Here is a 130538-nt window from a genome sequence, read left to right on the forward strand (position 1 = left end):
CGCGGCGAACTGATTGCGATTTGTATTTTTCTAAGGAACTCGGTTCTTGTAATAAAGACGAAGGTGAAAATGAATGATGACCGTCGATGAAGGGAACGACCACGCAGAAATTCACTTTTACCATCAATGGTAAAAGGTAATTTTATGGTCCTACAACGGGAATATTTGGGGCATGTATGTAGGATCAGGAGCATAAAAGTTGTGCATGTCACAATATTATAAAGACAATGATAAATTCGCACCCCTGTAGGATAATTCGCACTCCTTACATCCTATAATCCTATAAGATGTACATGAGGAAAACTAAGCAGCCCAGATATGTTTGGAATATTATTAAAAAGAAGTAGGTGGCGTTAGATGGGGGATGATATTTTTTTTTATTACAAGATTTTATGTAAAGTGGCTGTGAGCCTACTTTCTTTTTTATGTTATGGTTATAAAAACCGCATGCGAAAGGTGAGAAAATTCTATTTGGTTACTGGCTTTGCTATGTTCTTCTTACGCTCGAACTAATCCGATCAATTTTTGGATCCCACATTTGGACATGTATGTGTAATCAAGGACAGACATCCATCCGATCCAGAAGTTAAGGATTCAAAAATCAACGGCTTAGCTTTTCTTGATTGATGAGGCTTGATTTATCAAGGTTCAAGGATCATCCAATCAAGGTGTTCTCAATTGCTTTTGATCAGACTTCTGGTTGTCTTTTTATAAACAGATCTGATCATGTAAACGAGGTAGACAGTGGGGGTCGTCTCATGATTATCTACAAGATCAATGGTCTGGATTTCAATTTCAACAGAAGCCCACTCTATATTCCTAAAAATTACATGGAACCGATAAATGCAATTACATTTCTGATTCTCATAACATTTCAATTATCCCTCCAAGGCAAGTTTGAAAACCCAAGTCAATAGCCAATGATGTCCCAAGAATTCAGTTAGGAGGAGCTGGATTGTCTAATAATGGCTCTAATGAGGGGGTTGCCTAAGTTGCTCATCAGCCCAAGACCAATCCTCAGATCTTAAAGGATGTTGTTTCTTCTCAGAAAAAAGCCCAAATTGTTAGCAGTGAAATCACTAAAGGAAAACGATGTGAAGCCAGCCCAAAAATTCGTCCTCATATCAACAAATTTTTGGCCCTGCAAGATTTGGATCTCTTTCCATCCACCTTTGATGATCTCCCTCAACCCGAGAAGTCTGAGATCCATGGCATGGCTTCTGATCCAGGACCCTGGCATTTTGTCTAAAAAAGGAAGACCAAGAGCCCCTCCCTGCTCCTCTTAGCATCTTCTTCTAGCAGGCTCCCCTTCTCTCCGAAGCGATCTTAGAGTCCTCTCTTTTATCCCCTGGGTTTCCACGGTCTTGGTCATTGGCTTTCGTTGGGATTGGTCCCTCTTGCTGCAAATTGTTGGTGCCTTTATTTTCTTTGGTTGATTTGTTGTCTCTTTGGTTTATGCTGTTTGGCTCATTTTTGAGTCCCTTCTCTTTTGTTGTTCCCCCTTCATATGTGTTATGGGTTGTTTTCCTTGCTCTTCATGTTGTATCTTTCTCTCTATTTTAATATATCTGGTAGGGGTCTGCCTAACCCCAGCTTACCCATCAAAAACAAAAACAAAATTCCTAAAAATTGACTTTTACTGCTGATTGTAAAAATGACTTTTCTGTCCACAATATAAAAACATCCTCAACAGAAAAATGCTAACATTGTGGCTTGTTCGAAGATCCAAGCCATTCATTTGGATTGCCCCAGCGTAATTTGGTTGGACGGCACATTATAGAAGTCTTATAAATCGAAATATATTACTATATGCATGCACAGAAAAAAGAAATGTAGTATAGAATAGAATTTAAATGTAGCTGTACAAATATTTTAAATTCATTAATTAAATTGATCATTCCGTTTTCAAATTTTAGTTCATAACCACAACCATCATTTGGCCTCATGCTTTGCACGTAAATCACATTGACCAGATCTTGAATGTTACTAATTTAAAAGGGGAGTGATAAAGCGACTCCCCAAATTGATAAATCGACTCCCCATGTGTCTTTATCTCTCCTCTAGGTTAGAAAGAGAAAGAGGAAAGAGATAGACACATGGGGAGTCGATTTATCCATCTAGGGAGTCGATTTATCACTGCCCATTTAAAAACTCCAGTATCTTCATTATTTTTTTAATATCATTTTCCCATCTCCAAAGTCGATTAAGCAAACGAGCTCTGATACCAAATGATAGATTAAATTAAATTCAAAGGCATCCTTTCTTAGATGATGCATCCAATTATATATGGTATATAAATAACAAATAAAATATTTAATCACCTCCCCATGGATGAAATCCACTTCTAATCTGAGATGCTAAAATCAATCTTAAGCTCTATCATCTACCTTTGCCATTTTCTTGCTTGGTTAGAGTTGGAACAGATTATAGAAACTGCCTCCTACTTATGGATGTGGTTTCCTAATCCATTAAAGAAACCATCAAGGATGATTCCATCATCAGGCATCTAAATGTCTGAAATGATATGGTGTGTGCTGTGTAGCTAAACATAACAGATAACACCTTTAATTCTTACCATATTACCCAAATCAAAGATAAAACCATTTTTGTAAGAAGTTCAAAAATTGTGGGTAATACCAACTTTTGGAAATTTGATTTGAGATTTTACAATAAATGGGGTCGGGTAAAGGTTGGTTTCAATTCATTTTTTTAGTAAAAGCTTAACCTGACCCGACCCAAATTGCATTGGGAATTGAGAAATTGGCTTATTTTGATTAAATCGGGATACATTTGTCTTTTTATCAATGACACATGAGTATTTTTGTCATTAAATATAATGTGGCTGGTCTCCATGTGAAAAAAGGCATCCTAAAGATTCACTTTAAACCGCTGATTTTTGTGTTGATGATCAGACCGGGACCCACTGACTCGCCCTGTGATGGCTCATCAGATCAACGGTGTCACCAAGCATATATGCCACGTGTACATTGAGGATTATCTCACCTTGTTTTTTTTTTTTTTCTGACCTGTACATCTAGAGGCCACAATTTGAATTTGAAAAGTTAGGATCATCTAATTGCTGAAAATATGGATCATCACGGGCTATTTATGTCCATGCTCTGTGACGGAACACCTCCTCTCCTTGGGTCTGCGAAAAATATACCGTTGAAGTTATAACGGCTAGTTTTGTTTTTGTCCTTTTTCAGTTCAAAAATGACCAAATTACCCTCAAACGGTCATATTCTTATCTGGGCTATAGATATAGCATTCATTAATGCATTTAAGAACTTCTGAACTTGGAAATTACTTGGTTACTTGAATTTTCAAATATCTTTCAAGTTCTTCATTAACTTGCGGTCACAGGATTAGGTTAACAAGTTTCAGGTTTCACTTGGCCTCGACCGATTTACCTGCATAACAGGGAGATGGAAAATAAGAAGAAGAAAAATGCATTCATTTGACAAAACTTCACTTAAATATGGAGGTTTCAGTTGCCCTCGGCCCATTTACCTGCAAAACAGGAAGAAAAAGAAGAAGGTATTCATTTGGCAAAACTTAAATTCGCAAAAATATGGATGACGCCAGTGTACAATAGTCAAGATGGCAAAACAAGCACTCATGGTTTGCAATGAAGATCATTGGGTTGCCACAGGCTTTCGTGCTCGCTATCATCCAAAGTTCAAGTGTTTTTTAGGTCTGTTGCCATGTGGAGTAATCAAGGTAGGCAAAGATGGCAATCACATAAGCATTCTCAAGGAAGTATTCCAGCAAGAGAAACTACAGTTATAGGATTCACATACCCATTAGGACCTTAAATAGCTTATTATTACTTTCAGTTATCATGCTACCACCTGATTCTTGATAATTTGCTTTCAGTAAGTAATAGAAATGAATAAAAATAGCCCAATCACACAGCATAATCAAGTGGTTTGGACAAAGGCAAAGGCCCACATTCTCTTGTTAATATTCACATTACTTAAAAAAAATCCTTTTCAAGCTAACAGGGGAAAAATAACACTATCAAATCAACTTGGTAACATTCATTTCCATAAGGCTATACAACACAGGGTTTTGCTTCAGGGCATTAGACTATGCAGTTTACATGAGGGCAATGCCTTGATAGCAAAAAGGCTTATAGAATGTTCAAATGTTAAGTGTAAAGGAAATCTTTGGAGCATGTGATTGGAATAATTCCATTAATATGAACCCTTATTGTGAACCTGACTGGATCAAAAAAGTGCGGCCACACTGCAGTCTCGACTCTCAACAATTAAGAAGCGCCAACAGAAGAACTCAACACATGTATCTGCTAATGAATATCGCAAAATGATTAGATGAAATCCGATTAGAAAATATAAATAGAACATATACGATGTTGTTAGGAAGTTACTCAGACCTTATTCACAAGCAAGTCTATTTGCTCCCGGTACATCTCCTTGAGGTCAATGATATCAGCTCGGAGCTCTTCCAACTGCACAGAAATGCTTATGCTGTAATCCTCATTGCTACAAGAATTTTGATTGAGATACAAAGTATTCTTAAGTTTTGTATTAATTGAGTTAACCCATTAAATTAATTTGAGTTGATTTGGCAGTTCTCCAAGTTCTTAAATCGAGTTTCAGCAAGCCAAAATTTTAGTGTGATAATTGAAGCAAATTTCTGTTCACCACTTTAAATGAAAATGCATCCATTTATGTAAAATAATCCGCTGACTTATTGAGCCTCTGCTGTCAACTATATTGTAACTAGATCTGATTTTATGTGCCGTGAAATTGTCTCAATTTTTTTAATGGCCGAAGGTGTATCAATTTAGTAACCAGAAATTCTCTCATAAATGGAATGAAGCTCTCAAATTATCAATGGAAAAATGGTAAAACCGCAGATTTCAGCTCAAAAATATTTAAATCTAATAGGTTCCAACTCTAGTGCACCTCTAATAGGTCCCAACTCCAGTGCACCTCTTTTAATATGGCTGAAGAAATTAAAGGCATAGAATTTGGCAGTGACTATCACAGATATGACCTCCAAGAAGATAAAGTCAATAGAAAAGATAGGCTTTCAGGCACGCTCCTTGTGACAATAAGTTTAGGTTGTCAAATGCTGTTGCTTATTGGAACAGTTCAATCATGTTAGGTTGCCAACAATGGAGTTCATGACTATGTATTAGTGTTATACTATTTAGAAAAATGATCTTGTCACTGGTGGAACCAAGCTGAGTTTAGATTGTTAACCTAGCTACTGGTAATGGAATTAATCGGTGGGGTTTAATATAAATAGATAATATGATAAACTGATTGCAGACTTTAATATGCTTTGGTCACCCTTAAGTCTATTAAGGTAGAGACTTTGTGAACTTCAGTCATCAGTGAAGGGAGGTGGTTTTGTTTTTGTCTGTGTGTGTGTGTGTGTGTGTGTGTAAAGAGAGAGAGAGAGAGAGAGAGATGAACGTGTACTTTTGTGTTATGTTTAATTTATTATTGTCAATTAATTATATTTTCTCCTTTGCTCATTTCTCCATTGCTCTGTTTGGTTGCTTGAAGTTGGCTAGGAGTTTAGGAGAAGAAGTCAAAGGGAATTAGCCAAGCCTGGAAGATGGGGAGAAGATTAGAGGAAGAGTGGAAAGTACTGTTTGGTTGTGTGGCAATCCGCTACAAGATTAGTGGAAGATGTAGGAGTGTCATTACCAAAAGCGAAGAGAGAGAAAGAGAGAAAATAGAATAAGAAAAGAATCTTCTCCTAATCTCCCACCCAAATTCATGGGGAGAAGATTAGAGGAGGGAACATTGCCGCCACGTAGGCACCACATAGGAAAAAAAGGCAATAATGATGTCTAGAAGATGTCTGGTGATCAAAGGAACTTTTAATGCAAAATGGCAACCAAACACGCTTTGGGCAGATCTTCGGAAGATCACCTTCCAATGATCTCCCCAAAATGATCAACCAAACATAGCACATGTGATCTTATCAAGCTTTTTATACATTCAAACCCTGTGCTAGTGTGACTTTTGAGTTTCCATCGCATATATGATAGAACCAACTGTAAAAGTTGGACCCACAACACCACGCTGTGTAGGAATCACCTCCTAAAGGGTCCTAGAAGCAAAAGAATGCAACCAAGTGGCTAAAAACACTCAGTTATGAGCCTTGAGGTGCTTGACCCTGAATTGCACACATCTCCCTGGAGAATGATGCTTTTTTAGAAGCACACAGGAAACACACAAATACCTCTTCATCGCGTTCACCCATAAGCTCTAGGGCTGAGGAGTGCCTTCGTCTTAGTGCTTCTAGCTCGGCTCGCAAGCCAGGTAGCATAGCTGCCTCTGCCCGGAATTTCTCACACTGCAAACAGATACCAACATCTTTGAATTTTATGCTTATGCCCTGTTCGTTTTAGATTATGACAACCAATTGTCAGCCCTAAACATATTATTGGACTCAAATTTAAAGGTAATTTTGAGCCCAATAATAGGTTGGGGCTCACAATCGGTTGTCATAATCTCAAATGAACATGTCGTTAATTAAAAAGAAAAAAACAGAATTGCATAACAGCACCATAGGATCAAATCAGATGGAAACTGACCTGTTCCGTCATCTTAACCAGTTCCTCAGCAAGTGAGTTGCGTATAGATTCCAATGATTCCTGAAATATAAAGAAGTTGAAGATCAAGGAAAGTAATGTACGCATAAGAAGAGAAGTTCAAAAGCCTGTTAAAGGTTTATACCAAGATAACAGATTTGAGAATGATGTGATTGCCAAACATTCACAAAAGCATGATAAAAAACAAGAAACAATATGCGACAGCAAAAGAGAAAGTACCATTTAACATATCTAACATGTCAGCAAGCCTTGGTATTGGAAACCTAAACAGTAATTTTGTTAATGGCACGATCAGTGACACATGCTCTACCATATTTCTTGGGAGTAGAATGAGTGGGCACAACGCACGGGCTCATGCTTTCTTGGATAAGCCCCTTTTTTTAATAAATACAGAATTTGTTGATGTAACTCCTCATATCCAATGGAGCTTATCTGATAATAAGGAAGATGGGGTAAACGATTGCCTGGGATTAGATCAATACAATGTCATGTAACACACAAAGTAGGGAATCCAGCAGGAAGTACAGCCAGGATCAGGTCTCTAAACTCCACCAATAATGGTCGGACACTAGGAGGAATGGGGAAACTCTCGACCTCTTCCTTTCCTACAAGGACTAATATAGTCTTAGACTCTTTGCAAGCGTTCTCGAACTTATAGACTCAAAAACGTCAACTCCTTTACATTTGGATTAGTGCCCTCATTCATTGTTGTCGGATGTGTCAGTCCAACCTTAGATGGCCTATATGTGCTTCTCTCCTTTACGATCATATTTCCATGGACAACCCAATAAAATATGGCACACCTCTAGTGGAGCAACATCAAACACCAAATAATGTCTTTGTAAACATTTCCAATGAAAAAGTTCACAAGACATCGGTTCTTAACCGTGCACTGTTGCATGGTCGAGCCAACTTTCAGTCGTTGACTTCAACCTATTGACCATTAATGCAAGACCAGTTCTCAGTACTCTCACTATAAATAATATCGCAAAGTTTCTCACCTGCAGTACAAGTAATGTGGAATATATTACTCCTCAACCATCTATAAGTATTAGTCTCTAGGATCTTGGGGGACAACATCAAGCAATGGATTGTACAAGCTACCCTATCGTGATTCCCATCGAATGTGGCCTCATCATGCTTGCCCTCAAGAGCTTACTCATCAGTCTTTTCATGGGGAGCACTCCTATAAATGGGTTGCTTCCAGCATAAAGGCCATTACATCCTCTCATCTACCAGATCTACTAAATTAGTTTGAGGATTGAATGCCCTACGGAGACAACTAGACGACCTGTGACCAACCACACTTGAAAATTTTGAAGGTAATACTTTGTGTTTTGGTTCCGAAGTCCATGTCCCGTATATACCTCATCTATAGGTGGTCTTGTAACAGTGCTCTTAGGAGGAAGAGTGGGATTCGAACGACCAGCAACAAGGCCTCTATTTGTTGTGTTACAGAGACCTCTGTCAGTGACTCTTTATAGGGATCGATGGGCAATCATCCTGATTTTCAAACCTAGTCGAAATACATCATCTACCATGAGAAGAGTGTGAAGGGAGATCAACTCATGGAGCCGAAAGCGTAACCTTTTAACATATCGAGTTGTAACATGCTCTCCATCCTCAGTTATAATGGTATGGGCCAAGAGATGAAATTCCTCTATGTATTCCCTAATAAACCTAGCTCCTTGTTTGCAACCCAAAAGTATCTGAGAAAGAGTTGTCCTAAAGTTAAAAGGCAAGTACGTTCTCACCATCTTGTTTTTGAGTTGTCCTAAAGTTAAAAGGTAAAGTACTTTCTCTTCATCTCGGCCCAGTTGTCAATCTTGGGCTTGCCTCTTTGAGTTTTCCCAACTTGGATTTGTTTCCACCATAAAAGGGCAGCAACCTTTAGTTTCATAGTAACAAATTTAACCCCTTTTCTCTTCAGGAAATTCTTTCCACTCAACGTAATGGTCGATGTTTTCAACCCACTCAGACTCATAAAATCCCCAAACATCCACACTAACCACCAAATCTGTAGACCTCAAGATTTCGCACTAAGCTATCCTAAAAAATAATGCATGGCCCCTCCATTGAATCGTCTAGACCTAACCCTCAATTACAATCCTCTCCTTGAATTGGCGGATAGGATAGGCAGGTATTCCTAGCAGTCGTCGCGTTCCCAGGAACCCCAACCTCAATGTGCTTGCCGATGCGATAGAGGGTGACCCTGATATCAGCTAATATGTCCGAGTGTTGGTCTAACATGGCTTGGATGCTTTGTTTCCGGGCTTCTCGATGCTAGCCTCAACCATGCAACATGATTTAGAGAATTTCATAGTTCCATACATGAATCAGGGCTAATGGCACTTTATATGCATAATCAAATAAGACTTTCTTTAGGATAGGACTACCGATTCTCTTTAATAGAAGGGGGAGGGGGGAACCAACTCAGTCCCTTTTTGCTCTCAGAGCAGCTATTGATTATCGCCTTAGTAAGCTATTGCCTCATCAAGTAGCTAATCAAATGCGAACCCCTTGGGCGTATTCCTCATTTTGCTCCTCAACCCCCATATCTTACAATTTCTTCATGTTGAGAGAGAATTACAGAAGAGAATTGTGAGTTAGGGAGAGCTCCCCCCCACTTATGTATTTATATTAAAGAGAGAATGGATACATGAACGATTATACCCTTATAATAACTACTTATTCTAACACTCCCTCTCAAGCTGGAAAGTATATATCATACATTCCTAGCTTGTTACAAATATCACTCAATCTAGCCTTTCCCAATGACTTTGTGAACATATCGGCTAATTGATCTGCAGAACGAGTGAATACGGTACATATTTCTCCCTTCTGGATCCTTTGACGAATAAAATGACACTTAACCTCGATGTGTTTTGTGTGCTCATAGGAAAGTGGATTGGTTGCAATATGTATTGCAGCCTTGTTATCACAATACAACTGTGAAGGTGAAGATGAGACGATACTAATCTCAGACAAAAGTGATCGTAGCCAAATGAGCTTTGTACTCGTATGTACCATCGCTCTATATTCAACTTCAGCACTTGATTTAGCGATGATATCCTGCTTCTTACTTCTCCATGATACTAGGTTACCTCCTACAAAGGTACAATACCCAGTGGTCGATTTCCTATCTGCTGGAGATCCAGCCCAATGAGCATCAGAAAACCCTTCAATCTTCATATGACCATGTCTCTTGAATAATAGATCCCTTCCTGGTGCACCCTTCAAATACTTAAGAATCTGAACTACTGCCGCCCAGTGTGAGGTGCGTGGGGAACTCATGTATTGACTGACTAGTCCTACAACATACGATATGTCTGGGCGAGTAACCGTAAGATATATAAGCTTCCCAACCAGTCTCCTATGTCTGCCTGGGTCTTTCAACAACTCTCCTTCTGGAGCAAGTTTCACACTAGAATCCAAAGGAACAGATGTAGGTTTCACTCCAAGGTTTTTTGTCTCATCCAATAAATCTAAAACATACTTCCTCTATGATAGAGATAGACCTCGAGAAGAATATGCCACCTCTATCCCAAGAAATTATCAGAGGCGTCCCAAATCTTTGGCGGAGAATTCTTTCTGTAAGAAAGTCTTCAACTTTTGTGTACCCTCTGAACCACAGCACGTAATGATGATGTCATCCACGCAGACAATCAACAAGATACAACCAGATGAGGACTGATGATTGAATACCAAATGATCTACAAAGCATTGTTCCATGCCAAAACGCATGACAGCCTCACTGAACCTCCCAAACCATGCTCACAGAGACTGTTTCAAACCATATAGAAATTTCCTCAGGCGACAAACATATGAGGACAACTCCCCCTGAGTAACGTACCCTGGAGGTTGCTCCATATACACCTCCTCAGAGAGGTCGCCATGAAGAAATGCATTCTTCACATCTAACTGATGAAGTATCTAACCTTGATTAACTGCCAGAGAGAGCACACGAACAGAGGGTATCTTGGCAACATGTGAGCAAGTCTCTGTATAGTCAACTCCAAAAGTCTGATACCAAGCACGCTTTTAAGCGCTCAATAGTACCATCAGGCAAGTACTTGATTGAGAACACCCAACGGCACCCAACCGGCTAAGCAATAGATGGAAGAGTGACCAGATCCCAAGTTTGGTTCACATGAAGAGCACCCATCTCTAAGTCCATGGCAGCACGTCATCACGAGTGAGCAAGAGCCTCTGCAATAGACTGTGGTAACACAATATAAGACAAAGAAGAGACAAAGCTTTTGAAAGAAGGATATGAAACATAATGAGAGATGGGATGTGCGGTAGAATGAGAACGAGTGTGCGAAGCAATGAGGGAATCAGAAGGCTCAGTTGAAGTAGGTAAAGAGGATACCTGAGTCGTAGAAACTGGGATCTCTGGCCGCGAAGCCGATGGTTCGGGAGGCGTGGGTGGTGGACCATCAATGCGCCGACATCACTGATACTACTTTATAGGGACAGTGGGAAGCTGCGGTTCCGAAGAAGGAACATGAGGAGCGTCCATGGGTGGGACAGTCATAGGCTCAGGAAGTGACGAAGGTCGTACCAGAACGGAGTCTGGTAGGACTGGAAGATGAACTGAAACCACTGGTTCAATGACCTTAGGGATAGACTCGGACACGGGGCTAAAATACAGCTCAGACTCACAGAATGTCACATCCGTAGAGACAAATCAGCGACGGAGACTAGGACTATAACAACGATAGCCCTTCTAGGTACGAGAGTAGCCCAAAGAGACACAGCGGTCAGAACGAGGATCAAGTTTATCATGTCTAGGGCCTAAATGGTGCACAAAACACACCCAAAGACTCGAGGAGTAAGAGGAAATGGATCTCACCGAGGATGTAAAACCACGAGGCACAGACGATGGAAGACGATTAGCCAAAAAAACATGAAGTCAAAATAGCATCGCTCCAATATAACTTCGGGACTCGCATCTGTAACATTAAGGTGCGTGCCACCTTAAGTAAGTAACGTAGTTTTCTTTCTGCAATACCATTCTATTGAGAGGCGTAGGCACAAGAAAACTGATGTAGGATACTATGAATCGATAGATAATCCTGAAATCCATGAGCCAAAGAAATACTCGCGAGCATTATCGGTGCATAAACATTTTAGATTGCAGTTATATTGAGTCTTAATTTCAGCATGAAAAGAGCGAAACGCAGAGAATGAGTACAATAAGGACGGCCACGGCCACCACCAACAAGACCACCACCACAGCCACGTCCTAGACCACGGCCAAAGATATGGCCGCTAGAACAGAGCGACTACCACTGTCGTAGGCAGCCAAAGCAGAGCTGTCGGAAGAAATGACCTGTGAAGTCTCGCCAACACACTGTTGGGCACGTGAATAGACCTCAGTAAGGGACGGAATAGATCCATTGATGAAGCAGATGGGTGAACTCAGAGCTCAGACTGTCAAGATAGTTGACCACACGAAGTTGGTCCCGCTAACGGCGAAGAACTGCAATATTGGAGGTAAGAGGCATAAAAACATCTAGCTATCACCACGGCGGAGACACATCCACTAAGAGAACGAGGCACAAATACGGGTGAGGTTATCAACCCCTGAGTAGAGATCTGCTTCGAGGTGGGATGAAGCATCATCGTGGCAGCAATAGACAGCGTCATAATCTGCCAAAGAAGTGTGCGAATCAAAGCATCCTCCTGCTCCCAACGAGCATTAGGATCCTTAGCAGAGGGAAGATCCTGACGAATAAGACTAACCTTACCCCGACCAAGGAGATATGTCTCAACAGCAAGCTTCCATGATAAATAGTTTGTTCCATCTAACTTAGCAGGGGTCATCTGTGGGAAAGTACCGTCCAAATGTGACAAGTATGAAACTAATGAAGAACCCGAAGGAGGAGGTGTGGCACGGACCTCAGTGGTCGAACCAATGGAGGGATCTACAATGACAGGTGGATCCATGGTGATAACAAAAGAGTAAGAAAGGAGAACACCCAAACAATCAGGAAAATAAATGATGAAAACCAATCGAGGAACCAACTAATGAAGAAAAGATATCATATTACGGCTCCGATGATGAAGGAGGAGCAGACAGAGATAGCCATAGATGTCGAAGATCGAAGCAGTGGACGAGAAAAGAAGATCAAGAATAGAGGATTTAAGACATAGGCTAGGGTTAGGGTTTGATGTTTTCCCTTCGTTGGTTGTTTAATTTTATTTTTTTTTATTTTGTTATTTTGCTATTGAGGGTTGGGGAAAAAAAAGGGGGGTCGGGAGGGACGTAGGTGTGGCCGCAGGGAGATGCAGGCAGGGGTCAGGAGGGAGGAAAGGGGTGCCGCGGGGCCGGGATGAGAGGTGGGGGTGCAGCGGGGGTAGGGATTGGAAGTGGGAAAGGGGGGTTGTAGGCAGGGGTAGGGATTGGAGGTGGGGAGGCCGCGAGGGTCTGGAGGGGAGGCCATGAGGGGTAGAGAGAGGAGGGTGGTTGCAGGCGGGGGTCGGGAGGAAAGGTGGGGTGCCGCGGGGGTCGGGTGGGAGGTTGATGGCGGCGGAGGGGGGATGGGGGTAGGGAAGAAGAAGAAGACTGAGGAGGAGGAGGAGGAGGAGGAGGAGAAGGAGTTCGACGGTGGTCCCTAGGGATCCAAAACCCTAGGGCTCTGATACCATGTTGAGAGAAGAATTACAGAAGAGAACTGTGAGTTAGGGAGAGCTCCCCCTCACTTATGTATATATATTAAAGAGAGAATAGATACATGGACGATTATACCCTTATAATAACGACTTATTCTAATACTTCAGAATTGTGTGCTACCAGGATGGAATTGTCTGATTGTAGCGCGGCAAGCTGCTTCAATGGCTTGATATGAAAGACGACTAACTCTACAACTTTTGGTGCCATATTTTCCAAAACCAAGTTGGGTACAGTGTGGTTCGCAACTCCTACTACATCTGCTTTTATGATATTTACCATATTCCGTAAGTTTCAGATATAGCAAATCCCTGTTTTTTTTAACTATGCGATATCCACACTTTGACACCTAAGATTCTGTTATGAGTAGATACTTCCGCATTTTCATGATATAGAATAACTTTTCAAGCAACTGACCATTAATTTTAATGCATTATATCGTGCTGAGATTTTTCTCTTAGAGGTAAATAGTCTTATGTCATCTTTTGTCATCACTTCAATCAATGACCATGTAGTCATTGTTCCATGCAAATGCACAATCCCAACCATCAACAGCCTGTAATTGAAGAGAAAGACATGACCGTGCAAGGTCTCCAGAGTTAGAAGTAAAACCCAATAACAACTCAAGTACCAAAAGAAAAAAGAAAATATAGGAAATAAATGGAAAGCCTCTCATGTAAATGAATATGTTATGATGTTACAAGAGAACTTATGGAGACAATACGAAAGGTTAAGAAACTCCTAAAATAGTTTTCTTTTATTTTGGTAAGTAACTCTTAAAATAGTTACTCTCAATAAATATGTCAATTCTATTTATTTGAAAATTCGGCTTCTTCAACCCAGATAGTAAATTACGACATTTCACCTTTTTGGAATTCTAATTCAGAAAAGCGAAATCAAAGAGGTCTATAGGCCGAGAATAGAATAGTAGAAAGAACCCATTGTAAAAAATATCTATGGAATATAGTGGCCTCCAACAAAGGGTTAGAATTTTGGAAGAATAGACTAACAATCTTTGTTCCAAAACGAGAGCATTCATACATTTATACTTTTAACCTAACACTGATAGGAGTTCTTACAAAAACCCCTCAATGCATGTCATTATTGGAAACTGCTAACAGGGAAGGGCCAGAAAAATAAAAAAGGAAATGACTAGAAGAACAATGAAACAAATCACTCATAATGGTTCTTCCAGTAAAAAAATCAGAAAGATCCACTCTGACAGTAGTACTTGAAATTACTGAAACACCTGCCAGAATGTCCAAAAAAGAGCCAGAACAGAAAAACACTCACAACTTAGCTCAAAAGAAACCCAAAACTTCCATGTTTCACATCTATCGCAATACAAAGATTCACTCCAATGGAATTACCATCTTAATCTTCTCAAGAAATCTATCATGTGAACTACAATCTTTATTCAAGAAAAAACAAACATGCCAAATGAAAGTCATGTTTGCTTGTTACTTCAACTGCATTTGAACCCACACTCAAACCTTTCAATTAATGAGTGAAAAATAAGAAATATGAATAATTCATACCAAACGGGAAATGTAGGATGCGATTTCACCATCTTTCTGACGGAGAGTTGCTTCAAAAGCACTAGGTGTCATGCTCTTCAAAAAATAGGGGGTCATAGGTGTTTCGGTAGCAACTTTCCTCTCTGAGAAAAGACTTTCAGATGAATCTAAAGATGCTTGCAAGTAAAAGCTCTCCTCCATGCTACTGATGCTTCCAGCACTTGAAAGTTTCCGAATGGATGCATTTCCTGCCAATAATTTAAAGAAAGAGATGACCACTCTTTGATGTAGGAAGACTAGATGAACTTTGACTGGTAGACTTAGCAAATCATCATGTGAACGATCAAGAAGAACAACGAGAAAAGCAAAGAAAGAGTTGAAAAAGTAAATCATCATGCATAAGAAATATGGAGTATCCACTCTTAAAGTTTACCATTGTCAATATAAGGACTTTGGTGCTTAGTTGTCGGAGTTTGAGTGGTTGTCACAGATACATTGAGATGAGCAATCTTTTCCAAATCTAACCTAGCAGTCCTCTCTCGTTCTAGCTCCTGCAAATTGATGAAATTCAAATCAAGGTCATTTTTGGAGCATAAATTAGAAGTTCATCAAACCCAAATGCCATATGCAAAACCTTGCAAAAAAGTTTCATATAATGTACACAAAGAGTATAGATTATTACTTATTAGATTATCATCCTAGACTTTTTTTCTGAAACAAAGTAATGCGAGCAAGAACTTGGAAAAGAGAAAGAAATAACATTGCAATGTCTTCATATGTTTTCTCTCTACCATGGAAAATATAATAGGATCTTCACCAAAGAAGGGGGGAGAGGGGTTCTTGTTGGTAATTTTCCCATATAGATTACATAAATTTTATACCGGGATGGTTTTTGTGCAATGTGACCATGAATAACTAATATCTGCAATTGCTGGTTATATACTATTTTGCATGACAAAAGACATTTTTTTTATCAAGCAACTACCATAAGGGTGCACCAATTTGATGTAATTTTCCTGTTGAATGTAAACCATTGGCTATACATGTTTCCAACATTTCATTTGTATTGCAAGTGGAGGACTTTCGGAAGATGAATCTTACGGTCCCCACCATTGGAAGAGGACTAAGCGGCCTTCCTCAACTGCCCCCCTCTCAGTCCTGCTCTGTTCAATATTCAGACGACAAGAACTTAGTGAAATCCAAAAGTGCTAATCCCCGGTGGAGTTTCGAATCAGAGGACTCATTCACTGAAAGCAGATGGATGAATATCGCAGTTCAAGATTTTTTTAAAGTTGAAAATATCATGAAAAACATACCTAGGTTTTCAAGTTGTGAAGCCACCACAATGTTTGGCTATGTGCCTATGATTCCAATGGAGTTTGTACTTATTGGTTTCACCTTTTAGTGGATCCAAATGAGAAAGAAGAATCATATATGATGTGTGTGTATTTTTCACATTGGAATCAAGCGTTGAAATCATGACTGAAGTGTGTTGAGTTTTGTTGTTTTGATTTGGGAAGAAAGTACATTGGTTGTTGTGTGATCCCCCAAAGAGGCAAAGAGGTAGGTTGTATCTCTTTGTGTTGTCCTCCAAAGAAAGGTGAAAACCTCCCCCAAGTGGCAAGCTCCGCTGGTGGGTTGGGTCAAGCTAAATTTTGACGGAAGCTCTATCGGCAACCCAGATCGGGCTGGATTTGGAGGATTGATTCGCGATGCTAATGGGGTAATATTGATGTCATTCTCGGGTCTGGCGGGTTTTTGTGATGCTAATGAAGCCAAAGCAAAGGCTCTATTATTTGCTCTTAGATGGTATATGAAAGACAACTTGGGCCCTATCATCATTGAAGGCGACTCGCTAAACGTGCTAGCTTGGGCATCTAATAAATGTAGGGGGTCTGTGGAAGCTTGAAAATATTACTGATAAGATTCGGGATGTGGTTTGGGTTATTGGTCCTCTAATCCAACATATGACAAGATCCGCCAATGAACAAACCAATCGTTTAGCTAAGGATGGAGTGAATCTGCCTTCGGTTGAGGTCCTCCATTATCCTCCCACAGAAGGTGTCAGATATGCCTCTTCGTGTTGCATTCTGACTCTCTGTCTGGGTCTTATTCGTTGTCCTTTTTTTTGGGGATTTGTCTTTCTTGATTATTGTACATCACAGGCTCCCACTCGGCTTGCTTTCTTCTGGGGATAGCTTGTCCCCCACTGTTTCTGCTTGGAATGAAAGTCATTATCTTTCAAAAATAATAATAATAAGTTAATTTCTTTCTGATTTACCTTCCTTTTCTTTGGGTTATAATGGATGGCAAAATTGATGAAATCAGGTGTGTCAGGTCTATCAGGATTTCTTGGACTTCAGACAACTTTTATCAACTATCAACAGTGGTCCTAATCTATTCTAGTTCTCCTTACCGCAAAGGGAAAATTGAAGTATCTTACAAAAGAAATACCTTCCCTTGGTATATCTTCATATAATGAGTGGGGATAAGAAAACGCCCAAATTTTAACATGGCTTTAGAATAGTTTAGACCTCTACTAGCAGTAATCTAATGCTTTTGGATATGGATAGTGCTAAAGAGATTTGGGAGACTCTTTTGTATTGTATTCATTTGATAAAATAGTTTCAAGCATTCACCAACTGTATCAAGAAATATTAGTAGGTATGAAGGTGTTGGAGAGTATTATGCTATTCTAAAAGGAACGTAGGAGGAGTCCAACATGTATCAACCTCTTACGAGTGACTTATCTACTCAAATGCAGCGATGAGAAGGCTCTAGAGTAGTGAAATTTCTCTCTAGATTATGATCAGAACAAGAGCCTGTGAAATCTCAGATTTGGACAGCAAAGACTAACCCTATTGAATGATACTTTTTCACCTCCAGAGTAGCATTGAGTGGAACTCCATCTAATGTTACCACTAGTGTAGATCTACTCGCATTATCAATGGAGGTCATGGAGTTGGTGGTTGTGGTAAAGGGGGAAGAGGTAATCATTATGGTCCTGCTAGTTTTGGTGGCCATGATTCAGGGGGAGGTCGTAGAAGAGGCTGAGGCACTTAGTGTACTCATTGCGGTCTAACCCATAGTTTAAAAAAAAACCCCACATCATCGTGGACTCCCCCGAGTCGACCCCCTTTTCCCTTGGCCGCGTTCCGTGTTTTGCCCTACAGAGTCAATAAGAACTCCTTTGACTCTCCCGAGTTATAACCGCTTTAACCAAGTACTCAGCCGCGTCAACCGAGTACTTGACCGCGTCGTGCCGAGTTGACTAGGATTTTCTTCAATTGCGTTTTGATCCGCATCCGAGTTTTGAAACACTGGTCTAACCAATCATACAGTAAATAATTGTTGGGATGCACATGGTAAGCCATCATGGGCATATGAAGTATTTTATAATGAAGAGAAAGGATGCATTGTTGTCCACATTATATTCCCAGTTGTCCCTTTCCTATGGGAGAAGAATATTAACACTTGATAAAAAAAATCAGAAGACTTCTCAGGTTCCTTCTACTCCCACTGGCACTTCCGCCAATATAAGTATTGCATTACTTTCTACCAATATGCTCCCTCAGTAATTGAGTTTTTAGAGTTGGTATTGCACATCCTAGTTCTAACATATCGTTATCTTATGGGTTACTTCCTCCAAAATTTCTTTTTGATCTTATGTCTAATTAAGCTTACTCGTTCTCTTATACCCATCACATTGTGTCTTTCAGGATCTAAAGACGAAGAGTGAGAATGGTGGAGGTCATGAGTTTGGAAGTCCGTACTACTCTTAATGGAGTCATTATAGGTACAACGGTGAGGCTGATGTTTCACCTTAGTAGTAGCAGTGTCGTTTGGGTCATCCCGCCTTAAAGAGTTTGAAAATCATGGTTAGTTCATCATCTTTTCAGAGTTAAGTGTGGAGTGAAATCATGATTCTTTCTCTATCATCTTTGTCAGAGTTAAATTGTGACGTGTGGATGTTCAGTAACCGTTGTTGAGCCAAGTTGGAATGAATATTTCTATTTTTCGTTCTAACAATTCAAAACAATATACTTTGTCCTTTCTAAATTTATTGTGATCAACACGGCATATGCCTGTGTGACATCAAAATTCATGTGTGAAGATTTCACAACAGAATGAAGTGGCCGAACAGTAAAATCAACATCTCCTTGAAGTGGCACGATTATTATGGTTTTGTATGAATTGTTCCAAAGATGTATTGCAGTGATGCAGTTCTCTCAGCTGGTTAATTGATAAATTGAATGTCATCATCCATTTTTCATGATAAATCCAAAACTCTGCTCTGTTGCTCAATATTCCTCTTTTTTTGGTGTCACCTCATGTGTTCGGGTGTACATGATTTGTCCAATGTCTTAGTTGGAGTTCAGACAAACTTGATCCATGTCCTATCAAGTGCATTTACTCGAGGTATTCTCTTACTCAAAAGGCTTGTCAATGTTATAATCTGCTCCTACGGAAGCAGCTTAGTGTATCCAAATGTTACATTCTTAACAAATATAGTATTTTCAATTTCTATTAAGAGAAATCAATTTGATGATTCGATTTCCAACTCTCATCCAGTTGCGAAGAGTCTTTTATAATGGAGTAACCAATTTGTTTATTTGATTTCCCTTGAGTTTTATATTCCCAATTACACCAATGTTACACAGTTGTAATGGAGGCATATGGCTTATCTTCTAGACTTGCCATTGTAAGATATCCTTGGAGCTTGTTGATGGTTGAGTCTCCATGTCATGAACAAATTTGACTCTGTATCAACACGTAAGGTCATCCACTGTATTCATTGTTAAAAGTGACTTGGATCGTGAAAGTCTTGTTGTGGTCATTTTCCGTACTTAAAAGACATTGATCCATGGTTTTAAATTTCCACCAAAACCGACACGAATGATCGAAATGTTTCCATTTCCATACCCACTGAAACCAAAACCGGAATGACCGAAATGCATAAACTAAAATCGTATATGTAACAGAGGTATACTATATCTGTATATAATACATAATTATATGTATATGAATTGCATGTGAAATGTGGTGCATGCATTATGTATAAATATTTATATGAATTGAATGTAGATTTTGGTATGTACTAAATTATCACACATGCACAACATTGTATTTGTACTTATTCTACCATTTCCTGAAGTTTCATCTTTAAATTCTAACATTTGCATATATTTCCGTATGTTTCCAGGATTTTACAGGATTCCCACTGAAATTTCCAACTGAAACAGAAACGTTTCTGTTTCCATCGCATTCGAAAATGAAACCAAAATCGAAATTTAAAACCTTGCATTGATCTGGTAGATAAAGTGATAAACGACTCCTCCGTCGTGGTTGTTTCTGTCACTATCACTCTCCATGTCTTCCCCGCCTGATATTAAACTGTAGTGACAATACTCATACACGTCTGGGTCATTACAACTGTTAGATGTATGTGCGTATGTTGGGTACATGCTTAAGGGCATAGTGGTCGTTTTTGTATGTTCACTCCTTTATATAAATACATAAGTGAGGGGGAGCACACCCTAACTCACTCTTTTCTTTCATCTTCTTCTCCTTAACATGGTATCAGAGCTCTAGGGTTATGGTTTCCTAGAGAACACCATAGAAAACCATCTTCTCCTTCTTCTTCTTTCTCTTCTCTCTTTTTCACCCCCCCACTCTCTCTCTCTTTCCAGGAACTCCTTCCCTCTTGCACCCCTCCCGGCAGCGACTTCCCCCCACCCTCGCCTCTCCCTCCCAGCACCCCCTCCCGCGACACCTCCACCTCTCCTGCGACTTCCCCCCCACCCTCACCTCTCCCTCCTGACAACCCCTCCCCTCCCGCAAGTCCCCCCCACCCTCGCCTCTCCCTCCCAACTCCACCCCCCAACACTCGGCCCTCCCTCCTCTCCCGCGAGGCCCCATCTGTACTGTCGGGTCCTCCACCCCTCCCGAAACCCGCCGGAGAAGAAATTAAAGGAGAGAGAGATTAGGGGAATTGCGTAAGAGAAGAAATGACGGTATTGATCAGACAAAGAATCGCCATCTATGGCAGACTTTCAATAGAAGGACAGTGAAAGCAATCAAATATAGGAGAGAACCTACTTCAAGGTCTCTATTCGACTCCTCCATGCACCTCCTCCGACAATCTCTCCTCTCTCTCTTTCTCTTCTGATTTTTTCTTTCCGACAATCCTAATATCCCCCATTTTTTCTTGTCTCTCTATCCCTCTCATTGAGTTAAACCCTAAGCTAGTTCACTCCCTTCATCATGGTCTAGATCTTCCTTGAGTGTTTGTGCATTACTTCGCGGCTCTGATCCTCTTTGTACGGCTCTTCCATGTCATTGTTATCTTACTCTTCATCGGAGCCGCGCTCCCTTTCTTGGGCTCGTCTAGCGATTCTTCCTCCTTCTTGCTGTTGTTGTGGTTGAGGTTCTTATTCTCTTTTTCTCCCTATGGATTCTCCCATCATTGAAGATCCCTCTCTTGGACAGGCATCTGCAGTCCCTGTTCCTCCAACCCCTACGGCTTCTTCGTGTAGCCATTCTTCATCGTTGGATAGATCATTCCCACCAATGACTACAGTAAAACTAGACGGGTCCAATTACCTGAATTGGAAGGTCGCTGTGGAGACTTACCTCATTGCTAGGGGGAGGGTCTATCTCATTCGTCGTGATCCTCCCTCTTTCAGTGATCCCACCTAGGACGATGCTCTTATTCGCACTCTCTTGTGGCAGAGTATGACCACTCAGATTGCTGGAACCATGATGCACCTTACGACCGCCAAGCGGATTTTGGATCATACCGCAGTTCTCTATTCTAGGGTGGGCAATCTTGCTCGCATTTGTGCTACCTATTCCCAGTGGATGCATCTCTGACGTGGTGACACTCCTCTTTCCACGTACTACAGCCAGTTTATCTCTCATTGTCAGCAGTTGGATGTCCTCATGCCCCTCACGACTGACTTGGCTACAGCCGCATAGCAGCGAGACCAGCTCCGGGTAGTTCACTTCCTTGAGACATTGGGTTCCGAGTTTCTACCTCTCCGACAGTAGATTTTTGGTTTTGGGACTATGCCCTCCCTACAAGAGGTATATTTACGGGCTCAATGGTGCATCGTTGGTGATTCTCTGCCTACTGCCCATGTTGATGGATCTGCGGCAACAGCCTATAGTAGTGGTAATCGTGCTACCCGTGGTGGTGGCACCTTTGGACGTGGTCGTGGGCGTGATTTTGGCCGTGGTACTGGTGGCCGTCCCCGTCCCTATTGTTCTCATTGTCGGAGGGAGGGACATCACCGTGACACCTGTTATACTCTGCATCCCGAGCTTCGTCCGCCGCCTGAGCCCCGATCTGGCCGAGAAGCGCATCTATCTGCTCCTGACATTTCTGATCCCTCCGCATCTTCTTTCTAGCACAGTTCCGCCGCCCCTACTGATGGTTCCTATCTTTCTCAAGCAGACTATGATGAGTTCCAGTGCCTCAGGTTGACCAGTCACACTCAGGGTGTCGGTTTTACCCAGTCAGGTCCTGTCTCTCTACTCACTAGCTCCCGCTCCTGGATCATTGATTCCAACCATATGACAGGTACCACTTCATTCGTTAGTTCGTTTCGTCCGCTGTCCTCTCAGTCTATTACTCTTGCTGATGGGAGTACTACTCCCATCTCTGGTATTGGGAGCGCCTCTCCCCACCCTGGCCTTAATTTATCATCAGTTTTATGTGTTCTCAAGTCCCCATTTAGCTTACTTTCTACTAGTCAACTTACTAAACATCTTCACTGCTTTGTCTCATTCTATCCCTCTTATTGTCTGTTTCAGGATCTCTTGATTAGGAGAACAATTGGCTCGCGTCGTGAGGTGGATGGGCTTTATCGTTTGGACAGTTGCCCATCCAGTGCTGTTTTGCACAGCTCCATCGACGCCTATTAGTGGCACTGCCGTCTTGGTCATCCTTGTTTCGAGCGTCTACGGCGGACATCTATTATTTCTACTCCTCTTCAGCCTTTTCAGTGCGAGGCCTGTGAACTTGGAAAACACCATCGTGTGTCGTTTCCTCCTAGGCCTGTTAGTCGAATCTCGCACCCTTTTGATATAGTGCACTCAGATGTATGGGGTCCCACGAGGACTACCTCTCGTTTTGGATATAGATATTTTATTGTCTTTATTGATGACTTTTCTCGTATGACTTAGCTTTATTTACTTAGCGATCGCTCTGAAGTTCTCTGCTTTTTGCACTTTTCATGCTGAGGTTACAAATCAATTTGCTTGCACCATTAAATGTTTGCGCACTGATAACGCTCGCGAGTACTTTTCCACATCTAATGGCTTTCATAATTTTCTCTCCACTCGTGGCATCCTCCACCAATCTTCCTATGCTCACACCTCCCAACAAAACTGTGTAGCCGAGCGGAAGTTGAGATCTTTACTTGATGGAACTCGCACTCTTCTCATTCAAATGCGAGCTCCTAAAATCTATTGGGGTGATGCCATCCTCACTGCATGCTACCTCGCCAATCGGCTCCCTCCCTCAGTTCTTGGTGGTACTTCACCTTTTGCTGTGTTGCACCCCAAGCATGACCTATTTTCTCTCACTCCTCGGGTCTTTGGCTGTGTGTGCTTTGTCCACAACCTTGGCCCCTCGCCAATCGGCTCCCTCCCTCAGTTCTTAGTGGTACTTCAACTTTTGCTGTGTTACACCCCCAGCATTACCTGTTTCCTCTCACTCCTCGGGTCTTTGGTTGTGTGTGCTTTGTCCACAACCTTGGCCCTAGTCTAGATAAATTGGATCATCAGGCCGCCAGATGTATCTTTCTCGATTATTATCGGACTCATAAGGGGTTATCGGTGTTACAGTCCTCGTCTGCGCCAGTCCTTTGTTTCTGCTGATGTTACTCTTTTTTTTTGGAATCCGACTCTTCATGACACCTCAGGAGGGCCCTCCCACTGTTTTTGAGCCGGCCATTTCTCTTCCTGTTCCCATCCTTCCAGATTCTGGAGTCTCTCCCTCTTCACCTTCTACTTTATAAGTTCCTGAGGTTGTTGCTATCTGTGAGCCCTCTTCTTCAATACAGATACCTGAGACTCCTCCTACTCCCATGAAAACACATCAGAGCCGGCCAAAATCGGCCGCCCTCAATCTACGCCTGCACCATCACCCTCTCAGCCGGAGGTCACGGCGACCACCTCTCAGGTACATATCCTTCCCGCTCCTCGTGTTGCTACAGATTATCCCATTGCTTCTCGTACTCGCTCTCATAGTACTGCTCATCATATTTCATCCGTTGTTTCATATGACTCTCTCACTCCTATGTTTCAGAGTTTTGTGTCTTCTTTGTCTTCAGACTCTTTGCCGCAGTCATTACCAAAGGCTCTTGATTATCCTAGTTGACGTACGGCTATGGATCTTGAGATGGAGGCCCTTCAGGCCAATCAGACATGGGACTTGGTTCCCTTTCCTTCTGAAGCTCAACCCGTAGGTTGCAGATGGGTCTATGCCACCAAGCATTTACCTGACAGGACTGTTGAGCGCCTTAAAGCACGCATGGTTGCTAAAGGTTATACTCAACCTTTGGTATTGATTATGCCGAGACATTTTCTCCTGTTGCCAAGATTCCCTCAGTGCGGGTTCTCATCTCTCTTGCAGGTAACGGTGGGTGGCATCTGAACTAGCTCGATGTCATGCTAAACGTTATACACAATCTTTGGTGTTGATTATACCGAGACATTTTCTCCTGTCGCCAAGATTTCCTCAGTGCAGGTTCTCATCTCTCTGGCAGTTAACCGTGGGTGGCATCTGCACCAGCTCGATGTCAAGAATGCATTTCTTCATAGTGAGCTTACTGAGGAGGTTTATATGGAGCAACCTCAGGGAAATGTTGCTTATGGGGAGATGTCCTCCTCATTATGTCGGTTGAAGCAATCTATATACGGTCTGAAGCAGTCCCCTAGAGCCGGGTTTGGAAGATTTAGTGATGTTGTCATGCGCTTTGACATGAAGCAATGTGTAGTTGATCACTATGTCATCAGGCATCAGTCTGCTGCTGGTTGTGTTCTATTTATAGTGTATGTTGATAAAATTATCATCACAGGTAGTGATTCAGTGGGGATACAGAAATTGAAGACCTTCTTGCATAAAGAGTTTTCCACTAAAGATTTGGGCCGTCTAAGGTACTTTCTTAGCATCGAGGTTGCCTATTCCACTAGAGGCATCTCCCTCTCACAAAGGAAATTTGTGTTGGATCTTCTCGAGGAGACAGGTTGTCTTGGGGTGAAACCTGCTTTTGTTCCCATGGACCCAAATGTAAAACTTCTTCCAGAAGGAGGAGATTTATTAGATGACCCTGACAGATACAAGAGGTTAGTTGGTAAACTCATATATCTTACAGCCACTCACTCAGACATATCATTTGATGTTGGCGTCGTTAGCCAAGATATGAGCTCACCACGTACTTCACACTCGGCAGCCGTGGTTCAGATTCTTCGCTACTTGAAAGGAGCGCCAGGGAAAGGCCTCATATTCAAGAAGCATGGGCATATAAGGTTGAAAAGATTTTGTGATGCAGATCGGGCAGGATCTTCAGTAGATCGGAGATCCACCATTGGATATTGTACCTTTGTTGGCAGCAATTTAGTGTCTTGGAGGAGTAAGAAACAAGACACCGTTTCCAAGTCTAATGCCGAAGCAGAGTACTAAGCCTTGTCTCATACGAGTGGAGAGCTTATTTGGTTGTGGTCTCTCATATCAGAGATTGGTTTCCCTCCATCTTCTCCAACTCAGCTTTATTGTGACAATAAGGCTGCAACCCATATAGCTACCAATCCTGTATTCCATAAGAGAACCAAGCATATAGAGGTTGATTGTCATTTCATTCGCCAAAGAATACATAGAGTCGAGATTCATGTTTCCTTCACTCGATCCGTGGACCAGCTGGATGACATCCTCACTAAGCCCTTGAGTAAAGCTAGACTAAATGGCATTTGTAACAAGCTTGGAATGTATAATATCTACATTCCAGCTTGAGGGGGAGTGTTATATGTTGTATGTTGGGTACATGCCTAAGGGCATAGTGGTCTTTTTGTATGTTCTCTCCTTTATATAAATACATAAATGAGGGGGAGCACACCCTAGCTCACTCTTTTCTTCCATCTTCTTCTCCTTAACAACAAGCAAAACAGAGAAAAAGATTTGGACGCGCCATTTGGTTACTGCTTGCACTCTTTTTCATCAGCCCACAATCCTTTTCATAGTGACATTCCTTGTTACATTTAAAATTAAGAGCACTTCGCCAAATGCTTGGCCGACGTCATCTTCTACACGGTTTCACACTTTCAGAAAGATTGTTGATGATGCCCGGTGGGCGGTGGAGAGAGTTTTCTTATCTGATTATTCTACACAAAGTAACCCAATTGTTTGATGATGTTATATTCACCCATGCAACAATGCCTTTTCTCACCAGTATTTTAAGCAGAAGTTTTTGATTAATTGATGATTGATCAATGTCAAAATAGTCTTCGGAAAATGAAATCAAAAAGAGATTTCGTGTTAACTGTGAAACGAACCAGGCCTTCAAAATTCAAAGGCAGCCAATAAACTAATCATTCAAAACTACAAAAGTAGCATCCTGCATTTTGAGAATTATGCCGAGGAAATTATTTTGAACCATTGATAGTCGGAGAGGGTCGTGATGCAAAAGATTTAGCAATGCTTCTCTATGTCGCAATTCTCACTCTTGATTTCTAAATGGGCATGTGAAGTGAAGTTGAATTGACACTATTAATGTATCGTAGAAGTTGTAAAAATACCGCCCGTAACGTTCGAGCTTATATCAACCATCCATCTCTCACAGGCATGAATTCCTCCGTCGTTGATGAGTATCGTTTGGGAATCGGTCCCACCAAAGCAACAAGACTCCGACAAATCCTTGCCAAAATACACCAAAGATGGTCTCAAGTCTATAGCTTCAGCTTAAGTATATGTTAACAGTTTGATGGGGACCATCCTAGGGCTTATATTCTAATTTTTATGTGCCATTCTGATGTCTTTTAAGTTTTGAGTGGGGAGAGAGTTTTTTAGACATTAGAGGCCATTTTAATCCGAAAGTGTTAGTGTTTTGTTTAAGGTTTTAACTAGCCCATTACCCTGACCCATCAGTAGCTCAACTGGACAAACTCGGCCGTAAAAGCTATTGATGGCAAATCTAGCCATGATTTCCACGAAGATTTCTAAAAGATCCAAATGACGGTTTTTTGTTTAAGATTTTAAAACTTTCTAGTTCTCTTCTTTCTTATACACTCTTAGGGCCATTTATGCTATAAATGCTAGATGTTATGGATGAATGAATAAAAAATAGCTTTTTCTTGCTTCTTGCAAATCATACGTGTGAAATCTACTTTCCCAGTGTGAGAGGCCTTGACTCCTTGCTGCGATGCCAAGAGTCCCCTCAGTGTGATGCCTCGAGATTGCTAATGGCATTCTAGCACAACATTCTTCTTCATGGTGGAAAGCTTTGAAAACCTGGTTGTGATGCCAAGGCAAGTTCTGGAGTCATTCCAGTTATTATCTTTCTCTTTAATTTCTTGCTTTAATCATATTTATTTTCTATTCTTGATCTCTACATATTATTATTTAATCCTTGTGCCCCATAGTCTTGCCAAAAAACCTTGGTTGCACCTTCCCAGCATATGTCTACATATGGATGGGATATGTCTGCACAATCCCGGCATATGTTTAAACCCTTACGAACGTATCCTAGACCCATTAGAAATAATTTCCCAATCTAATCACATATTTTAGGATTTAAAACCCTAATTTCCACCCATTCTTTTTCACCCCGAACATCACTTCCATAGAGATGTCCTACTTCAGTTTGGTATCATAGCGAAGTATTAGTCCAACATTAAATCGTCCTGCACTAGATTTGGTATCAGAGCTGAGTATTAGTCCTTCAATCATCCTACATCAGATTTGGTATCAGAGTCATATCGTCGTACATTAGATTAGGTATAAGAGCGCAGGTTGGAAACATGTTATCTAGATGCAGCCCAAATGGAATATTTGAGTTGTTGGAAGGCTTAAACGCCAAATTTGGACAGATGTAGTCCCACCCAGACCACGTGGATCATAGTCGCCAAGATTTTCATGCACGTATTATAGCTTTGGAGAATCCACAGGCTAAAAAAAGTTAGGGGTTCATGCCGGAACAATCATTGTTGATAACGCCTGTGGAGAACACGGAATTAGAACGAACCATAGCCAATAATCATCATGCAAAATCGGTTCCAAAGATAATTAGCTCATTCACATCACATGAGGTTAAAGATGATGACAATCTTTATTCAGCATGCCTGAAAAGAAGACTAGTTCGACAGAATGTGTGAGAGCTTCAATTAGTGCCAACGGATGTGGATGCAGACGGTGCTGTCAAAGCAGACACGTCATTTGTTCTACCAATAGTCGTGTAAGGCTTAAATAATATATTGAAATTATGCTCATCAGAGGATACTATAGTTTGAAATACAGCGTCGGAAATACTTCGTCTGTTGAAAGAGCAAACCGTTAGAAAATTGTTCTAGGACCAGAGTCGAAAAACTCCAACCCGTTATGTTAATCATTATATTCGACGGGGTCGAATCTTTTCAAGAGGGGGAGTATTAAGGGGACCATCCATGCATCAATATTCTAATTTTTATGTGTCATTCAAATGTCTTTAAATCCATTTAATTTATAAGAGGAGTACCTCGGTCATTTCCCACCAATATCACTTAGTTTCTTCTAATATTTTAATTTTTATGTGTCACTTAAGTGTCTTTAAGCCCCCTTAAGTTATAAGAGGGATAAATTGGTCTTTTCCCACCAATATCACTTAGTTTCTTAGAGTTATGAGTGTTTTAAATAGGCCCCACACATGCATTACGAAAATTTTAGAGTTTTTAAATAATTAGAGGGTATTTTAGTTTTAGAACTTTTTAGTTCTTTTCATTTTCTTATATATTGTGAGCCTTAGGGGCATGATACTATGAATGATGGATGCTACGGATAAATAAATGAAAATCAGTTTTTTCTTGCTTTCTGGCAAATCATGGATGTGAATTCAACTTTCCCAAGGCCTAGGGTTCCCTTGATGCGATGCCTTGGGATTGTTAGTGGAATTCTAGCACAACCTTCTTCTTCAGGGTGCAAAGCCTTGAAAACATGGATGTAATGCCTCGGCAAAATACGGAGTAATTCCAGGTCTGATCTTTCTCTTTAATTTCTTGCTTTAATCCTATTTATTTTCAGTTCTTGATCTCTAGATATTATTATTATTTGATCCCTATGCCACTCAATCTCACCAAAAACCATTGACTGCATCTTCCCAGCATATGTCTACAGATTCTCGGCATATGCCTACACATTCCCGGCATACGCCCGCATCCATCTAAACCAACCCTAAACCCAATAAAAATATGTTTCCACTCTAATAACTTCAGTTTGGTATCAGAGCAAAGTATTAGAGCAACCATGGATTGTCTTGCTCCTGCATCATAGTTTTCATCACGAATCTAAATAGCAATTCTATTGTTAGTTTGTTTTGGTCAACCTAGTCCATGCTTCATGTGATGCGAGCCTCGAGAAGAGAATAAGAGAAAGAGAAATTGAGAAGAAAATTAGGAGAAGAGACGTATGAGGAAAGAGAGAAATATGGGAGAAATAAGAATAGAAATTCTGTATCAATAGCATTCCAAAAACTACTCTCAAATACATCAACAACTAAAAGTTCTAAATAAAAGAAAATAGCATAAAATGAAATGAAAATAAAAACTGAAAATAAAAATAAGGGCAAATATGGCACTTATTGGGCCCCATGGGTGCGAACCCACCTAAAGTAGCATCTACGATCCTCATCACCATGACTAGATCGAAACGACTGAGTGGTGAACGTACATTGCCATTTACTGATTCGGATGATTGACAGTCAAATACAACATTATCATCTATTGTTGTGATAAATGCTTGATAGTCAATTAATGTGGAGGCCCGTATGTTTAGATGTTGGCCTTTTAGACACAATCTTAAAGCCACCGATAGCAATTTTGGAACTGTTGGAGCTCGCTTCTACTTCTCCAAGATGTCCCTTACATTTATCTTTTCTGATTTGATAAGATTTAGCCCTTCCATATGATCTTGAAGCCACTGATAGCAGATTTGGAACTGTTGGAGCTTGCTTCTACTTCTCCAAGAACAGAAGACGAAATATCATTAGGGTTTGGATGCCTTGTCTTTGAGTTGAAGCAAAACTGATCAACCGTCATTTGGATCTTTTAGAAATCTTCATGAAAATCATGGCTAGATTTGCCATCAATAGCTTTTACGGCCGAGTTTGTCCAGTTGAGCTACTTATGGGTCAGGGTAATGGGCTAGTTGCTTCTATCAAGAGTAACAAATAGCGAGTTTGCTTGGAGGTCACCTATGTTGTTGAGGTAAAGCAGAGTGAACAGTGGAAACATTGGGTTCCCAAAATAAATACACTCAACAGGTTTTCTGAGTTGAATCATGGACTAATAGACACATACAAATGGGATGGACCCTTATTTTCTTTATTTTTATATCCTCTTCATCTTCTTCATGGACAATAGAAGAGATAAACAAATAGAGAGTAGGTTGAAGGTCATCTTTGTCATTGAGAAAAAGCAGACAGAATGGTGGAAACATAGAGTTTCCAACACACATAATCAACAAGTTTTCTGAGTTGAATACTAGATGCAGACACAGACACATAAATACAGAGAGTGAGAGAGAGATGATGGCCTCTCTTTCCTTTCTTCTTCCTCACTTTTTCTCATATTCATGAATAATAGAACGAAGTAACAAAAAATGAGATTGCTTGGGGGTCTCCTTTTCGTCAAGTGGGAGCAAAGAAAGTGGCAGGAAAAAAGGGTTTCCAATACACAGACTTAACAAGATTTCTTAGTCGAATCTTGGACGTGGACACGCGCATAAATTCACACGGAGAGAGAGAGAGAGAGAGAGAGAGATGGCCTCCCTTAATTTGTCTTTTTCCTCTATTGTTTTCATCTTCTTCCTGAACAATGATGGAAGAGAGGAAGGAATTTCAACCACGATCCATTTTTCTCCTCACTTCCTCTTGTTATCTTTATATGCTCACACACTCACGCGATATTTTTTTATTTTTATTAGGCTGCAAGAGGGATACACTTGAAAGTATAGAAAGTCCAGTCTAGCTCCTTACGAAGAGATAACTTGAGATTGCATGGGCCCTATGTAAGTACACGATTTAAATTTTCCAAAATACACAGTTATACTATTAACTTTGAAGAATATTACATGCCTATTCTACTAAAAAGAACAACCAACCTTTGTTGCATGGATTCTTTGCCCCCCTATGCCGAATCCGTGTCGACACGTCTTCACATGCGAATCGGACATGGATTCACGTGGGACACACCCGGATTCTTGTTGTAGCCGTGTCCCGCACGAATCTTGTTTTTTTCGGGCGAATCCGATTCATCGTTCTCTTTTCCACACAAATCCTGTTTTTTCGAGCGAATCCGATTCATCGTTGTCTCGTTTAAAATTCGAATCCTATATATTTTCTCTTTAAATGTGTTTTTTTAACTTTGCTTATATGAAAGCACAACTTGTACTCTTTTAATAAAAACCCCAGTGCACAACCCCTTCATCCTTTGACTCTCTTAATACAAAACTCACAACAGCCCTCTACCCCCAAACTTTTCATGAATATATATATGCACACGCACACACACACACACACACATATATATATATATACTATATATACATATTTAAATTTTTTATTTTGAAAATTTTATTTTATTTATTACCGAATCCGAATCCTACTTTTGGAGGCTTGCTGAATCCAATACCTCGAATCCGTGTCAGATCCCGACACGCGAATCCGAATCAGTGCAACATAGCAACCAACAAAGGAGAAAAGGGGGAATTTTTTTAGTTTTTTCATTAAAAAAATCCATGAAACACATAAAAAGACAGGGAAAAAGTTACTTTTTCTAAAAGTCTGGCTACACCATTTTCTTTAAAGAATAATCACACGCGCTACACTAGTAATAACTACAGCCAACAATGGCAAAATAGGAGATCCATAAGCTACAATTTAAAAAGAAAGAGAGAGGAAATCCATAAGTTGTTTAAAAAAACTCCACTCAATAATTGTTTTGGGAGCAGGGGATATGGGGGATTTACTATTTACATTTTTTAAGTGGGTTTATGTTTTTTCCTTAATATTTTTTATTTTTTATGACATTTTCTTTTATTTCTCATGCATTTGCTTTCTTAGAAGTAAACCAATGACACATCTGATGCAACTCCAAATGAATCTTGATGAGTTCTTCCCAAGTTTCTTAGAAGATTGTGTTTAAACTTTAAAATAGCAAAAAAGAGAGCCATTCAAACAAAAAACTAGCAAAAAAGAGCATCTTAAACTAGCAAGTGATCACCAAAGTGACAAGGGAATTCCCATTTTTCAAAAAATGCAATGCCAGAGAGGTTTTGGACAGACAGACAGAAGCCAATAAAAGAAAACCTCAGTTCGTATTTTTCTTTTTCTTTTTTGGGGTTTATTTATACACTATTTGCATCTACGTGTCCTAGATAAATTCTATCGCATGCTTTTAAGAACTAATTTTTACATAATAATGATACAATCTTTTAATATTAAACTATAATTATAACGATGTGTAAACATGTCAAGGTTTTTTAAGGTTCTGCATCGTAACACATTCCAGGTGAATTTCACATACGAGTCCATGAATATTACCTGCTCTAATAGTTCGTTGTGAGTAAGTTCCTGTTGCAACTCATGCTTATGTTTACTCCTGAGTTCCCTGATTTCATCTTCAAGTTGCTTGGCACGTCCTTCATGAGTCGCAGCTGCTTCCATTGCCGCAAGGTATTCTTGTCTATTTTCAGATGCTCTCTGCCTCTCCTTTTCAAGTGACCGACTTAGCTGTGTTTGCTCTGCTCTCAGACATGAGACCTGAAACATTGCATCCCTAATTTACCTAATGCCAATCATAAACCTCTACTGTCACTCCCAAAATGTGAAGCAAGAGAACAGAGGAGAACCTGGGCTTCGAGAACAGCCGTTCGAGATAATGTTTGGGAAAGCCGTTCATTCATGGATCGCTCTCGTTCCTCCGCCCCTGCAGCTTTGGCCTCAGCCTCCTGCAAATCAATGAGAGAGAGTTAGGACAATAGAGCATATGGAAGTATTAAGCCATGGAAGAAAATTCATCTGTCAAGAAACCTAGAACCTGGAGGCGGGAATTTAGGGCTCGCTCCACGCCAGCCCAGGCTTCCGCCCTTCTGGAAGTTGTCTCCTGTTAGCATTTTAAAAAAAATATATTAATGTCAAATATCAGTATCTGATACTGAAATTACATGGATCATTTATCTAAAATGCACATGAAATATCCTCATGGAATTTCAAAGCTCCGCAGTTCAAATTTGATAGAAAACAAAGCACTGGATGAAACAATTCGGAAGTTAGAACCTGCATAGCTTCAATCTGCCTTAGAAGAGGCCTGGTTGACTCAGGAACTTGCGTAATCAACTCCTCACACCGAAGCTCACTTGCCTGAAAATCCAGTTAGTGTCAAATAGAAACCTTGGAAACCATGGTTTTAAATTTTGTCCGACACACCGAAATTTTGGCCCCGTCGGTCTGGACCGACACCGAAAGTACCAATTTCGGAGTCGGTCCATATTTCAGCCAAAATTTCAGGTAATGTAATTCTTAATTTTTTTTTCAAAAATTTACTTTTTTCCAAAATTTTGGCCGAAATTACCGAAATTGGTAATTTACGAAATTTGTTTTCTTACAGACTTTCGGCCGAAATTCGGTATTATGGCCGAAATTTCAGTTTCGGCTACAGCCGAAACCGATACCAAAACCGAAATTTCAGTTTCAGCTTGGAAACCATTGATCGCAATTGAACTGAAACAGATGTGACAGCTAACAAGGTAGCATGATAGTGAAAGGAAATAGAACATACTTGATACCGCTTTTGAAGATCATCAATGTCTCTTCGAAGCATATCTTCTCTAAAAACTGCCTAGAAGATCAAACAAAGAAATGGATCGCAGTTTTCTTTATATAATGGGAAGATGTGAAGGAATCAGGTTCAAATACGTACCTGCTGCTCCGTTCTAGTTAGAGTTTGCCTCAGTTCTTCAAGTGCTTGAACAAGTGTAGCTTCGCGTTCCCCAGCTTCTCTCAAACGACTCTCAAGTTCAGTTCTAGCTTCATTATTGGCCCGTGCCTCTGCTATTGATTCAGCCTCCTTTGCTGCAGTCAGAGCATTGGTATAAAATTCTTTTTGAGTAGCCAGTTCCGCTTGGCTTCTCTCAATTGTTTCTTGAAGTAACTTTTCTGTCGCTGCTTTGTCTCTTTTAATACTTTCTACTTTTGTCTCTTCAACCTAGAAAATGAGACAAATCAAATATAAAATGAAGAAAAAATATTACTTATCGATAATCTGTGATTCGGAGGATTTGATAGAACTACAAGACAGACATCTCAAAAAAAATAGAACTACGAAACAGATCATTTTTGCAGCATGGACAAATTGAAAGACTGATGATGTCAAAATTTTATAGCCATAAATGAGAATGATGGCCAATCCATGCACACAATACAATTTAGAAATTTCTGAATCCAAAATGAACACTCATGTCATGACAGAGTGATGAACAGAGATATGGAAATGAGATTTTTTTTTTTTTCTTTTTTTTGAAAGGTATGGAAATGAGAATTTTGACGAATGAATTTAAGCCAAAGTACTGAAGATTCATATTGCAGCCTCATAAACCAATGCCAGGTTTGCATATGATTTATATTAAATGATAATATAACATTGGAAAATATCTGACTTAAACACCAATGCAGCATGGTCGTCAGGTAAAAACTTTTCTAACCCAAGCAAAGTCGTCTCTTCCCTAGAAATCGGAATCATGATAAGAACCAGCAAAATGGAAACAGAAGACCAGATCAAAAGGAAAAGCATGAATGAATTTGGAATGGTGAAGTAAGTTCCATCTTATGCTACCCATTAAGGGAAAGGGATACATGGTTTATCTACTATTTGACAGCTATAGTCACTGATAACATCCAAAAAAATAAGACGAACCAATTAAGGTAAAAATGTTATTGGCCGCAATCAGTACTCAATAGCTGGCTGTTTCATGAAGCTTCTGGTAACAGTCCCAAGTATAAATGAAATGAGAGCTTCAAGGTAAAGCCTCCCAAGGTAAAGCTGAGGCGACTGAGCGGTTATGATCAGTCACCGAAAACTTCCTAGTTGGATGGGAAGCTCGCTTCCTAGAAATTCGCTTCGGAAGCTCGCTCCCCAAACTTAGGGGAAGCACGCTTCCCAGACGTTTCCTACACGTTTCTTCTTAATTGAGAGTACACTTACTATTTAGTTTATAATTTCTTCCTAAAAGAATATTTTCTCCTTCTGATAATGCCGAAGAAACGCATTAAAAAAAGAGTGCATTTACAAATTGAAAACTATCTTAAGTTTCAAATGAAATTTTTTTTTTTTTTTTCTAATTAGTTGTGAAGTCTTCTTTCTACTCGGAATCCTTACTGATATTAACCTTTCCTAATCTAACCTACCACAATCCTATTGTTTCTGTGTGCTTCGTGTTCACTTCAAATGAGTCTTATTCCATGCTTAATGTTGACTTTCGATGACACTTCCCATACATGTTTTTACTTCCTTTAGAGTTTTTCGCTTCCCGTTTTTTCTCTTTTTTGAACTCCTCGCTTCCCGCTTACACTTCACGTATCGCTTCTCGCACTCACTTCCCGCTTACACTTCACGTATCGCTTCTCGCACTCACTTCCCACTCAGGCAACTATACTTATGATTGACCAGCAAATTTTTTAATGACTAGTAAGTCGAAGGTTTTTATTGACTCATCAAGGCCAAAACCGAGTTCATCCGGACAAGTCAATGATTGACTTGGGAAACAGTGTCCTTGTACTATTTCCATTGATCTTCAAACAAAGGCAACAAAAAATATGTTTGATTTTGAGGGATTAAATACAATATAATAATTATCCTGTGGAATTTTTAGGGAGACCACATAATCTATTAATTCTGTAATGGATAATTTTTTATGCCCATGTTTGAAGATTCAGTAATTCGTAGGTTACAATCAAAGTTTAAAATTTCGGTTTCGGTACCGGTTTCGGACCCTGAAATTTCGAAATTTCAACCGAAATTTCGAAATCTCGGTCGAAATCTTGTACAAAAATTGAAACCAATATTTTATTCAATATTAAATTTCGGTCGAAATTTCGGTGAAATATTAAATTAATTTTAAAAAAAAAAAACAGATTTTTTGGGAAAGGCACATGTCTCAAGCTGTCTATTTTTTTATTTTTTTTTGGCAGGCAACATTAGCTGTCTACTCCCTGCATTAGGAAAGGCACATGTCTCGAGCTTCAGGCTAGCATGTCAGAAAAGCTATATTTTATTAAATTTAAAACTAAACGAGGGTTTTTGAGTTGCTTTTTAAAAAAGAAGAAAAAGCCTGATGCGACAGATGCACAGCTTGGAGTGACACATGCACGGAAAGGAAAAGATGGGACCACAAACATGGTTTTAAATTTCGACCGAAATTTCGGCCGAAATAAATGACCGTTTCGGTTTTTGGTGGTTTCGGTGTCGGTCTCCACTGAAATCCGAAATTTCAGATTTCGGTCGAAATTTAAAACCATGGTTACAATGCCCTTGTTTGAATCTCCCTCAAAATTCCACGTCAGTAACACCTAAAGAGGGGGGGGGGGGGGGGGGGGGGGGGGGGGTGGACACTACCTCTTCAATCTGTTTGCACCAAATAATAAGTTTTTATTTGTTAGAACTTAGAAGGATAAGTGGGGCATCCCTTTGGTCAAATTTGTCTGCCAATGTGGGGGTCGATCGCCTCAGTGCCTCACTAGGGAGGGTGTCTCCAAAGAAGCTTTAGCTTTTTTTGATTCCCTTCCCCCTTGAGCCCTTTGTTGTCTTTGTTCCTATTTTTCTGTTTTGTTTTTCGCTTTTTGTCCTCATATCCTTTTCTGTATTGACCATCTCGGTCTTGTTTTTTAAATGAAATTGGCTACCATTCAAATATATATATATATATATATGAGAAAAGTGTAGCTACACCGACGCCTTAAAATACAGTGGGCCCCACATTTGTTTCGGTGATGCAAACCATTCATTTGATGGGTCCTCACATAGATAGGGTGTGCCCAAAAAATCAGCTCCATAGGATCATCCCAACCCTACGATTTGTGGAGGCAAAAACGGACGTGTAAAAACCGTCACAAATCTGTCCATTTTTTGCCTCCACAGTTTGAAGGGTTGGGATCATCCAAAGGAGCTGATTTTTTGGGCACACCCTATCTATGTGAGGGCCTATCAAATGAATGGTTTGGATCACCCAAACAATGTGGGCCCACTGTAATTTAATCCATCGGTGTAGCTAAGTAAGCTACACGTATGTGTAGCTACACTTCTCTCTCTCTCTCTCTCTCTCTCTCTCTCTCTCTCTCTCTCTCTCTCTATATATATATATATATATATATATATATATATATATGTGTGTGTGTGTGTGTGTGTGTGTGTGTGTGTGTGTGTGTGAGAGAGAGAGAGAGAGAGAGAGAGAGAAAAGTGTAGCTACACATACGTGTAGCTAACTTAGCTACACCGGCACCTTAAAATACAGTGGGCCCCACATTGTTTCGGTGATGCAAACCATTCATTTGATGGGCCCTCACATAGATAGGGTGTGCCCAAAAAATCAGCTCCATAGGATCATCCCAGCCCTACGATTTGTGGAGGCAAAAATGGACGTGTAAAAACCTTCACAAATCTGTCCATTTTTTGCCTCCACAGTTTGAAGGGTTGGGATCATCCAATGGAGCTGATTTTTTGGGCACACCCTATCTATGTGAGGGCCTATCAAATGAATGGTTTGGATCACCCAAACAATGTGGGCCCACTGTATTTTAGGCCATCGGTGTAGCTAAGTTAGCTACACGTATGTGTAGCTACACTTCTCTCTCTCTCTCTCTCTCTCTCTCTCTCTCTCTCTCTCTCTCTCTCTCTCTCTCTCTTATATATATATATATATATATATATATATATATATATATATGTCATATTCTGTGAGAAGTTTGATTAGACAAAATATGATTTTTTACTCTCTCTCTCTCTCTCTCTCTCTCTCTCTCTCCCTCTCAACATGGTATCAGATCCCTAGGGTTCTGACGTTCTCATCCTTTTTTTTCCTCTTCTCCCACTCTCTTCCTTTTCTTCCAAACTACCAAAAAAAAAAGGTTAACAATAATGCTACAGTACCGCATGAACAAATTTCCATGCGGATTCTTTATCCCAAAGGAAATGCACCATGAGAAATTCCAAGTGTTTTATTGAGTCATCCTGATTGATTCAGGTGCCATTTCCAGCCGTTTGAATAAAGAGAAATCCTGAACACCGCAACAAATATTTCGAGAAATAATATTACAAAGATAACAAACATTGTATGCCTCAAAAAATGAGTCCCCAGTGGACCCTAGGCAGTGCAAGTTCTCAAATTCACGGTTCCTGGTGGACAAGCATCCTGACATTATATCAATGAAGGGCACTGAACCCACAAGCCAAGCTCCTCGGTGAAGTTCTGTCAATGACCACTCATGTATGAAATCACTACCTGAAAGATGCTATAATGACTATGGGCATCTTGTTATTAGTTAAAGATACCATAGTATTTTTTCTCAACACTTCATCAATATGGACCCTTCGAATTGACACGAACAGCCTTAAAATCGTCTGAGGTTTCTTATCTTTTTTTAAAAGATGACAATTTTCATTGATATTAGAAGGGCATTAGCGACCAGGGGTCCCGTCCTGCATAACAAAATACCAGTACATTGGACTGGGCATACCCAGAACCGGAACAAGGACACTTAACCAAACCCATTCAAGACCAAGGCGAGATTATATTCCACCATGCCATTACCTGTCTACCCTGTATAGTCCCAACGATTCCTATGGCCAACCTAAACACAAGTCCTTCTCCAGCTAGTAACCCAAGTATATGGCATCCCCCACAGAGATAATGCAATCAGACGTAAACCCCAAAAATCTCCTTCACCAATAATCCATGCAACTGTGCAAGGCCAAAAATTAAAGCTTCCCTTCTACTCAACACACTTTCTAAGATCCAAATGAAGACAGTCAATTTCATTTTCTAGTTGCTCCTCAACCAAGGAGTCCGTGGAATCATCCTCCTTTTGATCCTCAACGCTGGCAACCCGTTTCCGGCTAATCAAAGCCTCTAATCTCTTAATCCCTGCCACCCTCTTTTCTTCCCAATGAAGGGACCGCTCTTTCCTTTTATCTCCCAGAAGCTTGATGAACAGGGGGTGTTTATGTAATGGCGAGTGGGTTCCTTCACATTACGCATACCTGAAATTTCGAAGATTATAGCCGGCCTCCTATTGGCTGCCTCTTTAAAAGATTTCCACTGTCTTTTAAGAAATATATTGACTTTTTCTCTTGGGGTTGATAGGGACACAGACGCCAATTTTTCATTGTAGACCATAGCTTTACAGTTGATAAAACCTCCTCAATTTCTAGCACCTCCAAAGGGCGCTTCCTGCAAGTTGAAGACGAAGGGGAGGGGATATCATATGAGTCCCTGTCATGGCCATCCATTTTTAGTGAGATACTTGTCCTTGGATCTTTTCTTTGGTGGTAAAATAAATCCCATATTTTCTTCCTTCAGTATAAGAGCCGCAGCCCAACTCTAAAAAAACAAATGTCTTTTACAATTCCCAATCACCTCCATCATTACCCTTCAGTAGCTACACATTAATATAGCCCCTGTAAGCAAAATTCCATAAGGCCCTTTGTCTTCTCAAGGAAAAAAGACAACTTTTAAACTCCTAGGATTGACAAGTCTGCTTAATCTTCCAAGATATCCTTTTAAACTTTTACACCAATATACAACCTCTTTTTTACTGCTTCACAAAAGAAAGATGCCATAATCATCAAACAAATCCAAATGTCAGGAAGAAGGACAGCCCAGAGTCTTGCTCTTACACCGAACATGCCACGTATGAGGACCCACCATCTACTAAGGACTGATGAAAATTTCAGGGATCTCGATTAAACCTGGGCATATATATAGCTCTCTATTATTCCAAGCTAATCCAGGACCCTGCTCTCGCGATCCTGATTTGAAACTCAGATGTCCTTTCAGACCAGGCTTGGGAAGCAAGCCTTGCAAATTTCCAAATCTGACCCTTGGAAATTTGAAATTTGAATCCTGACGATGGGGGTCGAGTTGCCAATTGACCGCCTATTCTGAAGCTCAAGGGGGGAGCACCGACAGCCTATTCACCGGTGGACAATCATAGACGGTACTCTCTGACCAACTCCAGAGGCCAAAAAGGGGCCTCTGGAACCCTGAATGGAGACTCCAACTGTGTAACAATGGTTGGAAATCCGAATCTTCACAGAGGAAGAGAACTTCCATCGTGGGGCATAGAATTTAGCTGATACAAAGCACATACATTGATTATGGAGACCTTCCATTTTAACTTCCAACACCTGACCAAAAAGATTTCCCAGGGCTTCAACCGTCGATGAGGCCCACACATGTAATGGAATACAAAAACGTTAACCCATAATGTCTCAGAGCCCTGAGTGTAATATGGGGACCAAGGGGAAAGAGACGATAGGAATACTCCCCAGTTATCGACTCCCAAATCCAAAGCCCTTGAGGCCACCTCTTCGAAATCAAAAACAAAAATGATCTCTTCGTTGGAGAGCAAACAAGGGCAAGGGAGGGTGGGAGAATTCCAATACTTTTTGGCCCACTCCCAAAGGTCCTGAAGGGATCCAAGCGAATCATTCCTTCTACCCACCAGACATGCCTTCAGAGAATCCATTTTTGTTTTTACCTCCTTTCCAGAAATAGAGATCGACGATGATCCATCTCCACCAGAGAGGGCGAAATTACCCCAGAATCAGGCCATGGATCACCTTCCAGAGCTATCAAGCCTCCTGCCCCTGATGTGGTGGGGAATGGATATGAAGGGTTTTGTTTTCGATCCAGGTGACAACAATGACATTTAGTCCGTCGTTTAAAATTGGAATAATTACAGGACGAGCAGGACCAATCCCCCTTGTCTCCAGAACTGATCAAACTTTCTAGTTTCGTCCTGAACCACAGCCACCGGGCGATACACTGAGGATGATGAAACCTTCTTCCTCTGAAGGCATCATCGACACCTATTCCTCCATTTGAAATTATAATAAGCACAGGATGAGCATAACCAATCCCCTTGCCTCTGATATTTTGTTTTCCACCTTCCATCCACCTCCATCATATCTGAGGTTTCTTATTTTGATATAAGTAGATGGAATACCTAACAATAAGGGTAGCAAACCAGCCCAATGTATATAGGCTTGGGATATTTGCACAACCATGTTTTGATAATGGGACAAACTCACCTGGATTTACTTTTACCCCACCTTGTTTTTCATGTTTTAACCGGTTGCTGAGAACTTTTGGGAATTGTAATAGCCTTTGACAACTGGTTAAAACATGTAAAACAAGGTGAATTCATTCTAGTAACAAAACAAGGTCGCTCAGATATTATATATATATATATATATATATATATATATGGGGAAACGGTTTGTGAGCTAGAGCTCATATAAGCTTATATGAGCTATGTGTGTGTGTGGGGGGGGGGGGGGGGGGGGACCCATGTGTTTGAGCACTTTAGCTCATATAAGCTTATATGAGCTCTAGCTCACGAACCGTTTTCCCTATATATATATATATATGTTAAAAACCTTGAACCTAAACAGAACTCAAAAAAGATAAAACTGAGTTGACTCAAGCAATTCAATTATTGATGCAGTCAATTTTTTATCAATTTGGGAGAGCCAAAAGAGTTTTTGATTGATTCGGTAGGGCCAACTCGAATGGGAACGAGAACTCGGCACACGTAAAACCTAGTTAACTTTTTTACTTTTGAATGGCAATAAAACCTAGTCAACTCGGGCTAGTCGATGATTGAACCGGGCGCTTTTAAACAAATATAATTATAACTATACATACATGATTATTATTTAAAGAACTAAAAGAGGAAAAATATTCTTCCAATAATGTGTTTCTAATATGATGAATGATCATTTAAATACCTGAATCTTGGAATTTAGCCTTTGCTTTTCTTCTTCAAGCTCTCTGATCTAGTATCACAAGAAAAGCAGAAAAGATAGTCAAGATTATAAATGTTCCCTCTAAGAATAGGCTTAACTTTAGATATATGAGAGAACCAGTAAGACCTAGTAGCATACTTGTGCCCTTAATTTCCTTATCTGTGATTCCTGAGAAGCTTGCTTTTTAGAAAGTTCTTCACCTGCATGAAAGACGGTCATATTAAAATAACAACCCACAATGAGAGTTCTGGTTATTTGCAAAAATCGAGCTTGCTTTACATTTGTAAGTAGACATCTACATGCTTCAGGAAGTGAACAAACTAGTTGATGTGATGACAAAAAATTTAGCACATGTTTAGCTACCATAGCTGAAAGTAGCAGAGAGTTGGGCTGCTTGCCCATATTATGTGTGTGACTCCTATCATATAGGGGTGCAACTCAGGTTGGGTTGGATCGGGTTGAGGCCAACCCTAGCTCAACCCGAGATAGCATTCCCTCAACCCTAACCTCGAGTCGAGGATGGTCAACCATAACCAACCTGCCCCTAAATCTCTCAACCCTTACCCAACCCGTCTAACCTGTTTTTTTCCAAATCAGGTCGAGTTGGGTTCAGGTCTAGGGCCAAACCAAAAAAAAAAAAGGAGGGGGGGGGGTGGGGGTGGGGGGGGGGGTGGGGGGGGGGGAGAGATTTCTAGGGACCATCGCAGAAAGGCATTTCACGGCTGGCTGTGCAAAAATCCACAGAAAAAAAAAAACCATAACCCTCAAAAATCATGATAAAATTAGAGGACAAAGGTCGGGTTCCATCGGGTCAGGTTTCCCAATGCCTCAACCCTAACCCAACCAGAAATTAAATTGGTTTGGCTTTACCCAACCCAACCCGAGCCAAAATCAGGTTGAACCCATCGAGTTTGGGTTGAGCCCGACCCAAGCTGAACCGCTACCATCAGATCTCCAATATGATATCCTGACTGGGAAAAAGATTAGATACACTTCCTAAATAAAAGTTCATTATGATATGATGACCCAAATACAAGGCTGTGAATAGAACATTTCTTTGCTTAGATATTCACAAAATTCTAGCATTGGGAGAGCAATCACCTCCGGTAATTTTCGTCCAGTTAGAGTCATTTAATTTTTATAATAGGGGTTTGGGATACCAATCATATAAAGAAACTCATGATCTATAGTATGAGATGCCACTTTGGCTGCTTTTCTTTGGGCATGCTTGCTTCTTTTCCAAGGTCATGTAGGGTCTGTTTGATTGATGTACTTGCTGCGGAATCCCGGTTTAATTTCCTTCAAAGTGCGTTGAATGGGTGTTTAATCGGGTTCCTTACCATCCCACACATCCATGGTGTTTTCGCTATCAGACGACGAGGATTCCGTCTCGGCCCCCTTTTCCCTCCTTTCATTTCCATCTCAAATAGGAGGGTTTTGGTCTTTTCTCTCAAAAAAAGCACGAAATGCGCTCTAGTTCCGATGCAGCCATGGGAAGAGGTGTGTGACCATAAGAGGGTTTTTCCAGCAACGGAGCTCCACACACAAAAAAAAGCCCTAGTTTCCAGTATCCTATTGGATGGGATTTTCATATCCTATTGGATGGGATTTTCATCTCCCATTTCAACACTTCTGGTCGCGCTCCACGCACAAAACAAAACCAAAGGTTTCATTTTTTTTGAACCTCTTCTATGCAAAATAAAATCAGAAAAATATAAAATCGACGAAGTCAATCATGGGATTTGTAAGAGAAGACTCTCTGATTTCTTTTTCTTTTTTTCTTTTTCCTTTTTTTGAAATGATAGTGTTTCATTAATAGCAAAAAAGACCGCGGCTGAAATGGTCAGGAGAACACAAAGAAAAAGAAACAGAAGAGAGCAACAACAGAATAAGTCAAAGGGGGAAGGTATTCAAAAATCTCAAGCGACAGTCTCTCCACACCATCATGTGCGAGACAATCTGCCTCTCCAGTAGCCGACCACCGTACATGCCGGAAATGAACGAGAAGACCCTCTACTCAGTCCTTAATCTCGTTGATCATCTCTACAAACGTCCATGGGTGAGGTCGGCTCCCATCCATCAAACTAATGGCACTAGGAAATCTCCTTCCACAATAACGTTTATCCAAATCTTTTCCATATGTGGCCCAAATGCCCTGCAATAATGGCCTCGTGCTGTATCTGATGAATGTTCAGATTTTACAATTTCGGTGCCAGGAAAGCCCAGATTTGTAAGAGAAGGAGGCTCTATGGTTGAAATCACACATGATGAATGCTCAGAATTTACGATTTTGGTGTCAACCTTTTTCGATGAAGCTTCGGGCTCCAAAAGAAAGAGAAGGTCGAAACTGAATGAGAGAAAGCGAGAAGAGAGTAAATGGTGGGTGGCCTTTTGTTGTGGAAGAAGTGTTTGTTTGTCTTGGAGGAAACGAAAGATGTAATTCTTCCCCTCTCTTCTGCATCTCGGGTTTTTCTTCCGTCTTCTTTTCTGGGTTTTTCTTTCCTCTCTTCTTCTCTAGGTTTTCTTGGTACAACTAAACACCTTTTTTCTCTCTTTTTTCCTTTTCTTTTCTTTTTCTTTTCTTTTCTTTTTTACCACATCAGTTCCTCGGGTTTTCCTAGCCAAGGTACGCAACCAAACTGAGCCATAGCCCGTAGGTGGGCTTCATAGGCAATCAACTCTCTAGATATGGGTCATGATCTTTTACCTGATTTGCATCCATTACTATCTGATCACCGAACATTAACAAATTAAACAAACTCAGGTTTGATGAAAGGATTCTCTAACCCACTAAAACAGCAATGAAACCACAAAAGAGTAATCAAAGTCAAATAAGCAAGAGATGAACAGATTCAGCAAGTTTGATAGAAGTTAAAAATGGGGAATGCTATTAACCTAAATCGCAGCCAGAAATCTTTAGGGAGGTGCAAAGGGGGATTCATATGGGATGTTCGGAGGACTAGCAATGCTGCCATTGCCAATATCACAATTTCAGATGGCGGAAAATTTGTAGAATATGTAATCGATCTGTGACGCATCAAACTGCGGTGGGGGCGGGGGTCAAGAGAATTCGAAAGAAAGATAGGAGGCACTGGCAATGTCTCCCCTACCAGTACCTCAACTTCGAGTGGCGAGAAAACTGTCGTTGGTATCGCCGAAGTAGAACCCCTTCCAAATGGGTTCCTCGCTCCGTAACCCGCCCCCTAGCCTGCCCGGTTTTGAACCAGAGGAATTATGATCCATGGCTTGACACGGGCACTATATCTCAGGAGAGTGAAGGATCCCCGGCATTGAGTATCTCGGGTAAGGAAGTGAACGTTCGGATGGAATCCCTAAAGTCCTGTTTGATTGGGAAAAGGAAGAACCCTAATGGCGCTTTAGAAAAGCTTTGGTTTTGGGCAAAAAGCATATGGAACATTCCAACACTACAATGCCCATGTATTTTGTCAAAAGACGAGCTTCTTTTCATGTTCGACTCTGAAGTGCAGGCTCTCAGGCTCTCAAGGCTCTCTCTACTAGTCCTGAATCCTTGGCACCCTATCTGAGTTCGCTTACGGTGTGGAGAAAGGAATTGGTCCAAGGGGAGGAACCTGTGTGGGTCAACCTTTTATGGCATCCCTCTACATGCTTGGGCAATATCAACAGTGGAGGCCATAGGAGGTTTGCTTGGCAGAGTCTTAGACACAAGATTGGAAGGAAACCATCAGCACTGTATGAGCTTTGTCTCGGTCAAAATTCTTGCTTCCCGACGGATTGTCTCAGGCTCCTTATTTTAAACCATACCTATAGGATTGGTATTGAAATCCCTGAGTATTCTGGATCATTTGTCCATTTGGCTCGCGGAAGCCTCCCAACCATTTGGACTCGCCCCTTACCGTCCCCCCTGACTTCAAATTTCAAATTCTGTTGTCGGTGCGGGCCAGTCTGGGCCTTGTGATCTGGTTCCTAGCCTCTAGGGTCTCCGGCTTGACTTTAATTTTTTGAGGATAGATTTGTCTTTTCCTTGTTTGGGGGTCTTTCCTTTTTCTTTGTGTGGGGTCCCGAGGCGGGGTCCATTCGTTCTTTCACTTATCCTATTTTAAAGATCTTTTTAGGTTTAGTTCGTTAGTCAATTTTAGGTTTCTTCTCTGATCTGCTTCTTCGTCTCTTTCTTGACAGGTTGCAGCTTGTTTCTCGGGGTGTTTCCTGGTTTGGTGTCGAGTTTGGGTCTGGTCTCACAGTTTATATTTTGAGAATGGAAAATCAGGACGCTTCTCCTAGTGTGTCTGTCTCCTCTGAGGACAGAAGATTGCGTTTATCCACGGAGATAAGGATTCTGGAAGGCATTTTAAGGAGGATGGAAGAGATGGTTTACGATTACAGAAAGGCCGCTATAACTGACCCTTGGCCCAAAGACATGGCTGATGACTTACTCCGAAAGCAATGGGACATCTTCAGGCAAGAGGCTCAGGAATGCCCCTTTACCCTAAATCGTCTCACGGGGTCATCGAAGATTAGGGTAACCCAATCGCCTCCCTTTGCACATCCTTTCTTCAAATTCCTTTTGGCAGAAGAAAAAGATATGAGGAGGCTTAATTGGGAAGCCAACAAATTATTGGTATTCAACAAGTGAAAGAAAGGATTGCGGATAGAAAACTCCCTAGCCGTCTTCAGCAAGTTCTGGAGGAGTTTCTTGTGGAAATGCTGGATTGTATGATCCAGCATATCCTGGACAATCTCGAGAAGTGTGCTGCTTAGGGTGTCGGGGGAGGACTTATCGTTCCGGCTATCCTGATTTTTTGGGCATTCTCAGAAGGACAGTTGAAAGTTTTTGTAGTGCTTTAGGAGGCTTAAAGTAAGCAGGGTAGAAAAGAAGGAGAAGGGATTTTATGTTTGTTGGTTATATGTCCATGCCAAAACATGTTTGTTTCTTCTATTGCATGTGATAACTGGGTATCATAGGTAGCAAGTAACTCGTGTGATTGTATTTGCACTTGGATTTTGGCAACAAGCTCCATTTGTATTCCTTGAAAAGTAAATGGAATATACAAACCCAAGTTCATCATATCAACGACTTGCACTTGGCATACTAAGGCCAAAAATATACCGCGTGAGGCAACAGAGAAAATATGAGTTGCTAAACAACTTTTGAAGAGAATAAGAATAGATATGTGCGGCACCAGAATGTACATGTAAGGGATCTTCATAGCTCTACCTTCAGCCATAACTTGACTGATTATCTCATCTTTCTCTTTCAAAAGAGCAGCTGCATCACTTTTTCTACTATGTTCTCTCCTTAATGTATCCCTTTCCTTAGTAAGTGCATATACCTGAAACCGATATTATCAATGCAATCATACAAGTCAATTCTTTAGGAAGAAACTACAAAATATATTTGTAGCAAAGGAACTGAAATGAACTAATATAAGCATATAACATAAATGGGTTGAGTTTCATAAAAACAAAAATATCAAAAGAATCAAACAAGAATTTAGCATATAAATATGCTGGAATAAATGTACACATATTTAAATAGTAGGGTACTTTTACATCTGATATGCTTGTTAAACATTGAAGTCCCAGATGAACAAGGTAAACTTTCCAGTCAGCAGATATTAAGAAAATGAACGATGATTTAGAAAATGTTGAACCTAAATTTGTAATTTTAAAATCCTGGTGTGATTAGAAAAGAATTTAAATCTGTTTGAACTGTGAATGCATCAAAAACCTAAAATACTGCAATGTTCCGTTTCCCAATGAAATTGGACTTTAAATGCATACCTAAGACAGTAATATGCATTACGCACCAAAATATCAGAAAGAGAGATTGATCATATCATATACACACACAATGAATATGATATTAAAATAGGACATCTAACACATTAATATGCATAATGTAAGAAAAAATTAGAAAGAGCGATTGATATATATATATATATATATATAATATGATAGAAAACGGGACAGATTTTTTTCTTACATGCTTAACACAACAATATGCACCTGTTAAATGTGTTAACAGAAGCACTAAAGGGTATTTTGGTCAATGCACACAACACACATAATATAAAATAATTTTCGTGTGGAGAGAACCCTAACTCTCTCTTCACTGTCTCTCTTTCTTCTTCTCTTCGATCCTTGATCCCTTCAAACCATGTAATCATCTAAGCTATGTTGCACTTATTCAGATTCGCGTGTCGGGATCCGACACGGATTCGAGGTATTGGATTCGGCAAGCCTCGAAAAGTAGGATTCGGATTCGGTAATAAATAAAATAAAATTTTCAAAATAAAAAATTTAAATATGTATATATATATATATATATATATATATATATATGTGTGTGTGTGTGTGTGTGTGTGTGTGTGTGCCTGTGTGTGTGTGCATATATATTCATGAAAAATTTGGGGGTAGAGGGCTGTTGTGAGTTTTGTATTAAGAGAGTCAAAGGATGAAGGGGTTGTGCATTGGGGTTTTTATTAAAAGAGTACGAGTTGTGCTTTCATATAAGCAAAGTTAAAAAAACACATTTAAAGGGAAAATATATAGGATTCGAATTTTAAACGAGACAACGATGAATCGGATTCGCCAGAAAAAAACAGGATTCGTGCGGGACACGGCTACAACAAGAATCCGGGTGTGTCCCACGTGAATCCATGTCCGATTCGCATGTGGAGACGTGTCGACACGGATTCAGCATAGGGGGGCAAAGAATCCATGCAACAAAGCATCTAAGATGGTATCAGAGCAAAAGGTTGAAGTGTTCATCCCTCATTAAAAAGGTACTACGAATCTTTTCTCTGTCTTCTTCATCTTCTTTTTGTTCTCTTTTCTTTCTTTCAACCCTAATCCCCAAACCCATTCCCCAAATTCAATTCCCAAACCCAAATTCTTTCCATCCCATAACCACCACAACTAGAAGAGACCTCCATCAATTTCCAACCCTAATCCCCAAATCCATTACCCAAACTCAATTCCCACACCCAAATCCTTTCCATCCCATTACACCACCACTAGAAGTGACCTCCATCAAAACCATCAAAACACCTCAAAATCCTTCCCTAACCCTAACCGCAAAAATCTAAGCCATTTTTTTCAACCCTAAAAAAATAATAATAATAATAATAATTCGCCCCCTCTTTTTGGACCCATTTTGTCCTATTCTAACCCTAAACCCTAACCCTGGTGTTTTCAACCCTAGTCCTAGTTTCTATATGTGATCTTTTGTGAAGACTATCACCTAGGTAAGTGATTCCATCATATACTAACTTTATTTTCTTTTCAAATCAGCAACCTATTTGCATCTATTCATGATCTAAATTCTCCTCTTCTTGTTTACTTCTTTTTGTTGGTGGTTCCAAGTGTTTGGTTCTTATTGCTAATGTTGTCGGATATTCGTTGTGGTGATTATTAGTTGTTAGTGATTTTTTTTTATTGGTGATTCTAAGTATTTCTTGGGATTGTTGATGTGGATTGAATCGTATTTGGAGTGGTTTTGTGGTTGTTGGTGATTTATTGGTTGTTGTTGGTAATGGTTGTTGGTGGAGCAACTTGGGGTGATTGTGGACTATAGTGAGTGGTGGTTGTTGGGTACTTGATAGTGGGTGATTGTTGATGGACATGTTGATTATTAATGGTGACTGTGGGTTGTTCACTGATTGTGGTGTTGATTCAATTTATGTGACCTTGGTGGTAGTGGTTTTGTTTTTCTTGAGCTGGTGATTGACTCGGTATGTTATTTGTGGTTATTGGATGTGTTATGACATTCTAGTTGTTATTTGATTGCTCTTTGGGTTCGTCGTGGTGTTTTTCCATGTATTGGAGATTGCTTGTTCTTTGTTGGTGATATGGATCCAGTTGATTTATCTTCACAGCAACTCGGATTCATGAAAGTTGATGAGGTCCCTGCTTCATCTACTGTTCCCCCCACTCGCTATTCTCATGTGGAGGCCCCGTAGAGGCTCCTCTCCAAATGACGTCTAAAAGACTTAATGGAAACAATTATCCGGCATGGAAGAGGGTTGTTCGTATATATCTTCAAGGTCGGGGAAAGGTTCGTTTTCTTGAGCAGTCTCCTCCAGCCAAGACAGATTCTGCTTATACGATATGGGAACAAGAGGATGCAGTTATCAGATCCTTCTTATGGAGTTGTATGGACTCACAGATCATTGCTAATATGATGTATCTTGACTCCTCTAAGGAAGTTTGGGACCAGGCTGCGCTTTTGTATTCTGGAGCAAATAACATCACCCAGATGTGTGATTTATTCTCAGACTGGTTTAAATTTCAGCGTGGTGATATGACCACACTCGATCATTACAACTCATACATTGCACTGTGCCAGCAACTAGATATGCTTATGCCTTTCACTGTCGATCAAATTGTTCTTGCAGAGCGTCAAGAAAAATCACACGTGGTTCGCTATCTTGATTCTTAGGGGCCTGAGTATCTTCAGATGCGACAGCAGATTTATATTTCTGGGTCTCTTCCGTCTCTTTCTGAGGCATTTTCTCGAGTACAGCGTATCCGAGAGCATGGTTTGGGAGGTCCAGTGCTGCAGTTATCAGATTTGGTATGAAATAGTGTGTTGTTGATCACTCCGTCTTCAGCAATCAGTCCACTGCTGGCTAAATCTTCTTGATAGTATATGTGGTTGATATTGTAATCACAGGAGATGACAAAGTTGGCATACGAAGATTGAAAACTTTTCTTCAAGAAGAGTTTTCCACTAAAGATCTGGAATTTCTCAGATATTTCCTTGGCATTGAAGTGGCTCGTTCTAAGTACGGATTGTCCTTATCACAAAGAAAGTACACCTTGGATATTTTAGAGGAGACAGGTTCTATGGGCGTAAAGCCATCATCCACACCTATGGATCCAAATGTTAAACCCATTCCAGAAGAAGAGGACTTGCCACATGATCCAGGACGATACAAAAGGTTAGTTGGAAAATTAATTTATTTGACAGTTACTCATCCTGATATTTCTTTTGTTGTAGGGGTCGTCAAACAATTTGTGAATTCTCCTCGGACGTCCCATTGGGCAGCAGTAATACAGATCATCAGGTACTTGAAGGGTACCCCAGGAAGAGGATTGTGTTTCAAGAAGAATGGTCATGAAAGGGTAGAGGGATTCACTAATGCCGATTGGGCAGGATCCCAACTGACAGGAGATCCACGATTGGTTATTGCACCTTTGTTGGAGGTGATATGGTATTGTGGAGGAGTAAAAAGCAAGACATTGTGTGCAAATCAAGTGCAGAACAAAGTACAGGGCTATGTCTTGTACTAGTGGAGAACTGATCTGGTTACATTCATTTCTATCAGAGATTGGTCTTTCATCTTCAGGCCCAGCTCGATTGTATTGTGATAACAAGTCTGCAATTCATATTGCCACTAATCCCGTCTTTCATGAAAGGACCAAGCACATTGAAGTTGACTGCCATTTCATCTGCCAGAGGATTCAGAGAGGCGAAATAAGTATTATGTTCACTCGATCAGCAGATCAACTTGCAGATGTATTTACTAAATCCTTAGGACTTGCTAAGTTAAAAGATGCTTGTAACAAGCTCGGTATGTATGATATATACACTCCGGCTTGAGGGGGAGTGTTAAACGTGTTAACACAAGCACTTAAGGGTATTTTGGTCAATGCACACAACACACATAATATAAAATAATTTTTGTGAGGAGAGAACCCTAACTCTGACGCACGCTTCTCAATTCTTTCTAACTCTATCTTCACTCTCTCTCTTTCTTCTTCTCTTCGATCCTTGATCTCTTTAAACCATGTAATCATCTAACAACAAAATATTATAAAAATGGATCGATCATAACATCATAAATATATATACTAACGTTAGGTGTACTATTGAGGGTATATCGGTCATCGTACATATATATATATATATATATATATATATATATATATATATATGTGTGTGTGTGTGTGTGTGTGTGTGTGTGTGTGTGTTGGGGGGGGGGGGGGGGGGGTTAGTGTATCTACTCGATCGAGTAGATAACGTATCTACTCCGTCGGCCAGAATCACAGTGGCCCCACATTGTTTGGATTATCCAAACCATTCATTTGATGGGCCCTCACATAGATAGGGTGTGTCCAAAAAATCAGCTCCCTAGGATCATCCTAACCCTTCGAACTATGGAGGTAAAAAAATGGACAGATTTATGAAGGTTTATACCCGTCCATTTTAACCTCCACAAATTGAAGGGTTGGGATGAGCCTATGGAGCTGATTTTTGGGCACACCCTATCTATGTGAGGGCCCATCAAATGAATGGTTTGCATCACCCAAACAATGTGGGGCCCCACTGTATTTTAAGCCACAAGAGTAGATAAGTTATCTACTCTCTCTCTCTCTCTCTCTCTCTCTCTCTCTCTCTCTCTCTCTCTCTCTCTCTCTTATATATATATATATATATATATATATATATATATATATATATATATATATATATATATATATATATATATATCGTGTCAGTGAGAGGGAAAACGAATTCCCTCATTGACCTCTCTTCCATTCTCATTTCTTCATCCAACATGGTATCAAAGCCCTAGGGTTTCGGTGCCTCTACCATGACATTTCTTCATGGCCTTTATAATATCATCGTTCATACTTTTTCACATGTCCTGGTAAAAGGAAAATGTTTGACGAAGAGAAGAGTAGAAAACCAGAAACTTGTCGTCTCAGAAATATGTAGTCGTAGCATTTGAAGCCTCAACAGTGTTAAAATTTGAAGGAACTATTTTACACTTGAAGCTACATGAGGAAATGGTTAGAAGGTATTTCTGCTCCTCCCTCAAATTTGTTTTTAATGTCTAGCTCAAATCATCTAATCCCAGCACATAGTAAAAGAATGAACAAGGCCAGAGAATAAGTGTTAATGTGATAGCCAGTCCATAAAATGGATTGTAGCATTACTGGTGAGGTTTAATCTAATAACCTCCACTATACCTCTCCAATAAACATCTAATGAAGTGTATAAAGACCACCTGAATTTAATGTAGGCCTGAGATCTGGCATGCAAGTAACTGAGGTTGAGAAATATACTGTGTACGAAGAAAAAACGTACGTGCAAATAAATAATAAATAAATGGATTTTCATTTGGACTACAATAGCCAACAAGGTTGTACAAAAAGGTTAACGTCTACAACATTTAACCCTTGTGTTGTTACAGAAAACTCTAATTAATGTATACAAACAATGCATACTTCACCATTAGATGAAAGTCAGTCAATTAAACACATACACCAGCCATTTTCTATTTAGTGCATAGACCCACAATTTGATCTATGAAATTCAAACAAGCCTCTTTATGTGTACAGCGATAGAACTGTGAGAAGGAAATGTACCTTCCTTTCAAGAGATGCCACCCTTTGATGGTATTCTTCTCTCAGTGCATCAGATTCTGCTTCCATGGATTTTCTCTGTAGCAAAATGGTCAATAGTTTCCAAATCATACACAAGAAAAGCCTCTCTAATATACTTACAAGGTGATTCCATGAAAGATTACGATTTAAAGCTACATATTCAAGACAATCAACCCTCAGAAAGAAACAAAGAAAATGGCAGTCTCCACGCACATTAGTTGAAAAACTCATCATACTTGCAAAGAATATGCCGCATGAAGGAAGAAGCACAATTTAAAATGGGAAATGTTATTAAAAATACGGTATGGCCCACACCATAGGATGATCCAAACCGTCCATTAGATGGGCCACAGCTTAAATAGGTTGTGCCCCAAAACAAAAATTATTCCATAGGTTGATCCTAACCCTCCGATCTATAGAGGGTTAGGATCAACACTCTAACAATCAGATCGGAGGGTTAGGATCAACCTATGGAAATGATTTTTAGGGCACAACGTATTTAGGCGGTGGCCCATCTAATGGACGGTTTGGATCATCCGATGGTGCAGGCCATACCATACTTTTAATAAAGTGAGGAGTGCCCTCATCAAAATCCAGTAGTGCCGATAACATTTCCCTTAAAAAATGTAGTAGAATAGCAGAAAGTAGCACACGAGATCAATACGCAACAGCAGGCGTGTCAAACCGTATGTCATAAGAGGAGAAGGAGCCAAGCTCATCCATATGAGTTTTCTTTAGTCAATATCAAAAGATTCCTCTGAAAAATCCATAGACACCAACTGTTATAATAATAATAAGTAAAAACCCTCACTAGTAGATCTCCTAGATTCCCTAAACTTCCTACTTTTAACAACTCCTTTTCTAGACCAACCTAGTACTGACAACTAGCTCGAATGACCTAAAATAAATAATCTATTAACAACTATAACAGAAATAAAAGTAGAAATATGACTCCAAATAAAAGTAGACATAGGATTCCTCTTTTCGATAACGAGAAGGAATGGTGGTTCCCACTTACCACTCACTGACTCTCATACCTCCCAGAATAGCTTCTCGTTATTCCTAACACAATCCATGCCGAAGCTCGAATGAGACTCTTGTTCCATGTTTCACAACCATGAATGGGCCCAAGTGTGTGAGACAGGCAGTGAAAGAGGGAGGGGGGGAGGGAGACTTGAGTTGGCGGGGGTCGAGAGAGTATCAGCAATCCCATAAAAATAGTAAAAAAATAATACCTACTTAAAATTGGTACTTTTTTTTAATTATTTTAAGGAGCTTTTCATGCTCCTCTCACTCCCATCTCAAGTTTCTTCTTCTCACGCCTATCTCTCATAATTGTTTCCACAAATATTCCATGGAATATTTTCTCAAGGTTGCTAACAATGGCCAAAGCAGATATGATAGACTCATATCTGTCAAATGTGGCATGATATCCATGATGCTTTCAGTAAGAAGTGCCTAGTTCACCACAGAGGTTGGAAATTTAATATGCATGTCACACTTTTGTCCAGTTCATTGTACGGTCAGTTGGGTATGGTTCTTATGAAAGGACCACGATTAAGTGGGGTAGGATGCAATGCAAACCAATAATGATAACATGAGCAAGGTAAAGAGGAACACAAAGTTGAAGGGACAAAAGGAGGGAGAAGGGACCCCAGTGAAGGCATCATCATGACATCAGTAGAGGAACCCTCCAAGCCACCACCTAGAGAGAGAGAGAGAGAAGGGGGTTGGGGGGGTCAGAACCAGCGCAGAAAATTCAAGCAATCCTTGCCCCCCCCCCCCCCTTCCCAAAAAAAAAAAAAAAAACCCTTTCAAAATATGACTGGTTTTTTAAAACTACTCCCAAATCAGTTGTGGGTTTTCTTAGACCTTAAGAATTGGTGTTTTGGTCAGTTCAATGTTAGAAAGATTTCTGAATTAGCTAGAACATAAAGTATAAAGTTATGGGTTTAAATTTAGAAGCTTCTCCGTCATTAGCAGTACGAGTTTGAGTTCTCATTGCAGAACTCAAGACTTCCTACTTTACTTTTATTTTTATTTTTTTAATGGTAACACTTCCTACTCTATTCAATTAGCAACAGCTTTGAATTAGAAATTAGGGATGAAAAAAGAAAAGGCTGAAAGCTAGGATAAATTGTAGTGGGGGCTGGGTAGAGACTAGAAGTTCTAAGGACTAATATATGTAACAGAGGAGAACATATGGTTCAGGTTTGATTTTGAGTTCCCTATTTTCTGGACAACCCCTTGAGTTTTATTCAAATTATCTCTCTTTCAATCCTTCCATCTTTGTCTGAAGACAACCTCTATTCTGCATAGGATTGCTTGTTTTCCTATTTTTTAATCCAATTTCTGCCGCAGGTAGGCTTAGTGGGGGTTGTTTTCAGACCATATTGTTCACTTGAAAAAATGAAGTAGAAATAGGACTCATTACTCCCAAATGTGTCATAATATCTGTATAAGGGCCTATCAACCTCAGAGGTTGGAGATATAATTTTCTTGTCGCACTGTGACTATTGTCAGTTGTGTATAGTTCACTTCCTGAATGACCACGATTATCTGCGGTAGGCTTAGATGGTGCTGTTTTCAGATTATTTGGTATATTAATCTAAGTCACTTCAGTTTGCTAGTTGTCACTATTATTAGAATGACAACTGTCACTATTGGTCACATCAAGCCACTAAGGCATCAACATGAAAAATGGTTAAGACTTGCTAATCTGCTTTTCTATTTGCAAGAAATATCTCACTCCGACCACATGAAACCGCAATAGCACCATGAGGCTGAAATGGATAAAGATTATGCTTCACAAATTACAACTAAATCATATAGTGACGAAGGAATATAGTATGATGGAAGAACAGGAGTGGACTATTCAATGGTTAGATGAAGTATACTTTTCAGCAAATAATTTAATCATGGCCAAACAAATTAAAAAGATTGCCCAAAAAATACCACATATAAGAACAAACTGTATGGATCATTTGCCTAGTCTAAACTCTAAAGAATGGAGAGACACAGACACACATTTCTTTCAAAAAGGATATGCGCGGGAGAAATAGGCAATTGGTATGTGGTAGAGGATGCATGGGCAAACCACCCAGTACAACCCCACATGAAAAACAGGCAGAACATTGGTTTATTGCTGCACAATGATTAATGGTTTGGTAGTGTCCATTCTGTGAGCTATTCTTGGGATGTATCCGGAAGTTCCGTGAGAGTAAAATGCAACTACGATGGGATCGTGACAAAACACTAGAATAAGTGCCTATTATTTGTCAAGTACTTAGGCAATTCATGGGCACTCCATGACCTATCACAAACTTTCAAAAAGCCGTCGAGCCAACCCCACAGATAGCAAGTTTGCTGAGAAAACTTATCTAGTGAACAAAAAATACTACTGAGGAGCTAAACATAACCATGTATACACCAGTCAGCAATGAAGGTAACCTTAACTCCATATCAAAATATGTACATATATAGGCTCATACCTACCTTCAGATCCTCAATTGCAGACTTCAGCAGCTCATTTTCATTCATCAGCTTTGCAATCTCGTCGGCTTTTGACTGTAAAGGATCCAAAACATGCTAATGCCACAATTGTAGAATAAAATAGACAGTGACAAAGATAATACGATGTTTTGTTGTCTCATAATGCATGCATCAAAATGTTTGTGAAGAAAAAAAAAACTAATGACACCAGGATTAGAAATAAAAACAAGACATGGCAGCATAATTCAAGAACTGTTCCTTAAATAGGAATAGTAAATATAAGCACCCAGAAACAACTAGTAAACAATGTATGTTGCAACATCTGGAGGTGCAAATATAATTTTGGCATAAAGAACGGGCACAAATGGAATTTTTTAGAGATTGATGGGATAAATCATCAAAGATCCTTGGCCAAAGATTCCACAACAGAGCAAAGAATCCATGCACTTGTTCACTTGGTTTAGATCATTTTTCTCATCTTAAAAGTAGACTGGCTGGTCCCTGTCATTTCAGATCTTTGTGTGTCCTTGCCTTTGATGTGATGCAGTGTAACAGCAAATCTTGTTTGTGTCAAAGTAAAAAATACTGAGTGGGGCTAGGAGATATGTATACAGTATGCTATTCCATTATCATCAGATTGGATTCAGGTTTGCTCAGAACCACAGGCTTCCACAGCCACAGTCACGCGGTCTCCTCGTGAGAGCGGCATCACGTTTTACTCTAATGGTGATGGTCAAGACATGCTTAGAGACTTTAAAAAATCCATGAATCTCAAATAGATTAACGGAAAGTCAGAAAGAATGGTGTGATCCAGCCATGACTCCGTTAATTTTAGAGGCATTATATTAGTTTAGTTGCTGTTTTGTATCTAGGACTTTTAATTTTAGTATTTTGCTATGTTGGGACATAGATATGGGGTTGTCCACATCACCTAGGGCCCACACCACGTCATTTCATATACATTGACCTTATTAGCCTTACGTGTGTTTATTCCTTTGGCCATTAAGTAGGGGCATTTAAGGCATTCACAATGAATTAAGTTATTTTTTTTGGTAGGTAAGCTGGGATTGAACCCCCAACCTCTAGGTCAAAGAAAAAAAAAATGACCATTGAGCTAGAGGCTCAATCCCGACTTCATTTATCTTATATCTTTTTGCTCCATAGGGTAGACCCACTCACTTAAGCTATATTATATCCCATTGGCTAGTAGGGAGGGTTCGAGTCACAGAAACAGCCTCTCTGCAAAGCAGGAGTAAGTCTGCGTACATCTAGCCCTCCCCAGACCCCGCAATGGCAGAAGCCTCGTGCACTGGGCCACCCTTTGGCTAATAGGGAGGATCCACCAGCCCATCACTTAAAATATTATAAAAGGAGGCCTAAGGAAGGGAGAAACCCTAATTTTAAAGTGATTTCCATGCAGCCCATAAAGAGCAGCTGCAAGGGGAGTTTCTCCATCCCTTCGATGCAAAAAGAAGAAAAATCTCTCCTATTTTGATAAAGGTATTCATCCCCCTCCCTTTTCTCCTCTTCCTCCTTTATTTCTCATCTCTCCCTTCTTCTTTTTTTTGAATCGTAAAAAATTTCATTCCAAGAAAAAGACCGAGGAGGTCTATACAAGGAATGAAGAGAAAAACAAAGAAAGAGGACAAATACAAGCCCACAAGAAGCAAAAAAATGAAAATAGTCAGGGGGGAAGGAAATCAAACAACTCCACTTTTGCCCTTGAAACACCTTCTCTAGCTGACCTATCAGCCACACCATTAGCCGAACGTCGTACATGAAGGAAAGTTACAATAGCACCACCCGTTCTATCATGTATCACATCAAAAAATGTGCGAATCTCCAAGGAACGGAGTGCGAGCCCCTAAGCCATCTTATAACGTTGAGAGAGTCCCCTTCAATCATCATTTCATTAAGATCAACATTTTCAAGAAACGTTATCCCTTGGTGAACTGCTCGAACTTCAGCTTCATTAGCATCGACTACTCCAATAGGACCTGAGAATACCCATCTCACGGCACCCATGCCCATCTATTCTTCTACTCTTCTTCCTTTCTTTCCCTTCTTCTCTTCCTCCTCTCTTTACTCCCCACGATTTGGTCCTCTTCCAAAACCATGTGAGTGATTGCAACATCTAGTTGCGTGATTGCAACATCTAGTTGCACAATCCCGCTTTTCTTCCTCTCTCTCATCTACATCCCTTCTATTCTTCTCTCGGCTGCTCGCTATTTCTTTCTTGATCGCCTCCACCTCTCTTTGTTGTCCTTACAGACTTTGGAGGCTATTAGAGAATGATGTAGGGATTATTCAACATAACAGCCCCTTTGTTCCTTGGAACAAAAAAAACAGCCCCTTTGTTCCCATCTTTTCCCTAGTTTCTTACCCTTCCTCAGTCCCTGCTATATTTTCCTTAAGCCATAGAGGTACCCTGCTGTCTGTGGAGAAATGTCATTGATTTCCTCTCATATTTGCACCGTATTACTGCAGATTTTTCATCTCATACCAATTGCTTTTCATTTGGGCTGCATACGAGCAAATTCTCACTATATTTTCCACTTCAAACATCATATACTATTGATTGTTGCTGCGTTGGGACTGTTCGGGACTTCTGGATTCTCTACCACTCTCTTGGACCTCCGGCATACAAGTTTCTGCATGAGATCTGACCTACACCGTTTCTACTTAATTGCACTTGATTTCGCCTTTGATACAATTGATCAGCCCGCTTACCTTTAGCCTTATTCTTGAGACTATTTTCCTTTAGATTGGTCGTTATTATTTGGGCCTTAGAGTTTGCACTTCTATTTATTTCGGATTGTATACAGACCTATACCAATTGCTGCCTATAATTATCTACTGGTTATCTTTGGTGTGAATTGTAATTGAAATGATGCTTAAACTAAATTTTGTCAATTGATGGAATATCTCAAAGGTTGACTTAATGTAACACTCTTAACATAATTTGATTAACCTATCGAAAACTTAATATAAATCTTGGGACTGGTTTGTGCTAATTTACTTGGAAATTGGCTCATATAGCTCCTATAAGTTCTTTGGAATAAATACCCCCGGGTTTGCACCAATTTGGTATTAAAGCACGGGTCCATTCTACACTTCAGCCCCAAGTGTTTGGTAAAAGTCCAATTAGAATCACCTTTGGTTATATACTTGAGATAGTTCGCCTTGCGCCCCTAGGTGTTCGATAAAATTTCTCTTAGAATATAGTTTATTTGTTCCCATTAGTTAGGCATCCTTAGCCTTAGGAAGGAGTTAAATCTCTAGTATTGTTTATAGGACACAGGGTGTGTCCTAGGTCATTTAGGTGTTAATTACTTGGTATTGTGTCGTTTTGTTTAAATTTAGGTTTCTTAATATCTGTTAGAGATCTACATGATGATGGTTGAGAGATAGAAAGAGGGGAGAAGAAGTATGAGAGAGAGAGAGAGTAAGAGACAGAGAGAAATTATGGAGGGAGAAAAAAGAGACGTCAATGAGAGAGAGAGAGAATACGTTCTAAAAAGCTCTCTCTCCCCAATACACATATTATATTAATATGTATATGGAAAAGACCAAGATGCCCTTGCTTGGGCGTCAGTACATTTAACACTCCCCCTCAAGCTGGAATGTATATATCATGCATTCCAAGCTTGTTACAAAAATCTTTCAATTTGGCACATCCCAATGGTTTGGTAAACATATCTGCAAGTTGATCTGCGGATCGGGTAAACGCTGTGCAAATCTCACCACTCTGAATTCGATGACGAATGAAGTGACAATCAACTTCAATATGCTTGGTTCGTTCATGAAACACTGGATTCGTTGCAATATGAATTGCCGCTCTATTGTCACAATACAACTTCGCTAGAGATGTCAATGCGAACCCAATCTCTGATAAGAATGAGCGAAGCCATATTAGCTCCCCACTCGTATATGACATAGCTCTATACTCAGCTTCTGCACTTGACTTGGATACAACATCTTGCCTTTTACTTCTCCACGACACCAGATTACCTCCGACAAATGTGCAATATCCTGTCGTTGATCTCCTGTCAGCAGAAGATCCTGCCCAATCTGCATCACTGAATCCTTCTGCCTTTTCATGTCCATATTTTCTGAAGCACAGACCCCTGCCTGGAGTACCTTTTAAATATTTGATGATCTGAATGACAGCGGCCCAATGGGAGGTACGTGGAACACTCATAAAGCAACTAACCATACCAACTGCAAATGATATGTCTGGACGGGTGACAGTCAAATAGATTAGTTTCCCAACCAATCTTCTATATCGACCAGGATCATTCAGCAACTCTCCTTGATCAGGAAGAAGTTTAACATTTGCATCCATAGGGATAACTGCAGGTTTTACCCCCATTGAGCCTGTCTCCTCTAAAATGTCCAATAAATATTTCCTTTGTGACAATGAGAGACCACGACAAGAGTGAGCAACCTCAATACCAAGAAAATATCTGAGCTGACCCAAATCTTTAGTAGAAAATTCACCCTGGAGGAAGGACTTCAGATTGTGTATGCCAGACTTGTCATCTCCTGTAATTACAATGTCGTCAACATAGACTATTAGGAGGATATATCCAGAAATAGATTTGTAACTGAACACAGAATGATCAACAGCACACTCCTTCAACCCAAAACGCAAAACCGCAGCACTAAATCGTCCAAACCAAGCCCTGGGCGACTGCTTGAGTCCATATATCGCCTTCTGAAGACTACATACTGATGAGAACATCTCCCCCTAAGGAACATACCCAGGAGGTTGCTCCATATAAACTTCTTCAGACAGATCGCCGTGAAGAAATGCATTTTTTACATCAAGTTGATACAGAGGCCAACCACGATTTACTGCCAGAGAGATCAATACACGAACCGATGGAATCTTAGCCACTGGGAAAAACGTCTCCTGATAATCGACACCGAACGTTTGAGTGTATCCTTTAGCGACAAGGCGGGCTTTGAGACGCTCAATAGACGCATCTGGAAGGTACTTAACAGCAAATACCCAGCAACACCCAACAAACATGCACCAGGAGGAAGGGGAACTAGCCGCCACGTTTTATTTGAGTGAAGGGCACCCATCTCAGCATCCATAGTAGCCCTCCATCCCGGATGATTCAAGGCATCTGTGACAGACTTAGGCAAACTAATCGAAGACATGCTAGAAACAAAGGACTGAAAGGAATGTGGGAGATGAGCATAAGAAACAAAATTAGATATAGGATGAGCAACACTACGAGATCCAGTACGGGATGCAATTGGTGAATCAGACGGTGGAGAACAAGTACCTGAAGGCTGACAATCCGACTGCGGAAGAGGATCAGTAGGCAGAGATGGCGCTTCTTCAATCGTAGAATGAACAACCTGGCAAGGTCCCCGAGTATAAGTTTACAGTTCAGAACCCTTAGAAGCCACAGGAGGACCCGTTGGCATATTAGGAACAGCCACAGAGGCTGGTAGGGGAGGACCCATCACGGGAGAAGGCCTCTGCGACTGTGGGAAGCGAACCAAAACTAACAAGCTGCTGACAGATCTGGAGATAGTCAGGGCCCAAAGAATCAAGAAATCGAACTACCCGCATCTCTTCCTGACGCTTTTTGAGAACCTCAGGATCAACAGTAAAGGGCAACAATAAGTCAAGCTCCTGACAGAGTGCAAGGTAATCACTATAGTGGGATCCTACCGGTTTGTCTCCTCGCTCAAGTCTAAACCAATCTGAAAAACGATCACAAATACGACCCAGATTATCCACTCCTGAATACATTGTAGCCACCTGCTCCCAGATTTCCTTTGAAGACTGCAGATACATCATAGACGAAGCAATATGGGGTTCCATACAACCCCATAAAAAAAAAGCGAACCACAACATCATTCTCACGCCACTGATCATATGTCGAGTATCCAGAAAACTGATTTTTCTACGGCCAAGTAGATAAGTGCAAACTGTCATCTTCCACGGGGGGTAATTTGTCCCATCCAGTTTTATTGAAGTCATCTGAAGGGGAGGCTCAACATGGGAATAGCTAGACTGAGCAGTATACGACGAAGAACGACCCTCAGCAACCTTGAGAGTCATAAGTTGCTGAGCGGAGGGCTCCACAGGATCCATAACAACAGCCGACAAACAGAACAACCAACAAGGATACTCCAATCACCATCGAAAAATAAATAAATCGAAAACCTCCACAAGGCACTCAACAACCTATTGCAATGCCACAGTAGCCCTAACAACAGACACAACGAGGCAACAATACTTCAGCCAACAAACACAAGAAGGCGATCACCAACAATAACCACCACAGCACCCCCACGACGAAACGACCAAAGAGAGGCTACAACACACGTGGCCAACCATCCACAAGTAAATCACCACAATTGTGCCAACACAACCACCGACAATACAAGCAACAGATGAACCATCTAACCTCATCAAACCACCACCAACAACAACTATGGTGCTGATTTAGATCATGGATAACGGAGAGAGCCACAAGTGCCACAAACCACAAGTTTCATAATAAAGAGATAAGATATGATTTAGATCATGCGTAAAGGGGATGTAAGGATCGGAATCACCAACGAGAAAGAAAGACAAGAAGGAATTGGTGTAGGGTTTGGAGAAAAAGAACCGAAGGTGGTGATTTTTATAATTGGACAAAAAACTAGGGTTTTGTGAATAAGACAAAAAAATAAAAAATTTTGGGGAAATGATTGGGCGAAAATGAAGAGGATGGGGTATGGGATTTTTGGTTAAAGTTTGGGTTGGAAACTCCAAACGGTTAGGGCTGAAATAAAAAACCCAATGAAAAATTGAAAAAAAAAGAGGCACGAAGAAGAATAAGGATCTTTAATGTTGATGTGGATCTCTCATACCAATCGCTTTGATACCATGTTAGAGATCTACATGATGATGGTTGAGAGATAGAAATAGGGGAGAAGAAGTATGAGAGAGAGAGAGTAAGAGACAGAGAGAGAGAAATTATGGAGGAAGAAAAGGAGACGTCAATGAGAGAGAGAGAGAGTACGTTCTAAAAAGCTCTTTCTCCCCAATACACATATTATATTAATATGTATATGGAAAAGACCAAGATGCCCTTGCTTGGGCGTCAGTACATTTAACAATATCTTTCCAGAGTCTATAGGGTGTGTCCTAGGTCATTTAGGTGTTAATTACTTAGTATTGTGCCGTTTTATTTAAATTTAGGTGTCTTAATATCTTTCCAGAGTCTGTAGGGTTGTCCGGCATGTCAAATTATCCACTTTCAACCATGGCTTATAAGGTCAATACTCCACATCAGGGGCAAGGGCAAGGGCAAGGACAAGTCCAACGAGGCTACTTTGGATCAACACTCGGACATGACGGCTGAAATTAAAGTAACCTTAAATCGTATTAACAAGCATCATGGGCTTAAGGTTTCCCGGGATGCCACGACTACCAGGAATACACGTCCAGCCTATCCACTTGTACAAAGCAAGGTAAGGCAAAAGAACATTCACCGAGGTCAGTAAACTAAAAGTCAAACTACAAACATTGGCATATACTCCCCCATCGCGATGACTACTAGGAGATGTGAGTTCATTGTTGTTATTATTGATAGGTTCTTAGGTGAGCCTCGTTTCATGTCGATTTGTGTAGTTAGGTTCTCCGATGTGTTCTATTTTTGGAGATTTTTTTTTTTTTTTTTTTTGAAATGATATTTTTGGAGAACTTTAAGGAGCATAATGGAGACTATGCTTCAGTTTTTTAGCACTTATAATCTAGCGGTAGATGGGCTGACAGAGGTGGTCAATCGTAACGTAAGAAGTTTACTAAGAGGTTTAAATGGCGAGAGACCTCATCAATGGGACTTGATTCTGCCTCAATCAGAATTTGCAAATCATAGTTCCATCCCTAGACCCATGGTTCTTGGGTTTATCTTGAAACAAGCGATGAAAGAGGGAAGCACACAAGAGATAATTTTTTTCTCCCCTTTCCCAAGGTCATCAAGTCATGAACGATCATAACATGATAATTCCTTTTCTTTTTTTTTGAATGGTTCATAACATGATAAATCTTATACATGAGAGGGTTTAATCCCTTTCTTTCAAGTAATTCTAGTGTAAATTGCAACAATGGAAGCTAGATCACAGCTAAAGATCAAACAATAAGAGTGTTGGATTCCCCATCTTTTTCACCAAGTTCAAAAAAGAAAAGGGTGAGAGGGGATGCTATGCATCATCACAGTGGTTGGGCGAGATGGAGTTTTACCACCCCATTGCTGGTGGTACTTTTTGGAATTCACAAAAGAAACGGAGGAAAGTGAACATGAAGTTCTTACATATCTACATCATTCGTTAGTGAAAAATCAACTAAACTGTGATGTGTAATTCTGATTTAAGTGCTAACATAGAATTTCAAAAATTCGGACTCTACATGTGCATGTGAGTATGTTTGTGTGCAGGACTCTACATCAAGTGAAAATATTAGACTTCTATTGAAACCTGCAGTTTAGCAAGATATACAAAGAAAAAGCTGATAATCTACTATAGATCATGTAGTGAAATGACTACACATGTCCTCTATCTAAATTGCATTTTCGCAAGAAATGTAGAAAACTGGTCAATCTGAGGGAAAAGGCTGATACATGATACATCTACCTGCTACATCTATAAGCAAGAAGAATCATAAAGGTGCCGAAACAGAGGACACTATCAACAACAGCAGAATGGAGATGTTGTACTTAGATCATTGACTTGCTAAGCTATTCAGTCCATCATGTATACAGAGCCAAGAAATGGCATGGGAACAACCTTATCAGCCCTATCATAAAAAGACTAATAGGGCACAACAGTTTTGAAGCAAGTTACAGCTTCACCCGCAAAAGTTCCAGTTTCATTGGGTTCCGCTTTCTCTCATATTTATAAATTTGTTGTTGTTAAAAGAAAAATGTACTTTATCTGCAACAGAGAATGCACCTCCGCTATATTTATAGTGATTTTTTCATGTCCAAATAACAACCGCTGCATATGTTTCCTACTTTAAAAACAACTGATGTCGCAAGCAAAACCATTACACTACTCGCATTACCACCAGTCGATTTCAATCTATTTGTTTATTATTGTAATTCTTTAGAATGTTCCATTCCCCAGTACGACCCCGCACGATGTGCCTCCTACCTGATGAAGTTTCTGAATAGAAAAGTCATTCCTCGTTGTCTAGGTTCTAGACTACTAAATCTTGTGGTAAGATTTTGGGGAATGCATGATAACTCCTAAAGTTTGTATTTTTTTTTTTTCAGCAATCAGCTTCCTCCCTTGGAAAACAAGAGCAAAACTATTCCTCGGCTCACTTTGGTTGCAAACAATTTCTCCTTTGGTGCATGTCTCAGCAACACAAAACAAGGAGGGATAGAACTCTTGAGCATTCACGGGTTGAGTCAGTTGTTCAAGAAGCGAAGTTAGAACCAAGATTTCGAGTTGTTGAAATCGCTCTCTCATGCCCGGGTCTTTGATGAAAACATTGTTCCCCTGCCGTCGAATAGTCAAAAGAAAGCCTATATGATAGGAGCCCATACTGTATCTGTGTTGTATCCGGTATGGAGCCATCGTCGCATTACAGTTTAGCGTGCCAGCTGCCCAAAATCAAAACCGCCTAGAAGTCCAAGGACCTAAAAAGTAAATGTCTTTACTATTTTATTGTCCATTTACTTAAGATTTACATGTAAATAACGGAATACCCCCCATTTGGATTTATTAAAAATAGTTTCAAGACCCAAATCTACAAGGAAAAAAAGTCAACTCTCCTGTTCTAGTATAAAATTCGCAGAAAAAGGATCGGGTCAAAATTTTAACTTTCTTAACTTCCAAACGGTAGGGTACTTTTCAAATTTTAAAAATTCATAAAATCTACCATGTCCAAACATTATTAAATCCCAAAAATCCGGTAAAAAAATCTCATAATTTGGTCTCTAAAAATTATTTATCTTGTCAGGCACTGGTCAACACACTGGCGACAAACTTTTTTTGAAATGAATGAATTATTGATGCCTCATGTTATGAAATATGGAACTTAATCACTTATGAAATGAAGAGTAATATTAGAATTTTCCATTTTGGTGATGTTATTGTTATTTGATTGCTCTCCAATTATTATTTTTAATTTTTATAAATATATAATAAAATATTAAAATATATTATTATATTCGGCGTACCCGCACCCGGTTTTTTTGGAAAATCACGTACCCACGTACCCGTGTCGTGTCGTGTCGTACCCGTGCTTCATAGCCAAGGACCTTTAGTACCATACCCTACCCCGGAACCAGCAGCCTTCGCACCAAGCAAGACCACCCGTAGTGCCAGGTTTGTCTTGATTTCTGATTGATGAACAAGAAAGAAATTGGAACTATTGGATTTTGTGACTCGGCCCTCGCTCCCGGCTAAGCTTTAGAGTTGGACCTATCACACCTTCATTACTCTTTAGGAGGCATCCGCCCCAGATAAACTATGCACCTCACAGTGACCACCACCACCCCCCCCCCCCCCCCCCCCCCCCCCCAAAAAAAAAAAAAAAAAAAACCCGGGGAGGAATGATCGGTGTGGCGGTCAGGCATCCTTAGACGAAAGAGTGGTCTTTCAGGATTGGTCATTGTGTAGAATCATCAAGTGAAATGAACCACTTTCTCAATTTGAGAGAAATACAGGGAATATAGAAACAACCCTCCAACAGAAGCACATAAGCTCCGGTGAACATCCACAGAAGTTTCAGTAGTCAGTATTCCGTTCAAATTCATAATGAACACGAATATGGAGCAATGCTTAAAATGATTGCTAAGATGAGATAAGCCTACTTTAATTGCAACCCAAGAGGTAAATAACGAAATGAGGACTCAGAAAAATGAAATTGAAGGATCAAATGTCTAACAGAAACCTTCTTTGGAAACCAAAGGCTTAAAACAGGGAGAAAGAACAAATAAATCAGTAGAGACCATTTGAGCATATTTGAGTCAAATCCAAGTAAGCCTATGAATGGCTTAATGGTGCAATTTCTAATTGAAAATCCAGAACCAGAACTCCCATGTTCATAAAATCAATGCGATATCAAAATTATGAAAATACCTGGGCTTGCCTGGCAGCTCCCTGCAATGCAGCTTCCATCATTTTCATTTCCATCTTCACCTTCTCTATTTCAATGGCAGAATCTATGGAATCAAATACATTGGTTGCAGAGCTCAAACGCTGCTCTCTGTCATCAGTTTCAAAGTCAGTCGCCGGAGCATCTGCTTTCACAGACTTACTGACTGACCCAATATCATGAGGGTCATGAGGCACAGACTCAGAAGCCACATCGGGGCTATGCCGAAAGCCATGAGCTTCTTGCAAGTGATCGATGAAGAGCCCAGTTGCACTTTCATTTTCCGCATTCACAATACTAACTGAACTTGAATCCGAGATCTCAGGCTCGACGCTGGCTTGAGGGCTACTATCTATCACATCAAGATGCCTGGGAGAACCATCATTTACAAATTGTTCTGGTTCAGTTTTTTGTTCGCCCTGGTTTTCTTGAGATTCACTGCCGGAGTGCAATACATCCAACACATTGGAAACACTGTTCTCAACTTGTTCTAACTCACCTAATAAGTGTAGTTTCTGGGATTCTCTTGACCCTGATTGTTCGTCGGATCCCACTTCTGTGCCATCTTTCGGTTGATACGACTGAACAGGGTCTGGTGTTTCTAGATTCCCAATGATGGAGGCATCTGTTTCAACTGGCGATGCCTGTGAAGTAGCATCAGCTTCAGCTTCACGAGGTGCACCGAGTATGCTGGATGTGCTCTCAGCGCTTTGAGAATGAACATCTTCCTCCCTGCTTTCAAGTGCTTCATTTTCCTTTTCAGCAATGGAGGTTTGTTCTAAGGCAGATAGCGGTGAGCCTTTAGTACTTTCATTGGTCTCTTCAATCGAAGGTGGAGGCTGGGAAGACTCTCCTTTTTCTGAGGGTTCAACAGCACTATCTCCGCCCTTATGGCCCATAAAGGCCATAACCGGTTCAAAGAGAGTCTTCCTATCAGAAGCTGAAGGCCATAATCCCGAAGCTATCAATCCAAATAACAAGGATTTTACAGAAATCAGTTGTCAGACTAAAATGCGGGAACAAAAAATCCACATTTCCTAAACTTGATACCATTCATGTAGAAATTTAATGAAGAAAAGAAACATAAAGAATAAGAGTGTAAGAAATAAAAATCCAGGCCTATAGCCTCAGTAATTTGCATGCAGTCCTTAAATTCCAAAAAATTTCTGCTCAATACAAGCAATGCAAATAGTAAAGGAAACCACGTCGTTGAAATTATAGTGCAAGCATATTTAAGCCAGTTCTCAGGCTACATATTAGTGTCGATGAGGAAAAATACCAACCAGAGAAAAATTACATATTAGAGCTTTACTATCTCTATATAGCCGAGCACTAGCATGAAAACTCCTTTTATAATAACCTGCCCATTAAGCTTAAGCTCGTCTAGAAACATTGAAAGGCTGCTAGAGACATGTCACCAAAGCTCTTCTAGAAGGATCTAGAATAAAGCCCCGGAATAAAAGAAAACAAACATTTAGGACTATAAGAAACACTAAGGCCTGTTTGTTTGAGACTGTGCCAACCGGTTGTGATCCCCAAACCTATTAGTGGACCCAAAATTAAGGGAAATGATAAATGCGCCCCTTTTCATTACTTGGGAGTTGGGACACCCAGCTACAGTATATCTATGACTGCAAAGGGGCTGATGTACTTCACATTTGAAGGAATGAAGTGACCTGATTGCCACGTACAATTGAGCCGGGCGTCCCAAGTGATGAAAAGGGGCGCATTTATCACTTCCCAAAATTAAACATAATTTTGAGTCCAATAATCAGTTTGGGGCTTACAATCGGTTGGCACAGTCTCATACGAACATGGCCTAAGACTTGAGCAGCAAGAGCTCTCCAGTAGTGTAATGTGTCTCAACTACGAACTTGATAGATTATAAAGAGATTTCACTTTGAAAAGTTAAATCAATCAAAACACTAAGGGGCCGTTTGGATACGTGGATTTTAGGATCTTAAATTTCCTCAAAATCCTAGATGGGAGACGAGAGAAGTAGACCGCCGTGTTAAAGTATAGAAGATTAAATAAGGCCTTCCTCCAACAGCTTAAGCTTTTGAAGTAACTGGTTGTTTGACATGGTACCAGACCCAAAGGTCCTGAGTTCAAACCTCCTTGATAGCAAAAATCCACATGCAATGACCAAACCCAAAAGAGGGGTCCACATGTGGCACGTGTAGGCCAACCCTAGAAAGAGGGGCCACACGTGAGGGGGAGTGTTAAAGTATAGAAGATTAAATAACGCCTTCCTCCAACAGCTTAAGCTTTTGGAGTAACTGGTTGTTTGACACGCCATTGTTTTTTTTATTTCTCGCCCTTCTTTCCGTTGAGCAAGAGAGTAGGAGATCGTCCCCTGTTTCCAAGTTTTAGAAATATCAGGATAGGGGAGAGATTTCTAAAACCAGGATTTCTTACTTAAAATCCTGGATAAAGGATTGTAAAATCTAGAATTTTACACCACTTTCAAACTAAAACCTAGATTCTAAAATCCACGTATCCAAACAGCCCCTAAGGCCCTGATTTTGGTCCAATAATCGATCAGGGCCCTGTCACAATCTGAAATGAACAGGGCCTAAAGGTCTCTAAGTGAAATGCAGTTAAATTATGCGGGCATTTTGGAAAGATAATCGATTCAAAAAGTCATTTATACAAACCACAAAGTCATGTGTCCTGAGGTCTGTATAGATTCTCTTATATGTTTAGTAAGTTTTCTTTCTAAATGAATGCCTATTACGAATAGATTTCTCATTTCGTTGATGCAATTCTCATTAACTAAATACAAAAAATGTGAACAATGCAAGCTTCATATTATGGCAGGAAAAAAGAAAACTAATAGCAACAACAATGTTCCCAATTCCAAAGAGTAATGGCATTACCTTCCCCAGAGTCAGATTTATCCTCCAACCCAAGAGCACTATCGAAATTCTTCTCGATATTCTTTACACTCTCACTCAGCTTATTCACTGCCCCAGCTAGATCTGAGAAGCCCCCCAAGGAGACCTTCCCCAACCACGCCATTCTCTATCTCAGATCCAAAATCCCCAGCTACAAGACATTAGAAACCCTATAAATACATGTAAAACCCAATAAAAAATCCAGAAAAATAACACAATTATAACTACAACAGTGATAAATTTTGTTTGAAAACGCGTCGTTACATCCCTTATTCATCAATATCTAAAAGACCCAATTCAGGAAAAAAAAAAAAAAAGGCCAAGTGCAAAATTCAAGATCTCGTCAAATTGGAACATATCAGTGGCGAAAAGAAAACAAAAAAATAAAAACGAACCGACACGCAAATGAATGGAACGAAAAACAGATTACACGCCAAGATCTGAATAGGATACAGATGAATCTATAAATAGTGTAGTCTCGTAAAGATTAAGCGGAAAATTCCGGAGGATAATCAAGAAATTAGGGCATAATGAGATACCTTGGAGCAGATCTGATCGGAGAAAATGAGAATCCTAAACGAGTCAGAATGCCCTAATCAAATCGTCACTTCCTCGTTGAATTGGGGAGAGCTTCCTTTTAGATTCATACAGTAGTACTATACACTCTAAATACATTGCCCTGTTTTAATTTTTTTTTTTTGGGAAATGATAAATTCGCACCCCCCAATTCAAAACCCTTTAACGTGCATTGACGTCAAAAAGCGTTAAAAGTCTGTAACAATTCACGTTGACATGGGTGCGAATTATCCTAAGTGGGGGTGCAAATTTATCATGGCCCCCGTCTCTAGATAGTGACTAGGAAATTCATGTACTGGCCCAAATATCTTACTAAATAAATGATTGTAACCCTTTGATATAACTGGTGTAAAATAAATAGAGAACTGTGAAAAGTCATACATTTACGACTTGTGATGCTTGGTCACTGAAACACTAGAAATCAAATACTTCCTTTACCTTACACCTAGAACCAACTGAAATCAATTCAAAAATAAACAAATGCAATGTAAGTAGATTACTCTGAAATGATTTATTATAAAATGGGTTGTTACGCCTTGATATATTCTAGTGAAGGCAAATAGGGAGTAAAAGTAAAACATTCATTTACCCTTGTGCAAAACTTAGGGCTGTTCCAATAATTAAAATATAAGCAACTTTCCTGGAAAGTTGTTTACGTGTTACCTTCTATTTACCTGAAAGAGGCGAAATGGTATACACTCGAGGAGGTAGTAATTAGAAACTAGGTAATTCAGAGTCATGTTGAGTGGTAGTCGGGGAAGTTGCGCGAAATTCCGACCAAAACAAATCTTCTCCCGTATCGGGTAAAAATGACTTGAATACTCCTGAGTCATAGAAAATGACCAAAATACCCCTATATCGAGTGAAAATGACCAAAATACCCCTGTACCATGGAAAATGACTAGAGTACCTTTATGACATAAAATGATCAAAATACCTCCATATAGGGTAAAAATGACTAGAAAACCCCTGAGTCGTGGAAAATGACTAAAATACCTTCATGACATAAGAATGATCAAAATATGACTGAAATACCCCTATATCGAGTGAAATGACAAAAATACCTCTGAGGCTTAAAAAATGACTACAACACCCTTATAACATAAAAATGATCAAAATACCCATATGTGGTAAAAATTATTAGACTACTTTCGAGTCAAGAAAAATAATTAAAATACCCCTATATCAGGTAAAAATGACTAGAAAATTCATATGTCATAAAATGACTAAAATACCCCCGTGACATAAAAATGATCAAAATATGTCATATCGGGTAAAAATGACCAGAATACTCCTGCATCATGGAAATGACCAAAATAACCCTACATTGGGTGAACATGACCAAAATACCTGGAGTCATGGAAACGACCAAAATACTGCTTTATGACATAAAAATGATAAAAAAAAACCCCATATATGGTAAAATAACTAGAATACCCCCAAGTCATGGAAAATGACTAAAATACCCAAGTGACATAAAAATGATTATGTGGATCCCGTCGGGAGGTCATCCTTTCCGCACCCACGAGGGGTTGTGGATTCTTGTAGCCTTCGCTCCTGTCTTTGATATTTGAATTTGAGCGTGATTGCTTTTCCTATGAATTTGGGACAAAAGTCTGAACTTCACGAAAAGGAGCAAAATATCAGTCGCCACCTAGGTTAGGGCCTAGGACTCATAATTAACTCTGTAGGTTTGGTCTTTGAATCAAAGTCGGGTAAGTTACATGACTACAAGATTGGAAGGTGTTAAGCAGCAATTTGCCCTACAAATGACAGTCTTTACTTAAAATAAACCTTTAATTATTTAAGTCCTAAATAGAAGCGATAAATGTGAGTGTTATTTGAACTAATCTAATTGTTTCTAAGAATTTAGCCGTTCATAGTTTAGACTCATTTGGGCCAGGAGTAGTGATCCTAAATGCCTGGTTAGAATGCTTAAGTGCCTATGTGAATGATTTGATATTTTATGAGATTGATGATGATTTTGGGTTGGGTTGAATTAGATTAATCGAATTGAGTGAACTATTCTACATGTTCCTAAGGCTAATACAATGAGACTAAGTTTCATTTTTAGTGTTTTTGTGAAATTTGGACCTAGAAGTTCTATTGGGGAATTTAGAGTGCAACTTCTAACTTTTCCCAAATTTAGAACCTAGAACTTGATGTTTTGGAATTTTAGGATATGTCTTGCAATTTTTCAATTTTGATTATTCTGTTTTGAGTGCTTATGTTCTTTAGAGCTTTTGAATTCCCAATTCAAGCAAATACAACTAAGTATGCAATTTAAGCCAACAACTATGCAAGCAAATAGCCTAAACATGCAAATTCTAATCATAACAAGCAAGAACCAAAGAACAAAAGCAAGCGACCTAAACATGTGATTTCTAGCATACAAAACTAAACAACTATACTAAACATGTGAGATCATGTGGTAACTAAATATGCAAAGCAAATCAATACAAGAGATGGATTTGGAAAGAGGGAATGGGAAAGATGGGGAAAGGTTTAGGAGTGATATGGAGAAGGAGGTGTGAGTGTGTGACTCGGATTGGGTACTAAAGGGTGCATCTTGGGTTGGGTGTAAGTGCATGACTCGAGTTAGTCATGGAATATAACTTGGTTGAGGTTTAGGTGCATGACTCGGGTGAGTCATGGGGTGTAACTCGGGAGCATGACTCGTGTGAGTCATGGGGGTATAGGGTGCAACTCGGGTTTGGCGGATTGGGTCAAGTTAGGGGGTTCGAGGTCTTGGGTCTGGATTTGGGTTTGGAGTCGAGGTCGGTGTCGCGGTTCGGGGTCAGGGTTCAGGTTCAGGGTTCAGGTTTGGGTTCCGGTTCGAGGTACGAATTCGGGTCAGGGTTCGGGTTCACGGTCGGAGTCGGGGTCAGGTTTGGGATCGGGGTCGGGGTCGGGATTGGACTCGGGTTTGGTCAAAGGTTCGAGGGGAGTGAGTCACCTAGGTTGGGCGAGTGGGGTGAGTGCGGAGCGTAGGGTGAGTGAGTGAATTGGGCGAATCTGATGGGATGGGCATATGAAATGGAGGTCTGATGATGTGCGTGGGATGAGTTATGGGATGATGGGGACAGATTGTGGTCTTGTCTGAAAATAGAGTAGGTGGTCGATCAAATTGAATGTGGGTTTTGTTGGATATGGGAATGTGTACAAGGATGACTATGGAGGCATGGTCTTTGGGCTTAGCTATAGGATGGGTTAATGTATAAGAGGTATGGGTGGATGGAGATGGATGGATGTAAATGAGAAAAAGGGGTCATGGTGCTATTGAGCACGGATGAGAACATTTAAATGTGTAGCTATGGCTATGGGTAATGGGGCTAATGGTTATTGTTTGATAGGATGCGAGGGCTGTTAGGAATGGGATTGCTGGGATGGTGTATATGTTGTTAAGTTATGGGGAGGCGTATGCTATTTGGGTGCAAGGATATGATGTATGGGTATATCGTAGACGATGGGTTAGGATGTATAGGAATACTATAAGTTTAATAGTGTGAGGTAAGGTTCGGATGATATGTAGTCCGCTTATGGGATATGATGGAGGATGACTATTGGCAGCTATGGTTATAAAATGGTGGTATGGGTTGAATTGGCCGTGTGAAACAGAAGGGTCTCAGAATTCTAATTGAACCAAATTTATTAGGATTGAAAGTGAGGCCAAATTAACTAGAATTAGGATTGGGCTCAGGTTGGGGTCAGGGTTCCGGTTTGGGGTTTGAGGTCGGCATTCGGGGTTCGGGTTCGGTGTCGGTGGCAGGATTCAGGTTCAGGTGAGCTCAAGTTGAATTCGGGTTGGACCCGGGTTGGGGTGTGGGTTGGCATGGGTCTGAGTTGGAACGGATTTGTTTATTGCAATATGGGGTGTGGGGATATGAGGTCTGATGGTATATAAAATGGGTGATGAGGTATAGGATGGATGCGAACTTTGGGATGATGAGGTATGGTTCGATGGATGTAGCCTATGGTATGATGGGGTATGATGTAGATGAAGGGGATGGGTCCGTAGATGAAGGGGATGGGTCCATGCACTGTTGTATGTTGGGAGGGGTATTTATCATGGGTAGAGTGTATGTTACATGGCATATGAGTAGTTTGGTTTGGTCGTGGCTATGGGCATATGGGTTGATGGCTTAGATGAAGGATGAGGATATGATTGAATAGCTATGGGTTACGATTCTATTGGAAAATATGGATTCAGTTGGATAATCTGGGTAGGTTTCGGGTGTACGCGTGAGGCGAGTCGGATTCACATGTAACCCGAGTGAGTTGGACCCAATAGGTTCGAATGGTATTATCGTGGCTGCAAGGCCGTGTGGGTCCCATAAAAATGCTCGTGTCCACTATAATTTTGGATTCTTCCCAAACAAGCGACTTATTGGCTTCTTCTTTTTATTAAGTAAACCACTCCTTACATCCATGACTTGATTTTTATCCTTAAGCAAAAATTATTTGATCCAAAATGCTAGCAAAACAACTATTTGTATGAATTGATTTGTATTGATTTCAAACAAAACAAACACTTGCACTATGGGATCTGAACACGTGAAACAAAAATTTATTCAAGGAAAACTATTACAGAGAAGAGCAACTAACATGGCTTTAACAAGGCATCGATACAATGTAACAACAGAAACATGGATGCAATGGGACACGCATTTAACGGATTTAATATGGCATGTAACTAAAACATAAACATAGGTGCACTTGAACACATATTGAATAAGTTCTGAACAGTGATGTAAATGTGCAGGCAACAAAACATGGATTTAATGAAAACCGAACATACCTTGGGTGAGAGAGATCGCATGGCCAACAAAGTAATGAAGGAGAGAATGGGAACTTGTTGCGGATGAGAGCGGGGTTGGAAATGAGGGAGTGGCGAGTGTTGCTGTTGAGAGGGGTGTGAGGGCTGGTGTGGGCGTGTGAGTGTAGACACCCCATTTTGACCGGACCCTAAACCAGTGTGTGTAGATAAAAATTCTTCAAATTAGTGAATTAGTGTCCCAAAATTCACCCTAAGGTATATAGCTTAGGATCCCAAGTAGGTCCCTGCAAAATTTCACAAAAATCTGCCAAAAATTACCTAATAGGACAAGCTGAGCTTGTAACATAGTGCCAAGAGGGGTATGAATTATCCGAAAAGAGGGATGTCCAGAGAAGAAATGAAGTAAAAGTATTGCCAGAAAGGGGTGTGAGCTATCCAAAGAGGAGTTGTCTAGAGAAGAGAGAAAGAGGCAGATAAATCAGTTTTTATTTTTATCCTTCATTTTTGTCAAGACCACCCTAGTTGTAAAAAGTAAAGAAAAATATAATTAAAGAAGGCTGTCCTATAAACTTAAGGGGGCAAAAATTATGCTAAAACATTATAAATAGGGGGAGGCTTCTCTCATAAGCTAAGGTTTTTCATTTGAAGAGAGCGAAAGAGGGAGAAACCCTAATTTTTCCCCTTTTCTTCTCCAGTCATCTACTCTGGCAAGCTCGCCGGAGCTCCGGCCAATCTCCGGCGGGATCCTTTTCCTAGCTATTTTGTTTTTCTAGTCTTCCTTCTTTGTTCATACTTTAAATCTCAAATTTCTTTTGTTTAACCTTGAAACCCTAACCTTAGCTTCTATCACTTTTACCTTGTGAGGATCTATTACCTATAGCTCAAACTCTAGCTTAGATCCTTGCTTTCTTTGATCTCATTCATAACAGATCTGATTATCTTTGCACACTTCCAAACCTCTTTATAGTTGCTTAGATCCTCTTGCAATTGCTTAAATCTAAGTGTTTTTAGCATAGATTTGATCATTCATGCTCTAATTCCAGTAAAAAAATCTCCACCGGAAGCTTATCTTTCCGATCATTGAAGAACATTCAAAAGAACTAGTAGAAGAAACAGTTCAGAGGTTTCATCCTTTGCAGCAGCTTTCTGTTCTTCTTTCCCTTTTTTTAGGAGAAATTTCATGTAACTCCACTTCAATTCCAACTAGATCTAAAAATTAGGGGAAGAGATCGATATCTTCTCATCAGAAGAAAGAAAGCAAGGAGATCGGAGACTCCGGAACTTCATTTCAATCTCAGTGATTCGGCAACCTTGTTTAAGAATGGCGCAGCCCAAAATAACAAGATCAAACAAAACCAAGAAAGAACAAGTAATAAAAAGAACTCGTACGAAATCTCGCGTATGTCGTGAAGATAAATTTTATTCAATCTCAAAAACTCCCTGAACTCCAATCGGTCCATCTCTTTTATTACATTTCGAAAAGATTTTCAAGATCTAAAAAGTCACTAACATTATATTGGCATATCTACCTAAAATACTAAAGTTTCCCTAGGCTAAAAACTAGCTACAAATAAGAAAAGCAACTATAGCCTATCAAATCTAGTAAACAAACTAAATAAGAAAATGATAACCCAACTTTAGGAATCAAAATATTAAGAGAATAGGAAATTGCATTTTTTAAAATCTTCAAGTTTGCATGATCTTGCAAGTTTCCCATAACACATGTTTCCACTATCTCAGTCATGTAAACTTGCAAGTTTCCACCAAGAATAGGTCCATATTCATGGAAACTTTTCGTATTTTTCACTTGTGAAACCTCCACTTGTGAAGCTTCCCAAAATAGCCATTCTCAAAATTTCATGCTAATTTTTGGATTGCATCAGTCACTCCCTGTTGAGAAGAATTTGCCCTCGAATTTGATACATCATCCTGAGACAAATCTTCTTCGCTTCCTTGTTTCCCCCATACAATCTTGTAGGGATTTGGATGATCTGTGAAGTTAATATGTAACTTGGTCGCAGTAGACTCCGGTTGGATGTTCTCACAACTGTTGTTGTGGTAAACTATTTCGGCTACCGTACATGTAGTATGGAAAATAATATTTTTGAGACAATCATTTGAATTGTCTTGAGGTGAAATCATTGCCTTTCAAATGACCAAGGCTTCCCAAATGTCGCCATGTAGCTCTACTATTTCATCATCGTCCTCATCCTCGTACTCATCATAAGTGGGTTGTAGTTCCACGATATCATCTTCATCCTCGTACTCATCATAGACTGGTTCATCTTGACCTTCCATGTCTGTATCAATAAGCAACTGCTTGCCTTCTCGATTCTGTAGAGTTTGATAAAGAAACTGAAGACATCTAAAAGGGAGGAAGGCTTCATCTTTTCCCAAGTAATGATTTTGGATTTCCCACGACGGGATCGTGTCACTTCCAATTGTGTCCACCATGGCGAGGCTCGTCCCCTCAACTTCAAAACCACAAGTTGGACTTGCTTGTGGTTTGGAACCCCTTTGAACTCGAATATTCTTTCCACCGTGCGTAACCAATCCAAGAACTCTTCCGCAAACAATCCACCATGGAACTTGGGCATCTTTATTTTCATTCTGGATTCCCAATGGCGGTTGTCTCTTTCACACGGGTTCACTGGAGCCTCCATTTGCACCATGTCATGGAAAGGGTTCAATCTCAAAAACTCTCCCCCAACTCCAATCGGTCCATCTCTTTTATTACATTTCGAAAAGATTTTCAATATCTAAAAAATAGCTAACATTATATTGGCATATCTACCTAAAATACTAAAGTTTCCCTAGGCTAAAAACTAGCTACAAATAAGAAAAGCAACTATAGCCTATCAAATCTAGGAAACAAACTAAATAAGAAAATGATAACCCAACTTTAGGAATCAAAATATTAAGAGAATAGGAAATTGCATTTTTCCAAATCTTCAAGTTTGCATGATCTTGCAAGTTTCCCATAACACAAGTTTTCACTGTCTCAATCATGTAAACTTGCAAGTTTTCGCCAAGATTAGGTCCTTATTCATGGAAACTTTCCGTATTTTCCACTTGTGAAACTTCCACTTGTGAAGCTTCCCAAAATAGCCATTCTCAAAATTTTCTGCTAATTTTTGGATTGCATCAGAAGAAGTAGAAGCAAAAGATCAGAACAATTTCAAGGAATTTTGCAATTTTGATTTGATCCTCATCAATCATTCAGCTAATTTCATTTCAGATCCGTCATCCTCTATTTTCATCCTCGCTGGAACCCGGCATTGATCCATGAAATACCATCTTTAAAAACTTTTATTATAGCCATGGCTACTTTTGAGTCATAAATGGCTTGCTCTATATTGCTTAAAGCCTACAAATTTTTACATGTTAATGAATCTTGTTCTTGACTTTCAGCCACTAATTTCTTTTTAAGATCAGCCTCTTCCTTCTTTGCACCTGTCAGTTCTACCTTTAGACATTCGTTCTCAAATCCCAAATTTGATTTCTCAGCTTCTAAGCATGGACTGAAACCAAATGATGAGCCATTATCGTTTTTCCCACCCTCATTAGCATTTATTCCTAGTTTCTCTAGTTGACTGTAACAATCATAGAGAGATTTCTACCTCTAAAAAAAAATCCTTTGCAAGAGCGACCAATTTTGTTTCCTCGTTTGAAACCCCCTCATTTTCTCCATAGATTAGGCCCAATATCTTCTTAACCTCTTCCTTAATGACAAGGATGGATGAAAACAACTTCATGAATCTGTGTTTCTTCGATTTTGCCATCTCCACTCAGATCTGAACACTCAATAAAGCAGTAAGCTTGCCGTGAATGTTTTATAATTTGATTTGATTTGATTAATAGCTAACATGTTTTCATCATGCTCTTAGAAATGATAAAATGAGGTCTGATGCAAATACATATAATATTTATCATTTTTGTTAGGTCAATAACTCTGATTAGTTTCAAAATTAATATAATTGTGATGTTGACAGATGTGTCAGTTGATAGATTCCTCTTTGATTGGAAAGTCATAATAGTTTTCTTAGGAGTAAACATTTTAAAGAACGATTCAAGAGCTGCAAAGAGTTAACTAAGTTAAGCTATTTAATTGAAAATTTATCATTTCTTTAACTCTTTGATAAAAAATTCATCATCAATTGAATTATATTTAATATAGGAAGTTGTCCTTTTAGCAAGGGCAATGATATGGACACATGGAGCCCACCCCTGTAAGAGACTATCTTAGTCTCGTTAGCAAGTCACCCCTAGGAGACTATCCCAGTCTCATGTTAGAACACTTCCCCTCCTAATTAGAGACTAACTCAGTCATTTAGCTATCATATTTATCATTGCAGGGGCAATGATAACGTTACTTGAAGCCCTTACTTAGGAGACATGATCTGTCTTATTAGCACTCCCCTCTTAGGATTCTTTAGCTTAGGGATATGTCCTTTAGTTTAGCATATGAGTCAGTCCTTCAGCTTAGATTTTCACCCCATTTCCTTAGCGACTAGCTTAGTCTTATTAGATTCTTCCCCTTCTTGGGATCATTTCACTTATTATGGGACTCTAGTTCACTTGTTTAGGGATTCCCCTAAGGCTCTAGGGATTCTGTCATTAGTGTTGACACTCTGCCAGGTTGTGGATCACGGGGTGTTGTCTTATACGTTCCCTCTAGCTGGAAGGGTGAAAACACTTAAAAATACAAAAAACATCAAAAATCTAAAAAACACCAAAAGCTAAGAAATATTAAGAATGTATTTTGGAAAAACAGGTTCCAAACTACGTTGGCTTGATCCCTTTTCACAGGGTTCGTAGGCAGCTTGGGTTCTCCCAAGTCCATTCAAATTTTTGCAACAAACATTTTATAGTCTTTTCAAGAAAAACTTTACAAAAAAAACCTTTCAAATCGTTTCAATCAAAGCATTTTCGGCTTGTTTTCAAAGCTAATTAGACAATTTTCGAAAACCTAAGAAAAAAATAGTTTTCGACCAACAACAAGGAAGAAAAGGTTATTGTTGACGGTACTTTAAAGTCAACACTCTTATGAGAGTTGATTTCATTGGACACAAGCTGTAGGTAAGGATGATTGCCTTCTGGAGCCTATAAGCCCTTTTTCTTTCCAAACCCTTTTTATCGGTTCTTTGATTGGTTTGTTGACATGATTAACATAGACTTCCCTTGATCATGTGTTTAGTTGTAGTATTGTTAATGCTCTAATCACATGCTTAGCTGCAACATTATTATTGCCTTGATTACATGTTTAGCTGTAGTATTACTTATCTTTATTGCTTTGGTCACATGCCTAGCTGTAGAATTATTTGCCTGCTTACCTCTTGATTATATGATCATTCATATGCTTAGCTGTAGCATTTACTTGCTTATTCCGTCTTGATTACCCGCTTAGCTGTAATTCTTTATCATTATTGATATGTGCTCATCTGGTATTATCTCTTATCTGCTCAATTATCTATTTATCTGCTCATTTATCTGTTTATCTGCTTAGTTGTAGCTTGCATGCGATTGTTTACCGCTTTTCTAGATGCGATGAGTTAGGATTAGTGGAACATGTATCAGGGCCATCCGATATTGGATTGGCACTAGTCTTCTCCACCTCCCCATGAGTGATGTGAGGTTGTTGATTCATATTATGTATGTACATTGCCTGTATATATATTGAGAGGGGAGTGACGACGGATTCTAGCTTTCATTCCAATGTCAGGTGATACTGATATCAACCCTCTTTAGGTCATGGATGTTTTTTCCTTTCTTTTGTGGATGTGATTACTCATCCCCGGGCCATGCATGCTTAGATAGGTCGTTCTTCTCGGGGATGCCGGTTCCCATTACATGTTGTCGCCCAAAATTCTTCAAAAAAAAAAATGGCATAAGAGACCGAGTTTTCTCGGGCGAGTGGGGTGCCTAACCTTCCCCACTCGTAACAGGCACAAACCCTTTCCTTTTCTGGTTATCCATTTGCACAGAGTACATATACGGGTTCCAGGCCTAATCTTGGATGGCGACTCTTATTTTTCAGCCTCCCATCAGATCATTGGATCTGTGGGGATGTTATATTGAGGTACGACTTGGTTCCGAGTTTACTCCGAATCAGATGGTCTCGCATACACCATAGACTCGTGCTGTGAGGGCACTATTCGAGAGAGCCACTATGGAGCTCTTAAACTCATGTGGAGATCGAAAGGCGGCGGGAGCCGCGGGGTCTCATCTCGCCGCCCGCCTCGAGATCGGGTCCCACAGTGGGAGATGGAGTGGGATAGGGTTAATGTTGCACGTGTGGATGAATGGAGATAGCGGCTGTAATGGAGGAGGGTTTGTGGGTTTTGAAGATATGGTGGTTAAGAAGAAAGGGGTGGGGATAACCAGATCAAGGTGGAGGTCCCTTCTGTGTTGTGAGTTCTTCCCCCTTAAATAGATTCCTATTTCGTGAGAGGGAGATCCATTTATGCTGATGATACAATGATTTTCTCCAATAGAAGCAAAAAGAGTATTAGTCAGGATATGAGGTTCCTTGGGAGATACGACAAGGCTTCATGGCAAAAAAAAAACAAAGGGAAGAGTTGTTTTGCTGTAGATGACAAAATGTTGCCAAGCAAGAAGAACAACAGCAAAGTTATTACTAGTTTTAATTCAAATCCTCTCCAATTCAGTATCTTGGGGATCCATTTGTTCGTGGGTTGGATGAAAATTTTCTATTTCAACTTAATGGCTGAGAAAGTTAGGCGTGAGATAAAGGATGGAAGGGGAAATTCATAAAGGGCAGGAGGGAAAGTATTCCAATTTAATTCCTTTCAGCCTTGAGCCCCCCAAAGAGGGTGATTCAGAGAATAAAAAGTCTGAGAGCCAATTATTTGTAGAGAAACTCATACTATGGTCTTAAAACCCATTGGGTGAGTTGGAAGTAGGTTTGCAAATCTAAGGAAGAAGGAGGGTTGGGGTCTAAATCAATGGTCGACTTCAACAAGGTCTAAACTTTAGGAGTTACCATGCATCCCTGTAGGATAATTCGCACCACTTGTAACGTGAATTGACATCAAAAAGCGTTTGTCTGCCACAATTCACTTGAAAAGGATTGCGAATTATCCCACAAGAGGTGCGAATTTATCCTCGCCTTTTTTTTAACCAGGCAATTCTAGATTCTTTTCTAATTCGCCTCTCTAGATAGTGACTCAGAAATTCATGTATTGGCCCAAATATCTCATCGAATAAATGATCCTAGCCGTTGGATATAACTGGTATAAAATAGAGGACTAGGAAAAGTCATACATTTACCACATGTGATATTTGGTCACTGTAACACTAAAAATCAAATACTTACTTTACCTTGCACCTAGAACCAGCTGAAATCAATTCAAACATAAACCAATGCACTGTAGGTAGATTACTCCGAAATGATTTACTATAAAATGGGTTATGCCTTGATATATTCCAGTGAAGGTAAATATGGGGTAAAATTAGAACATCCATTTACCCCTTGCCAAACTTACGGGTGTTCCAATAATCAAAATATAGGCAACTTTCCTCGTAAGTTGTTTACGTGATACCATCTATTTACCCTCAAAGAGGCAAAATGGCATACACTCAAGGAGGTAGTAATTAAAAACTACGTAATTCGGAGCTGTGTTGAGTGGAAGTCAGAGAAGTTGTTTGAAATCCCGATCCAAACAAATCTTCTCTCTATCAGGTAAAAATGACTTGAATACTCCTCAACTCAACTCAACAAAGCCTTTGTCCCAAACTAGTTGGGGTCGGCTAAATAAATCCTTTAGAAAAAATTCATGAACAACTTGAATACTCCTACGTCATAGAAAACGACCAAAATAGCCCTTTATCGATTGAAAACGAGCAAAATACCCCTGCATCATGGAAAATGACCGAAATACCCTTAAGACATAAAATTGATCAAAATACCTCTATTAAGGGTATTTTGGTCATTTCACCCGATATGGGGGTATTTCAGCCATTTTCCATGATTCTGGTCAGTTTTACCTGATACGGCGTATTTTGCTCATTTTTATTTCACGAGGGTATTTTAGTCATTTTCCATGACTCAAGGGTTTTCTAGTCATTAACCAAAGGAGATAGTGACTAGTGGCTTTTCGATTGCTGAACTATTTCTGCTTGTGTGCTTTTCTGATGGCGATAAGGTGCCGGTTTACATCTATTCTATCCAATACCTTTTTCCTATCCCTCAGAATTTCCATCCGGTAGGCCCACTTAGGGTAAGGGGAGCCTTACTAATAGGGGGAGCATCTAGTACCTTAATGCTCCTTGTATATGTATTAAACATCACCAACAAGTGTAGACACCCCACCCCATTTTGACCTGACCCAAATTTCCCAAAAATTGAATAAATCCCGAAATTCGAGTCCCGAAATCGAATTCACTGAATTCCCGAATCGAATCCCCAAATTTTCGAAACCCAAAACCCATCTCCACCGCGCCACCACGAGCCACCATCCTCCATCCTCCACCCCAAACCCGAAACCCAAAACCCATCTCCACCGCACCAGCCACCATCCTCAACCTCAAACCCGAAACCCAAAACTCATCTCCATTTTCAACCTCTGCAACCCACCTCTTCCACCTCCACCATCCTCCACCTCCATCTCCACCCCAACACCGCCCTTCGAAAACCCTCTTCCATCCCCCACCTTCACCTTCCTCAACCCCCAAAACCGAAACCCCATTTTCTGCACCTCCAAAAACCGAAACCCACCTCCACCATCCTCCACCTCCATCTCCACCCCAACACCACCCTTCGAAAACCCTCTTCCATCCTCCACCTTCACCTTCCTCAACCCCCAAAACCGAAACCCATCACCACCAACCACCACCAAACCGAAACCCATCTCCACACTTCGAAAACCCTCTTCCACCCTCATCTTCCCCAACCACCATCATCTACCCCCTCTCTTCATCTCCACCACTAGCCTTCACCCCATCTCCGACCAAACGTTCTCCAACCCATCTTCTCCGATCACCAGCCACCACCGGCCACCGTAATCACTTCGAAAACCCAAGTCCATAACCCTCAAACCCTCTTCTTCACAGCCACGACCCATAGCCACCACCACCGGCCTCCCTCAAACCCTCTTCTTCATAGCCACAACCCATAGCCACCACCACCGGCCTCCCTCAAACCCTCAAACCCTCTTTTCTTTCTTTAAAAAAGAAAAAAAGAAAAAAGAAAACAGAGTAATATATATAGAGAGAGAGCTAAGAGAGAGAAGGGGTTTTGGCAGGTTCTCTTCTCCGGCAAGCTCACCGGTGCCAGCTCCCCACCTCCGCCCTGGCCGCCCACCTTCAATCATTTTCCTTCTTCCCTCCTACCTTTGCTACCTACTCAAACCCATTCCACCGAACCCCCTACCCTCATCTTTTTAAACCCTCCTTATGATCACCATCATCTTGAGAAGTCTCGAATCCGGCCCCTTTTCTGGCAAACCTCTCGCGGCAATTTTCTTCCGCTAACATCGGAACCCGGCTTAGCTAATCCAATCTCTGGTAATTCCGAAGATTCCGTCGACATCAGTTGAAGTTCAACCATTCTACAGGTAATTTTCCTTTTCTTCTTATTCCGTCTGTAGATTTCAATGAGTCCATCGCATGAATTAGGCCAATGTCATTAGCCTGTTCTTCGGATTTCTAGTGGGAACGATAGTAGGCATAAAAGAAAATTTGTTATTGGATTATCTATATTCCTCATTTGGGTGTCTTGACAATATGAGAGTAATCAATTTTATTGATTGGAAGTTGACTCCCCCCATGATTTTGCTTTCCCATATTGTTTCACTCACCCTTTGCCGTTTCTTCTTTTGGGAAGCGATGTTCACACTGCAGAATGTTTCCTGACCCATCCCTTTGCCCTCCATGCCTCTATCCTTATCTCATCATTTCTCATGGGCTTAGGGATTTTCCTTTCTTGGAGGCCATCCTTTCTTACAGGACTCAAGGGTTCCTTCCTCTCCGAGATGATCATTTTCCACAGGATTAGGGATTAATTTCTTTCCTTCTTCGGGTTCATCTTTTCACATGTTCCTTGGGATTCTCCTTGCGTTTCGGGATCCCCATCGATTTTGGGAACAATTGTCGGGTTTAGGCGATGACAGACGGCAACCTCTTGAGCCAAAACCCCCTTTCGATCAAAAGGGATAAAAATACATAAAAATCAAATAACAAAAATCCAAAAAACATAAAAAAAAAAAAACACTCAAAGCGTTTTTCGAAAAGCTGTTTCGAACTACGTTGGCTTGATCCCTTTTCACAGGGTACGTAGGCAGCTTGGGATCTTCATCCCAACTTCAGTCAAACTTTTCAATAAAATCATTTAAACCCTTCAAAAAAATCATTTCAGCATCTAAAAATATCTTTCAAGCTTTTACCAAAAATACAAAAACCAAAATGGGCAAGGATGGTGATTGCCAGGTCACTCGGAGCCTTCTTTTCATTTCATTTCCGATTTTGATCGTGGTTTGCCGGGTTTTATCGGTTTTCCGACGTTTTATCGGGTTTTGGGATGGGCGATGACGTAGCGTGGCCCCTTTACAGGGATTGTCCTCGCTGAGCCCAACAATAGGCTATGACGATCGCGAGACTTGTCCGATCTTTAGCGGATCAGGATCACTGAGCTCGATTCCTTTAGAATCGCTCCCTGAGTTTATCATATGTTCCATTTTCTTTTCCCTGGCATTTTGGGTTTGCGCATACCGTCTATTTTCTGATTCCTTTCTTTCCTTGCATCTTTTAGTTTATCGTGTGTTTGTATTTGGTTCTTTCTGTGTTTACTTTCAGCTTGCTTATTCCTTGTGCGTTTAGTTTCACATGCTTAGCTGTAGATATTTACTGCTTTTCTGCTTATCATATCTGCCATTACTTGCTTAGCTGTAGCTGTGCATGCGGATGTTATTGCTTTCCTAGATGTGATGGGTTAGGAGTAGATGCAGTGAGTTAGGATTTGGATGTTTATTTTCTTTTGCCGATTCCCGGGTCATGCATGCTTAGATAGACGTTTCCTCGGGGATACTCGTTCCCATTTCACATGATTTTAGCCCAAAACTCTTCAAAATTAATTAAAAATGGCATAAGAGACCAGGTGCTTGCACTTGGGCGAATCAGGGGCGCTTAATACCTTCCCCATTCGTCATCAGGCACGAACTTTTGTATCTCTGGTTATCCGTTGCAACAGAGTATTTCATGGGATCCAAGGCCTACTTCCTTGGATGACGACTCTTCTTTGTTATAGGTACATCTTGGTTCCAGGCTGGTCCTTGAATCGAGAAGTATCTCATTTAGATCGCCACCCATGCTGTGAGTGGCATCATGTCGAGAGTTCCTTGGTAGAGCTCTCCTTCACATTGTGAAGATCTTAGAGGACCGACGAGGGATCTCGTGTCCCTCGCCCGCCGTTCTCGGGATCGGGGTCCACAACAAGATACCTCTGCAACATCTGTTTGATCAAAATCTATAAATTGAAGCATCTTGGTATGCTACGCTCTTCACCAATGGATTATACTTACCTACCTCCTCCATATGTGGGTTATTTGATATCCTTAACTGAGAGGCTATGCTTAGAAGCCACTTAGTAAAGAGGGAAGCCATTGAACAAAGGGCGTCCATGCCTTGAAACGACAACGGAAATCTATCCATCGCCGCCTGTAGACACCCCATTTTGACCGAACCCTAAACCACCATGTGTGAATAAAAAACTTTCGAATGAATGAATTAGGGTCCCAAAATTCATTGTTGGGTAGTTTAGGATCCCAATAAGGTCCTTGCAAAATTTTATTGAAATCGGGCCAAAATTACCTAACAAGACAAGCCGAGTTTGTACCCTTATTACAATTTTCATGTTAAGCAAAGGATGGTGAATTATCGAGTTGGGCGTTGTTCAAAGGAGAGAAATGAAGTTGCATCATTTCTATAAAGGAGGATGAATTATCCGGTTAGGATTGTCCAAGGAAAAGAAAAGGAAGGACACATTTTGGGCCTTCACTTAAGTTAGGAGGGGAGTGAATATGTGAGATAGGGGATGTCCAAAGAAAAACATGGGACAAAATTTATGAATTTCCTATATAAAGGCCATCGGGGATCTCATTTTTTTCGTGAAAAAAAAATTAGAGAAGAGAGAGAGAGAGAGAGAGAGAGAGAGAGAGAGTAGAGAGAGAAATTCAAACCTTAATTTTTTCCCCTCACCCTTTCCGGTCATCTTCTCCGGCAAGTCTGCCGGAGCGCCGGCCAGAAGTTTTCGTTCATTGTTTTTTTCTTAGTTCACCTTAAAACCACTACTTTTACTTTTCCTCTTTAATTAAAATCCTAGATCTATCATATTAGAAACTGAAATACACAAAAGGGGGGGTGAATTGGTTTTAACACTAAATTTATACCTTTTTCGTTTTAAGTATTAAACCTAATTTGAATTTTCTTCTCTTGATTAGAATTTGGTTAGTTCAAATAAGATCAAAACAAAATGAATTGCAAAACCAAAATCAAGAATGAAAGTGCAAGATAAAGAAAGAACACACCGATGTATAGTGGTTCGGGCAAAGCCCTACTCCACTCTTCTTAAGATCGTCCTTAAGGATTTCCACTATTGTGAGACCTCCACGATGCCCGGCTCCGAGACGATTACACTCCCAAGGGATATTAAATGAGGATGCCCTTGACACATTTACACCGACTCTCCTTCTTCGCCGAGTTCTAAGCGATACTCCCTAGGGTATTAAGATAGGATGCCCTAGCCACCTTTACAAGAAAAGAAGATGAAGTTTTGCTTGGCTTCTCTTGAAAGCTTAATGCACAATGTTGTCCCTTGATTGCTCTCCAATATAGGTTGCAAGTGAAAGCCTAAATCCAAACTCAAAAGATTTGCAAGTTGCAAGGCAAGTTTGGGGAGAAGAAAATAATTTCTCAAGCTAAAAGGATTTGCAAGTGTTTGAATGCTTAAGGATGTTTTTTTAAATATTCAAGAGGGGAAAATAATCCTCTTGAATGTGTATTTATACCCTCTTGACAAAATATGACCGTTTGGGGTTATAAAAATCAAAAACCAATTTTTAAATAAAAAACCAACGGCTCTATTTTGAGCTGTCGCGACGTTCTCGGAGCTCCGAGAAATTCTCGGAGTTCCGAGAGAACGGCCAGAAGAAGAAAAATTCTACTGGGCCATTTCTCGGAGTTTCGAGAGAATGGCCAGAAGTTCTTAAAAACTACTGGATGATTTCTCGGAGTTCCGAGGGAACTCTCAGAGTTCCGAGCTCGGAGGTCCGAAAAAAATCTCGGAGTTCCGAGAAACCTAAAAATCAGCAGACTTTTTATATTTTTGATGCTATTTGATTTTGGGCGTTTGGAACTCAATTCCTAAGATAATTTAGAATGTTTATGAGGGTCCCAATATGTTCGTCCACCACACTACCATTCACTAAACCATTTAAGTTCTTAAGTGTTTTTGAAAACTCTTTTGAATAACCCTTGCCTTGACTTATAAATCTAAAGAGAAAAGATGTACAATGAAATCTATGTAACCTTCAACTTCTCTTTAGCCTTGGTCTTCAATTGGTCTTCCATTTTGTGTATGCTTGCTTGAGAGATAATGTGAGCTTCACTTAGCTCCTTTTGACTCTTGTGTGGTACATCTTCAAGCATGAACATGTGGTGTGTTGGTTCCTTCAATGATCAACCTATGAGCTTAACACAACACTTCAAGGCAAATTGATTAGAATTTAAGAGCATAATCAATTATGTTTAGAATCATCAAAACAAGATATGAGAGTAGACCCTTGGGCTTATAATCTCCCCGTTTTTTATGATGACAAACAAAATTGATGATGAGGTGTGTGTGGAGTGACATAATATGCAAGTGAATGCAGGAACTCCCTCTCAATATATGCACAATGATAAATGATAACAATTAGAGGCATAAAGTGCATATAGGCAAGTGAATAGATAATCAATTTCAAACTTCTCCCCCTTTTGTCATCGACAGAAAGGGCGAACTAAAATGTATAGCAATTAGGAGTGAATGAAGATTGAGTTAGGTACTCCCCCTAAATCAATGCTTATGGTATAAAATATGTAGCCAAGTAATACACATATACCTGTTCATGATCGAGATGTTGACATATTGTCAAATTGTTAGGTATTTTAATTAAGGTGAAGGTACCTCTCCATCTTAGAGAACTAAGAAGGGTAAGAGTACCAATTGAGTGATTTTTAAGATTAACGTTTAACATATCATTCATGCAGATACTACCAAACAAGGATGATATGTATACTTTATAGATAAGCTGGTGAAAGGCACAAAGTATTTATTTTGTAATTTCTTTTCCTTGATCCGCACTCCCAATGTTTAAGGCATTTCAGATATAACATATTCTATCATCACTAAAGGGTTTTGTAAAGATATCAGCCAATTGTTCATCAGCGTTGAATATCCACTGAGAGTGAAGGCAGTAGATCTTTCATACCATAGTCCTAGACTTTGGGTTCCTCTTAAGTACTTGAAGATCTTCTTGACTGCCGATAGGTGAGACTCATTTGGATCCGATTGAAATCGAGCACAGAGACAGACAGTAAACATAATGTCTGGTCTGCTAGCTGTTAAATAGAGTAAGCTACCTATCATACCCCTATACATCTTTTGGTACACAGATTTGCCAAATTCATCCGTTTCTAGCTTAGCAGTTATACTCATTAGAATTCTTGATGTCTTACTGCTATCCATGCCATACTTCTTTAATAACTCATTTGTATATTTTGTTGATTTATAAATATCTCATTTTGGTATTGTTTAATTTGGAGTCCTAAGAAGTAGGTTAACTCACCCATCATGCTCATTTCAAATTCATTTTTCATTAGAGTTGCAAATTCATCACACATTTTTTGATTTGTGGAGCCACAGATGTTGTCATCCACATAAATCTGGACAAGGAGGATATCTTGATTTTCTCTTTTGATAAATAATGTTTTATCCTCCTTTCCCCATCTCAAAACCTTTTTCCACTAGGAATGTGCAAAGCCTCTCATACCAAGCTCTAAGAGCTTACTTTAATCCATATAAAGCTTTATCAAGTCTGAAGACATGATTTGGATGTTTGTAGTCTTCAAAACCTGGAGGTTGCTCAACATACACTTCCTCTTGGATATAGCCATTTAGGAAGGCACTTTTGAAATCCATTTGATATAGCTTAAATCCTTTATGAGATGCATATGCCAAGAGTATCCTAATAGCTTCCATACGAGCAACAAGAGCAAATGTCTCATCACAGTCTATTCCTTCCTCCTAATTGTACCCTTGGGCTACAAGCCTAGCTTTATTTCTAGTGATAATTCCATTTTCATCCAATTTATTTCTATACACCCATCTCGTGCCAATGACTGGATGATCACTAGGCATAGGCACTAGCCTCCACACCTTGTTCTTTTCGAATTGACTCAACTCTTCTTGCATAGCCATCAACCAATATTCATCATTTTCGGCTTCCTTGATGGACTTAGGTTCTAATTCGGATAGGAACGCCAAGTTGTTACTCACACTTCGATAGTGAGATCTAGTTCTTACTGGCGATGTGGCATCACCTAAGATTTGGGATTCAGGATGATCTACCAATATTCTCCTATCCCTAGGTAAAGAGTCATCATCTACATTCTCAGGTTCCTCACTAGGAGATGTATTACTTGTAGATGCACGGGGAAGAGCATTTGTCTTAGGTAAGAGATATTCAATAGGTTCATCCTCATCATGTGGCATTTCTTGAGGTGTTGACTCTCTTTCATCAAATGTAACATGCATGGATTCTTCTACAACTAGGGTTCTTCTATTAAATACTCTATATGCCTTGCTATGAGAGGAATATCCTAAGAATATGCCATCATCCGACTTCTTATCAAATTTGTGTAAGTTATCTTTAATGTTCAAGATATAGCATTTACAACCAAACACTCTAAAATAACTTATATTTGGTTTCAAGTTTTTTCAAAGCTCATAAGGTGTTTTCTTAGAAATTGGCCTCATATATACCCTATTTATGGTATAGCAAGCGGTGCTAACTGCCTTCGCCCAAAAGTATCTAGGGAGATCATTCTCATGCAACATAGTTCTAGCCATTTTTTTAAGGGTTCGGTTCTTTCTTTTTATAACCCCATTTTGTTGAGGTGTCATAGGTTCCAAAAAATTGTGTTTGATGGCATGCTCATTACAGTAAGTGTCAAAGTGTACATTTTCAAATTTCGTTCCATGGTCACTCCTAATGTAAGATATGGCAATACCTTTTTCATTTTGGATTTGATTACACAACTTAAGAAAATTTTCATAAGTTTCATCTTTATGTGCTAAAAATATGACCAATGTAAATCATGAGTAGTCATCCGCAACTACAAACACGTACCTCTTTCCACCTAGGCTACTTGTTTTCATTGGTCCAAAAAGATCCATATGAAGTAGTTGCAAGGGGTAGGTGGTTGAAATCATATTTTTAGGGGCAAATGAGCTCTTCAATTGTTTGCCTAATTGACAAGTTCTGCAAATGTGATCTTTGGTGTATTTGAACTTAGGCAATCCTCTAACAATGTCTTTTGAGGAGAGGGTCGAAATGAGATCCATTCCGGCATGACCCAATCTTCTATGCCATAACCAAGAATCTTCACTAATGGCATTAAGACAAGTTACATTCTGGAGTCTAAGATCATCTAGCCCAATAGTGTAAATGTTATTGTCTCTAGAACCTATGAATTTCACTTTTTCTATCTATCTTATTTTTAACAATGCATTTGTCGGGATTGAAAATTACTTCAAAACCATTGTCACACAATTGACTAATGCTAATAAGATTATGAGATAAGCTATCAACATAAAGTACATCATGTATGAGAGAAGTAGAGTTACCTATGGTGCCTTCTCCTTTGACTTTTCCTTTCTTATCATCTCCAAAGGTAACATCTCCACCATCCTTGAGTGACAGGGATGCAAATTGAGTGAGATCTCCGGTCATGTGTCTAGAGCATCCACTATCAAGCTACCATGTGTTCTTCTTGTTATGGCTTTTAAGACATACCTACATATGAATAGGCAACTGAGATCCCTTAGGTACCCAAATTTTCCTAATCTTGCTAAGTTCATTTATTTTCACTTTAGAGTTCAATTTGATTTTATCTTGTTTAGCATACATGCAAGCAACTTTATAATGTCCTTCTAGACCACAATAAAGGCAAGTTTTAGTACTACTAGAAGAAGCCTTTATAAATTTATTTTTATAGTTTCACATTGTAGTATTCCATTTATGTCCAAGTCCACTTTTATCATGTGACAATCTTTGAATATCAACAAGCCTATCTAATTTTAGTGAACCATGTCAAATTTTTCAAAGAGTTTCTTTAACTTATCATGTTCATGAGATAGTTTACTATTTACAAGCTTTAGCTTGTTGTTTTCAATAGATCGTTTTTGTCGATTTTCATTTAAAATCTTGATGGTAGCATTTAAATCTTGAATTTCAACTTTATATTTTTCATTTTCATAATCTAAAAATTCATGATCTTTTTTTAACCAACCAAATTCTTTTGTCATGTTAGAAAGAGAATTTTCAAGTGATGTATTTTTATCAATTTCAACTTCAAGTTCATCATGTGCATTTTGCAAGGAATCAAGAACTTCTTTTAAAATAATGACATCATTTAAAGAACTTAGCTCTTGATTGTCATTTGTTGAGGCCATGAAGCAAACATTTGTTGCTATCAAGCAATCTTCTCCATCATTTGGTTCGCCTTCACTTTCATTTTCCTAATCACATGTGGCGGTCATTCCTTTCTTGCCTTCTCTTCTCTTGAAACGATTGTTTGAGGTAGGCTCATTGTTGAGTGGACAATCCGGGCGAATGTGTCCAAGTTTCTTGCATCCATAGCATCGGGGTTGAGATGATCCGTCACCGAGCTCTTCTTTCTTCTTGAATGGAGGATTGGTCATTCTATTTCTCATGCCTCTCATATTCCTTTGCAAGAACTTGATCCTTCTTGTTAGGAGGGCTACTTCATCTTCCATGTCTTCCTTTGCCTCTTCGTTATCACCTACATTGCAAGCAAAAGCAACACATTTTCCTTTTTCAATTTTATTTTCAATTTCGGGTGCTTTTGTTTTGAAAATCATCTCATGGGTTATCAAGGACCCTATTAGTTCATATATGTTTAATGTGTTTATGTCCTTAGCTTCCGTGATTGCGGAGATTTTGGATTCCCAAGATAAAGGTAGAAATCTAAGGATTTTGGTCACTAAATCTCTATTTGAAAATTATTTTCCAAGTCCCCTTAATCCATTTAAATGGTTAGTGAACCTAGTGTACATGTCGGCAATAGTTTCATCGGGTGTCATTTGAAAGAGTTCATATTGCCTAAATAGATGATTCATTTTAGATTCTTTAACTTGATTGGTTCCCTCATGGGTAACTTCTAAGGTGTCCCAAATTTTCTTTGCCGAATTCAAATTTGACACTCTATTGAATTCTCCGGGTGACAAAGCACAAATTAGGGAATTCATGGCTTTGGCATTGTAGTTTGAGGCTTGTTGTTCGGCTTCGGTCCAATCATTTAGATTTCTAGTGGGTAATGTATATCCATTATGAATGGCTCTCCACATTTGGTAATCTTTGGTTAAAAAGATTTTTATTTTTGTTTTCCAAAATCTATAGTTGGTTCCATCAAAATAAGGTGGCCTAGTGTTTGAGTATCCTTCATGGTGTTGAGGGTAGTTTGCCATTTTGTGTAGAATTTTTTCTGTATACCGGTTAGGATTTTAAATAAAGTAGAGACGAGGCTCTAATACCAATTGAAATACACAAGAGGGGGGGGGGGTGAATTGGTTTAAACACTAAATTTATACCTTTTTCGTTTTACGTATTAAACCTAATTTGAATTTTCTTCTCTTGATTAGATTTTGGTTAGTCCAAATAAGATCAAAACAAAATGAATTGCAAAACCAAAATCAAGAATGAAAGTGCAAGATAAAGAAAGAACACACGGATGTATAGTAGTTCGGGCAAAGCCCTATTCCACTCTTCTTAAGATCGTCCTTAAGGATTTCCACTATTGTGAGACCTCCACGATGCCCGGCTCCGAGACGATTACACTCCCAAGGGATATTAAATGAGGATGCCCTTGACACATTTACACCGACTCTCCTTCTTCGCCGAGTTCTAAGCTATACTCCCTAGGGTATTAAGATAGGATGTCCTAGCCACCTTTACAAGAAAAGAAGATGAAGTTTTGGTTGGCTTCTCTTGAAAGCTTGATGCACAATGTTGTCCCTTGATTGCTCTCCAATATAGGTTGCAAGTGAAAGCCTAAATCCAAACTCAAAAGATTTGCAAGTTGCAAGGCAAGTTTGGGGAGAACAAAATAACTTCTCAAGCTAAAAGGATTTGCAAGTGTTTGAATGCTTAATGATGTTTTTTTAAATATTCAAGAGGGGAAAATGATCCTTGTGTATTTATACCCTCTTGACAAAATATGACCGTTTGGGGTTATAAAAATCAAAAACCAATTTTTAAATAAAAAATCAACGGCTCTATTTTGAGCTCTCGCAACGTTCTCGGAGTTCCGAGACAAATTCTCGGAGTTCCGAGAGAACGGCCAGAAGAAGAAAACTTCTATTGGACCATTTCTCAGAGTTCCGAGAGAATGGCCAGAAGTTGTTAAAAACTACTGGACTATTTCTCGGAGTTCCGAGGGAATTCTCGGAGTTCCGAGCTCCGAGAAAAATCTCGGAGTTCCGAGAAGCCTAAAAATCAGCAGACTTTTTATATTTTTGATGCTATTTGATTTTAGGCTTTTAGAACTCAATTCCAAAGATAATTTGGAATGTTTATGAGGGTCCCTACATGTTCGTCCACCACATAACCATTCACTAAACCATTTAAGTTCTTAATTGTTTTTGAAAAATCTTTTGAAAAACCCTTGCCTTGACTTATAAATCTAAAGAGAAAAGATGTACAATGAAATCTATGTAACCTTCAACTTCTTTTTAGCCTTGGTCTTCAATTGGTCTTCCATTTTGTGTGTGCTTGCTTGAGAGATAATGTGAGCTTCACTTAGCTCCTTTTGACTCTTGTGTAGTACATCTTCAAGCATGACCATGTGGTGTGTTGGTTCCTTCAATGATCAACCCATGGGCTTAACACAACACTTCAAGGCAAATTGATTAGAATTTAAGAGCATAATCAATTATGTTTAGAATCATCAAAACAAGATAGGAGAGTAGACCCTTGGGCTTACAGAAACCCCAGCTCATTTTTTTCATTTTTTTTTGTAGATTTGATCTTCTTTAGGTGCTTGTTATCATCATTTGTTCCTAACAATGGCATATCTACTAATTTTTTTTAATTAGAACTTATTTCAATAAATTTCATTCAAAAATCGTAAATCTACCTCAAATCTTTTCCCAAACTCTAAATCTGAGAGTAGAAAGAGTTTCTTGTTTTTGTGAAGAAGGATCGACGCATTAAAGGAGCTACAATCTTGCCAAAGAGGTACTGTTCTCTCTTCTTTTCACTGATTGATTTGCTTGATATTGAGAAGATTCCAATGTGGGATCTCAGGTTCTTACTCTATTTTAGGGCGAAACATAGGTCCAAATCAACCTTTTCGATTTATTTTTGTGTTGTTTTACAAGATGGAATTAGATTATAGTGTTTAATTCTAAATTTTCTTATATAGCCTCTTTTGCTTTGTGATAGGAGCTTAGATCAGATACTTAGATTATTTTGAAATGGTAGTTGATGATACATGATATACTGAACATTCTAATTCAAATTCTTTATATGATTGATCTATTTTATAATGAGGTTTGCATTAAATTACATTATGATTTGAGCTTACATTAGATTTAAACTTTGATTTGAAGGCCTTATATATGTATATATTTTTTACTTAGGGATAGATCATGTTCTTTATTTCGATCCCAGTCATTTGTGAATCAGATAACCTTGTAATCTGGTTCTTGTCAGAGTGCATGCTTCATTTGTAAACTCTATCATATTTTTATGAAAGCTAGGATCCTTTGACTTTGGTCCGAGTGATCTTAGATTGATTTTACAGAAGTCTGTAAGATGTATGCTCCGAGTTTCCTTTTTGTTTTGAGTTTCTTTTGTTATAATGATTGGAATGATCCTTCTACTTTGGATTCTGATTCTAGGTATGATCATGGTTCTGAATTCCTTAATTCATATGTAATGACTTTATTATTGATTATTATATATATATATATATATATATATATTGTTGTTGGCAACATTATTTTTTCGAAGTAATTAGATTTACTCAATGATATCCTCTACATATTTTGGAAGTAGAGTTGATTTGGCTATGTGTGAATAAATAGAACAGTTCTTGTATGATTCAATTCTTACAAATTCATAAGAGCATTACAATAACATGATCATAGAATCCTCATAGCAAAGAACCCTATTTTGTGTAAAATAATTACATTGCTTATATATATATATATATTTTATTTTTTTTAAAAAGAGTCTCATTAATACGGTCATATGTTATTTTGGATTCCAATGCTTGCATATTCCAGTGCTTTCTAATGCAATTATCACTGAAAGTTGTTGTATTTCTTGATCTTTATTTTCATTTGCTTGATAACATGGTTTATAAATATTTTCATTGCAACCTAGCTGAGTATGACTGTCGTCAATGAATGAATTGATATTAGCTGTGAGTTGTACACATGTCATCTTATTAGTCCTCAATTCTTTTAGTTAACTTGGGAAATGGTAAGAATACATCAAGGATCTTGTGAACTTCAACGGGAAATGCCTAATCGAAAAATCAAAACAGGACAGTTTTCATACCTTCGATTTGAATGGTAACAATGCTCTCATATTTCTTTGGACAGTAGAAGTAATTCAATCAAATCCCTTTCAGGTTACTGTGGTATGAGTTCATTTAACTCATATTAAAGTCAATGAAAGTCTGTTGAGTGCTAGATTGGATCTACCCCTTTTAATCTTTTGAGTGTTTAATGGATAAGTCTTACAAGGATAATATCTATTTTTATTGTGAAATTTCTACTTTGGGTAACTGCGCATAGGGAGTAGAATTTTAAATGTCAATAAAATTCGTGGTTTCTTTCTTCCATAATAGTTAAAATTAGAGTTATAATGTATGCTTTTATATAACTGTTAGTTCTTGATTATATTTCATTTCATTTGTGAGTGTGAATATTATCTTTCTAGCTTGCATTCTGGATTCATGGTGTATAAAGTAATAAGTATTCATGCTTTGATACAAAGTAAGTGTTCTTGTTTTATTCGAATAAAGATAATCATCAGTAAAATGATTATATTATCCAATTAATGGTTATCAATTGAGATAGCCTGGGTTTTGTTTAAGATGAATGTTTATTCCAATTTGTTCCAGACATTTATGCTATTCAAAGGATTATTATAAGGTGGATAAAATATTCCATTCATTTTGTGTTTGAATCATCATAAAACCAGGATTGGCTAATTATGTGACCTGATCTTTATTAAATTAGTTGATTTTCTATTAGAACTTGTTGGAGCTTGACTGAGATTAATCATATATAAGAGTAATAGAATATGAGGTTTACTTTAATTTTTAGGGTGTCATTATTAATGGCCTATCTTAAGTGAGATCATTGAAGGATGTGAAAGAAGAGTTTTTGAGTAGAATTTAAAAAAAAACTTTCAGCTCAATTATCTTTCCCACCCCTTTGGTCTTATGTCATTAACTGGATTTTGTTTTTGATTTCTTTCTTGTGTGTAGCTGTTCCATCAAAGTTTGAGGTTTGTTTCTTTTATTTGTTGGGCAATGATATGGACACATGGAGCCCATCTTTAGGGGACTTGCTTAGTCTTTATAGTATCCCCTCTTCCTTTCTTCCTTTATGAGAAGATTCCTAAGCCGTTTAGGTTAGTTCTCCTTTGTCATTGCAGGGGCAATGATAGGGATACCTGGAGCCTACCCCTTTAGGAGACTATCTTAGTCTCATTAGCAAGTCACTCGTAGGAAAACTATTCTAGTCTCATACATAGAACAATTCTCCTTACTAATTAGGGATTAACTCAGTTATAGCTATCCTATTTATCATTGCAGGGGAAATGATATGGACACCTGGAGCCCATTTTTAGGAGACTTGCTTAGTCTCTATAGCATCTCCTCTTCCTTTCTTCCTATATTAGAAGATTGCTAAGTCTTTTAGGTTAGTTCTTCTTTATCATTGTAGGGGCAATGATAGGGATAAATGGAGTCTACCCCATTAGGAGACTATCTTAGTCTCATTAGCAAGTCACCCCTAGGAGACTGTTCTAGTCTCATACATAGAACAATTCCCCTTACTAATTAGGGCCTGACTCAGTCATTTAGCTATCATATATATCATTGCAGGGGCAATGATAAGGTTACTTGGAACTCATCTCTGTGTCTAGAAGACTTGCCCAGTCTCACAAGCACCTCAGCTATTTCCCCTTCCCTAGAAGACATGCTTTGTCTCATTAGCATTTCCCTTTATAGAGTTGTTAGTTTAGGAGTCTATCCTATAGAATATGAGTATGTCCTTTAGTCTAGAAGTCTGTCTTCTAGTTAGGGTTCTGTCTTCTAACTTAGATATTCCTCTACTTAGAGACTAGCTCAGTTTCATTTTCTTGGGATCATATCATCTTTGGGACTCTAGTTCACTTATTTAGGGATTCCCCTTTAGGCTCTAGGGATTCTGTACTTTAGTGCTGATACGCCAGGCTGTGAATCACGAGGTGTGATCTTATATGTTCCCTTTAGCTGAAAGCGTGAAAACACCTAAAAATACAAAACACAAAAAATTCTAAAAAAACACAGGAAAAAGCTAAAAGACACTAAAAACGTATTTCGAAAAGCTGTTTCCGAACTACATTGGCTTGATCCCTTTACAGGGTACGTAGGCAGCTTTGGTCCTCCAAAGTCCAATCAAACCTTTTTGATAAACTTTTCAAACCTTTTAAAGCCAAAATCTTTCAAATCTTTCAAACCTTTCAAGCAAAAATATTTTCAGCTTGTTTTCAAAGCTAATAAAACAGTTTTTAAAAATAAGGATAAAATAGTTTTCAACCAATAACAAGGAAGAAAATGATGTTTTCGACGACACTTTGAAATCAACACTCTTACAAGAGTTGATTTCATTAGACACAGGCTATAGGTAAGGACGATTGCCCTCTCGAGCCTTTAAGCCCATTTTCTTCTGCAAACCCTTTTCATTGATTCTTCGATTCTTTGGTTTGTGTGTATGTTTAGGTATAGCTTTGACTTAATCACATGTTTACTTATGTTTCGTTATAGTGTTATCTATTTTACTATTGCTTTGATCACATGCTTAGATGTAGCATTATGTGTTCCTTTATTGTTTTGATCACATGCAATTCACATGCTTCACTGTAGCATTACCTGTTTACTTTATCTCTAATACCTGCTTATTATCTCCTTATTCACATCCTTAGCTGCAGTATTTACTTTATTATTATCTCCTGATTATCTATTTAGTTGTAGTTCTTTACTATTATCTGCTCATCTTATCTCTTGATATCTATTCACCATATATCTGCTTATCTGCTTAGCTGTAGTATGCATGTGGATGTTTACTGCTTTCCTAGATGTGATGAGTTAGGATTAGTGGAGATAGGTACTAGGGTAATTTGATATTGGATTGGCACTAGTCTTCTCCCCCTCCTCATGAGTGATGTGAAGTTGTCAATTCATATTCTGTATGTACAATGTCTGTATATATTTGAGAGGGGGAGACGTCGGACTCTATTGTTCATTCCATTGTCAGGCGATACTGATATCAACCCTCCTTAAGTCATGGATGTTTTTCCCTTTCTGCTCGACCAATGTTTCTTATGGGTTCAACTAATCACCTTTTCCTTGTTGTTTTGATTCTAGCAAACCCAAATTGATTAGTCTATATGGACTAATGTGTTGCTTTGTAGTATTGTGTCTTAGACAGGAAACTCAAATGTCAAACCAAAGTTAGCACATCTAGCACGATACAACTCAACACATGGCTTGAAGATAAACATGCATAATGAACCAAACGAGCTTGTACATACAGTGGAGACATCATCCTTGGAAGATGTTCAAGTAAGGGTGTCAATTTTGGCTCAGGCTCGGAAGCTCGCTCGAGCTCGGCTCGAAAAAAGCTCGGCTCGAGCTCGGCTCGAATCCTTAATGAGCCGAGCCAAGCCGCTTCGCCAGGCTCGTTAAGCTTAATGAGCCGAGCCCGATTTAGGCCAGGCACGGCTCGGCTCGTTAAGAATTTAATACATTTAAATATATATATTATATATTAATATATACACTAAAAGGGTTGTCCAGGGAGTGAAGAGGGAGGCAAAATATGTCACTTCATTTTTGGAACCCCATTTGTTACTTGGACCACCCCCCATAGTGTAAAAAAAGTAGTCAAATTACACTAGATAGGGCTGTCCAGGGAAGATGAGGGGTGTGAACTTAATATAACCCGAGCTTGGTAAGGTTCGCAAGCCTGGCCGAGCCGAGCCCGAGCCGAGCTTTTGAGCTTAACGAGACGAGCCAAGCCTGGCCAAGCTCGGCTCGTTTACACCCCCATGTTCAAGTCAAGAGCTCAAGTTAAAGATCCCACAAGCATGCCTTGCAAAGTGCCAAAAGAAGCTTGGAGATGAACAAACATTGGTGGCCACCTCATGTACCATTGAAGATGTTCAAACAATGGAGGAAGCCACAAGGCTCAAAGTAAGTTGAAGAGTTCACTCACAAGTTGAAGATGTCCTAGAAAGTGCTAAGGAGCCAAGACAATCCAAGAAGACTCAAGGTTCTACATTTTATAGATTGTATTTGAGTCCTCTTGTTTAAATGTATTTGCACTTTCAAAAGGGTTTTCAAATGGTTTTCATAAACAATTGACATCTTTGGAAACCATCCACACACCCCAAAATGTATTTGAAACCCTTGGACAAAAGTCCAAAGACCATAGCCCAAATCCCTAAAATTTCAATATGTTAAACTAAATTTTGAAAACAGGGCCGGTCGACCGGGGTCTCCTGGGCGACCGCGGGAAGTGTGCTGGAACTCCAGCACCTACCCAAACTTAGAAGGCCGGTCGACCAAGGCACCCTGGTCGACCACGGATGAGCTTTTGGAAATCCAGAGGACATCCAGCATGGTTGGGCTGGTCGACCACCATAGGGTAGGGTGGCCGTGGATAGGGTTTTGGGCCAAAAATAAAATGTCCAGATTGCTCACGGCGGGTTACCTCGAGACCTTCGACCGCGGAGGTTTAGAAATTCAAAATAAAAATTGAGCGCCTGAAAGGGCGGGCGATCGCGACACCCCGGTCGACCACGCATGTCTGAAAAAATAGCCATTGGGGCTCGAGCGACTTTGATTTCCTTGACTAGTTATTTACGGTTTTGCCCCCAAACAGTCATATTACTACTTGAGCTATTTATACCCTATCCTTGACCTTCTAAACAACCTTATGCAAGATCATTTCACTTTTTTCAGAGCTTAAACTTTGAAATTTAAGGTTGTTTCAAAAATCATCTTCTATGCTTTGATTTGTGCATTTTACATTCAACAAGAGGATCTCCATAGGGCTTTTATTTTCATAATCTTTTGGAGAGTTTGTGAGCTATTATCTTTGTATCAAGCGAGGCTAAGAGAGTTTTTCATTTCTTGTTCTACATTGTGATCGAGGGTCTACGATTTGGCCTGTTAACAAAGGTGAATCCGGTGCGAAGAGGATTTGTCCCCTCGGAAGCGGTGTGCGAAGAGGGTTTGTTCCCTCGGAGGCGGAGAAGGTGATTGTACGGCTAGGAGATTCAGCTATAGTGGAATCTCACCATTAGTGGAGTACCTTGGGAGATAAACTTGGAAGAGTGGAGTAGGTCTTGTTGATAGACTGAACCATGCGTGCTTCTTCTCTTCTTCTTACATTTGGTGATTGGTAATATCTCTTCCTTTATTTTCAATTAAGCATATTTTAACAAGGGTTAAAATAATCTACGATTAATCTCACACACCCTTTCTATTTAAGGTAAAGTTTTTAAATTACCAAATTCACCCCCCTCTTGGGTTGCCTCTAATTGGGATTTTACTTTCTTTTGTGGATGTGATTGCCCATCCCCTGGCCATACATGCTTTAGATATGTCGTACTTCTCGGGGTTGCATGTTCCCATTACATGATTTTTGCCCAAAATTCTTCAAAAATAATAAAAATAGTATAAGAGACCGAGTTTTCTCGGGCGAGTGGGGTGCGTAATATCTTCCCCACTCTCAACCAGGCACGTACCCTTTCCTTTTTGGTTATCCATTGCACAGGGTACTTTATGGGTTCTAGGCTTAATCCTGGATGGCGACTCTTCTTTTTCAGCTTCCCATCGGATCCTTGGGTCTGTGTGGGGACGTTATATTCAGGTACGACTTGGTTCCGAGTTTACTCCGAATCAAGTGGTATCGCATGCCATGGGCTCATGCTGTGAGGGCACTATTCGAGAGAGCCACTGCGGAGCTCTCCAACTCGTGCAGAGATCGAGAGGCATCGGGGTCTCATCCCACCATCCACCTCGAGATCGGGTCCCACACCGCCGATTATTTAGAGTGTATGAACTCATTGGGAGTTAAGATATCTAAACTAAAATGTCTGATATCCCATACTAGGGCTCTTTTATTCGCTAAGAAATTTTGAATTCATGAGAGAAGGAAGAAAATAAGGAAAGACTAGGTTTCTGATCCACCCTACAAATAACAGTTTTGTTCTTTCGATCAAGCAAGCAGGATATTGTGGTACTTTCATCTCTCTGCCTGCTTCATGATGTATAGCCTAAGGATCATGAGTTGGTTGAATGCTAGAATACATGAGATCTGCCCGGTCATTTCAATAGATGCTAGAAAGAAAGGGGGGCTTGCCATCCGACCTGCTTCCCTCTTCGGACTTCTTCCTGTGGAGTGAACTGATTGGCTTTACACTTGATAGAAGCACTCGTCTCGCGCTGCTGTATGCTTGGGATTTATTACCACATTTATGTGAAAATGACAGAATCCGCTATAAAGGAAAGAAGCACATCCTGCACCTTCACCTGCAATGAAAACTCCTTCAATATCGCACCTACTATCAGAGACTGAACCAAAGAAGGGAGGGGATAGACATAGCCATCTCTCCCTCACCCCACAGCTAACTACCTAACCGAAGGAGATAGATAGGAAGGGAAGATGAAGACGATCATGCAAAGGCCGAATAAATCTCTCTTGGGGATTCATCTGAATGGACCTATAGTCACTCAGTACTTGTGTCACGCGTGAGCATATTTGTCGCTGTGGAACTTACGCCTACAAGAACGGATTTCAGCCTGATAGGTAGAATCATTGATTACTTGTCTAGTCTGCCTGATGCCATTGACCTCTTCCCTTTTTTTATGCCTATGACTATGGATGAAATCTTCCTGTTTCTGTGAGAAACCTCGTTACCATATATGATCTTTGACTTATCAAAATTCACTCTCTCTCCACTCACAAGCGACTTTGTCTTGCCCTTGCTTTCGCAACACTTGCCATCTTTGATATTTCAGAAGTTCTTTGTGTGACTTCAGGGGACGCCGCTAACCGCTGCTAGAGCTGGCATACAGATGTAGAGTAGCTTCAATAAGCAGTACCCAAGAGCTGTCGGTGGTTAACTTAGAGGGTCGGAAGGAGATTATGCGGAATTTTTTAGTCGAGGTTTCTCATTCAAGAAGAGTTCTAGGAAGAGCTTTGTTGTGATCCTTTGGACTTATTGATTTTAGAGAAAACATACTCCATAGAATCCCTACCAATTAGCTTTCCATTCTTGCCGGCGTCGGAGACATCTTTATCTAAGGAGGAGGATTCGTCATTCGTCTCCTCATAAATGATGTTAGGATCTGCCGGCTCATCCTCAAAATCCGAAAAGAAAACAGTGATAGAACAGAATAACAGGCTGAAATATCCGCCCTTGCTGGTAGGACTATTGGTTCGCTCCTCCTTTCTAGGAGACTTGATTTCATTTACACAATGCTTTCTAAGGAAACTCCCTTTTCACATGCCAGTTCACAAAGAAGAATTATGCCAACACATAGACTCATGACTAGAAGGAGATTTTACGGTTGCATTTGTTAATAAAATAGTATAAAGTGATTTGCTTGACTCAATAAGAAACACTCAATACATTAATAATTAATTATATGGTAGAAATTGTATCCTTTAAAGGAGTAGGAAGTCTAGTACTTTATTTAGAGCTTTGTATTTGAAAAGGTGTTCTTCGTCTTTAATGACGGCTTACGCTGGTCACCAGTACAAACCTTCTGCTCTACCAGTATGGGGTGCACCCCAATGCAAGAAAAGCATGAAAGAGGCTCGTAGATAGCCCTTGCCGCAGTCAAACAATTAAACGAGGAATCCACAGCTCGGGCATCCTAATGCTATTCTTGTAATGGTAGACACTACTGAACGAGAAAGAACGTGAGAGCATCCTACCACGATGCTCATGACATGCTACGGAACCTCCACCATGCCAGGGGACCAAGCAGGGCATAGCTAGCTGCATAGGAGCCGACTTGGCGTCAGCGGCTTCGTGCTGCACTAGAGTGATCCAATATGTGGTCCGTTCGATCCGTGGGCCCACTGCTAGAAGGAATACTCCTAAAGAAGATATAGGTTACATTTGTTCTCTAAAAGTGGCCGGCTAAGCGTCCCTTTCACGACTCTAGTATGCGGATGCAACAAGGCAAGAAACGGAATACACGAACAAAGAAGCCCGAGAAAGAACCCGAACGAACCTTGCCTTTTCCAAACTGCCCTTCCTTAGCCTTCCCTTAGTAACTCTAGACTCGCTCTAGAAGTGACCAGAGGATGACTTCTTGCTTTCATGGTTGCTTTTTCTTGTTGAGTGAGGGTTCGGTCTGAAGGAGCTTGTTCTTGCCCTAGTTAGCTAGCACACTCCCAATGGCATAGAGAGAGGAATGTTAAATTACGGAGAAAACGTAGGCACTTGGGAGGGGGCAGCCTCACTCAATTTGAGATCGAGAGAATCATCCGCGCAATACGCGACTGGGATTATGTCAAATAAAGAAAGTCAGAAAATGCGAAGTTATCGCCCTTGCTCAATTTGGCTCAGACCTATATGCAATGACTCAGGCATAACCCAATAGAGGTGTCAGGCTTACAGAAGTGCCTAAACAACCACAATATGAACCACTTCAAATTGAAAAACAAATTATAGTCATCAAAAAGGAAAGTCCCCCTATCCCTTGCTCTCTCAGTTGCGCTGCTTCTCTTATTAATTACAATCTTTTTATTTAGTGCGTGGAACATCGACTAAAGGTGGGTTCGCCTTCAACACCTTTGAGGTGTTTAGTCCATGCCTGATTGAAAGAGTTCGGGTGAAAAACGAAGGAGACACAGGAGAGTAAATGAGTTCCGTCAAGGAACGAAGGAGACGCAAGAGAGCTATGAAAGCGGCCTTGGTGTGCCTTATGAAGCTCACAGAGTTCAGCTGACCTTCTCATTCCAAGGGAGGGCTAAACTGTCCAATTCATATTCGTTTCGGGAGGAACACAAATCGTGGACTCAGCAACACCTTCTCCATTGGCATCCTCATGACCAAAGAGGTATTTGTAGAACAAGAGCCACTTCACAACCATGGATAAGTTATGAACATCACCAGGGCATACTAGCTTAGCTGCACTTAATAGGCCCTGGCTTGGTTTGGTTGCCTCTTTGGCGACTACTTTCCTTACCTTACCTTGCTACACTCCCACTCCAAGCTACGCCTGCTGAGCAAGATGCATTGCGATTTCCTCTTCGGTGGATGCACCGGAGCCTCACCTCATTATGACCCGGGCCGGGGATGGGAAGAGAAACACTTTTTTCTCCGGCGGGCTTTACAACACTTCGATTCGATTTATTTTATTCTACTGTAGATTTTCATTACTTACATTTTGAGTCAAAGGATCGGAGCCCATCCCCCGCCCCGGCATAGTGTTTCACTTAAGGGAATGCGTCGAGGCAGCGAACAACAACACAACTACATTTTGGCCTATAGGGAGCTTCCCCTTCCAACATCTAACTTATATACAGGTCATAATCGACTTAAGGAGCATGAATACAAGTTGGAGCTACCTCGGGAGAGGGATGAGATTCGTGTTATTTAGTTCCATGAGGGTAGCTGCCTATAACAGGAGTTCCTGACCTGAAGGGACACTGACAAACTGCTATTGATTCCTTCTCGATTATGTAGACACCCCATTTTGACCGGACCCAAATTCGTAGTGTTTGTGTGAAACCTCGTCAAATCAGTGAACTGGGGTCCCAAATTGAACCCTACGGTAGCTTAAGGTCTCCCATATGTCTCCGTAAAATTTCGTCGAGATCCGAGCGCGTTTGCTCAGTGAACGAGCCAAGGGAGTGAGCGCAATGCAGGCCAGAAGGGGGGTGAAGCATCTGAAAAGGGGGTTGTCCACGAAAAAGGGAGGCAAATATATCATTTTTTCGTAGAAAAGGAGGATTCATTTTCGTGAAGGAAATTTCGAGAGGGAGAGGGGAGAAGGAGGAGATTTGAAGGGGAAATCTCATATTTGGATCTGAGATTTTCAGAGATTAAGGAAGAAAGGGAGGATCTCATTTTGATTTTCTGAAAAAAAACAGAGGGAGAGGGAGAGAGATTGCAGAGAAAAGGAACGGATCGGCCGGCCACCATCTCCGAGACCAGCAACCCCATCTTCTTCTTCTTCAAACCTACCACCACCACCGACCACCAGCAACCCCATCTTCTTCTTCCCCAAACCTACCACCACCACCGACCACCAGCAACCCCATCTTCTTCTTCTTCTCTACAAAACCCTAGATCTAACCCCAACCGCCATTAAATCCGGCCTCATCTCCGGCAAGCCAGCCACCACCTTTACCACTTCCAAAACCCGACCGACCCTCTCTACCACCACTCCTACCCAGATCCACCTCCTCCGCCATTTCTTTCACCACTAAACCCACTTCAAAATCCCCATTTTCGTGAGAAACAGAGAGAAGGAGAAATCGAGAAAGGGGGAGAGGAGGAACCACCATCTCCATCTTCCACCATCTCTGCAACTCACCGTACCATCACCATCGCTCAGCCACCTCTCATCTCTACCTTATTTTTATCTCTCCCCATTCAGATCATCATCTCCGGTCACCCCGCCGGAATCCGATACCATCCATCATCTTCATTCCATCACCCACACTTCCATTAAAGACCTCCATCATCTTCACATCACCATCTCTCCCTTGATTTCCCCCACCGATTCTCACTTCTATCAAAGCCCAAACCCATTTCAATTCTACTTTCAATTAGAGAAACCCAGTTCATAGTCTCAATTCCCACATCAATCAACGCCACCAATTTCTACCTAGCATTGACCCCCATTTTTCTCGAAGAGGGTTTGCGGGAATTGTCCATCGTCAAAATCTGTGACCTCCGTTACCAGCGCTAGTGTAAGCCCCATCATCCATTGTCGACATCGGCGAGCACCAATCTTCATGGTAAGCGAACCTTGTTGCCCTTAATTTTGTGTTTACTCTCTACTTTCAGGGTGATACGGTCTTCACTTATCATTTAATTTTACGTCGCTGCCTACTTCTATACCAGCAATGGATTTTTATTTGGGTTTCAGTAAGCATTTACGATTTATGTTCATATTGATTGATGTTGGATGGTCAATGGTGATTCCAAGATAAATTTTATGAGATGGGGTGCATTTGCAAAATAACAGTGATTTTCTCCTCTGTGCATTGGCGAAATTTTATTGAGCAATGATTTGTGTTTACAAGTAAAATCAGTCAATAATGCTTTGGTCTTGCCCCTAAGTCCGCATTGTTTTGGCCTGAATCTATACTTTCGAGTGGTATAGGAGAAGGGCTTTAATATTGAATTTACTAGTGGAATATTGGTTGCATTCTTGTTTTATCAAAAAAAAGGGTTCAGGTATTATTCATTTGGATGTTCTGGATATTGGTTATTGTCAGAAATGTGAAATTTGCCTTGTTAAGAACACCTGAAACGTCTGCAATGCATTAGTTGATATCCCATTATAATCTTAGTAATAACGCTTGGTTCACTTGTGCTATTATTCACTTCGGTATCCATGATATTTGTTCTTAACAGTGATGTAGAATTGGTTTTGTTTGAAATACCAAAATTGTATGTGATGGTCATTTCAATTTTGATAGTCGTTATGGGCTGGTGGATCTTACTGAGAATTCGATGATGCAATCAAGCATGTTGAAATTATTGGTAAGATGATGCATTAAATCGGCAATACAAAGTTCAGATGAAAGAATACCCTAATATCGCACTGTCTTGAAAGCGATTCAGTCACTCTTTGACTTTAATATGAGTCTAGCTTTGTTACTTTCATCGAGTTAACAGTATTCATTGGTTGAGATATTCTTTTTACATTCCATTGTTTGATTATCAGCTCTATTCAGGCTCAGGAAGAGTAGTTTTGCATGTAGTATCATAGGTAGAGTGGGGCCTCTAGCAGATTTTCATCTCAACTCTGAAATTCATCTTGGTCTCTATGACTAGTTCTTGTAGCATGACCCTCCTTTGGTACATGTTAGGGTTTTTGCAGGATTCCTTTGATCCTCGCTCACTCTGATTCCTTAGGGTTCTCGAGTTCACCGTGATCTTTTGATAGATGTGTCTTCAGGATTATTGTAGGTGTGCCTTGCTGGGAGGTTTTAGACTGCAGTGATTTTCTGGGATTCCTTCTCTTTCATTGGGGCGATGAAGGCGCTAGCCCAAGCTCATCCTTAAGGGACTTGCTCAGTCTAAGCAGCATACCCCTCCTTTGCTAAGTAGACTTACTTAGTCTTTTAGACACCATTAGAATGATATTTCATCTCTTCCTCATTGCAAGGGCAATGAGAAGAGTTATTTGCCCCCCCCCCCCCATTAGGAGACACCCTCGGTCTCATTAAGGTGATTCTCCTTCGGAGACATGCCTTGTCATTTTTAGAATCTATCCCTTAGGGAGCTCCTTTTTAGTTTTATAGAAAATTAACCCATAGGAGACACACACTGTCTCATTAGAATTTAGTTGCATCTTTGAGGAGACAAGGTCTGTCTCGCTGGAAAGTGGTACCTTCTTAGGGGGACAGGCTTTGTCTCGATAGTGAGTTTCTCTTTTAGGAGGCCTATTCAGCCGCATGTTAAAGGTCCCCCTTCTTTTGGAGCGAGTCTTTGACTCGTTCATCCTTTTAGTAGTTTCATTAGAGAGTCTTTGACTCGTTTGTCTTTTTAGTGGCTTTATTAGAGTGTATTTGACTCATTCGTCTTTTAGGTGGTATTATTAGAGAGTCCTTGACTCATTTGTCCTTTTAGCAGTTTTATTAGGGAGTCTTTGACTCATTCGTTTTTTTGTGGTATTACTAGGGAGTCTTTGACTCGTTAGTTCTTTCGATGGTATTATTAGAGAGTCTTTGACTCAGTTATCTTTAGGTGGTTATTAGAGAGTCTCTCACTCATTTGTTTTTAGTAGGGAGTCTTTGACTCGGTTATCTTGCTTAGCAGTTTTATCGGAGAGTCTTTGACTCATTCATCTTTTCGTGGTGTTATTAAAGAGTCCCTGACTCATTTGCACCAATCTTTAGTGTTATTAGTTAGGAGTTTCTCCTTTAGAGTTGTCATTATTCCACTTTGATTAGAGACTAACTCAGTCTTATTAGAGCGTTGCTTGTTTGAGATCTTAGATTCGTTTTCTCTGTTCTTGGGGCACTTCTTTAGGTGTTGTGGTTCGTCTGTTTGAGACGCTTGTTGTTTGTTCAGGGTTTCCCCTTTTGATTTAGGGCTTTGCCCTAGTTTATGGTTATGCTTGCATATTCCCTTGAAGGGTGAAAATATTTAAGAATCCAAAAGCATTGGAATATTTTAAAATCCAAAAACATTAGAAATTCAAAACATCAAAAATATTTGAAAAACCCTAAGAAAGCCTAAAGTGTTGAGTGTTTTAGAATTAGCAATTAGGAGAGTTCGTTTCGAACTACGTTGGCTTGATCCTCTTCCGAGGTACGTAGTGCAGCCTGGGATCCATATCCCAAGTCCAGCCAAACTTTTTTGTAAATAATATTTTAAACCTTCTTCGAAAACCTTTAAAACCCTGTTTTCAAAAGATCTTCCTCTAGAGTTAGGAGTTTCTCCTAGATAGAGAGTTTTAGAGTTAGGTTTTTCTTTTGATAGGTTTTTTGATTGATTGTTTGTTGTGTGTTTGTTTTAGAGTTAGGGGTCTGTCCCAGAGTTATAGGAGCGCCTCCGTCCGATCAGTCGGCGATCCACATCGCTGAGTGATGACTAGAGTAGGATACGCTAGTCCATCCTTGGTTTTCCTTAGGAAATACAGCCTAGTTACACATAGGTTGTAGGAACCACCTGCATTAGCATAGGCGCGAAGAACTACGTTGCCTTGATTCTCGTGGAGGCGGAAATACGTAGGCTTCTTTGGATGAATACCAGACCATCCGAAAACTCGGGCTAATAATTTAGAGTCTTAGGATTTGTTGTATAGTTATTGTATTTTTTTTTTGATGTGTTTTCTTACTTTCTTGTACTGATCCTATACCTTTAGCTATAGCTTGCATGTGTTTGCACATCAGAACTTAGACACCCATTAGGCATGTCACTTATAACCTAGCTATGCTTAGGTGACACATCTTTCATTTTATTTTATGTGTATTTATTATTTGTATTCTCAGGAAATGCATGCTCAGGTAGACGACTCCTAAGGATTGTTCACATTTCATATGATTTTTACCCAAACTTCTTTTGAGTTAATGAAAATGGCATAAGAGACCAAGTGCTTGCACTCGGACGAATTGGGGGTGCTCTCAGACCTTCTCCATTCGTAACCAGGCACAACCCATATATATTTCTGGTTATCCATTGCACAGAGGATTTGATTTTAGGGTCCTATGGCGTATCCATAGATGGCGACTCTGAGTTTATTTCAGGTATGTCTTGATTTCGAGCCTCGGCTCCGGATCGAGACATATCTCTTTCTTTTTACATCGCCACTCGTGCTATGCTATGAGGGTGGCAACCATTTCGAGAGTTCCTTGGTAGAGCTCTCCTTCACACGTGGATGATCTAGAGGGTGTTAGGGACCCATTCCCTCACCGCCTATCTCGGATCGGGGTCCACAGGCTGGCGACTCTGCTGGGGAGTTCTTAAAACATTGCCTAACTCTATATAAATGCCATTTTTACTAACTTTGGAGAAATTTGAGCTAAAATCATTTTAAATGGGAATTCTATCGTTAGAATCCAGGGGCACCAGATAGGTGCATAATTAAAACAAGGGATTCACACACTGCACATCATATGTTATCATATTGTTTATTTCATTAATTATTTTTCCTTATTATTGGCTCCACGGGATAGATACAATTCGTGCCCGACTGGGATGTCATTACCCTAATGGTGCTGTTGTATCTATTTCCAAGCTATGAGCCGGTGCTGCAGCCGTAAACACTAGGTGTACTTGTGTTTACAGCAGCCGATGAGCAATGAAGCATACTATGTATAACACTAGGTGTACTTGTGTTATACATATTAAGTATGTTTCATACGCATAGTGCCCGATAGATTGAGTCCGGAGCTCTACTTTGTTTTATATATTATGTACATACTTACTGACCTAGTGAAATCCAACTAGGAAGTACCCGTGTTTATATAAGTATATTGCATTCATATAGGATCGAACATGTGTTGCTCACACATGTAGAGCCTAGAGTTAGGAGCTTTGCCCCATTTGTAGACCAAGGTAGCTCATTTTACATGGCTACAGCACGGTCTTAGTACACTTATCAGTCTGTCTTGAGTCGAGATTTTCTTGACTCGGCTAGATTAGAATTAGGGCTGGTGCCCCTGGTTAGGATTTGTGTGTATATGTATATACATATATATACTGATTATATACATTAGGGTTCTCCTCTTAGTTAGAGTTCCTTATTTTTTTCAATCAGTTATATCCATTATGTTCAGATTTAGATCTAGTCAGTGGCTTTTGCTTGCCATTTCCTTGGCCGGGTTTTGTCCTTTGATCTGTTGATTATAGGATTTGACCCGTTGTCATATATGTTCTCACCTTTGGTCAGTCCTTCATTTGGTCACCTTTCTCTGGTAACCATATTCCGAGTTTATCCTACCACCGTTATTCATATACCTTTGGTTGAGTTGTGTGAATCCTTTCTAGCGTCATCATGCTGCCGGATTTTATCTAGAATATTTTGAGCATGACCGCTATCCTTTAGAGTTAGTTAAACCATGAGTTTACCTTACCTTGACTTTCTTGTCTAGCGTCGTTATGCTGCCGGATTTTATCCAGAATATTTTTTAAGCATGACCGCTACTTCTTGAGTTAGTTAAACCATGAGTTTACCTTACCTTGACTTTCTTGTTTAGCCGTTATGCTGCCGAATTTTTCGCAACACATTTTGAGCATGATTGCTACTCTTTAGAGTCAGTTGCTTAGTTTGGACTTTGACCTCCTCGTATAGCTTTTATGCTGCTGGATTTTATCCAAAACATGTTGAGCATGATTGCTATCCTTTGGAGTCAATCTACCTTGTCTTGATTCCCATGTATAGTCTTGATTAGATTGAAACTCACTTTTAGTGAGAACTTCTAATTTGATCAGTTGTATTTGTATACTTTTAGTTTCACTAGAATAGTGGCCTGTACATATCGTTCTCGTGGTCACAATTTATTGTTTACCCTGTGATTATGTATCCACCTTTTTGTTGTATCATAAATTCATCTTATGTATACATTGCTCAGTAGGATTAGATCCTTACCTGTTTTGTCTTGAGATCTGGCCGATAGCTCGTTTGCTGTCTTTATGACCATGATCTATCATTTATGATCATCTTGATTGCATAGTTGTTGATATCCATCATTCAAATTTTAGATCTGGTCCTTGACCATACTTTTGTCATTCTTATGGCCATGGTCTATTATCTGAGCCATTGATTTTTCATTGATCTATGTTTACCTATCATATATCTTTTACCCTTGGATCATATCGAAATCATTGATGCAAAAGTTTGATCGTACCTGTATTCTTTGAGTTCATGATCATTGCTGAGATCGAAACTTATTTTGATTAGGGATGTTTATCGTTCCTGACTCTTTCATTCCCAAAAAGAAGAGCAATTATACTCAAATGAGACTTAAAGGTGTGGATTGAGAATTCATTGAGACCATGTTGATGTAGGTCATATTATCACTGTCTATTTTTCTTTAACCTTCACAGACAATATTTCTTTAATTTTCAGAATAAAATACCCTTTGGTGTGTTTCAAGATTACTCTTTTCTCTATTTGTTCAGAATCTTTATCCCATGACTATTGATCTAGTGTGTGTGCTTCCAAGTCAAGAGTCTATGTTTAGCGAAAGACCATTCTTTCTAAAGACTGACCATTTCCAATCATACTTGATCCAGGCAGTCTATTGTTTTACCCACATTGTCAACATAAGCCTTTTTGTTGCCCCATTTAACCTAGATCTTGTGGAGTTGCCTTTTCTGGGATTCCTACTCCGGGATTGAACTTTATAGTTATCATTATCATGAGGAAAGGTGTATCATCTATAAACTTTTAGTGTCAGTTCACTACCTTTGAAGAAGTGTCCTGTGTTTTTAGATTTGTCTTTCATTGAGTGTACATCAGCTTTCTTCTCTCTAAGTTGAAAAAGTTCAGTTATGTAGATGTAAAAAAAAAGAGAAGAAGAAGAGAGAAATGTCATATCTGTCAATCTTTCGTCAGTGTTCTGTTTTCTATCAGAACTGATGAAGAGCCCACTGAGGTGTGTCAAAAATCATCAATGCACTTATAGTCTTCAATTCAATAAAATGGTTGATTTCGTATCTTTGATACTCTATGATTCACTCTTAAATCTTATGTTTAAACAACTAAAGACCCCCTTTTCGGATGAAAATGAAGACGAAATTCTCCTCGAGATCTGAAAAAGGTCAAACGAGAGGAAGAGCGTCGAGCATAACCACTTAAAGAAGAAATCGAAGCCATTGATAGTGTTATCGAAATCCAAAACTCGAGAATGATGGAGTGGCAAAACTTTATCTCCCGAAGAGCGCAAAGAATTGATAAACCTGTTTAGAGGGGTTTGAGGTAGTCTTGCTTGATCCTATAAGGATAAACCAGGGGAATGCCCTGTTGTTGAGCAAAGCAAGACTTCACCTGCTTTAGACATCCAGTTGAAGAGTAAAATTCTAAAGAGTTGAGCATCAGACATCCTGTGGAGCTGATGAAATAATGAGGGAAGACTTTCTCAAAATGAAGTCATAGATTTGAGCCCTAAAAAGATATTTGGGCTGTGTATTTTCATTATGATTTCGAGGCAAGATGGGAGTGGAGCACAGTGGTTGAAGTTTTACCTGGTATGACGTCAGACTCCTCGAAAAAAAAATTCTAAGTCTTTGAACCTTAAGCAAAAGAGCTTGTACATCAAATACATCAGGAGGCCATCATTGGGCGTTTGAACTTTTATAGCCAAAATCCTAATGTTTTAAAATCCATTTGTAAACCTGTAGACACCCCCATTTTGCTCTGCTTTGATCAACAAAGAAATTAGGGTTTCGCTGTCAATTTTTCAGTATTTTCCATTCCCGTGTTCATCCCTTACGCTTTCTCAAATCTTTCTGGTCATTCCTGCAATGTTCTGATTTTTTTTTCCGTTGAGTATTGAGAAGGGTTATTCATGAGAATCCGAGCAAAAGAGAATGTGGGACCCGCTGGTGTGGGACCCGTTTGTGTGGGACCCGCTGGTGTGGGACCTGCTAGTGTGGGACCCGTTTGTGTGGGACCTGCTGATGTGGGACCCGTTTGTGTGGGACCCGCTGATGTGGGACCCGCTTGTGTAGGGCCCGCTGATGTGGGGCCCGCTTGTGCGGAACCCACAAAGTGGGACTCACCATTAGCATGACTTAACTTTCTCTACCATTTCCACTAACTTCATTTTTCCCTTTAAAATAACACCATTATCTCCATTACCATTATATATTCCATTATCCCCACCACCATTATCTCCATTACCATTATATATTCCATTATCCCCACCACCATTCCCACCATTACCATTATATATTCCATTATCCCCACCACCATTCCCACCATTACCATTATATATTCCATTATTCCCACCACCATTCCCACCATTACCATTATATATTCCATTATTCCCACCACCATTCCCACCATTACCATTATATATTCCATTATTCTCCACCACACCCACCATTCTCATTTTTTATTTCCACCTCTCCACTAAGTTTTTCACTATATAAAGAGAGGTGATGAGAGGAAGAAAAGAGGAAAAAAAAAAAACACATTGTTTTTGGATAGTTTTCTCTTTCTCTCCCTCAATATCTCTCACTCTCTCACTCTCACACTATCATTATCTAATTTCTCTCCTTATTTGTTTCTCCCCATCTCTCTCCCTTGTTCCATATAAAAAAAAAATATATAAAAGAAAATAAAACAAAGAAAAAGAGAAAGAAAGCGGAAGCGGATCAAGCGGCGGTGCGATTTTCGAATTTTTCGGCTCTCGGATTCGGCGAGGATTTCGATCACAGGTAGGTACTTAATTTTTAGATTTTTCTAGAATTATTTGGTATATTTGCATGATTTTTAGTATTTAATTGGATTTAGTTGAAAATTAAATATGTATGCTCAAAATCATGATCTCCATGAGTGTTTCGAAAATAAAATATATACTAAATGAATTCCAAAATTAATGAAATTTCGTGGGAAACTAATATGATACCAGTACATTCTACCATGAAATTTTGAGAATTTTGAGAATTTGTTTGGTATATTATTTTATGCTTTCTTTGAAATTTACCAGCTTTTGGAGGAATTGTTACTGACATCAGATAACAACTAAAATTCTTAAAATTTTTACAGTAGTCTTCAATCTCACATTTCTAGTTACTGTAAAAGTTTCAAGTGATTTGGATCTGTTTTCATATGGGATGTAGGGTTAATTCATAATCTGGTCTGAAAATTAAAAAATTTGAAACTGATAGTAAATGGTTTTCAAAATTCATGAAAATTTCTCAGTATGTTATTTTTACTTATATCTTATTAATGTAGAAATTTCATTGAATTTAGATTCATATTTCTAGTGGTTTCTGTGTTATTTGTGCAATCTGGTCAATCAATTGTTAAATCGAAATTAAATATGAGCTTAATGTAAAAATCTGTAAAACTCTTTCCGTAAGCTACATTTCATCATATCTTGCTGCTGTAGAAATTTCAACTCATTTCGAATTCGTTTGCTACAATTTCACTTGTAAAATCACTCATATGTTTAAAATTGATAAAATTCATTGAAAATCCGAAATTAATTGAAAATCATCTGAATATTTCTAAAGAACCTTAAATCTCTGTCACACATTAACTCCTTAATCCATTGAAACAGAAATCTTAGGATCATTAGAATTCCCTGGAAAAATGGTCAGTGCATCCATAATCGTATCCCAATTGCAACCGATCTTTGACAATTTGAATACTTAAGCTATAGCATGTTGTTGGCTCCGAGGTTACTGTCCACGGAAATCCTGAGATATGCCAGGCAATAAGATGTTATAACCTAAGTATTAAATTGCGCAAGGAAAGAACGCACGATTCCCTTCCTTGGATGCTATTCTGGGCCGAAATTGGTGAACCCTAGAACCATTGGTAATCCTCAAGTGTCCATAAATCGAAAATCCAGGAAATCTGAAATTAATTAACTTCAAGAATTTGAATTGATTTGTCTCGAGTCTTCCGGAACCATTGGATTATGGTTTCCAATCTAAGAACCATTAGAGCCCAATTTAGGAACACTAGTGTTGTGTCGTGTCCTAAGTTTTAGGGAGTCCTAGAGTTAGGAGTCCAGCCTCATCACGGACGCTTGCTATGAATAGCAACCGTACCATAGGTCTAGTTACACTAGTCACCCAATCTTTCCTTAAGACAAGCCTAGTAAACTAGAATGTAGGCAAACCTGCATTAGTCTAAGGAACAACTTGCATTTAGGTAAGAATCATACAGCATCTTAGATGAAATCCTAAGATAATAAAATCCTCAACTTGAATTAAATAACTACTTTTAAAACTGTTGAAACAGTCAAATCCGTCTAAGTCGGTGTCCTAGTTGAGTTAGGCATAAGTAGCTTAGCTTAGGTGCACCGAACTACGTCGACTCTGATCCCAGTGAGGCTTGGGTACGTAGGCAGCTTGGATGTCTGACGGCATACCACCCGCGAGTCGGCACCACAACAAATTGTGGTGTTTTGTATATTAATTTTCTTGTAAATGCTTAATCAAATCACTTAGGACTTTCCGTGAAATTAGAATTCTAGGAGAACTTTCACTTAGAATGAATCCAGACAAATTAATAAATCAAGATACACATCTAGGATTCACATTGAAATTAGATCATAGGATGCATGTCACTTAGTTCGCACATTAACATAGAGTTGAATGAGCCATTTAAAATAAATTTAAAGGAGTTAGCTTTTGGAATCGAAGACCGATTATCGGGCAGGAATGGTGCATGTGGCGGATAACTCCCCATACCTTCCATTCTCGTAACCAGGTAGCGAGTCTAGATTTCTGGTTAATTATGGGTCCTAGATCCCACATCTAGGTGGCGACTCTGTCAGTCTCTTTCGTGTGGAATTCGGATTGCCTTAGTGATCCCAAGTTCACAGGAAAGATGGATTCAAATCAACAATTAAAAAACACACGCCAATCGCGTGGATACGAGAGACCAAGAGAGAGAAGGCGCGATGGCTCGCGCCCCACCCCTCTCGCGGGATCGGGTACCACAGTCTGGCGACTCTGCTGGGGACCACCTAACTTCATTACAATTCCAAAGGATAACTCATTTGAATCTATTTTAACTGGCTCATGAAAACTCTATCTCTTTTATGCTTGTTAGATTAGTTTGTATGTTTTATTTTCTCATCACATATACTCAAACTTAATCTAACAAAACCTGAAGGCATCATAGATTGCGCGAACTTATTGCACACACTTACATCACTTTCATCTAAACCCCTGCATCTCACATGCACACACGTCCTATTTTAGGAACCCGGAGTGTTATCTAGCATGGTTGACTGGGATTTCATCACCTGGTGCCTCTGTGCTAGAGAAGCATTCCACCCTTAGCCTAGTACCTTTATGGTACGTAAACGGATCTCTTGTTCACGTACTGATACGCCGGACACTGGTACAGTATATCGAACAGGGATTCGCGCTAAGGGAACTCTTGGCCTTACCCCTAGATTAACCCACACATGCATGTAGTATACGAACACATGTGCATCACGTGTGTGAGCCTAGTTTAGGATATCCTACCTATTTGTGTCTAGATTAGGCCGTAGACCATCTTCTAATGGCTACGATCGGTCCTAGGTACACAAACAAAGTCATGAGTCGAGATCCTCTCTCCACTCCGCTAGATTAGGATTAGGGTTGATGCCTTCAGGTAACACTGATAAAATGTGCAAAGATTAAAAAACTTTCCCTTTGGGGTTAGGATTTAAATCCCATTCATTTCCAAAGATCTCATAGGATTAGTCATTCATGATCCATCCGTTGAAAGCAATCTTATGCTATCTCATCTCATCTCGATCGTACGATTTTTAATCTTATATTATCTGATTCGATCGAGTATCCATACTTCCTTTATATTGGTAGGAACTCATCCTAATCTCATGTTCATGTAATCCTGATTATCCCTGTATCCTTTCTCCTGGCTTACAGACACCATGTCTACTCGTACAATTCTTGATTGGATCCGTGGTACATTAAGAGAATCCCATATCTATGCCATAAGTGAGCAAGAGAAAAATCTCTTCGGTTACGTGGCCACCATCAAGCTCGATTGGGGATTACTCTATGCTGCATCAGAGTGTTGGGATCCCGATCATCATGTCTTCCGTTTTGGCAACCAAGAAATGTGTCCCACCTTTGAAGAATGGTGTGCCTTATTGGAATATCCTGTAGATGGCCCTCTGGTGAAGCCATCTTACGTGTCGGATTATCGTCCTTTGTTCCTTCGCTTGATGAATAATCCAGATGAATCCATGAACTCTTTCATCAAAGACCAGGAAGTGTCCATGCAACAACTGATTGACATTTACCCTCCTGTTGGGCATATTGGTGCTGTTGATATTCAAAAAGCCCGAGGTCGCGCTCTGAGATTCTGCTCCTTTGCTAGGTTCCTCACTGTCCAGCCTTCTCGCTGTGCGTCAGCTGTTCTCTTGGACCTCGTTGATCAGATGGATCGTGGCGCCAATCCAATTCCTACTATGCTTGCAGAAACCTTCAATGGATTGGATGAGATGGCTCGTCTTCGTGCCAGCTCAGGTCCAGGCTCTTATGTTCGATCTTTTGTTGGGTCCTTCTCAGGATGTCCTGCATTACTTCACGTGTGGTTATGCCACAAGCTAAAAATTGCAGCTCCTGTGCATTTTGATCATACGTTATACACCTTCAGTGAATGGCGTCATGATGTTTCTTTCAATCATAAAGGCGATTGGGCTGAGTGGTTGAGTTCTCGCCATGAAGATCAGATTTATTGGCAAATCCCTGGAATCCAAGAAGCTGTCTTCAATACTGGAGAAGCTAACTACGTTCGCCTTCTTGGCCTCAAAAAGACTTCCTTTTATATTCCTGCCAGGATTCAGCGTCAGTATGGAAGGGAGCAATCCATTGTGCCTCCCCTTCGTCATTTCTATCCGCCTGAGGATCTCAAGCCCAAGATTGTCAAAGCCGTTTCATCTGCTTGGGATGTTCGAGTCATCAAATCTTTCAAGGAGTCAGTTGAGGAAGATAGTCGTCCAAAGAAGAAGTCTAGAAAGAGTGCTTAATGTCATGTTTTCTCTTATCAGTCTATCTTTGAAAGATCGAACCATGTACTCAAGCTTTAATGATCTATCAATAAAAGTTCACCTTTTTCTTTCAGTATCTTCGTCTATGCATACATCAGTGTCTACTTCTTTCTGATTTTAAATATGTCTTTCAAATATTACAGGGCCGTAGACACCATAGCTAACCCTAATACTCCTTGGGTTCGGGTCTCTTCTCGATTACAGAGGAAATCTGTATCCCCGCCACCTTCTCTGAGAACCCCAGCATCTCATTCTTTCCCGTCCTCATCCTCACCAATGGCAGAAAACCAGGACAGTCCTCCACTCGCTGCTATCACCGATACTCTTACCTTGATTCTCCGGCAGCTTCAAGAACTCAAGGAAGAGAACCAAGTTATCAAGGCTCAACTTTCTGAGAAGTTCGGACAATCGTTGTCCAAGGATAAAGGGCCTGTGCACCAAGCAGCTACTTCAGCAGCACCTGTCCAGCCAGTATTCATCAATATCCATGATAAAACCGAAGAAGATTTGGAAAAAGAGCAGTATAGCGAGAATCGTAGTAGACCTTCTCAGTCCATGGTTGATAAGTCTGTTATGGAGAAATTAGAGACTCTTACCAGAAAAGTTCAAGACATTCAGTTTCAAGACCAGGGTAGTTTCAATCCCAGTGATCTTACTCTATTTCCCGAAATCCGCCTTCCTGCTAATTTTCAAATGCCCGATTTCGACAAATATGATGGTGTGGGTTGTCCAATCACACATTTACAAATGTTCACCATCATGTGTCAGCCTCAAGGCTTATCTCCTGAGCAAATGGCTCAATTGTTCCCAGTTTCCCTAACCAAGGTTGCTAGGAGATGGTTCATGGTCTTGGACAAGACTCGTTACAGGACATGGAAGGATATCGGCGAGCAATTCATCAGGCAGTTCAAATATGATGATGGGACAGAAATCACCAGAAAGGATTTAGAGAGAACAAAACAAGACTCGAGAGAATCCTTTCTGATTTTTGTGAAAAGATGGAGGAGAATAGCAGCTCAGATGATGGAGCGCCCGTCTGAGGAGGAGCAAGTCCAGATAATCATGAAAAATATTTCCCCCCAGCTCCAGTATCACATGTCATTGCAATACTATCCAGACTTCAAACACTTCATTGTGGCTGGCACCCAGATAGAGGAGGCTATGGCTCAAGGTGTATTCAACCGTAGCAACCCAAATCCTAGAGATTTCAAAAAATCCCCACCAGCCCAAGTCAGTAGTATCTCCCATTCCAATGCTCAATCCTCTAAATCCCAGGAACCTCTAGTAATGGACTATGCTCAACCTGCGACCGCACCTCGGCAACAAGCCCGGGTAGAATTTACTCCTCTTCCCATTCCATCTTCGGAGGTGCTTAAGCAGTGTCTGGCTTCAGGTCGCATAACCCTACCTGCCACCCGGCCTCCCCCCAATCCTTTACCTGCCAATTGGCGAGCCGACCTACACTGTGAGTATCACAGGGGTCCTGGTCATCTTACAGACAATTGCATCGCCTTGAAATTCAGAATCCAGAAACTTATTGATGAGAAAGTCATTGCATTCCAACCAAGACCCAATGTCACCCAAAACCCGCTACCTGGTCATGCTAATCCTCCCGCTGCCGTTAATGCCATAACCATAGGAGATCCTGAGTTTGACCCTCTCACCCTCATATGTGCTTTAGAACCCATTTCTGAACCCGAAATCATCTTCTGTGATGAATCATACCTGAGGGAGTCTGTACCTCCCTTGGTAATCACCTATGAGCCACAAGTCCCTCAAATTATCACCTATGGTGAGCCAGAATTGGATGAAGTCAGACATGTGACAAGGGGTGGAAGAATTTTCAAACCTGCTGAATTAAGAGTCGAAAATCCAGGGGCATTGGCTCGAGGAGAGGAGCCGCAATACGTGAAGGACCCAGATGATGAAGTTGTTCAGCAGTTGAAGAAAACTCAGGCTGTCATATCTGTTTGGGGGTTGTTGATAGCATCGAAGAAACACAGAGAGGCTGTGTTGAAAGAACTGAATACCACACAGGTGTCCTCAGAAATATCTCCAGAGCAACTAGCTGAAGTTGTCGCTCTGACACACGCCACCAGGGCCATTAGTTTCTCAGACCAGGAGCTGCCTCCTCAAGGTCGGAATCATGCTAGAGCTCTTCATGTCACTGTTGTTTGCGAAGGCAAGAAAGTACCGTCTGTGCTGGTAGATAATGGATCCGCGTTGAATGTATGTCCATTAAGAACTGCCATTACCTTGGGTTTCGGTCCCACTGATTTTGCCGAATCAACCCTTGGTATCCTCGCATATGACAATACCCGCAGAAATGTGGTCGGAGTCCTTACCACCAGGATCGTTATAGGCGGTCAAGAATTTGAGGTGGAATTTCAAGTTATTGATATCAAAGCCTCGTTCAATATACTTCTGGGACGACCCTGGTTGCATAAGGAAGGTGTTGTTGCCTCAACCCTTCATCAAAAACTGAAGTTCATTAAAGAAGGAAAATTGATCACTGTCAGAGGCGACGAAGAGCCAGAAATAGGGCAGATAACAGGAGAAACTCGGATTCTTCCAGTTACAAAAGCAGATGATTACAACTTGAATGGTTTCGCATTCGATGTTACTGCTATTTCCTATGAAGATGCCTCTCGGGAGGAGTTGTATTTGCCTTTTGCCATCAGTCCTGTGGTTGCCAAGATGATGAGAAAAATGAACTACTTTCCGGGTATGAATTTAGGCCGTGATCCAAGCAAAGCGTCTCACTGGCGCCCAATCAAAGCAAACTCTGGAGCTTTCGGTCTTGGGTATATACCTACTGAGGAGGAGGAGGAATCCATGAAAGAATTGTTGAAATTGAAGGAAGAAATCCGCCGCACTGGAAGGATACTCCCGATGACTCCATATTCCTTATCAATGAATGGTCACTTTATCAAAGAAGGTGAGACTTCTCCATACTATGGGTTTTCTGAACCATGGTATGACTCAGTAACAGGGATCATGATACCAGGTTTTGAAATATTCAGTGGCCTTGCTCTCCCAGAAACAGAACCGCCGGTATATTGTGTTGAAAAAACTGTTGAGGATTGGATAGTCTGCCTTGAGCCAGATATGTTGGGGTCTTTGTTCGAAGAAGATGTGCCTGATGTTGTTTGTCAGGAGTTGCCCGTTTTAGATCATTCTAAAAAGCAAGAAGAGACTGACTGTGAAGATGTGCTGGTGGCAGTTATTCAGAGTAATGATACCTTTACTGAACCTCAGAGTCAGATTGCACCTGCAACAGAAAATCTTTCAAACTGGAGTTCTGATGTTTTTCCACCTTATTATATTGCTAAGTCAAGTCTAGTCAAGTCGAGTGAATCGGTGTCAGTGCCTAGTCCAGGCGAGTCATTTTCTGAGTTTATTTACTATGTGAATCCTGAGCCTGTTCAGGATGAGTCCAATGATAATGATGTAACTTCTTTCAATTCAATGAAATCTGATTCTCAGTATGTCTCTGTGTTTGCTTCTGACTTTAATAATAATGATAACACTCCCTCCTCATACGAGGAAGAGGGGATCGACGAAACTCCCTTTGAATTACAGCATATGCTCAAACAAGAGGAGGAGCGCCGAGCCCAGCCTCTTAAAGATGAAATCGAAATTATAAACATCGGAACAGAAGATTTAATACAGGAAATACGAATTGGAAATACTCTATCATCTGAAGAGCGCGATGAATTAATAAACCTACTTAAGGAATATAAAGAAGTTTTTGCCTGGTCCTACAAAGATATGCCCGGGTTGAGCGAAGACATTGTTCAACACAAGCTACCTTTGTTGCCTGGGATTAAACCTAAAAAGCAGAAGCTAAGGAGAATGAAGCCTGAGTGGGTCCTGAAAGTAGAAGAAGAGGTTACTAAGCAGTTGAATGCTGGATTTCTGCAAGTGGTGGAATATCCAGAATGGCTCGCAAATATAGTACCTGTACCAAAGAAAGATGGAAAGGTGAGAATGTGTGTAGATTTTAGGGATTTGAACAAGGCAAGTCCAAAAGATGATTTCCCTCTACCACATATCGATATCTTGGTGGACAATACGGCCGGGCATGAATTACTATCTTTCATGGATGGTTTCTCGGGCTACAATCAAATTAAGATGGCACCCGAGGACATGGCTAAGACCTCGTTCATTACACAATGGGGGACATATTGCTATCGGGTAATGCCATTTGGTCTTAAGAATGCTGGTGCGACGTATCAAAGAGCAGCTACAGCCTTACTCCATGACATGATACATAGAGAAGTCGAAGTTTATGTCGATGATATGATTGTAAAGGCCAGGGAAAGGAGGGATCACATCCCAAACCTCAAGAAGTTCTTTGAAAGAATACTCAAATACCAGCTTCGCCTGAATCCTAGCAAGTGTGTATTCGGGGTTACCTCTGGTAAGTTGTTAGGATTCATGGTGAGTCAAAGGGGTATAGAGGTGGATCCTCAGAAGATTAAGGCTATCCAGGAGATGCCGCCGCCTAGAACCGAGAAGGAAATTCGGGGATTCCTAGGAAGGATACAGTTCCTAAGGCGATTCATCGCTCATCTGACATCAACTTGTGAACCTATCTTTAAGCTCTTAAAGAAGAACTCTTCCAAAGAATGGACAGAGGAATGTCAGCAGGCCTTTGAAAAGATAAAGCAAAGTTTGTCTGAACCACCGATAGTAGCACCAGTGATACCGGGGCATCCATTGCTGCTTTACTTGTCAGTAACAGAAACCACCATGGGGTGTATGCTAGCGCAACAAGACCCAGAAACTAAGCATGAAAAGGCTGTGTATTATCTTAGTAAGAAAATGTTGGAGTATGAACAGAAGTACACTGTCCTGGAAAAAACCTGCTTAGCCTTGGTTTGGGCTACTCAACGACTCAGGCATTACCTTTTATCACATAAGGTCTTGCTTTTGTCAAGGATGGATCCTTTGAAGTATCTATTTGAAAAACCAGCCCTAACAGGCAGGACTGCCAGATGGTTATTGTTGTTGTCTGAATTTGACATCACTCATGTAACCCAAAAATCAGTAAAGGGCCGAGCCATTGCTGAACAATTGGCAGAAGCACCCCGAGAAGAAAATCAGCCTTTCAAGACGATGTTCCCAGATGAAGAGATCATGATGGTAGAAGATGAATATCCAGAAACTGGTTGGACCCTCTATTTTGATGGAGCAGCAAACCAAACAGGGCAAGGAGTAGGGGCATTGCTTGTGTCACCCCGAAATGAGCATGTTCCCCTTGCAGTTAAGTTACAATTCAATTGCACCAACAATATGGCAGAGTATGAAGCATGCATTGTTGGGCTTGAGGCAGCATTGGCCTTAGGCATAGAGAATCTTGACGTATATGGAGATTCAATGTTAATCATTTGCCAAACCCAAGGAGAATGGAGAACCAAAGAAGAAAAGTTGCTGCCATATCATGAATACTTGGATATTCTCGCTAAGCAATTCCAGCACATCACTTTCAGTTATTTGCCAAGGTTGAAGAATAGATTCGCCGATGCCTTAGCGACGTTAGCTTCTATGATTGACATACCTCACAATATGAAAATGAGGCCCATCACGGTTCAAGAGCAATGGGCTCCTGCATATGTTGATGCTATAGAGATAGCTGCAAGATGTCCCGATGGTAAACCATGGTATACGGACATAAAGAACTACATCTCGGGCCAGGGGCATCCCAATGAGGTGTCGAATAAGGAGATAAGGACTTTGCAGAGATTGGCGGCTAACTTTGTCATTTGTGGAGGAGAGCTGTATCGACGGTCCTTCGACGGAATTCAACTCTTATGTGTCACTGAAGATCAGGCAGAAGAAATTCTCGCAGATGTTCATGAAGGGGTGTGTGGACCTCATATGAATGGGAAGATGTTGTCAAAGAAGATCCTACGTCTGGGGTACTATTGGCCAACATTGGAAGCAGATTGTCACACATTTGTGAAGAAATGCTATAAATGTCAGATACATGCGAATCTCATCCATGTACCACCTACCGAATTGCATTCTCTTACTTCTCCTTGGCCGTTTTCGGTTTGGGGAATTGACATTATTGGCAAAATTTCCCCTAAGTCATCCAGTGGTCACGAGTACATACTCGTTGCAATTGACTACTTCACTAAGTGGGTTGAGGCCGCTTCTTATGCAAAGCTTACATCCGAATCAGTTGCTAAATTCATACGAACCAACATCATATGCAGATATGGGATTCCCCATGAACTTATCTCAGATAACGGATCTCATTTCAAGAAAGAAGTTATCATTCTTTGCGAAGAGTTCAAGATTAAGCATCACAAATCCTCACCTTATCGGCCGCAGACAAATGGAGCAGTGGAAGCTGCAAACAAAAATGTCAAGACTATCATTAGCAAGATGTCAGAAACTTATAGGGATTGGTCGAATAAGTTGCCGTACGCCTTGTGGGCTTACAGAACATCAATTAGAGCTTCAACTGGGGCAACCCCTTACTCTCTTGTTTATGGTATGGAAGCAGTGCTACCTGTAGAGATTCGTGTACCTTCGCTCCGAGTATTGGCTGAAGTCAAGTTGCCAGAAAATGAATGGGCAGACGCCAGATATAAAGAGCTGAATATGCTAGATGAAAAGAGGTTAAAAGCGCTTTACCATGTGCAGGGTTATCAGCGCAGAATAGCCCGGGCTTTTAATAAAAAGGTTAAAATCAGAGATCTCGAAGAAGGCAACCTTGTTCTAAAAGAAAACCGAGCACCAGTGTTTGACCCAAGAGGCAAATTCAAGCCTAATTGGTCAGGGCCATACATCGTGGACCAAATCTTACCTGGAAAAGCCGTCAAGCTCCGTAATTTAAATGGAGAAATATTGCCGGAACCAACAAATCTTGATCAACTCAAGAGGTTCTATGCTTGAACACCAGAAGGCCGTCTTTTGGCCGAATAAAACCCAAATTCATAACCCAAAATCAAAAAATATATAACCTTTTGCAAACCCTTTTGAGCCTACATAAAATTTTCCTTCAAAACCCAATGTACTAGGGGCATTCCCCTGAACTACGCATGACCTGATTCCTACACTGGGATACGTAGGCAACCTGTTCACAGGTTCGGTTGAAACTCTTGCAAAACCTTAAGCCATTTTTTGAAAAGCTCTACCTCACCTGTAAAGTCCTTTTGGTGTTCAAGTAAAAAAAAAAAAAAAAAAAAAAAAAAAAAAAAAAAAAGAGAATGGAGCTTGAAGATCCGCTAGATTGAAAACCTGAAAAGGCGATCTAGGCAAAATTTAGGATCATTCCCCTGCTAAGTTGAAAACCTGAAAAGGCAGCTTAGGCAAAAGTTAAGGGGGTAGCCTGCTGAGTCAAAAACCTGAAAAGGCGATTCAGGCAAAAGTTAAGGTTGAACGGTCCGCCAAGTTGAAAATCTAAAAAGGAATACTTGGTCGTGGTAAGATGGGGTTCACGCCAGAAGAATTACATCGACCTCTGAACTCTCAGTAGGTCAGGCAAAAATAACAATGATTCCCGAAACTAAGGGCATTAATTTCAAAACAATCCGAAAGTTGATAGAAGGATATATGAAGTATCACTGTCTTAAAAAATAAGTTAAGATGTTTATCAGTGGAGAAACATTCTTTAAAAGAGGCTAACCTAACCCAAAAGAAAATACTGATAAGTCAGAAGCATCACGAGATCACTTGAGTAATCTTTCTTATTTTGTCTTTTTATTACCAATGTCTGTGGTTCTATTTTTAGAAAAATTTACAAATGCTATTTTAAAGAATTGTTGTAGGGTGCAATCACTCTGAAGGCAGGTTCATTAACAGATTCCGAGAAACTTGGAAAAGGTGCGACTGTCATGAATGGTGAAAAATCGTTGCAAGAATGATCTCTGGTCAATGAATAGAAGAAGGTTAGAAGGCCTTAAACTGGGGCAGGTTGCTAATGAAGTGGCATCTCATGTTCAAGCCTTGAAAGACCTTTGCTGCATGGTGGTATGGAATCATTTGCTTCCAAAGTTGTTAATTAGAGATTTCAGTTCCTTTTCTCTGATAATCTATGTCAAAGCTCAAATTATCTCTGAATTCATTTGAAAATGGTCTCTTCTCTTTAAGCATCATATAAATGTGATGTCTCATTTCTTGGAATTCGTATAAATACGATAGTCCATTGTCCTTGAGTTAACTTTGAGCATCATATAAATATGGTGTCTCATTTGTTTGAAATCCGTATAAATATGTTATTTCATTCATTCTGAGTCCATTCAAAAATGTTCTCTTATTCTCTTTGAGCATCATACAAATAGGATACCTCATTTCCTTGGAACTCCGTAAAAATACGTTATTCCATTATCTTCTGAGTCCATTCAAAAATGTTCTCTTATTCTCTTTGAGCATCATACAAATATGATACCTCATTTCCTTGGAACTCCATAAAAATACGGTATTCCATTCCCTTCTGAGTCCATTCAAAAATGTTCTCTTTGAGCATCATACAAATATGATACCTCATTTCCTTGGAATTCCGTAATTCATCAAATCCAATTCTACGTTAAATTCAAATTCCCAAAATTCATCAAGTCCAATTCTACGTCAAATTCAAATTCCCAAAATTCATCAAGTCCAATTCTACGTTAAATTCAAATTCCCAAAATTCATCAAGTCTAATTCTACGTCAAATTCAAATTCCCAAAATTCATCAAATCCAATTCTACGTCAAATTCAAATTCCCCAAATTCATCAAATCCAATTCTACGTCAAATTCAAATTCATGAAAAAATCTCCAAATTCTTCATTGTCAAATTCATTAATTCATCTCAACCGAAGATTGAAGCCGTAAAAATACGGTATTTCATTCTAAGTCCATTCAAAAATGTTCTCTTATTCCCTTTGAGCATCATACAAATATGATACCTCATTTCCTTGGAACTCCGTAAAAATACGGTGTTCCATTCTCTTCGAGTCCATACAACTACGTTCTCTTATTCTCTTTGAGCATCATACAAATATGATACCTCATTTGCTTGGAACTCCGTAAAAATACGGTATTCCATTCTCTTCAAATCCATACAACTATGGTTTCTTACTCTCTTTGAGCATCATACAAATGTGAAGTTTCATTTCCTTGGAAACCGTAAAAATATGGTATTTCATTCTGAGTCCATTCAAAAATGGTCTTTTCTCTTTGAACATCATATAAATGTGATGTCGAGCGGCACCGCAGCGGGATTTTGTTTTTTATTATTATTGCATTCCAATTCTAGGAC

At 40.0% G+C, this 130538-nt stretch overlaps 1 protein-coding gene across 2 annotated transcripts; it reads right to left on the minus strand.

Moving 5' to 3' along the window:
- Positions 1-3907: 3907 nt before the first annotated feature.
- On the minus strand, positions 3908-71637 carry GC5 (golgin Putative 5). Of its 2 annotated transcripts, none has more exons than XM_077363170.1 (20): positions 71482-71637; positions 70925-71093; positions 68030-69006; positions 56930-57001; positions 53417-53491; positions 47256-47370; positions 42200-42261; positions 42044-42091; positions 33962-34246; positions 33821-33880; positions 33319-33402; positions 33080-33145; positions 32892-32990; positions 32584-32802; positions 15225-15342; positions 14813-15039; positions 6581-6640; positions 6226-6339; positions 4397-4471; positions 3908-4306 (listed from the first exon to the last, which is right to left on the minus strand). In XM_077363170.1, the coding sequence occupies exons 2-20, from the start codon at positions 71064-71066 to the stop codon at positions 4271-4273; spliced, it is 2934 nt and encodes a 977-aa protein (XP_077219285.1). In that variant the 5' UTR covers positions 71067-71093; positions 71482-71637; the 3' UTR covers positions 3908-4270. The 2 variants fall into 2 exon arrangements, with proteins under 2 accessions (XP_077219285.1, XP_077219292.1); XM_077363177.1 differs by having other exon boundaries at positions 70925-71112; positions 71482-71629.
- Positions 71638-130538: the final 58901 nt, after the last annotated feature.

The sequence above is a fragment of the Tasmannia lanceolata genome, unplaced genomic scaffold (assembly GCF_043159265.1).
Source record: "Tasmannia lanceolata isolate RefF3 unplaced genomic scaffold, GAP_Taslan_0.1 ptg000003l, whole genome shotgun sequence".
Taxonomy (NCBI): Eukaryota; Viridiplantae; Streptophyta; class Magnoliopsida; order Canellales; family Winteraceae; genus Tasmannia; species Tasmannia lanceolata.

Coding starts and splice junctions, on each gene's coding strand:
- GC5 (XM_077363170.1), bottom strand. CDS start 71,066: ATGGCGTGGTTGGGGAAGGTCTCCTTGGGGGGCTTCTCAGATCTAGCT. Junction 69,007..70,924: donor TAAATCTGACTCTGGGGAAG/GTAATGCCATTA, acceptor TTGGATTGATAG/CTTCGGGATTATGGCCTTCA. Junction 32,803..32,891: donor CGGCTGTTCTCGAAGCCCAG/GTTCTCCTCTGT, acceptor GCAATGTTTCAG/GTCTCATGTCTGAGAGCAGA.